Here is a 132,144-nt window from a genome sequence, read left to right as displayed (position 1 = left end):
GCAAACCTCTAGCTCTTCTCAGTAAAGGATAATTTCCATAAGGTAAACAGCAGAAATAAGTTCCATAGTTTCATTCATCAATGGCAGCAAAAGTCAATAGTAAAGGATCATAAAGGAACATGAGGAGCAAAACGTAACATGATTGTGTACCAATGTTTTGTTTGCCCCCGCTCTCGTGCGCCTAGGACTCCTTTTGTGTCCTTTGTTTGCTCGGGATATTGTCCTGCGGGAAATGGCAGAATAGTTTTGGGTTTTTTTAGCTTGAATGAGGATGTGAATAAGATATTAATATCTATTGTAGCTGACGCTCACTTCGTTCATTCTGCATGGGGGCTGAATAGGTCTAGGTATACAATCTGTCTCGGCATGTGGCTATATCATTCCAATGAGAGAGAGAGAGAGAGAGAGAGAGAGAGAGAGAGAGAGAGAGAGAGAGAGAGAGAATAACCATACTATTTTATTAGAACTAGACTAAAAATTCAAATCGTATTCAGGTAAATAATCAGTAGACCACGAATTCAGATGCTCATATGAACATCTTCGACAAACTGTTGCAAAATCATGCAATATGACGCTCAGAGAGAGAGAGAGAGAGAGAGAGAGAGAGAGAGAGAGAGAGAGAGAGAGAGAGAGAGAGAGAAGGAAATAATTATGCCATTTGACTGGAACTAAACCAGAAATTCAACTTGTAATCATATGCTCACTTGAACTTCGACGACAAAGTGTCAAAAGCACAGAGAGAGAGAGAGAGAGAGAGAGAGAGAGAGAGAGAGAGAGAGAGAGAGAGTACTTGAAATTCTAAGCTGTAAGGTTTTGCATAGGCCTATTATGTGGTGGAATTATTTACTAGCAAATTACCGGTAGGATAGGCCTAGTAGATGGTAGAATTTCTTTACTGGCTAATTATCAGTTATTATTATTATTATTATCATTATTATTATTATTACCAGCTAAGCTACAAGTCTAGTTGGAACAGTAAGATACTATAAGCCCCAGGCCTCCAACAGGGAAAACAACCCAGTGAGGAAAATATCATTGAGACTAAATGCACCCAACTTAAGTAATTATGCCCATATCATTGGTATATGATAGAAAATGGAAAAGACAAAGAAAAAATGAAAAACTTCATATTTACAATTAAATTTAAGGAAAAATAGAAAACGAAGAATAAACGTTATGGAGGCCTTGAATAAGATGAGATTCTTTATGGTCGATTATCAGAATAGGCCTAGTAGATGGTTATATTCCTAACTGGTTATTTATCAGTAGGATAGACATAATACAAGGTGAAATTGCTTACAGGACAATTATCAGTAGGATAAGCCTATTTTATGGTGAAATTCTTTATTGGTTAATTATCAGTAGGATAGGCCTAGTAGATGGTTGAATTCCTAACTGGTTAAATATCTGTAGGATAAGCCTAATATAAGGTGAAATTCTTTACTGGTCAATTATCAGTAGGATAGGCCTAGTATAAGGTGAAATAACTTACTGGTTATTTATCAGTAGGATAGGCCTAGTAGATGGTTAAATTCCTAACTGGTTATTTATTAGTAGGATAGGCCTAGTAGATGGTTAAATTCCTTACTGGTTAATTACCAGTAGGTTAGGCCTATTATATGGTAGAATTTCTTACAGGTCAAATATCAGTAGGATAGGCCTAGTAGATGGTTAAATCCCAAACTGGTCATTATCAGTAGGATAGGCCTAGTAGATGGTTAAATTCCTAACTGGTAGGATAAGCCTAGTATAAGGTGAAATTCTTTACTGGCCAATTATCAGAATAGGCCTAGCAGATGGTTAAATTCCTAGCTGGTCAATTATCAGTAGGATAGACCTAGTATAAGGTGAAATTCCTTACCGGTTAATTATCAGTAAGATAGGCCTATTACTGAAATGAATTTAGCTCCTCTTAGTACGAGAGAAACTAGGCATATGTAAGGCTGAAATGGATATAAATTAATAACAAAAACCTATATTTACATTAGGAATCAAGTATCCTATTGCTATACAAGTTGAAATTAACATTAAATAAACTTTTATATTTTCTAAAAATCATTAAATTTACAAATTTCCATTTAATTTTGAAAAGTGAGTGATGAAAAAATCGAGCAGTAACTATCTTCTTCAAATTTATCAACGATAAAATTGATGCCAAAAGAACAAAGAAAAACTTATGTTTATTAAATTCAAATTTCCATAAACAAGTTGAAATCTGCTACGAGATATATTAGAGTTATTGTTATTAGCAATCTAAAACTATACAGATATATAAATTTCCTCTATATATGTTATATATGACTATTTTATATTTATTATTAGTGACTTCTCATATAGGTCATTCATTTCCTTATTTCCTTTCCTCCCTGGGCTATTTTTACCCTGTTGGACCCCTTAGGCTTATAGCATTTTGCTTTTACAACTAGGGCTGTAGCTTAGCTAATAATAATAATAATAATAATAATAATAATTATTATTATTATACTACTACTACTACTACTACTAATAATAATAATATCACTACTACTACTACTACTACTAATAATAATAATAATAATAACAACATACAATACAATTTTCAAGAAATAAGAGATTTGAAAAGATCAATATACGAGAATTTTTAGAATAAACGTACGATAATCACTTGATGTTTACCTTCTGGGTAATATATTATCTAGACACAATTATTCCGATACGTCAGTTGTCAAGAATCACTCGAACGAATGAGTCACGGCATCTCGCTTGTACTGCAAGCTCTACATCTTCCCCTGCTGAAGTAGAATCTACTTGAAGTGGATTGGCCACTGAATACATCTTTTACATCCAGTTGCGAGAGGTAATATAAGAATTAAATTCACTAGTTTTTTTTTTTCTGTTTTGAATAAACAAAAGATATTATTCACTAGGCTTTTTTTTATTTGTTTGGACTAAAAAGATATTGGTAGATTTAATTATGCCTTGGTTTAGTCATGTTTGAAATCTGAACGTTTTATAAGTTTTCTGCATAAAAACGTTTGTTATTCACTGAATACATCTTTTACATCCAGTTGGGAGAGGTAATATACGAATTAAATTCACTAGTTTTTTTTTCTGTTTTGAATAAACAAAAGATATTGGTAGATTTTACTATGACTTGGTTTAGTCATGTTTGAAACCTGAACGTTTTATAAGTTTTCTGCATAAAAACGTTTGGTATTTACTAAACCTTGGTTTGGTCATGTTTGAAACCTGAACGTTTTATAAGTTTTCTGCATAAAAACATTTGTTATTTACTAGGCCTTGGTTTGGTCATGTTTGAAACCTGAACGTTGTATAGGTTTTCTGCATAAAAACGTTTGGTATTTACTAGGCCTTGGTTTGGTAATGTCTGAAACCTGAACGTTTTATAAGTTTTCTGCATAAAAACGTTTGTTATTTAAGAGATAAATCTACAATTCGTTGGTAACGTTTCCAGACTCATACTGATTCTTACTTCTGAAGTTCCACTTATTCAACTGCCCGATTAGGAAGATCATTCCACAATCTGGTTACGGCAGGAATAAAACTTCTAGAATAATGTGTAGTATTGAGCCTTGTGATGGAGAAAGCTAGACTTAGAAATTAACTATATATCTAGTACTAGGCACCGGATGGTTTACTAGGAAGATCTGAATGCTAAAGATTGTTAGAATTATGAAAAATCTTATACAATATGCATAATAAATTAACGAGAGTAAAACATCTATAAATGAGAGAAATAACATATAGTGTTTCAGGCAATACGCAAAAAGGACTTACAGCATAGGCCTATTCGTGAAATTTCTTGAAAATGTATTTTTATACTATCTCCCCTATATCATAAAGAGCTAGTCCTGCCTATATATGAATATGAATATATATATATATATATATATATATATATATATATATATATATATATATATATATAGTACATAAATATCTTTCCTATCACGCTGAGCCGCACTACCCGTCCGTCGGGTAGGGGGAGGGGGAAGAGGGAGTAGTCATTCCCTGGTGAGAGGGGGGGGGGGCGGAGAGACCCCGAAAGGCACACCCAGAATCCAAAACTGCCGTGTTGTAATTAGGGAAACTAGGATGGGTTAGGATTGAATCTCGATGTTTGTGCGTGTGTGTGCATAACTATCTATCTATCTATCTATCTATATATATATATATATATATATATATATATATATATATATATATATATATATATATATATATATACCTGTCACTTCTGACGGGCCACGTACACTAGCAGTACTATAAATGGGAGAAATAGAATATAGTCCCAGACAACACGGAAAAAGGGGCCTATAACTACATTATAGGCCTAAGGGTGAAATTCCCTGGAAATGTATTTTCATACTAAATACAATACGGATACATTTGTTAGATGAACCAGATACGTATATTGGATTGTATTGGATTTATGAATCAGCGTTGGGGTCGGGGGAGCCATTCTGTGTTGTTAAAAGTGCAAAATCTGCTCCGTGACCTCGTAATTCATTCTGTACTATTGAGTTATTCAGTATATGTACATATATGTATAATATATATACACATATATATAGATATATATGTATATATACATATATATACGTATATATATATATATATATATATATATATATATATATATATATATATAGATAGATAGATAGATAGATAGATAGATAGATATATATATATATATATATATATATATATATATATATATATATATATATATATATTATATATATATATATATATATTGATAAATTAGGTTTCTTTTTATGAATTTGCCAGAACATTTTGTTTTTATATTATTGCCTTTGAAAATCTTATTTTGGGTCAATGGATATGAAATTTGGAGAAAAAAAATAAATAATAAATAAAAGTTTTCAAGAAAGTAGATAAAAATCCTATCTTAGTGATATGTAATTTTCCAGATCTTGTGAGGTGATGGAGAACGTGTCTTACAAAGCTGAAGCATCACAAAATTCCTTAGGAGAAACAACTCAAGACAACAAAGACACAAGAATGAAAGCTGGAATTCCTGTCATTGTAGCTTCTATGCGCGGCGGACACCGCTGTCTAGCAGCAGACAAAAGCAAGTGCGTTTACTCTAAGTTTGCTGGACTTCCACAAGTCCCACCAGCTCCTATTAAAGTAGAAATTCTCTCAAAAGTTCCTGCCGTAGACGTCACACAATCTGGAGGTGCCATGAAGAATGAATTTTCTTCACAAGTTCCAGCTGAAGACGTCACACAATCTGGAGGTGCCATGAAGAATGAATTTTCTTCACAAGTTTCAGCTGAAGACGTCACACAATCTGGAGGTGCCATGAAGAATGAATTTTCTTCACAAGTTCCAGCTGAAGACGTCACCCAATCTGGAGGTGCCATGAAGAATGAATTTTCTTCACAAGTTCCAGCTGAAAACGTCACACAATCTGGAGGTGCCATGAAGAATGAATTTTCTTCACAAGTTTCAGCTGAAGACGTCACACAATCTGGAGGTGCCATGAAGAATGAATTTTCTTCACAAGTTCCAGCTGAAGACGTCACCCAATCTGGAGGTGCCATGAAGAATGAATTTTCTTCACAAGTTCCAGCTGAAAACGTCACACAATCTGGAGGTGCCATGAAGAATGAATTTTCTTCACAAGTTTCAGCTGAAGACGTCACACAATCTGGAGGTGCCATGAAGAATGAATTTTCTTCACAAGTTTCAGCTGAAGACGTCACACAATCTGGAGGTGCCATGAAGAATGAATTTTCTTCACAAGTTTCAGCTGAAGACGTCACACAATCTGGAGGTGCCATGAAGAATGAATTTTCTTCACAAGTTCCAGCTGAAGACGTCACCCAATCTGGAGGTGCCATGAAGAATGAATTTTCTTCACAAGTTCCAGCTGAAAACGTCACACAATCTGGAGGTGCCATGAAGAATGAATTTTCTTCACAAGTTTCAGCTGAAGACGTCACACAATCTGGAGGTGCCATGAAGAATGAATTTTCTTCACAAGTTCCAGCTGAAGACGTCACCCAATCTGGAGGTGCCATGAAGAATGAATTTTCTTCACAAGTTCCAGCTGAAAACGTCACACAATCTGGAGGTGCCATGAAGAATGAATTTTCTTCACAAGTTTCAGCTGAAGACGTCACACAATCTGGAGGTGCCATGAAGAATGAATTTTCTTCACAAGTTCCAGCTGAAGACGTCACCCAATCTGGAGGTGCCATGAAGAATGAATTTTCTTCACAAGTTCCAGCTGAAAACGTCACACAATCTGGAGGTGCCATGAAGAATGAATTTTCTTCACAAGTTTCAGCTGAAGACGTCACACAATCTGGAGGTGCCATGAAGAATGAATTTTCTTCACAAGTTCCAGCTGAAGACGTCACCCAATCTGGAGGTGCCATGAAGAATGAATTTTCTTCACAAGTTCCAGCTGAAAACGTCACACAATCTGGAGGTGCCATGAAGAATAAGTTTTCTTCACAAGTTCCAGCTGAAGATGTCACACAATTTGGAGGTGCCATGAAGAATAAGTTTTCTTCACAAGTTCCAGCTGAAGATGTCACACAATTTGGAGGTGCCATGAAGAATGAATTTTCTTCACGTGTTCCAGCCGAAGATGTCACACAATTTGGAGGTGCCATGAGGAATACATTAGCCTCACAAGTTCCTGCTGTAGACGCCACACGATTTGAAGATATTGGCCCAGCAAATTCGACCTGTTATGTCTGCAACAAGACATTTTCAGATACCTTCCTCAGAGACAGGCATATGAGAGAGGTATGTTTATCGCCAAATCATCCCGAGGATATCATAAGATGCCCTGCATGTGGACAGATATTTAAGAAGAAAAAGTACCTCCGTTACCACGTCGTCTTGAAACGCTGTAGAGTTCTTTTTCCTGTAGATTTTTAAAAATCTACGAATGTGAGGCACTTTGAAACGAAGCCTCATTCTCTTCTTTAAGAATAAGGTGTCAGAAACATTAGTCATTTTTAATATACATAACCTGTTTTTACTTTGTCTAAGGACAAATATACATAACCTGCTTTTACTTTATCTAAGGAAAATGGGTTAAAAAATTTTGTTATTTTCTGTTAGTGTAGTGAAATATGTTGTATGTAAATTAATAATTGTTATACGAAGTTCATATTTCTTTTAAGACTATGTCGAAAACAACCCGAGATGACAGAATGCATGTCTTCAATAAAACTTCTTTCATGTTTAATTCATCTTCAGGAAATAAATCAGTATTAAACTTTAATATTACTAATAATTATCAAAAACGTAAATATATTTACTCGGTGCTGATATTTTTATGTAATGAACATTGCAGTGTGAAACTTTAACATTCCTAATAATTATTAATATAAATAGATATGTTTGGTGCAAATATCTTTATGTAATAAACATTGCAGTGTTAAAATTTAACATTCCTAATAATTATTAATATAAATAGATATGTTTGGTGCAAATATTTTTATGTATATAAACATTGCAGCGTGAAACTTTAACATTCCTAATAATTATTAATATAAATAGATATGTTTGGTGCAAATATCTTTATGTAATAAACATTGCAGTGTTAAAATTTAACATTCCTAATAATTATTAATATAAATAGATATGTTTGGTGCAAATATTTTTATGTATATAAACATTGCAGCGTGAAACTTTAACATTCCTAATAATTATTAATATAAATAGATATGTTTGGTGCAAATATCTTTATGTAATAAACATTGCAGTGTTAAAATTTAACATTCCTAATAATTATTAATATAAATAGATATGTTTGGTGCAAATATTTTTATGTATATAAACATTGCAGCGTGAAACTTTAACATTCCTAATAATTATTAATATAAATAGATATGTTTGGTGCAAATATTTTCATGTAATGAACATTGCAGTGTTAAACTTTAACATTCCTAATTATTATTGATAATGTACATATCTTTTCCTGGTGCAAATATTTCTTATGTATATAAACATTGAGGTGTTAAACTAACATTCCTAAAAATTAATAATGTGAATAGATATGTTTGGTGCAAATATTTTTATGTAATGAACATTGCAGTGCTAAACTTTAACATTCCTAATAATTAATAATGTAAATAGCTTTTCCTGGTGCAAATATTTTCATGTATATAAATATTGAGGTGTTAAACTAACATTCCTAAAAATTAATAATGTGAATAGATATGTTTGGTGCAAATATTTTTATGTATATGAACATTGTAGTGTTAAACTTTAACATTCCTAATAACTATTAATAATATAAATAGATCTGATTGGTGCAAATATTTTTATGTAATGAACATTGCAGTGTGAAACTTTAACATTCCTAATAATTATTAATAATATAAATAGATCTGATTGGTGCAAATATTTTCATGTATATAAATAGTGCAGTGTTAAACTTTAACATTCCTAATAATTATTAATATAAATAGATATGTTTGGTGCAAATATTTTTATGTAATGAACATTGCAGTGTGAAACTTTAACATTCCTAATAATCATTGATAAAGTAAATAGCTTTTCCTGGTGCAAATATTTTCATGTATATAAATATTGAGGTGTTAAACTAACATTCCTAAAAATTAATAATGTGAATAGATATGTTTGGTGCAAATATTTTTATGTAATGAACACTGCTGTGTTAAACTTTAACATTCCTAATTATTATTGATAATGTACATATCTTTTCCTGGTGCAAATATTTCTTATGTATATAAACATTGAGGTGTTAAACTAACATTCCTAAAAATTAATAATGTGAATAGATATGTTTGGTGCAAATATTTTTATGTAATGAACATTGCAGTGCTAAACTTTAACATTCCTAATAATTAATAATGTAAATAGCTTTTCCTGGTGCAAATATTTTCATGTATATAAATATTGAGGTGTTAAACTAACATTCCTAAAAATTAATAATGTGAATAGATATGTTTGGTGCAAATATTTTTATGTATATGAACATTGTAGTGTGAAACTTTAACATTCCTAATAATTATTAATAATATAAATAGATCTGATTGGTGCAAATATTTTCATGTATATAAATAGTGCAGTGTTAAACTTTAACATTCCTAATAATTATTAATATAAATAGATATGTTTGGTGCAAATATTTTTATGTAATGAACATTGCAGTGTGAAACTTTAACATTCCTAATAATCATTGATAAAGTAAATAGCTTTTCCTGGTGCAAATATTTTCATGTATATAAATATTGAGGTGTTAAACTAACATTCCTAAAAATTAATAATGTGAATAGATATGTTTGGTGCAAATATTTTTATGTAATGAACACTGCTGTGTTAAACTTTAACATTCCTAATAATTATTGATAACGTAAATAGCTTTTCCTGGTGCAAATATTTTCATGTATATAAATATTGCAGTGTTAAACTTTAACATTCCTAGATTATTAACAATATAAATAGATCTGATTGGTGCAAATATTTTTTATGTATATGTATATGTATATGTATATAAAAACTTCGTAAAGCAAGCATTCATGTATATTAAAAGTGCAAAGATAATGTTTATGCATTCAGAAATATTGCATGCTAACTTATGACCCTCATTGCAAATTGAAAATGTAGGTTAATGTTACTTTAATTTTCAATTGTTGCAAAGTGTAAACATCAAATCTCCATATGTGTTTCACACCAGAGGCTCACTGAACTTATAAACTTTAGGAAATAAATTATTCATCTGTAAAAATTTGAGTTTGTTTTATCCAATGACTTTTTATATAATAGAGTCTGACTTCCTTTGAAAGGTGTGATTTTAAATGGAAAATTCAGCTTCTATGAATTACCAATGTAGTTATATTTCTAATCAGGCATTCCCAATAGGAAACAAATTTGGTGTTTACTTTCTTTGTACTCAAAAAAAAAAAAAAAAAAAAAAAAAAAAAAAAAAAAAAAAAAAAAACTTTTTTTTCGGGTTTAAATTCTGGTAATACATTGTCGCAGGTAAACGCAGTTAAAAGTAATTAACCTCGTTGGTAAGATTTTAATTGCTAAGATTGCAAAGACCTAAAGACGGGCTAAAATATACCGTTGCAAATGTTGCATTAGATTCAGGTGTTTTGAAATCGTGCAAATTTCCTGCATAATTATGTTCGCGTGTAAGATATGAACCTATAAAAATGAAGTACACGAAGGACGGACGTAAAAGTTTACTGTTACTTTAGAATGATAACCCAGGTTATGTATAAGCTTGGCACGCGATTTATTTGGGAGGTGGATATTTTTGCAAAGGGGGAAGGTAAACCCAGTGATTATAGCCTTGTAGAAGCGTGGTAAACAATATAGAGGCTGAGAAAAGATTTGGCAGTGATTTAGCCTTGTGGAAGCCTTGTAAACATTACAAAGGCTGTCTGAGAAAAGAATGACAGTGATTTTAGCCTTGTAGAAGCCTTGTAAACATTACAAAGGCTGTCTGAGAAAAGAATGGCAGTGATTTTAGCCTTGTAGAAGCCTTGTAAACATTACAAAGGCTGTCTGAGAAAAGAATGGCAGTGATTTTAGCCTTGTAGAAGCCTTGTAAACATTACAAAGGCTGTCTGAGAAAAGAATGGCAGTGATTTTAGCCTTGTAGAAGCCTTGTAAACATTACAAAGGCTGTCTGAGAAAAGAATGTCAGTGATTTTAGCCTTGTGGAAGCCTTGTAAACATTACAAAGGCTGTCTGAGAAAAGAATGGCTGTGATTTTAGCCTTGTAGAAGCCTTGTAAACATTACAAAGGCTGTCTGAGAAAAGAATGTCAGTGATTTTAGCCTTGTGGAAGCCTTGTAAACATTACAAAGGCTGTCTGAGAAAAGAATGACAGTGATTTTAGCCTTGTAGAAGCCTTGTAAACATTACAAAGGCTGTCTGAGAAAAGAATGGCAGTGATTTTAGCCTTGTAGAAGCCTTGTAAACATTACAAAGGCTGTCTGAGAAAAGAATGGCAGTGATTTTAGCCTTGTAGAAGCCTTGTAAACATTACAAAGGCTGTCTGAGAAAAGAATGGCAGTGATTTTAGCCTTGTAGAAGCCTTGTAAACATTACAAAGGCTGTCTGAGAAAAGAATGTCAGTGATTTTAGCCTTGTGGAAGCCTTGTAAACATTACAAAGGCTTTCTGAGAAAAGAATGACAGTGATTTTAGCCTTGTAGAAGCCTTGTAAACATTACAAAGGCTGTCTGAGAAAAGAATGGCAGTGATTTTAGCCTTGTAGAAGCCTTGTAAACATTACAAAGGCTGTCTGAGAAAAGAATGGCAGTGATTTTAGCCTTGTAGAAGCCTTGTAAACATTACAAAGGCTGTCTGAGAAAAGAATGGCAGTGATTTTAGCCTTGTGGAAGCGTTGTAAACATTATAAAGGCTGTCAGAGAAATGAATGGCAGTGATTTTAGCCTTGTGGAAGCCTTGTAAACATTACAAAGGCTGTCTGAGAAAAGAATGACAGTGATTTTAGCCTTGTAGAAGCCTTGTAAACATTACAAAGACTGTCTGAGAAAAGAATGGCAGTGCTTTTAGTCTTGTAGAAGCCTTGTAAACATTACAAAGGCTTTCTGAGAAAAGAATGGCAGTGATGTTAGCCTTGTGGAAGCCTTGTAAACAATATAGAGGCTGAGAAAAGTTTTGGCAGTGATTTTAGCCTTGTGGAAGCCTTGTAAACATTACAAAGGCTGTCTGAGAAAAGAATGGCAGTGATTTTAGCCTTGTAGAAGCCTTGTAAACATTACAAAGGCTGTCTGAGAAAAGAATGGCAGTGATTTTAGCCTTGTGGAAGCGTTGTAAACATTACAAAGGCTGTCTGAGAAAAGAATGGCAGTGCTTTTAGTCTTGTAGAAGCCTTGTAAACATTACAAAGGCTTTCTGAGAAAAGAATGGCAGTGATGTTAGCCTTGTGGAAGCCTTGTAAACATTACAAAGGCTGTCTGAGAAAAGAATGGCTGTGATTTTAGCCTTGTAGAAGCCTTGTAAACATTACAAAGGCTGTCTGAGAAAAGAATGGCTGTGATTTTAGCCTTGTGGAAGCGTTGTAAACATTGTCAGAGGAATATGGATGGATAAAACCTGTATGACAGGGGGCTGAATGGACAGGCCCCTCCTCTCAGGAAATATACCCAATGTGGGAGGCTGGGAAATGCATTTCCACTCCAGCAAGGTATGCCTGAGAGTACCGGCTAAGACAACACAAGTCATGGGCAATGAAAGAGTGGCAAAAGGAATGGATGTTATAAAAAAGCAACAATACATAGTGAACCTAACTGGTTAGGAAAGCATGCACGAACAGTAACACCGGCTGAACCGGTGAGCCGTCAAGGTAAAGAACCAAACAATTAAGGAATGGGAGTGCTATAATAAATGTAATATATCACAAAATAATGCACAAAAGAGAAAATCTGAATACAGGTACTTAACCCTTTTACCCCCAGGCTATTTGGAACTTTCCAACCCTTAACCCCCAGGGGTTACTTTTTTTCAAGCACATTTTGCAATATATATTTTTTAAATTGCTCTGACAGCCTTAATTTTGGTCATAGAGAGGTCAGGTTGGTCTCATTCTTTTGGAAAATGCCTGATGTTTCTCAAAAAATTATCAAAAATATCCAAAAAAAAATTTTAAATAGCAGTTTTTTGCAAGGACGTACCGGTACGTCCATGGGGCTAAAGGGATGTGTTTTGTGAAACGTACTAGTACGTCCTTTGAGGGTAAAAGGGTTAATAACGTGCTTAAAAGCGCAGCAGACACGTATGCAGAAAATACATATACTTCCGACAGCTGACAAAAGAACGGTGGTTGTGACGTAGGTACACTGACGATAACTGTAACAATGGTTCTTTTCTAGAACGTAGAGCAGGACGTCACTCGTAGCAGACGACGTTCGGCTTCCGAGGTGCTGTGGCAAGTTCAAATAGAGACTCTGAGAAAAGAATGTCAGTGATTTTAGCCTTGTGGAAGCCTTGTAAACATTACAAAGGCTGTCTGAGAAAAGAATGGCTGTGATTTTAGCCTTGTAGAAGCCTTGTAAACATTACAAAGGCTGTCTGAGAAAAGAATGGCTGTGATTTTAGCCTTGTGGAAGCGTTGTAAACATTACACAGGCTGAGAAAAGATTTGGCAGTGATTTAGCCTTGTGGAAGCGTTGTAAACATTACAGAGTCTCTCTAAGAAAAGAATGGCAGTGATTTTAGCCTTGTGGAAGCCTTGTAAACATTACACAGGCTGAGAAAAGATTTGGCAGTGATTTAGCCTTGTGGAAGCGTTGTAAACATTACAGAGTCTCTCTAAGAAAAGAATGGCAGTGATTTTAGCCTTGTGGAAGCGTTGTAAACATTACACAGGCTGAGAAAAGATTTGGCAGTGATTTAGCCTTGTGGAAGCGTTGTAAACATTACAGAGTCTCTCTAAGAAAAGAATGGCAGTGATTTTAGCCTTGTGGAAGCGTTGTAAACAATATAGAGGCTGAGAAAAGTTTTGGCAGTGATATTAGCCTTGTGGAAGCCTTGTAAACATTACAAAGGCTGTCTGAGAAAAGAATGGCTGTGATTTTATCCTTGTGAAGGCGTTGTAAACATTACAGAGGCTGAGAAAAGATTTGGCAGTGATTTAGCCTTGTGGAAGCGTTGTAAACATTACAGAGTCTCTCTAAGAAAAGAATGGCAGTGATTTTAGCCTTGTGGAAGCGTTCTAAACATTACAGTCTCTCTGAGAAAAGACTGTCAGTGATTTTAGCCTTGATGCCTGAGCTTGCAGGTCTCAACTATACTCACTGAGTCTGTGGTTTGCATATTGATACACTGACCCATAGAGCAGAAGGATAATATATCTTTGATAATTGGTCATACCGGATTCCCTGTTTTAGTCCCTCACAGAAAAGTCCTTGCAGACCACACAGTACTTCAACCCCAAAAATATGTATTTAAAAAAAAAAAAAAAAAAAATTAGTGAAGTAATTACAGAATAAAAACCATGTAAAAAGGAAGAGATTATACTACATAATTGCAAATCTTCTGGGGGAGTTTGATAAAATACTAGAAGGCAGAGGGTTGCGTGCATACTCAGTAAGCTAGTAATATTGCTCAATCTAGAGTAAAAATAGTGGTAGATAAAATTAGAAGAATCTAAGTCAAGCAGTGGTGTTCTAGGTGTACTTTTCATCATAATAAATGAAAGAAGTTATAAAGTATTGCAGAAAACAAGCCCTGGGAGCTGCTTTAAGGAAGAGAGTGAATATGATAATTTGTCTAAAGAGTGGAATGGAAGATGGAAGACTGAAAATTAAGGCAAGCGGAACCATTCTTTTGCCGATCGGAAAAATCAGGACAGTGGCTCATGCAATTGTTTACCAAACATTACAGATGGTGCCATAGGCATGGGGTGCTCTAGACTCATAATGTACATCAAGTAAGATTTTTGAAGCCGAAAATGTATTGAAATAATGAAGGAAGAGGAGAGAGAAGTGAAGGACAGTACTGCTATAGGTGGAAAGCTTGGAAGAATTCAAGAATTTGTTACCTTTGCAATGCAGTGTGCTGATGGGCAGGTGATGAGAGGGCAGAAAAAAATAGAACAGATTATATGAAATGGGGCCAAATTGCTAGACTACACGGAGATGAAAAGGTGTCTCAAATGACAGAGAAAACACTTACAATGGGTTATGTACAATACTACTCTATGCAACTATAACATAGGCAAGTAAACTGGAGGAGACTTTGTAAAGATATGCCTCTAATATGTCATAGCCAGATTACAGCGGGAAGAGACACTGAAGATGGATTGGAATTACCAAACTAATAAGGAAGAGGCATTGAAAATATTTAGAAAGTTCAAGAGAGGAATAAAGAGATGATTGAAAACCAAGTTCAGGGGGGACTGGAAGAGGAGCACAAGATCACAAAACAGCATTGAATTGGAGAAGCAGCTGCAAGGATGTACTATATAGCAAATTAACTAGGTAAGAACACAATCAGATAATAATAAAATGTCACAAGTCCCTATACTGATGACTGGCGAAATCTGATCGAGGCCTTTGGCGTAGGAGGAGACGATGATGAGCCACTACACACCACAACGGATTGGATCTGTCTTGCCGAGAGTTGCTATTAGTTGATTGATGTGGTCTGCATCAAGAACCTGAAATGAAGTCGTTATTTAGTAATAGATATTTTGGAACCTTTGCCCTACATTATGAAATACATAATTTTCTAAGAACCTCAAATAACAGTATAATTTACATAAACTCGCCCAGAAAAATATTGATGGAATTTTCAAAATTCTCAAACATTCACTTGATTATCCTTATCTTTAATAATACCATTGTCATTATAATCATTCTTATTACTATTATTATTTCAAATGGTTTTATTTACCATCTTCCAAGGTAAAAATAATCATGCAATATTAAGGAAGGTGGACAACTAGTTCGGAAGTGACCAAGGAGTGAAAAAAAAAAAAAAATTGATACAGCTGGGAGGCAAATGAAATGCACAAAATTTACGTGACATCTACAGTGCCCCCCCCCCCCTCTCTCTCTCTCTCTCTCTCTCTCTCTCTCTCTCTCTCTCTCTCTCTCTCTCTCTCACTGTATAATATCTCTTACACTGCACCTTAAATCCATAATTATGAAAACGATGCTTTTATCTAAAAAGAAACTAGTGTTTGAGCCCGGAATAAATAAAGTATATAACTCGAAACATAAAAAATTTCAGTAAAATCATTTTCTAAAGAAACATCTCTTCAGTTTCTAGCACAACATTACTTCTACCATTATACGTCATTCATTTTGCATTTCTTATCTTCCCTTCCTCGCTTCTTCCACATTTGACGTTCATAACATATTTGTATATTCTTTAACTAAATGGTCGGACCTTAAAATAGTATTAGGAACAATTGAAATAAATGGGAATAAACTCGGGTTGAGAAAAAAAGAATGAAGGCATCACTTGGGGTACCCTTTTACCCCCAAAGGATGTACTGGTACGTTTCACAAAAGCCATCCCTTTACCCCCATGGACGTACCGGTACGTCCTTGCAAAAAAATGCTATAAAATTTTTATTTTTTTTCGTATTTTTGATAATTTTTTGAGAAAATTCAGGCATTTTCCAAGAGAATGAGACCAACCTGACCTCTCTATGACAAAAATTAAGGCTGTTAGAGCAATTAAAAAAAAAATATACTGCCAAATATGCTGGGGAAAAAATAACCCCCTGGGGGTTAAGGGTTGGAAATTTCCAAATAGCCTGGGGGTAAAAGGGTTAAAAAATCTTAGTAAATAATCGAGTATGACCAGAATCCAATTCATAAACTATCACAGGGCTCTTCTGATGAACGAGTGTCAACCAATGAACAATAAAAGTTGTACCAACAGGAATGAAGTGACCTATGGGTAACTGTCGCATTTCTTAAAGGAAAATCATTTGGTCAGGAGGTTATCATAGAGAATTATAAGGATTATGGATGTCTTAGATTTTTTGAAAAACAAGCAGAAATTTCATATTGGTGTAATACCGTATATATGCGTATGTTTCCTTTTAGCCACACAAAATTCCACCTAAATCTAGGGTTATTTTATATGACAGTAGCAAAATGCAAACCTTTAAATCTTGTGGCATATTGGTAAATGGAACCAGTCCTAACCCAAGACTATTACCGACGACAGCCTCAGTTTAGTAACTACCGATCTAAGTACTTTTATTTTAAAAAATTCACATTCGAATACAACACTAATAATGTAATCGAATTACCAATACCTAAAAATTCTCCTATAAAATGCTATCGATCCAAGAGAAAAAGTTTTATTCCAGCTGTGACCAAGTCGTGGAATGATCTTCCTAATCGAGTAGTTGAATCAGTGGAACTTCAAAAGTTCAAATCTGCAGCAAATGTTCTTACATTAAACAAGCTGACATAAGTCTTTTCATAGTTTATACAGTATATCTGTTTTAATGTTATTGTTTTCAAAAACATTTTATTTTAATTGTTCATTACTTCTTATATTGTTTATTTATTTCCTTATTTCCTTTCCTCACTGTGCTATTTTTCCCTGCTGGAGCCCTTGGGCTATAGCAGCTTGCTTTTCCAACTATGGTTGTAGCTTACCTAGTAATAATAATAATAATAATAATAATAATAATAATAAAAGACATAAAAATGTAAACATCTTGCAGCCATTTGTAAAACCTCCGATCAGCTGATCGCCAAGGTACGGAATGAGATATTTTGTGGGTGTTTTCACACTAACCTTTTTATATTACAGACTTGTTGAGTAGCACCATTCAAGGTAACATCAAATCTTTATTTCACACTAAAATAAAATCAAAATAGTAATGGTATTTAAACTCTTCAAAATTACAACAATCATCATATGATGCAAAAGGTTCATACAAATAACAGCTTGTTACTTTTTGGAACGTTACCCACATGAACACGCCTTTGTTCACGTTCAAGTTACGATTGAAAGAGTGCAGAAAATGGAATCTATCTTGTCATTTTTAAAGAGATTTATGCTGAAAATACCGTATATATTTCATATAAGTAGAAAAAAATTTGTTATAACACGCTGATATCTTTTAATTAATGCTCAGTATTTTATGTGATATAAATTACAAACATTTATTAATGTGCTCAAATTCATAGCATTTATAACAATGGAGAAGGCGAGCATGTAAATTTTAACAGTAATGTTTAAATGACGGATCTTAGACGAATGTTTTGTTGTATTTCAACTTTCTCAAAACCAGAATTTTCTTCAGTCAAAGTAATGATATTTCAATTAACTTCATTAGTTTATTTTACGTTTACAAATCATGACTTGCTTCTGCCCAAATGCTACTGCTATAGCTAACCAATCACTCAAGTATTTCATATTCTAAAAATCAACTTGTTCCTCGCATATTAACCAAAATAAAAAAAATAACTTGAGATTTTGGGGGTCGACTTCTCTGTAAGTCGCCTTATACATTGAGATAAACGATAACTAGATTTTCTTAAGTACCTTTGAGGTTTGGTAATTATATCCGAAGAGTACACATTCCATTAAAAAAGGCACGAATACCAGAATAGTTCCTCTTCATACAAATGCCCTGTTCACCATGGTCCGAGTTATCTGCAATGAAAAAAACTATGTTTAATGTTGTAATTTTCCTAAAATTATTTATATTTTGGTAACTTGTTTTAACCCTTTTACCCCCAGGCTATTTGGAAATTTCCAACCCTTAACCCCCAAGGGGTTATTTTTTCCCAGCACATTTTGCAGTATATATTTTTTAAATTGCTCTAACAGCCTAAATTTTTGTCATAGAGAGGTCAGGTTGGTCTCATTCTCTTTGAAAATGCCTGATTTTTTTTCAAAAAATTATCAAAAATATGAAAAAAAAATTTTTATAGCATTTTTTTGCAAGGACGTACCGGTACGTCCATGGGGGTAAAGGGATGGCTTTTGTGAAACGTACCAGTACGTCCTTTGGGGGTAAAAGGGTTAAGCAGACCTTTCAATTCTAAACTACAGTAATGACTATTTAATAAGAACACAATGTGAATTTCTTTATATATAAAAAATGATAAAAACATTTTTGACATCAAAGAGGAATAAACTAATAAGTGTTTATTCATATGACACAAAATAACTTATTTTACTTATGCAGCACGCGACAGCTAGCTGCTGTGTATTTAAATGTAAGAAGAGACTCTTTAGCTATGGTAGGCAGCTCTTCTAGGAGAGGGACACTCCAAAATCAAACCACTGTTCTCTAGTTTTGGGTAGTGCCATAGCCTCTGTACCATGGTCTTCCACTGTCTTGGGTTAGAGTTCTCTTGCTTGAGGGTACTCTCGAGCACACTATTCTATCCTAGTTCTCTCCCTCTTGTTTTGTTAAAGTTTTTTATAGTTTATATAGGAGATATTATTTTGATGTTACTTTTCTTAAGCTAATCTCTTTTTCCATGTTTCCTTTTCTCACCGAGTTATTTTCCTTGTTGGAGCCCCTGGGCTTATAGCATTCTGCTTTTCCAACTAGGGTTGTAGCTTAGCTAGTAACAATAATAATAATATTAATAGAACTGGGTACAGTACTTTTCTCAGTCTAATGTTCATCCATTTGGGGGGGGAACTATGAGGGGGGAAGGTAGCCAGAGGTCCTGATCGGGCTTTGCAGGCAGCCAGAAACTCTTCAAAGCCAATACTGAAGGTATGACAGACTGGTCTTGCAGTAACTGCCCTTGAGGGGACTGAGCCCTTAAGGTAACTCCAACGTCGCCTCATGTCCCACCAAGGAAAGAGGGACGTAGTTTTCAGTGTAAACACTACTTCTTGTCCAACTAGCCAGGAGACTTAAGAAACCGCAGCATCCCCCCTCTTCAGTAGGAGGGATACTGAAATAGTGGCGAAGTTGGCAACTGCGCCGGAGCACTGGCCAATCCAGGAAGCTGACTGGAACAGCAGCATCCCCCCTCTTCAGTAGGAGGGATACTGAAATAGTGGCGAAGTTGGCAACTGCGCCGGAGCACTGGTCGATCCAGGAAGCTGCCTGGAGACTGATAATGGAAGGTTTCCATGGTAGGAGACTCTAAAACTTAGGAGACTGAGCCCTCAGTCTTGAGTCTCTCCCCCAAGAAAAACCCACTGTCAACGCAGAAACTGTGGGATCAGTGGGAAGAGAGAGGCTCACACTGTCGGGCATGTAGAAAATCCTCTGTATTATCATTATTATTATTACTAGCCAAGCTACAACCCTAGTTGGAAAAGCAAGATGCTATAAGCCCAAGGGCTCCAATAGGGAAAAATAGACCAGCGAGGAAAGGAAATAAGGAAATTAATGAGAACAAATTAACAATAAATCATTCTAAAAACAGTAACAATGTCATATATAAACTATTAACATCAAAAACAGATGTCGAGATAATTCTTTTACTGAATAGACCGCAGTGAATTCTCAGGACCAGAGATCTGTAAATTCATTCTGTTCAAGACTATATTAACAAGTTCAGACCATGGTCATTCAATCGACTTCTTTGATGCTTGATGTGCAAAAATGACAATATCACTTTGACAGGAGCTAGGGAAACAACCCGAAGGAGATTGCACTCACAAATGAGTGCAAGATGATAGGCAAACGATCACTTGTTATCAGGAATCTCTGCCTTGCCTGGCAATGGACTGAGGTTGGGAGTCAGAGGCATAGAAAATCTCAGATTCTACCTTCCTCTCGAGAAAGGAGTTCTAGATAATTCCATCAGGAGTGTGTTATTTTTCTTTCCACCCAAAACATGCATGATCAGGACTGAGAACAGAACTAGGAGTGTAACCTAAAGAGATTGAAGGGAGGAGAAGGGAGGAGAAGGGAGGAGTGATCAAGGATTTTCCTTTGGTCCTAAAGCCCCGAGGAACTGACAGAGTGCAACGTGCTTTATCCTCTGGTTAGTAAAAGTGAAAGCGTTATCGGGTAGGGCGAAGGCACATCGCTTGCATACCGGTCACTAGGTTCTGAAGAGCCACGTGATAAAGAAGTTAATTTAAAGCAACAAAAAAAGTCCCTGTTGTATTTTCCTTTGATTGATAGGTGCAATGCTGAATAAGCTCGTAGGTTCAGTAATAACATAAATAACATAAATCTCTTTTAGTTCCAATCCCCTTTTTCTATTCATTCAGAACAGTTCTTTGATGAAGCAAAGATCACAATGTTTTCCAAGCATTACAGTAAATGCACTGATTCAATATGCTAGGTTTCAAAAGTTTATCCAACGGGGAAATTATCAAAACAAACGAATACCTGATGACTTAATATCCCCAGCATTTTCTATGTCAAGAATCCGCCTCAGCTGATAGGATTTGTTTTTCTCACCACCAAATCCATACTATAAGTTCTAAACCCTAAATCCTTGAATCCCACAAGGAAAAATCTGAAAGTATGCCACTGCTTGCCTGTTTCACTGTAAATAAAGAGCCAATATAACCAATGTCACAGCCAGCACAGATCAGCATGTTAAACTTCCTAATAGTTTAGGTTCAACTCTTCCAAAAGGATTCCAGGGTTCGGTGATCTTTTCCTTTCTGTATTCAGGTAGCGAGGTTAACCCTTTTACCCCCAAAGGACGTACTGGTACGTTCCACAAAACTCATCCCTTTACCCCCATGGACGTACCGGTACGTCCTTGCAAAAAAAGGCTATAAAAATTATTTTTTTCATATTTTTAATAATTTTTTGAGAAAATTCAGGCATTTTCCAAGAGAATGAGACCAACCTGACCTCTCTATGACCAAAATTAAGGCTGTTAGAGCAATTTAAAAAATATATACTGTAAAATGTGCTGGGGAAAAAATAACCCCTTGGGGGTTAAGGGTTGGAAATTTCCAAAGAGCCCGGGGGTAAAAGGGTTAAATTGCAACGCGTTTCAAGAAAAAAAGGTACATCTGCTCATCATCAGGCTTGAAGAGGAACTGATCAGGATGCTGGTAAACCTGGAATTCAAATTAAAGTCTGTAATTAACCGAAAGATCTTGTACAGTGAACCCTCGCTACTTCGCGGTTCGACCATCGCGGATTCACCACTTCGCGGATTTTTTCCATAACCCATATATATACAGTAATATATATATATATATATATATATATATATATATATATATATATATATATATATGTATGCATGTATTTATGTATATATGTAGGTATGTATATGTGTATACATATAAATATATATATATATATATATACACACACACACACACATATATATATATATATATATATATATATATATATATATATATATATATATATCTATATATCTAAAGTAGGAAGATGTGATGTAGTTCTAAGGGAAAAGTATGGGAAATATGTCTGGGTAATAAGCAAAGCTCTACCTCCAGTTTGTTTCTACATTATGATCAGAGATAAATGTAAACAAAACATTGGTTGCCATTTTTTATCGTGCTTTTTAGCATGTTTGGGAAATGCATGATATAAAATCACCTTTAATATTTGTGCCTGTTTTAGTTTAGGGTACTGTAGCACATGCATTAAGTGTTCTGTACATTAAAGGATAGTTTGTTAACAGTACTACGTACAAGGGAAGGTTTTAAAAGTCTGAATATACATGTTGAATAAATAGGTAAATATGGTGTCACTACTTCGCGGATTTTCACCTATCGCGGCCGCGACTGGAACCTATCTACCGCGATAAACGAGGGTTCACTGTAATAGAAGTTTTATTCCAGCTGTGGCCAAGTTGTGGAAATATCTTCCTAATTGGGTAGTTTGAATCGGTGGTATTTCAAAAGTTCAAATTGGCAGCGTATGTTTTTATGTCAAGCAGGCTGACATATCTCTTTCAACAGTTTATATATATTATTTTAATGCTGTTATTATTCTTAAAAGTGTTTTATTTTAATCATTACTTCTCTTTTATTCTATTTATTTCCTTATTTCTTTTCCTCACTGGACTACTGTTCCTTGTTGGAGCCCTTGGGCTTATAGCATCCTGCTTTTCCAACTAGGGTTGTAGCTTAGGTAGTAATTATAATAATAACAATAATAGAGACTTACGTCACGAGATGGCTACTATTAGACATTTTTGGTAGATTCAAAATTTAGACTAAAAAAGTATAAGTGTTGTCAACATTACACACTGATGTTAGGTTCCACTAATATGGGAAGATTAAGAAAAACTTTTTTTTGTTTTTTACAGCAAAAACCAAGTGTTTCTGAGAAAAGTTGCATGGAAAAAAGTCAAGATTGCATAAATGAAAAAAAACTAAAGGATAATATTCAAAAGTAGTGATACGATACATATACTGTGTACTGTATAGCCTCACTATTTTTCTTACTAAATCCATTACAGCAGATTAGAGTAAAAGAAGTACAAACGACCTCAGTACAGTAGGGTCCCGAATTAAGCGTGTTCGAATTACACGATTCCCCTTTTCCGCGATCGCTATTTTTCAAAAATAAATTTTCTGTATCGGCGAGGCTGTTCAAAGTTCGCGAGTCAAGCACTACAAAATGTATCAAATCTATTGTCTTTTTAAGTATATTGGTAGCCCTAAATACGGTGATTTATAATAAATGTTACAAAACAATATCAACATTACATTTCATTAACATAATTTCATAATGAATAGCCTATTTAAGGATAAAATTCCACATCAACAATGAAATCAACTGTTAACTGTGCGAGTCCAGCTGACAAAATGTAAACAGAAATGTGGTTACGTTCTCGGCAATCTTTATCTTTCTCCAACCTTACGAAAATTGTAATGGTAGTGTTAATGATGGTATATTAAAGCATTATTTTTGTTTAGTACAGTATATTTAAAAGCCTTATTTTTCCCTCTGGGCGTTCAAGGTTTTCACGAGTAAACTGGGTTCGTTTATCGGCAGTGAATAGCCTAAACATCGGTAACGAGTCGTCAATATTTTGTCATATTTTAAACAGTATACATTTGATTTGCAAACATTGGTTTTGTAGAGTAGACGGTAAAATAAAATCGAGAGAGAGAGAGAGAGGGGGGATTTCTGCCATCAAATCTCTCTCTCTCTCTCTCTAGAGTTTATTTTACCGTCTACTCTACAAAACCAATGTTTGCAAATCAAATGTATACTGTTTAAAATATGACAAAATATTGACGACTCGTTACCGAAGTTTAGGCTTTTCACTGCCGATAAACGATAACAAACCCTTTAATGCAAACTAACTGTATCCTTTGATATTCCTCTATATTTATCACGAATTCCTTCTATACCTCCTCAGACACTCTTATTTCAAATATCTAAATTATTCTTATCACAACTAACACCATCTAGTCATTTTCATTCCATTATATCTATTATTCCTCTGGATCTTATTCCCTTTCCTTATTCTGTTTATTCGATGGGATTCGTTTTTCCCTTTACCGTCTTTCAGAATCTATTTTTAGCCACTGGCAACCAAATCCCCCCTTCCCCCGTCTCCTACCGTCTCCCCTGCGAGTCCACCCAGCCTATCTCATAACTCCCCCCACCTTCATCCTCCCCTGTTCTAGGTCTGTAACCTTCTGCGTCATAATATCTCTCTCTCTCTCTCTCTCTCTCTCTCTCTCTCTCTCTCTCTCTCTCTCTCTCTCTCTCTCTCTCTCTCGTTATACAATACTTACAAATAGATGAAAAAACCAAAATCGGTTTTCTTGAAGTGTCAATTAAATACAAAACGAAAAAATTATACCGTGTATACATCCATTTCAATCATAGCTTAAAATACGGTAACAGATTTCGTCCGCAAACCACTATTTTTTAGGAAACACCATTCTATTCCAGAAAATTTTTACTCTTTAAATGTCAATTGCGCTATAATAAAACATGAACTTATGTTGTTAAATTTCGGGTGTGTTTTAAAAATCGAGTATTGCTAACTTATTTTTGTTTTACTTTTGGCTGTGATCACATCAGCTGATGTCTAGCTTCCGCGCGAATACAATAACAAAGAATTGTTTACACCATTTCTTAACTTATTCAAACCATCTATACAGTTAATATTACATAAACACCAATGTGTTATAACCTATCATATTTATTGTTTAGTACTTTAAAACCATCTCTCTCTCTCTCTCTCTCTCTCTCTCTCTCTCTCTCTCTCATCGAACGTTATAGCGGTAACCTAATTGTTCGGTGACTTTAAAAATAGGCCTAGTACTTTCTTCTTTTACCTTTTGGCATATGGATCCATAATTGAGGTGGGTACAAGTTGACTTATAACTGAAGTTAGGAAAAGTATTTTGGATATGGAAAGGACAATTATCTTTCGTAACAGTTTAGAATTATCGTAAGTTATCACTCTGTCATTAGCGGCAGTTTGCTATTGTGGATTAAACGCATAAGGAAAAAAAAATTTCCAGCTTTGCTACGAATTTAGGAATTTATATGGATACGGTAAGTAAAATATTTGTAATAACATAATGTTTACTAAATGTTTGTAATATCATTAGTTATGACTTAGATCATGTGTGTTTAATGCATTCGTTTGTTTATTATGATCGAAGATGGAGCGTAAACAAATGGAAGGTTTCCGTTTCAGGCGGCATCATAAAGAAAAACATTTCATAAATGGCATTCATTTCATTTATTTGAAAGTTCTAATAAAAAATAATTAGATCATTGGTAATAACAAATTCAACATATAATCTATACTTGGTAAAATTGCTGTCAATTCAAAAACACAGATGTATAAATACGTCTGTTTCTTCGTTGTGATCAGAGATAAACGTAAACAAAACATTGGTTGTCGTTTTCTATTGTGCTTTTTAGCGTGTTTAGGAAACGCATGATATAAAATCGCCTTTATTTTGATAATTCTGGATTTTCAATCATACAACAAGCTAGTCTATAGAGTGATGGTTTTGCTATTCACCAGTTGTATTATACAATAGATATGACAAACATTAAAATTTGTCTGTATTTTGGGTTGTGTTATATCGGGAAATATATGGTGTTTACACCTATCCTGGTTGTAATTTTAACCATTTTTCAAGTTATTAGAACTTTAAAGTATATTAAATGTTTTATTTATTTACAAGAACAATTTGATATTATAAAGAAATACAGTATAGTACAAAGAAAGTATTGGAAATGGGTAGTAAACACATTTGAATAGGCAAATTGCTAGTTGCCATGGCCGCAATGGAATTATTTCTGTTAGTTGTGTGTTTCGAAATTCGCGATTTTCCATTTACACGAGGTCATTAATCGACCAAATTCTCGCATAATTCGGGACCCTACTGTACACTACTCATAATTTTGAGCTTAATTGTTTGTAAATAACAGCTGATATAGTTGGTCTACCTTCAAGTATAATTATCCCCTAGTAACATTTATAATATTCCATAGTCTGGGCCTAAACAAGCAGTAGTTTGGGGTTACCCATCAAGTGTCAAATTATACCTAACTTTTACCTATTATGATACTACACGGATTTAAAACTACCTGTGGAAGTAATATGACATAGCTCTCTAAGACTAAGGTAGAAAGAGCATAGGATGTACAGTACTGTAAACTACTTATATTTAGTAGAAAATTATGTACTGTATTTTTAACTATTTGTGTTTTGGCGAATATGGTCACTTGATTACCAATAAATGAATCAGAAGAAAAGGACCTAAGCAAAGAATCTTAAAGTAAAGACCAATAAAAACAGTCTAGGAGAGACACTTATATAGTTCTTACCTGGTATTTCAAGGTTACCGTACTGATATGCTTAGTAATAAAGCAAGCTATGAATGACGTCAAAACACCAAAACACATTAAATTTCTAATGAATTGTAATTCTGTTTTTTTGGAAAAGTACAATACAGTAATACCTTGAGATACGAGCGACCCAACATACGAGAAAATTGAGATACGAGGAGAGTTCCGAGCAAATTTCTATTATGAGATAAGAGGAAAAATTTGAGATACGAGGTACAGTAGTTCCCTATGAGGCCGCCAGGTGGCCGCGTGTGCGAGAGGCTGATCACGAGGACAGCATCACTCGGTCTTTCCCATCGGATCTCCGTCGCGTAAAGTTATCTCTGAGCAGCGGCCGTATTGTTTGCTTTTTTACGTGAATCAGTGCAGAATTAAGTGAATAAACAATGATTCCAAAGCAAGTGAGTGCAAATAAGGGTAGTGAGAAGAAAAATCGTATGGTGACAATGGAGATTAAACATGAAATAATCGCAAAACATGAGTGGCGTACGAGTGACTGAGCTGGCGCGCCATTACAAGAGGAGCACGCCAACTATATGTACCATCCTCAAGCAGGAGGAAGGTATAAAGAACACCAAGCCTTCCAAAGGAGTAACCATCCTTTCCAAGCTCCGTAGTGATATTCACGACAAGATGGAGAGGCTTCTTTTGATTTGGATAAAGGAGAAACAGTTGGCAGGAGATCGCATGAACGATTCTATCATATGCGAGAAGGCCAGTCGAATCTACGAGGACTTGAAAGGGAAGCAAGCAACCGAGAAAGGGGAGACTTCGATGCCAGCGGAAACCTTCAAAGCCAGTCGTGGCTGGCTGGATAATTTTAAGAAAAGGACTGGGATACACTCAGTTGGGAGGCATGGGGAAGCAGCAAGTTCGGGCGCGAAAACCGCGGCGGACTTCGTCACAACCTTTGCCTCGGTTATTGCCCAACATTGCTTCATCCCCCAACAAGTCTTCAACTGCGATGAAACTGGCCTTTTCTGGAAGAAGATAACCAGGAGGACTTTCATCACGACAGAGGAGAAGAGACTACTGGGCCATAAACCCATGAAGAACTGGTTAACTCTAGCCTTGTGTGCCAATGCCAGCGGTGACTGTAAGGTCAACCCCCTGCTGGTGTACCACTCGGAAAACCCACGTGCTTTCAAGAGCCAAAGGATCTTGAAAGAGAAACTGCAAGTGATGTGGCGCGCTAACGCTAAGGCTTGGGTTACCCGGCATTTCTTCACAGAATGGGTTAATCAGTGTTTTGGTCCGGCAGTAAAAAAATACTTGCTGAGAAAAACCTGCCATTGAAATGTCTCTTGGTCCTCGACAATGGCCCTGGTCACCCTCCTGGTCTCTAAGAAGACATTCTTGATGAATTCCAGTTCACCAAGGTCCTTTTATCTCCCGCTCAACACCACGCCACTCCTCCAGCCCATGGACCAACAAATTATTTCCAACTTTAAAAAACTGAACACGAAGCATTTGTTCAAGAAATGCTTCGATAACAGACAACACCAATCTCACCCTTCAGGAATTTTGGGAAGAACATTTCAACCTCGTCCATTGTTTGAAAATTATAGACGATGCATGGCAGGGTGTCGCAAGACGAACTCTTAATTCCGCGTGGAAGAAATTGTGGCCAGCTTCCGTCGCTGAGAGGGACTTTGAAGGGTTCGATACAACAGACCCTGATGACCCCGAACCTGTTGTGATGGATGAAATCGTGTCTCTTGGAAAGTCCATGGGGCGAGGTAGACGAGGAAGACGTGAACGACCTTGTCGAGGAGCATCTGGAAGAGCTTACGACACAGGAATTGATCGAGCTCCAGGAGATGACACATTCCGAGGTGTTGCAGGAGCTCTGTAGCGAGGAGGTGGTGGAAGACGAGGGCCGCCTTTCTACGGCAGAAATCAAAGACATGTTAGCTAAGTGGCAGGAGTTTTCTAATCTAATTTTATGGAAGAGAGTCACCCAGACAAGTTGGCGAGGGGTCGTGCGTTAGACTTGTGTGACGACACTTGCGTGCGTCATTTTCGCAACATATTGAAGGGGAGACAAAAACAAACATCCCTAGATAGGTTCCTTTTAAAAAGGCCGTCAAAAAGTGCAGGTGAGAGGCAAAAAGAGCCAAGCTGGAAGAAGAAAAGTAAAAAAAAATGAAAATGAAAACAAAATGTAGAATTAAATTTAGTGTAATGTAATTAACATTTTATTTTTAAGTGTGTGTACAGTAAGCTAATTTCATTTAAGTTAAATTTAAAGTTGAATTTAAAAATAAGGTTATGTTACGTAGTGTTACAAAAGTGTTACGTAGTGTAACAAAAGTGTGGCGTACCGAACGTGTTGCCGTCAAGTCTCTTTTCCTCCTCCTCCTAAGCACACACCGCCATTAGCCGCTACCATCTTCCTCGAAGGTAAGAACTCCATAATAATGTTACATTTCATAACCAGTTGTATAGCCTTTGTTATTTTGTCAGCGTAGGATGCTGATTACAACAATTATAAACATATTTTTCCTCTGTAATATACTATTTTTAGGTATTTTTTCAGGGGATGGGAACGGATTAATTTGTTTTCAGTTATTTTATATGGGAAAAAATCATCTGAGATACGAGGAAATTGAAACACGAGCTCGGTCACGGAACGGATTAAACTCGTACCTCAAGGGATTACTGTACATGAAAACAATAGTAATTTAAAAGCAAAAATTATTATTTCAGAAAATATACAGGGTTTTCCAATTGCTATATGTTGGAAATATTAATGGGCCACATTTAATTGAACTGGCAATTTTACAGGCCACCGGCACAATTATTGCAGATGCTGTGCAGCTCTTTCCTCTGTTTAGTATTATACATATTGGTCTCATTTTAAATGATATTTCATCTACATTAACAGTACAGTCCTTTGGAATAAATGTTGACGACCTTCACTGCTTAGATAAAACCAAATATTGTAAAGATACTAAAATACTTTTCAAAGCTTCTTGGCTACAATTTTATCACTTGTAAAGGATCAATTGATTACTTTTCTTAGGTTATCATAACTGGATATTGAAAATATTCCAGAGAATTGTTGCACATCGTGCAGCCAAAGAATCTTCTAAACCCTAAAAGAGTTACAGATAATGTTTAAATTATCGTAGGTGAGCTTTCAAACATGCAGCCTCAAGACTATACAAGCTGCCAATAAACATCTGAAAGACTAAAGATATTAAGACTTTCAAGAAGAAACTAGAGTCTTTCTTGTTTAACAAGTGCTTCGATAATGTGGATTCGACAATAGACACAAAATGCGCTGTGATACTCTAAATACCTAAGAATTTATATGACCCAACAGATCTTGTAGGTCCTTTAAGAGACAGGGTTCCCTTGTGTGATAGGACCAGGAAAACAAAGTAAAGTAAAGTAAATAATTATTGCAATATCCCTACTATAGAACCAACACAGCATTACCTATTTTGCTTACTGAATTCATTACAGCAGATTAGAGTAGAATAAGTACAAAATATCTCAGTAAACTACTCATAATTTTGAGCTTAATAGTTTGTAAATAACAGCTGATATAGCTGGTCTACCTTCAAGTATAATTATACTATAGTAACATTTATAATACATACATATACCCAGGCACTTCCCCCAATTTTGGGGGGTAGCCGACATCAACAAATGAAACAAAAACAAAAAAGGGGACCTCTACTCTCTACGTTCCTCCAGCCTAACAAGGGACCCAACCGAGTTCAGCTGGTACTGTGGCCGCGGGGGCATATAAAAGTTAGAATAGCGCCAACGTTATCCCTGCGTGTCGTAAGAGGCGACTTAAAGGGACGGGAAGAGGGGGCTGGGAACCCCCTCTCCTGTATCTACATCCTGTGAGACAACATTTATAATATTCCAAGCTAAATAACCAAGATGAAATATTACATAGCTTGGGCAGTCTGAACCAGACGAACGCTTTGCTCGCTTCTTCCCCTTCAGGGCGTGTGGCTGCCACAGCACCGGGGACCACGACCTAAACTCGGAACACGGGGATGACTGTGAACAGTCATGCCCTCACCGAGAACCAGAGAGGAGTGAGCATCAACAGGAATAAACCAGTCGCAATGTCCTTCCTTACCCCCGAGAAAACACAAACTTAGGATTTTTTTAAGAAAGGTTTCATAGATAAGAAATAAATTTCTATTAATCATAGAGTTTTACCTCATAATTCATTTATTTTGCATCCATTACATTCAATGTATACTTTATTTTATTCATTTATATAACATTCATATAAATATACTTTTATTCCAGACGTTAATCGGGACAGGTCTGTAAGAGTCGAGTTCGACTCATTGGGCTGGATAATCTCCTCCTTTGAATAATAATAATCTTGCTTCCACTCCTGACAACCCTTCACTTCCTTCAAAAGAGAAAGAAAATTACAAAGATTTTTCCCAGCGTCTGCACCTCCATACTAGATTGATGCCAAAACAAAAGTGGAGAGTTTCTGACTGAAATGAGGACGAGGGCACCAGCCCCTCAACCTCGTCAGTTGAATAACTGTTCGTTATCCATCTCCAACGACCGATTCCAGCTCACGCTGAAACGATATCCCTAATTGAAACAGTAACAATTTGGATGATGCATAATAACATTTCATTAATGGTGCATCGGTATGTGTGTACTTGATGTGGCTGAAGGCATAAGTGAGGAGACTTGACAGATAAGGGGGCAGGGCTCTTCACCCAGCCTCCCAATCGTAACTTAACTGCTTGGTAAAACAATTTAACAGACACCCAGCTTGCGCTGAAAACAACCCCTACCGTAAGGACATTAGTTTGTATTTCGTGTGTGAATTATTGCCATCGTCGGAGACCACATCTTAAATTAAATTCATTAGACAAGTAAGATTATCTCCCCTAAAACAAAGTCCTAAATTATCACAAGAGGCTAATGATTCCGAAAAGTCATCTGAGAAACGCTTGACCAACTGAACTAAAACATTAGTGGTTAACCTACTTAATCAGACTTCTTTCTCTAGGAAGGTCATTGGGATTTGAACAATAAATAACAGTGCAAGCTTGCTTGCCTATCACCACCTTTCTCCAAATTCTAAATCAAAACATTAGATTATTTTGATTTCCATTTATTAGAAGCAGACTCAAACCAAGACACAGCATATTAAGCTAAACGAATTAACATTTGAACTGTTATTCAATTGAAAACACAAAAAATACCGGACTCCCGATCGGTTTCATCCTCTGGCTCTGGTTCATGAGTTTCATTCACTGAAACATTAAATAACTTTGATTTCCATTTATTAAAAGTAGATTCAAACCTAGACACAGCATATTAAGCTAAACGAATTAACATTAGAACTATTATTCAATTGAAAAAACAAAAAATACCGGACTCCCGATCAGTTTCATCCTCTGGCTCTGGTTCATGAGTTTCATTCGCTGTAATACACTGTTCTTGAGTTCCAGTAATCCTAAGTTATATACATTTGCACCTGACTAACATTTGAAGTACAGTAGTACTACCAGCCCAAGCACATTGGTACGATCATCATGAGAGCCGATGGGAGTCGAATTTGACTTACTTCATTCATTAGCCAGAACTGAAAGCATGAACAGGGTCCTTCCTTTCTCCAACTTACCTTTATTTGATAATAAGAGACGAGGTGGGAGCATACTGGCATCTGGGGGAATGTACATATATGAAACATCCTGAACAAGAGAATTTCAGTAGGTCAATCAACATGTCATTAAAGCTTATACCAGACGTCAGAACTTGTCGAGATGCGTCCGTAGGTACGACTGGGTCTCGAGATTGTCAGGGAAGTCTTGGACGTGCATCAGGGCGGAATTCCCCCACTGCCTGAACAAAATATTGCATGTTTGCCTTACACGATCACATCGGACGAATGCCAAACCTGAAATATTTGAGATGGCGGTACAGTCTTGTCAACAACAACAAAGGGAGGCAAAGACCCGTTACCAACCCTGGCAATAAATTTATCTTGAGACAATGAGAAAGCATAAAAACTAATTCATATTATAAAAGAATTCACATTCACCCCAACTGAAAAACTATTAATATCAGGTACTTTTAACTGTGATTAAAATTAAACAATGATGTATTAACATTTTCCAGTAAATGTGAAGACAAGCTAGCACTACTACTGCCAAAAGATGGCACTGAAATATTGCCATCGTAGGAAACCAAATCCTAAATTGAGTTCACTTGACAAGTAAGATGATCTCCCATCCAAAGTTCTAAATCATCACAAGAGGATAATGATTCCAATAAGTCATCTAAGAAACGCTTGACCGACTGAACCCAAACATTAGTGGTTAACCTACTTAATCAGATTTCCTTCTCGTGGTAGGTCACTGGGAATTGAACAATAACATTGCAAGCTTGCTCGCCTATCACCAATTTTCTCCAAATTCTAAATCAAAACTTTAGATAATTTTGATTTCCATTTATAAGAAGCAGACTCAAACCTAGACACAGCATATTAAGCTAAATGAATTAACATTTGAACTATTATTCAATTGAAAACACAAAAAATACCGGACTCCCGATCAGTATCATCCTCTGGCTCTGGTTCATGAGTTTCATTCGTTGAAATACACTGTTCTTGAGTTCCAGTAATTCTAAGTTATATACATTTGCACCTGGCTAACATTTGAAGTACAGTAGTACTACCAGCCCATGCACATTGGTATGATCCTCATGATAGCCGATGTGAGTTGAATTCGAACTTCATTCATTAACCAGAACTGAAAGCATGAACAGGGTCCTTCCTTTCTCCAACTTACCTTTATTTGATGATAAGAGACGAGGTGGGAGCATACTGGCCTCTGGGGGAATGTACATATATGAAACATCCTGAACAAGAGAATTTCAGTAGGTCAATCAACAAGTCCTTAAAGATCATACTAGACGTCAGGACTTGTCGAGATGTGTCCGTATGTACGACTGGATCTCGAGACTGTGAAGAAGTCTTGGACGTGCATCTGGGCGGAATTCCCCCACTGCCTGAACTAAAAAATTCATGTTTGCCTTACACGATCACATCGGACGAATGCCAAACCTGAAATATTTGAGATGGCGGTACAGTCTTGTCAACAATAACAAAGGAAGGCAAAGACCCGTTACCAACCCTGGCAATAAATCTATCTTGAGACAATGAGAGAGCATATAAAGAAATTCATATTACAAAAGAATTCACATTCCCCCAAACTGAAAAACTACTAATATCAGGTGCTTTTAACTGTGATAAAAATGAAACAATGAAGTATTAAGCCTTATACCCCCAGGGTATTTGGAAATTTCCAACCCTTAACCCCCAAGGGTTATTTTTTTTCAAGAACATTTTGCAGTATATATTTTTTAAATTGCTCTAACAGCCTTAATTTTCATCATAGAAAGGTCAGGTTGGTCTCATTCTCTTGGAAAATGCCTGAAGTTTCTAAAAAAATTATCAAAAATATGCAAGAAAAAAAAAAAAAAAAAAAATGACAAATTCGAAGATAATTTGTATTTTTCCTAACCATACAAACCTTAGCTATTTACAAAGGGTTATTACTTTTAGCGTAGCTGAAATGGCGAGCCATTAGAATTTAACGAGGGTGTATTACCCCCGCGCTAGTTAGCGGGGGGAAGGGGAGTGGTAGCTAGCTACCCCTCCTCCCCCTCACACACAGGTGAATACTCACTTTCACTTAGAGGTAGGACTTGTCTTGGGGGACAGGGCTGGCGGGCAAATATGTGTAAATAGCTAAGGTTTGTATGGTTAGGAAAAATACAAATTATCTTCGAATTTGTCATTTGTTCCGTAACCGAAATACAAACCACGCTATTTACAAAGGGTGACTTATCCCTTAGGAAGGGTGGAAAGTCCCCAGCCATACTGGCTTTGGCTTTACCCGGGGACTCAGAATCCGAGTGAGTCGCACTCGAGAAAAGGAGTCCCTGCACCTCACAAGTTCCTTGCACCGCAAGGAACCATGTGGCCTACGTAAGCTTGTGTGTGAAGGAAGAAGTGTGACCCGTCCTAGGCAGTTGACCTGGAGTTCCAGGAGGAACTCTGGGTTAGGACGTTCCCAATACCACCTCGTCAGGGTATGGGGGACGCGACAGTATTGACTCAATACTCGGAACACAAGGAAGCATGGTTTACCTGCAGAGGTTCGAGGTCAGCTATGCAGAGACCAGGATGCTGCTTCCCCGTAGAGGGGATGATGAAGAAAGAAGTAAGGGCCAGACATACTTCTTTCATTCATGCAGACTAAAACCTGATAACAATGCCCTCAACCTTCTGCTACCTGTCCAAAAAGGAGCCTGAGGTTAGACCAGCTGTTGTGTAGCCACCACAGAGCGATAGAAAACGTATCGAGACTCCTGTGGGTCACGCCCTGCAGGAAGCGGGCTGCGAAGGTCATCAGACGCTTCCAGACTCCAGCTTGTAGCACCTGCGTCACAGAGTAGTATTACTCGAAGGCGAGGGACGTTGCGATGTATCCAACATCGTGCTGTAGGGCGACGTGACGGGGGAGGGTCTGAAGACAGGTCGAGATGAATGTCCTTGAGTCCGGGCTGAAGAGGTATACTGGTGACTCTCCCCCCATGTCCTCCTTGTGTTCCCAAATCGGCTGCAACTGAGGCCAAACTGCAGCTGTTCCCAGCGCTAACCTCTCGATTCCTGTACTGGCAAGAAAGAGAAGGTCTTGGGACATCAGACACAGAATGGAGACTCAAAATCTTGAATGAATCGGACCGAAGGGTCGGGACCCTCAGATTCTGAGTCTAGCCAACAACTCAGGAGCGAGCCTGAATGTTGCCTTCCCCTCTTCCTTAGAAAGGGGGGGGAGTAGTAAGAGACCAAGAAGATTGCTTACACACTGGCCGTGGCCAGAGTGAGCAGAAGACCCAAGGCGGAATACAATCCGAGGCCTGTCATAAAAGGGTCTTGAGAAGATCTCTTAAAGGACTAAAAGTCCGAGCCATGCTCCAAGTTGGAGGTCTTCCTCCGACTAGGGCAGGGACGATCGTAGCTTCGCATGAGCGAGGATAGATCCAGCGGGCAGGAAAAAGTTATTCCTTTAAGCCTGAAGGTCAGGGAAAGGCTGAGCGACAGGCTTCATTGCCAAGAGCGGAAAGGAGTTTCCTCCCGCCGAAAGGCAATAAGACCGTTATTGCTGGAGAAGAGGCCTCACGGGAAGAGGTATATCTCCCACGGCACCAACCACCTTAGACTCTTCACTTTGCCTGGGAGACCCCTGTGGATGACTATCGCAGATGACGCGACCTCCGTACCGCGACTGTAGCGGGTTGTCTCTTCTAGAGGAGGAAGCGTAGTGTCTCCAGGCATGAAGCCGAAGCGACGTCCCGGTTCGGGAGAGATGTCGCAGTGTGGTTGCTTGAGTAGTCTGCGCCGTGGGAGAAGCTCTCCCGGGAGTTCCGTCAGGGGAAGCAGAGGGTCCAGAAACCGTTCTGCGCATAGTCCCAGTGGAGCTCTCCCATTGAAAGGTTGACAGACAACCTGGTTTTGTTGAGACCCATTGTCCGCAGACAAAAAGGAGGGAAGACGCAGGCGTCGAAGTTGTCCCACCATCACCGGAATGCATCTTGCCAGAGTCTCGGGGTCTGAGACTGGGGGGAAAACTAGCGGAAGCTTGAGGTTCCAAGCTGTCGCGATCAGGTCCCCCAGACCAGCACTTGCTGGTTACCCAAGGTCAAAGACCCTTAGGTACACTCTCTCTATGAGGCTCTGCTCGGATAGTCTGAGAGAAACATTCCCCTGCCTGGAATGAGAGAGCCGATGGTGGAATTGAGAGAATCTCAATCATCCCGGTATCTCTACTGCAAGATGTGAAGGTGTGAAAATGCGTCCCCTGCTGGTTAGCATGAAGTCGACACGCAACGGGGCGACTTGGCAGGAGCGGTAGGATCTGAAGAGGGGCCAGACTAAGGCCCTTAAGCCTGCCTGAATGATGGAGAGGTATCCTTCAGGTCTTGACCATAGGCCTGGACCGGAACATGCCCCCCCCCCCTTTCCTTTGACGAGTCCGAGAACCGCATCAAGAATGTGGGGAAAGGACGAGAATATCCACTACCATCAAGAGGCTCCATAGGTCAACACCCATTGCAGGTTTAATAGTTCCGCTGGTCCCATAGGGCCAGGGAGTCCGGTTAAACATTGCCTGAAGCCACCGGAACTTGGATCGCCCCACATGGAACTTATCCTGAGGCGACCGTTCGGACTATAAACGGGTCAATGAGGAAAGAAGAACTAGGAAACGTTCCAAGGTAGGGCTGAAAACTCTGCTTGACTGAGAACAGGTACTGCGACTCTCCTCAGTCTTGCCACAGTCAACCGAAAGGAAGGCTCGGAGGATGTGGTAACAGAATCTGGCGTCCCCAGGTGGTCACCCATCCGAGTACCGACGTTGCTTAACCTCGCTGGACGGACGAGAAGCGGGGTTTCCAACGTGGTAAGGCGGTTGACTCAATATCATGGCCAGATACTCCAGATGTTGAGGCAGAGGAAGAGAAGGCTCCAAGCAAAATACCATGAGCCCACACTCATGGTCAGCATTCGGAAGCTTTTCCCGGCGCTGAAGAAGGTCGAAACCCGAGCCTACCGGAGTTGACCAGCCCTCCAAACAGCAGAGGAGGCGGAAGTCTGCACCTGAGCGGCCAAGAGGAAGGCAGGGAGAGTTCTCTGGGGAAACAAACCTGCTATGCCACGGCGGGATAGCCACACTGCGTCATAAGCAGGAATACTTGCAGTTTAGGCTGAATTCGACGAGCACCCTGGAAGATGGATGGAATGGAAACTGAAAGTACCCGTCCTTCCGATCCAGGGTTAAAGGAGTCCTGTCGCCTCGTTACCAGTCTGATCGATTCTGCTGGTCTACGCTGGCCAAAGTTTGTTCGACAAACTTGATCAGGGCTGAGAGGTCGACTATGGACATCCCCTCTCAGATCCTTCCTTACAAGAAAGGATCGACTGAGGGGGCCGGGGGTGAAGCCGTCGATGATCCTAAGGAAGACCTTCGCCTAAGGTATGGATCATTCTGCCCAACCGGGCAACTCTGCTGATGCTATGGCATAGAGGTTCAGAGACACTGAATTCGCTGACAGAGACGGCAGGCGCGATATCCTTGGCTACTCACAGAGATTGTGCGGGAATGGGCATCGGGAAGCTGTCATTCGGATGAGTAACCTTAAGCATCCTCCCAGCGAAAAAACCTGCAATCCTAGAGTTCGTGAACTCCTTTTAGGACTATGCCCCCCCGGGGGAGTCTCCCGTGCCATCTGTTCCTGACAGGAGGAAACTGCAATTGGACACCTTGTCCCAGTTGTCGTAGCCGATAACTTAGGCCGACGTGGTTGAAAGAAAAGGGAGCTGGAGCCCTGCAGAGTCTGGAAGAAAGCGCCTTGGAGGAGTGAAACCGGAAGTCGATTTACTCCGCACAGCAGATGTTTAAGTCTCTGTCCTTGGGCAAAGACAAAACTCTTCTCAAGGATGGAAGGGTGTCTGAGGTCGTTGACCTCCACAGATGAGACACCCGAAGGAAGCCTTCAGTCAGTGCGTCCAGATGGTACAACATCGAGCTTGTCCGCAAGTAGATACTTAACGACGAAAGGCCAAGGTGCCTGAGCTCGAGAGGAGTTAAGTACCCTTGATCTTCCTGTAGCTTCCTTGAACCAAACCTCGGGCCATAACCGAGGAGGGAAAGAACCTGGTAAGCTCCCAGAGGAAGAGGTAAGCAGTCACCCCTTGTCCGATGGAGAAATCTTCAACGGAAAGCCCCCCCGCCAAAAATCCTTCCAGGGCGGGAGAAGGAGAGAGTACTCGTGCAGGAGAGGGGACCCTCGAGACCGACCTCTTGGGAACCAACTTCGCCCTGGGGGAAGTCACCACGAAGTCCACTCCTCTCTTTCTCTTCAGCGTAGGAGAGACAGCCTCTGGTTTGTTACCCTGGCCGGTGAGTGCTGGTTTCATAACCCTCATTAACGCCCGTGCCAGCGGATCAAACCATGTCTGCTGCTCCAAGGACACAGAGTCCGAAATCCTCGCTAAGGTGAAAGGGATCGGGCGATCCTTTGGAGAGGACACGACGGTTCCTGCCTGAAAAGAAGGTGGGAAGAATGCTGTACTGACCTGTCTTCGTCCTGCACTACCAACCTGTGCTTGGACGGAGGTGATCCCGAGTGCCGCCTAGGAGGACGCGTCCCTGCTGCTACCACCGGCTGTGGAATTCGCCGCGAACTATGGTCGCGCGAGGGCGAACGGTCGCGCAAAGGCGAATGGTCGCGCGGGCGCACAGGCGAGTGGTCGCGCGGGCGCGCAGGCGAGCGGTCGCGAGGGCGCGCAGGCGAGCGATCGCGCGGGCGCGCAGGCGAGCGATCGCGCGGGCGCGCAGGCGAGCGATCGCGCGGGCGCGCAGGCGAATGGGCGTGACGGCGAGGGATCGTGCTGCCGCGTAGGTGAAGAAGATCGCTGGCGGTAAGCGATGGCGAGCAGCATGTGTAGGTGAATGATCGCGTGATAGGGTGCGATGGTGATCAGCATCCGCAAGAGGGCGAGCGTTCAGGGTTGTGCGATGAGGAGCAGCATGCGTAAGCGGGCAATCGTGCAGGGTTGTGCGATGGCGAGCAGCATGCGCAGGTGAATGATCGCGTGAAAGGGTGCGATGGTGATCAGCATCTGCAGGAGGGCGATCGTTCAGGGTTGTGCGATGAGGAGCAGCATGCGTAAGCGGGCAATCGTTCAGGGTTGTGCGATGGCGAGCAGCATGCGCAGGTGAATGATCGCGTGAAAGGGTGCGATGGTGATCAGCATCTGCAGGAGGGCGATCGTTCAGGGTTGTGCGATGAGGAGCAGCATGCGTAAGCGGGCAATCGTTCAGGGTTGTGCGATGGCGAGCAGCATGCGCAGGTGAATGATCGCGTGAAAGGGTGCGATGGTGATCAGCATCCGCAAGAGGGCGATCGTTCAGGGTTGTGCGATGAGGTGCAGCATGCGTAAGCGGGCAATCGTTCAGGGTTGTGCGATGGCGATCAGCATCCGCAGTTGAGGGTCGCGCGATGGCGATCAGCATCCGCAGTTGAGGGTCGCGCGATGGCGATCAGCATCCGCAGTTGAGGGTCGCGCGATGGCGATCAGCATCCGCAGTTGAGGGTCGCGCGATGGCGATCAGCATCCGCAGTTGAGGGTCGCGCGATGGCGATCAGCATCTGCAGTTGAGGGTCGCGCGATGGCGATCAGCATCCGCAGTTGAGCTAGTAGCTGGCGAACCATGTTCCTTCAGAAGTGTTGGAGAACGTTGGCGTGCCAGCTGTAACACACGTGGGCGATCCGGAGATCGCTGGCGAGCTGATGATCGCTGACGAGCTGACGATCGCTGGCGAGCTGATGATCGCTGACGAGCTGATGATCGCTGACGAGCTGATGATCGCTGACGAGCAGAAGGCTACGCGTGGAAGCCTGCGCAAAGAAGAGTCCTTGACCCCGACCTGAACCGAAGTTCTAGATCGCGAGGGCGAACGTGGGCGCACAGGGCACGTAACAGGAACCGCAGGGAAGATCATCTTGAAAGCGCTGACGAACAGGAGAGCGCTGACGAACAGAAGGGCGCGCAGGGAAACCCTGACACGCAAGGGAAGAACCCCCGTGGGGGCAACCCTTTGCCCCGAAGGGATCGTTGTCCGCCGGGAGACTGATGTCCGTCGGAAGACCGCTGTCCGTCGGGAAGACCGTTGTCCGTCGGGAAGACCGTTGCCCGTCGGGAGACGAGATTAGACTGCTGTCCATCTGCACCAAGACGGAAGATCGAGAAAAAGAAGTTGTAGGCTGCAAACGGAGATTCAAAAAGGCGCCTCAAGCACCCTTATAGGGAGATGAGAGGCCCTTACGACGAGGCGGACGGAGGGCCTTACGGCGAGGGAGGCCAACAGCAACAGCAACAGAAGAAACCTCCGAAGAGGAGTCTCTATGAGTGTACTCTCTCGCGAACGACAGAGAAACACTTCGTGGAAGAGACTGGTCAGCCAGTGACCTAAAAGGGGCAATCCTCCGAAGAGGAGCCCCTGCAGTTGCCCAGCCCCTTGAGCGAAACTGCAGGTGCGACCGCTCAGCACCAAGAGCATAGTCGCACGAAAAAAAGGCAAGAGAAGAACCCCCCAAAAGAGGAAAAGCTCAAGCCTGGACAGGAAAAAAAAAAACTTCCCTCGGAAGGAAAGTTATCCGCCCAAGGAGGCAAGCCTCCTGACTGTTCTAAAATGAACTGGAGAGCTGTCCGTCGACACGGGAGTACTACCAGTAGAAGGAGACACGCCCCTGACGACAATACAAGGGGGGAGGCAGCAACAGCCGAATCCCCAGGACTCAACCAGACAGCTCACACCGTTGCTATATTACAGAAACGAACTAGATCGGTAACTGTAAAAAAATAAAACAAATAATATTAGTACACATTCATTCCCCCGGGAAGGCTCCGAAGAGGAATCCCGAGGAAAAGGAACAAGAATTACACAACAGGCACGTGCCCTCACAACCACTTACACTCGCGGAAGGAGAGCTGTAACTAAAACAGAATTATAACAATTATAATTATGTAACTATGTAATTATGTAATTTAAAAAAAAGAATGAACACTAAAGAAAAAAACGAAAACCCCGAAAGGAATCGTTCTACAAGCTGAAAAATTAACAACTACAATTAGATTCATAAACTAATTGAGACAAAATGTACGGCGTAGCAACCCCACCCACACGGGAAGGAAGCTACAAGGGCGTAGTAAAACATAGTAAAAGGGTGAACGACCTCAAGAGAGAGAGAGAGAGAAAGACCGAAGTCAAACTCGATCGCAACCCATAAAATTAGGCCGTGGTGGCCTAACTGCCGAGGCCTCCACGTAGATATCGTACACTACACACACACATCTGAAAAGGAAACTTACTTATTTCTATACTCAAATATATATACAAACATGAAAACATGTTTACATATATATTGAGTAAAAGAAAAGTAAGCGATTAAGTAAAGACAAAACAGACAATGGCTGCCAAGCGAGGACCAAGACAGAGACGTCTGTCACAGTCCGAGCCAAAAGTGAAAGTGAGTATTCACCTGTGTGTGAGGGGGAGGAGGGGTAGCTAGCTACCACTCCCCTTCCCCCCGCTAACTAGCGCGGGGGTAATACACCCTCGTTAAATTCTAATGGCTCGCCATTTCAGCTACGCTAAAAGTAATAACCCTTTGTAAATAGCGTGGTTTGTATTTCGGTTACGGAACAATTGCATTTTTTGCAAGGACGTACCGGTACGTCCATGGGGTGAAGGGATGAGTTTTGTGAAACGTACCATTACGTCCTTTGGGGGCAAAAGAGTTAAAATTTTTCAGTAAATGTGAAGACAGGCTAGCACTACTACTGCCAAAAGATGGCACTGAAATATTGCTATCGTAGGAAACCAAATCCTAAATTGAGTTCACTTGACAAGTAAGACGATCTCCCATCCAAAGTTCTAAATCATCACAAGAGGCTAATAGTTCCGATAAGTCATCTAAGAAACGCTTGACCGACTGAACCAAAACATTAGGTGGTTCACCAACTTAATCAGATTTCCTTCTCGTGGAAGGTCACTGGGAGTTGAGAGATTACATTGCAAGCTTGCTCGCCTATCACCACCTTTCTCCAAATTCTAAATCAAAACATTAGATTATTTTGATTTCCATTTGTTAGAAGCAGACTCAAACCAAGACACAGCATATTAAGCTAAACGAATTAACATTTGAACTATTATTCAATTGAAAACACAAAAAATACCGGACTCCCGATCAGTTTCATCCTCTGGCTCTGGTTCATGAGTTTCATTCGCTGTAATACTACACTGCTCTTGAGTTTCAGTAATTTCAAGTTATATACATTTGCACCTGGCTAACATTCGTAGTACAGTAGTACTACCAGCCCATGCACATTGGTACGATCATCACGAGAGCCGATGTAAGTCGAATTCGACTTGCTTCATTAATTAACCAGAGCTAAAAGCATGAACAGGGTCCTTCCTTTCTCCAACTTACCTTTATTTGATAATAAGAGACGAGGTGGGAGCATACTGGCATCTGGGGGAATGTACATATATGAAACATCCTGAACAAGAGAATTTCAGTAGGTCAATCAACACGTCCTTAAAGCTTATACCAGACGTCAGGAATTGTCGAGATGTGTCCGTAAGTACGACTGGGTCTCGAGACTGTGAGGAAGTCTTGGGCGTGCATCTGGGCTGAATACTCCCACTGCCTGAACTAAAAAATTCATGTTTGCCTTACACGATCAAATCGGACGAATGCCAAACCTGAAATATTTGAGATGGCTGTACAGTTTTATCAACAATAACAAAGGAAGGCGAAGCCCCATTACCAACCCTAGCAATAAATTTATCTTTAGACAATGAGAGCGCATAAAAACTAATTCATATTATAAAAGAATTCACATTCACCCCAACTGAAAAACTATTAATATCAGGTACTTTTAACTGTGATTAAAATTAAACAATGATGTATCAAAATTTTCCAGTAAATGTGAAGACAGGCTAGCACTACTACTGCCAAAAGATGGCACTGAAATATTGCCATCGTAGGAAACCAAATCCTAAATAGAGTTCATTTGACAAGTAAGACTGTCTCCCATTCAAAGTTCTAAATCATCACAAGAGGCTAATAGTTCCGATAAGTCATCTAAGAAACGCTTGACCGACTGAACAAAAACATTAGGTGGTTCACCAACTTAATCAGATTTCCTTCTACTGGAAGGTCATTGGGAATTGAACAACAACATTGCAAGCTTGCTCGCCTATCACCAACTTTCTCCAAGTTCTAAATCAAAACATTAAATAATTTTGATTTCCATTTATAAGAAGCACACTCAAACCAAGACACAGCATATTAAGCTAAACGAATTAACATTAGAACTGTTATTCAATTGAAAACACAAAAATTACCGGACTCCCGATCAGTTTCATCCTCTGGCTCTTGTTCATGAGTTTCATTCGCTGAAATACTAAACTGCTCTTGAGTTCCAGTAATTTTAAGTTATATACATTTGCACCTGGCTAACATTCGAAGTACAGTAGTACTACCAGCCCATGTACAATTTTAAGTTATATAAATTTGCACCTGGCTAACATTCGTAGTACTACCAGACCATGCACATTGGTATGATCATCATGAGAGCCAATGTGAGTCGAATTCGACTTACTACATCCATTAACCAGAACTGAAAGCATGAACAGGGTCCTTCCTCTCTCCAACTTACCTTTATTTGATAATAAGAGACGAGGTGGGAGCATACTGGCATCTGGGGGAATGTACATATATGAAACATCCTGAACAAGATAATTTCAGTAGGTCAATCAACACATCCTTCAAGTTTATACCAGACGTCAGGACTTGTCCGTAGGTCCGCCTGGGTCTCGAGATTGTCAGGGAAGTCTTGGACGAGCATCTGGTCGGAATTCCCCACTGCCTGAACTAAAAAATTCATGTTTGCCTTACACGATCACATCGGACGAATTCCAAACCTGAAATATATGAGATGGCTGTACAGTCTTGTCAATAACAACAAAGGGAGGCGAAGCCCCGTTACCAACCCTGGCAATAAATCTATCTTGAGACAATGAGAGAGCATATAAAGAAATTCATATTACAAAAGAATTCACATTTCCCCCAACTGAAAAACTATTAATATCAGGTACTTTTAACTGTGATTAAAATTAAACAATGAAGTATCAAAATCTTCCAGTAAATGTGAAGACAGGCTAGAACTGCTATTGCCAAAGTTGGCATCTAAATTTGCCATCATCAGAAACTACATCCAAAATTAAATCAATTTGACAAGTAAGATTATTTCCTCCAAGGAAAAGATCTGAAACATTACAAAAGATTATTGATCCTGACGAGTCATCTGAGGATTGCTCGACCGACCAAACCAAAACATTAAATGGTTCATCAATTTAATTAGATTAGTCTGACTTAATTGAAAGCTTAGCTTACATTTAACCTGTCTTTCTTCAGACTATTTAACATGAGCAGCAGCCATCGCATCCTCATCAACAAACAAGATTAGAGGGTAAAGAACAGAAACATAACTTCAGGTTAACCAACGGCAAAGAACAGCAACATCACTTTAGGTTTACCTATTAAGATACACAATGTGAGGATCCACCGAATACAACAGTAACTTGTTTACTTTACATTCAGAGCAATGGCGTGGTGAATGCTCAGCTGTAAACATACTTGATGGTGAAGCTAAGAAAAACCAAGGAAAAAAGGAAAAGGAAATAAGACAAGGATAGACAGAACGGTCTTCCACCCCCAAAAGAAAAATTCAATAAGGCTTCTTTCACAATATGCGTTTTTTTCGCATGATGTGGTTTCCGCACCGCAGGTATAGCAAAGAAAAAGCACCAATATTGCAATGGCCGCTCGTAAATGTTAACAGAAACACATTTGCTGATTTTTTGTGAGTGAAGAGGGAGCTTTGAGTTGGCAATATTCTAAAATACGAATAAGGCATATATGAATTTTAGTCTTGAATGTCTTTATAACTAGATTTATGCATCAATTATAAAATTTCCTAAATATCTTTGCAAAAGCTAGTTTACCACAACTGGCATACTAAGAATGTTAGTAAATGGATAAGTGAATACTGTACACACAGAAATTCATTCTTTTCTTTATCATCCACCCGCAAAATCCACTCTTAATCAAAAGCAAACTTCTTTCCAAGCTGATGTAACAGAACGACATCTGTATTCTTGTAAGACTTTTGTACAATATTACTCGTTTAATTTCTACTGAAATAAGTAATTCAATATCTATATCTTGTTCAAGTCTGTGTTTATTATTCACTTCCATGAGAAGCACTGCGTGGCCTTGCCTACTACTGCCCGTCGAACAAGAGACGGAAGAAAATCGCAGAATGAAGGCTCTTATTTAACATATGGCCAACTATCACTGTCAGCAGAGTGGATCGGCGCAAAGTCAGCGGGGGTACCGCTCATGCTAGGCGGGGCCGTTGCGACAAAAAATCCACTCGGCTCTAGTGTGAAAGGATTCATATAATCTATCGGTCAACTGACAAAGGAGGATCCGCACTGCTTACGGCAACGGATTAAGAACGCGTAGTGTGAAAGAGGCCAAACACCGAAGAAAACAAGAGATGCACACCACTTAAATCTGAGGCCTTTGTTTATAATTATTCGTGGGCTCAGGCTTAAATCACTGGTCTGGTCGTAACAACCTTTTTTGGCAGCTAGAGAGAGTTTTGGCGGCTAGATTGAAGAGAGGAAAGGTACAACGGCTGAGAGGAATTTCTTTCTTGATTATTACTATAATATCACCATTATATTACCTTCATAAAAGAAAAAATTATCATTATTGTTAATACTTTAAACTCCACCACTGACGCTTTGTATTTGTTTTGGTTTGGCATAGTTTGGTGATCTATGAACATTTTGTCTACAAATTTCATTATCAAAATCAAAGTTCAAATAAATAAATAAATCTAAATTTCTTAATTATATGCAATGGAAGAGGCAAAAAGAAGACTACAAAGACTTTTAAACTATGTGCAATTATAACAAACATCTGTTGTTCTAAGAACCAACATGCAAAATTTTCAAAGCCGTATGTTGGTGATCCCTAAACTAGTATCAATCCCTGACATGCGGAGAAGGTTGGATTCATAATTAACCCTTTAACCCCCAGGCTATTTGGAAATTTCCAACCCTTAACCCCCAGGGGGTTATTTTTTTTTAAATTGCTCTAACAGCCTTAATATTTGTCATAGAGAGGTCAGGTTGGTCTCATTCTCTTGGAAAATGCCTGAATTTTCTTAAAAAATTATCAAAAATATGAAAAAACAAATTTTTATAGCATTTTTTGCAAGGACGTACCGGTACGTCCATGGGGGTAAGGGGATGAGTTTTGTGAAACGTACCGGTACGTCCATGGGGGTAAGGGGATGAGTTTTGTGAAACGTACCAGTACGTCCTTCGGGGGTAAAAGGGTTAAATTCCTATAAAACTCACAAAACATATATGCCAATAGGAGAAGCGATAAGAGCAGAAGGTATTACAAAGACTCATTATAAACTGTGGCACTGTAGGTGTTCAGTGGCTACTTTCCACTTGGTAAGGGTAAAAGGGACTCTCTGGCTATGGTAAGCACCACTTCTAGAAGGACACTCCAAAATTAAACCATTACTCTCTCGTCTTGAGTAGCACCATAACTTCTGTGCCATGGTCTTCCAGTGTCTTAGGTTAGAGTTCTCTTGCTTGAGGGTACACTCAGACACACTTCTAACTTTGATTTCCTTTTCTCACTGGGATATTTGCCTTGTTGGTGCCCTTCGGCTTATAACATCCTGCTTTTCAAACTAGGGTTGTAGCTTAACTAGCAATAACAATAATAATAATAACGATGTAGCATTGCAGTAAACATAAGATTCAGAGTAAATACAGCGGTATGCGATTAGGTATAATTTGAAGACAAAGTCCTTAATTTTTCTATATCAAGATGAAGGAAGCTGAAATGAGAGAGCAGGAAATGATTTCACTGGGAGCTATTCTACGCAATGCATAAGATCTGGTGTTATCACCAGCAGCAAAAGAGAAAGTTGTGTAAAAGTTGCAAGGCAGAACAGCCGAATCCAAAATTTAATTACGAAATCTCATTACAACTAGTGTACTCAAGCCGTCAAAATTGACGCTCAAATATTCAGATAGATATGCACACTCCCACATATTCAACCCTCCCCCACCCCCTCCTTCTTTCCTAGATACTGTACAACACGCTGGTTTAGCAATTTGTGGGAATGTGTGGTTTCAGAGTGTACTTCTCAGGGTACCCCTTCTCACCAGGGTACGACTACTCTCTCTTCCCCCCTGAACATGATAGGAAACAAATATATATACATAAACTGTATATACACACTTGCTTTATATTATATAGGGGAGATGGCGCGTAGCTGCACACTTAGGTATGGCCTCAAGAGGGTATACCGGAGAGGAACAGCGATGGTAGGACGATCAGGAACCGGGATGTACCCTTTGGAAAGGCGAACATCCACCGATGGAGATCGCGAACGATCTACAGACGAGTCCAGGACCGAAGTCCGAGGGCTAGCTGCAGCGTCGTCTGGAGAAGGTCCAGTAACAGGCCTGAAGACGATAGAAGAGGAGGCTCCTCTTTGGGCGAAGGCTGCATTGCTAAAGAACCAAAGAGGTGTCTCTTCGCCAGAGGTGACGGCGTATGTGCAAGAAGAAGGGATGACGCCCCTGAGGGCCAGTGGATCAGCAACCCGACCTTCAGAAGTAGCAATCCTCCGAAAAGGAGTCTCTATGAGTGGCCCCTCTCGCAAACGAGAAAGGTGATCACTTCGCAAGAGAGACTCAGCAAGGGGGGAGCTTAGTTTAGGTGAAGACAGCAACAGCAGTCGGAGTCGATGGAGTGATGAAGAAGATGCAGGGAAGTTCTCCCTCGGAAGGGAGAAACAACCCCACACATGGGCAGGAAAACTCCCCCTCGGAAGGGAAAGTAGTCCAACCCCTGGAGCTGAATCTCCTGATAGCACTCTAAGATGATCTGCTAAGAGCGCTGTCTGAAGAAGCGTAGCCAGACCTAGTTCCTCGAAGATGAAGTGCTGATCAGGTGCTACCATGGGCGTACTTCTAAGGAGAAGGGACGACGTCCCTGATGACGCTCTCCGAGGGCTGGCAGTGACAGCAGATTTCCCAGACATGAATGGAGCAGCTCTGCTTCGTCGGCTCTCTCAGTCAAACTAAGAACAACTGCATCGCTAACTGAGGAAAAATAAAATAAATTATGTAACAAAAAACTCCCTTGGGAGGAGCACCTCGTCCACGATAGGAAAGGAGACCACCGAAGGAACAAACATAAAATAAGAACTGCACTCTCCCTTCCCGGGTCGCCATCGACGGGAGAAGGGGAGGGGAGAGTAACTGTAATAAAACGAGAATTACTATAATTCAAATCAGCTAAAAATATTCACTAATATGAAGAACCACTGATCCCCCGAAGGGAAGTGTTCCCCGGGGAGAAGCTGAAAAGTCAAATTACAAACAATTATAATTTCACTTAGATAATCAAGAAAAACAATAGGAAGCGCAACCTAACCCACGAATGGGAAAGGTGCTCCCTGTTAGTACAGTATACTGTCGGAAGCCCACGAAAGGTGAACGGCCTTGATAAGAGAAAGATCGAAGTCAATCTCTGAAAGGCCACACTACCTTCCCTCAGTAATCCATATGTTCCCTGCGGAAGACGCAAAGGCGAAGACAACAAATGAACGAGGAGGGTCCAAATGTTGACGATTCCCTTACGGCGGCGGCCAAGTCAACAGTAGGTTATCTGCTGACGGGAAGACAGATGGCCACAGGGGGAAAAGTAGGAAGGGAAGGTTCCCCGGCATTGCACAAGTGTCTTGAAAACCTGCCGTAAACGCTACTGTATTACACGCACAGTACAAACACTGAAAAGGAAACTTACAACATATCTATATATATATATATATATAAACATTAAAGAGTTTTTTTTTCATATATACATATATTGACCGCGGAGGTAGCAGCAATAGGGGATTCAGCATTATGAAGCTTCATCTGTGGTGGAATTGTGGGAGGTTGGGCTGTGACACCCTAGCAGTACCAGCTGAACTCGGCTGAGTCCCTGGTTAGGCTGGAAGAACGTAGAGAGTAGTCCCCTTTTTGTTTTGTTTCTTTGTTGATGCCGGCTACCCCCCAAAATTGGGGGAAGTGCCTTGGTATATGGATGGATGGACATATAAGAAAAATGTAAGTTAAAAGACAAATATTAATGGCTGTCCAAAATAGGCGAGGAGGAAGAGCGGTAACAACTGGTCTCCATCCGAACCAAAAGTGAAGTGAGCTAAATCACCGGTGTGAGTGGGAGCAGTAGCAAGCTACCCCTACTAACTAGCGGTATGGATAGTTAACCGCAAAATTTGAATGGCTCGTCATTTCAGCTTCGCCGAAGGTAATACCCCTAAATAAATAGGCAGACATAGTCTTTTTATAGTTTATTTATGACATATTTGTTTTTGATGTTGTTGATAGTTTATTATATGACATGTCTGTTTTGACGTTGTTTCTTATTTTAGAATGATTTATTGTTAATTTGTTCTCTTCATTTATTTATTTCCTTATTTCCTTTCCTCACTGAGCTATTTTTCCCTGTTGGAGCCCCTGGGCTTATAGCATCTTGCTTTTCCAACTAGGGTTGTAGCTTGGATAGTAATAATAATAATAATAATAATAATAATAGGCTTGTATTCCAATTATGCAACAAACCCCTGTTACATCAACTGGAACTACCGGTAATAGGAAAGAGTATTTGCCATTTTGTAGACTACGGTACCAAGTACTGTATTTCCGTCATCTTGATAACACGATCATTTCTTTATCATTACCGGGGTAGAGTTTTACCAGCCCAATGAGTCAAACCCGACTCCTACAGAGCTGGCTTGAATAAATTTCTTTGGTAATTGTTTACACCACGCTCTCCATTTACTCCAAAATAATGCAATCCTGTAGTTCTCACCTTCTTGCACAGTAATTAGGTGGTTATTTAAATTCTGGTTAAGCAATAATTAGCAAGATATGACGAGGAAGGGGGAAGAGGTTATAAAAAGAAAATAGCTCAGTTTCCTCACTAAACGACGTTACTGACATGTCAACATAGTCAACCGAACAGAATTCGTGATGCCAGCGCACATAAACATTAGTTTGTGATGTCAGCGTACATTTGATATACTGTATATTCAAAATATACTTAATTAAAAATGGAATAATTACTCAAAAGTGTCGATAAAATACGTAATTTACAAATAGTGACACTTTAGAGTAATCACTCAATTTTTTATAAGTATAAATATACAGTATATCAAATGTACGCTGGCATCATGAACTTCTGTTTATGTACGCTGGCATCACGAATTCTGTTCGGTTGACTATGTTGACATGTCAGTTCCAAGTCGTTTAATGAGGAAACCGAGCTATTTCGTTTTTATAACCCCTTCCCCAATCCTCAACATATCTTGCTAATTATTGCTTTCCCAGAATTTAAATAACCACCTAATTACTGTGCAAGACGATGAGAATTGCAGGATTGCATTATTTTGGAGTAAATGGAGAAAGTGGTGTTGTAAACCATTATCATTTCTTTACCCTTACAGGAGTAGAGTTTTACAAGCCCAATGCATAAAACCTGACTCCTAAAGAGATGGGTTGGATGAATTTCAAAGATAAAATATACATAATAACCCTTTTACCCCCAAAGGACGTACTGGTACGTTTCACAAAACCCATCCCTTTACCCCCATGGACGTACCGGTACGACCTTGCAAAAAAATGCTTTACAAATTATTTTTTTCATATTTTTGATAATTTTTTGAGAAAATTCAGGCATTTTCCAAGAAAATGAAACCAACCTGACCTCTATATGACAAAAATTAAGGCTGTTAGAGCAATTTAAAAAAAATATACTGCAAAATGTGCTGGGAAAAAAATAACCCCCTAGGGGTTAAGTTGGAAATTTCAAAATAGCCTGGGGGTATAAGGGTTAAATCTGATAAAAAAAATTGAGGTTTAAATCTTAAACCTATGATTACTACAAATTTTAATTTACTCTATTAACCCTGTGTGTTGTGTTCATTCTAAATCTGAATATTAATTAGCACATTTACTCTCACCTGAAACAACAGACTAAATATACCAACATCCTGGCGATAAAAGGCAGTTCAACCAATACGCAAAATTTCACCTCGGCCGTGCAAACTGACCGGAAAACATTGATTTCATAAATTCAAACAAAATTAAAATAAGGTTAAGGTAATGTTTTTGATGGAGCCTTTGCAGTTAGTTGGGCCAGACCAATTGTAGAATTTTAAGTTGTGACCGAAAAACAACATTTTAATTCAGAAACAAACAAGAGAACACCACCTACCCTAAGGTTCCCCATCTAGCCTAACCTATGAGCCTTATACTTACCTACTAAGGGGGCTGCGACCCCTAAGTGACAGTCCTGGTGAGTTAACACAAAATTCAAAAGTGTCCATAAAATACGCAATTTACAAATAGTGACACTTTCGAGTAATCACTCAATTTTCTATTAAGTATATTTTGAATATACAGTATATCAAATGTACGCTGGCATCACAAACTTCTGTTTATGTACGCTGGCATCACAAACTTCTGTTTATGTACACTGGCATCACAAACTTCTGTTTATGTACACTGGCATCACAAACTTCTGTTTATGTACACTGGCATCACAAACTTCTGTTTATGTACGCTGACATCACGAACTTCTGTTCGGTTGACTATGTTGACATGTCAGTTCCAAGTCGTTTAGTGAGGAAACCGAACTATTTCCTTTTCATAACCCCTTCCCCCTTCAACATATCTTGCTAATTATTGCTTTCCCAGAATTTAAATAACCACCTAATTACTGTGCAGGAAGATGAGAACTGCAGGATTGCATTATTTTGGAGTAAATAAAGTGGTGTTGTAAACAATTATCATTTCTTTACCCTTACAGGAGTAGAGTTTTACAAGTCCATTGCATAAAACCAGACTCCTACAGGGATGGGTTGGATAAATTTCAAAGATAAAATATACATAATAACCCTTTCACCCCCAAAGGACGTACACTACTGGTACGTTTCACAAAACCCATCCCTTTACCCCCATGGACGTCCTTTTTTCATATTTTTGATAATTTTTTGAGAAAATTCAGGCATTTTCCAAGAAAATGAAACCAACCTGACCTCTCTATGACAAAAATTAAGGCTGTTAGAGCAATTTAAAAAAAATATACTGCAAAATGTGCTGGGAAAAAAAATAACCCCCTAGGGGTTAAGGGTTGGAAATTTCAAAATAGCCTGGGGGTAAAAGGGTTAAATCTGATAAAAAAAAATTGAGGTTTAAATCTTAAACCCATGATTACTACAAATTTTAATTTAATCTATTAAACCTATGTTTTGTGTTCATTCTAAATCTGAATATTAATTAGCACATTTACTCTCACCTGAAACAACATAGACTAAACACACCAACATCCTGGCGATAAAAGGCAGTTCGGAGCCTTTGTAGGGTGACAGCCAGATCTGTTTTCATTCATAGAAAATGGGAATATTATAAAGTGGGGTGGACCGTGGTCGTCATTCTAAAATCGAGTTCGTAGAAAACTGGAATATTCCGAACTGTGGCCGTCATTCTAAAATCGAGTTCGTAGAAAACTGGAATATTCTGAACTGTGGCCGTCGTTCTAAAAACGATTTTGGCGGGAGAAGCTAACTTAAAAAACCCACCTAACCTATGCTAAAAGCCGTATCCTTACCCAGGGGGGCTTCGTCCCCCTGGACCCCCCCCCCTTACCTACTACGGGAGCGAGAAGATTCGTGGCTGGAGTAAGAACTCAAGCCACAAATTTTCAGGTAATTTAGGGTTTTCTGCAAAAAACATAAAAGTGTGCGTTTAAGCACATATTTAAGATCCGTAGACCATTTCCAAACGTTTTTATTCTATACAAGATAACAGTCGGAGCGATAATAAGCAAATTAGGACGCTTGGCCGTGGCGCTACAAACTACCCGGCAGTTCAACCAATATGCAAAATTTCACTTCGGCTGTGCAAACTGACCAGAAAACATTGATTTCATAAATTCTAACAAAATTAAAATAAGGTTAAAGTAATGTTTTGGATGGAGCCTTTGTAGTTAGTTGGGCCAGACCATTTACTCTCACCTGAAACAACATAGCCTTAATACACAAAAATCCTGGCGATAAAAGGTTCAACCAATACGACAAATTTCACCTCGGCCGTGCAAACTGACCGGAAAACATTGATTTCATAAATTCTAACAAAATTGAAATAAGGTTAAGGTAATGTTTTGGATGGAGCCTTTGTAGTTAGTTGGGCCAGACCATTTACTCTCACCTGAAACAACATAGCCTAAATATACAAAAATCCTGGCGATAAAAGGCAGTTCAACCAATACGCCAAATTTCACCTTGGCTGTGCAAACTGACCGGAAAACTTTGATTTCATAAATTCTAACAAAATTAAAATAAGGTTAAGGTAATGTTTTGGATGGAGCCTTTGTAGTTAGTTGGGCCAGACCATTTACTCTCACCTGAAACAACATAGCCTAAATATACAAAAATCCTGGCGATAAAAGGCAGTTCAACCAATACGCCAAATTTCACCTTGGCTGTGCAAATTGACCGGAAAACATTGATTTCATAAATTCTAACAAAATTAAAATAAGGTTAGGTAAGGTAATGTTTTTGATGGAGCCTTTGTAGTTAGTTGGGCCAGACCAAGTGTAGAATTTCAAGTTGTGACCGAAAAACATTTTAATTCGGAAACAAACACGAGAACACCACCTAGCCTAAGGTTCCCCATCTAGCCTAACCTATGAGCCTTATACTTACCTACAAAGGGGGCTGCGACCCCCAAGTGAGTCTCCTGGTGAGTTAACACAAAATTCAAATTAGTTTCAAGCCGTATTTCAGACCAAGTTAACATTCTATTCTAAATAAAATCGATTTATCCTGACATTTTAAAAATAGCATGCGTTACTGTGCTACATAAGTCTGGTGATAAATCGGATGTCAATAACTATAGACCAATAAGTTGCCTTCCCTTATTGAATAAAATTTTTGAAAAATTATTGTACAATCGACTCTACTCTTTCTTTACTAGATGTAATATCTTTTCTTCCTGTCAGTATGGCTTTCTGCGTGGCGTTAGTACAAGTGATGCTGTAAATGACCTTCTTGAAAATATCTACAATGCGATGAATAAAAATGAATACCTTGGTGCGGTCTTTTTAGATTTGAGTAAAGCCTTTGACACAGTGTCTCATGATGTGCTGCTTAAAAAGCTCGAACATTATGGAATACGTGGAAATGCATTACTCTTACTAAAATCCTACTTAACGAGTCGTAAACAATTTGTGACCCTCGATGGCCATCTCTCAGAGGTTATGGATGTCAAAATAGGTGTTCCCCAGGGATCAGTCCTAGGACCGTTATTTTTCCTCGCCTGTATCAATGATCTACCTCGATCAGTAGGTAGGTTAAGCTCCATACTCTTTGCCGATGACACTACGCTTCACTTTAGACATAAAAATATCTACTCCCTCTGTGATACACTAACCAATGATTTAACTCATGTAAAAAACTGGCTACTAGCAAATAAGTTAACCTTAAATGAAAGAAAGACATACTTCATAATCTTTTCTCTACGAAGAGTTCCTGATAACATAAGGGTTTCTATAGGAAATCTCACACTGGATCAGAAGTCCAGTGGTAAATTTTTAGGGATAATTCTTGATAATAAACTAACTTTCTGTGAGCATGTAAATATGACAGTTAATAAAATTGCCAAAGTAATGGGTATCATATATAGATTAAAAGAGTATTTCCCCTTATATATTATAAAACAATTGTATCACTCGTTAGTATCTCCTCACCTAAATTACTGCAATACGGCGTGGGGGAGTAGTAGTAGAAATGTCTTGCAACCATTAATTGTAATTCAAAAAAGACTGGTAAGAATCATAAGCTCCAGTGATTACTTAGCTCATACATCGCCACTTTTCCGGTCTCTCTCGATATTGAAGCTGGAAGACAATTATAAGCTCTCCTTAATGAATATGATGTTCCAAACACTTATTTTGAACAAATTTCCAGATTTAAGACGAAAAATAATTCAGGAACAATCAGTTCATCCATATGGAACAAGAAATTCAAACTTAACTCTCCCTTTCATACGTATTAATAGATGCGAGCAATCGTATCTATACCAAGGTATTAAACTTTGGAATACTCTGCCCGCTTATCTAAAGGCACTGCTTAGCGTTCGGTCTTTTAAGAAATCATATACAAATCTCCTGTTATCTGGGTATTAAGCTTTATTAATAAATATTTATACTTGCCTACCTAACCACAACGCAAGTATGTTTCATTGTTTAGAATATTTTTTTATTTGTAAAACTAGTTCTTTTACTGAGTTTTTTGCTTAATATCTACAATTTTTTCAATGTATATACCATTAGCTTTCATATACCATCTTTCCTTATCATATAAATATGCATTTCCATTTGTTTTTAGGCTAAGATTCTCATTTATATGTATCTATTTGTATACATATGATTATGTATATGTATGCGTACATTTTGTATATCTATATCCATATTTACTTTATTTTTTATTTTTACTTAATTGATGATATTATTTTGTTGTATTATTGCCCGAAGAGCTCTGCTCCACATGGGCTTGGACTGAGTCTTTTTTTCTTTTTGTAAATCTTTGAATGTAAATATTTTTTGTCCAATAAACATTATTATTATTCATTATTATTGAACTCCACTCATCAGCTGATCACTCCCAAACAAAGCAACATTACAGCTTTTATGTTAAAAAGCTTCGCTTTTCCTTACATAACCGAGCTGCTAAAATACTCATTAACACTTTAAGATGTCATTTTGAATTCATTAACTTATAATAATCTATAACTATAAAAATATTACCATATTTACCGTAGATTGTGATTTTCTAGGTGACGATGGCACGATGTCGGTCTCGGTGTTGCCCGGGGAGTGGGTATTGTTGTTTTTTCCCACTCCCTGTGTTTTCTCCCCACTCCCCGGGTAACACCAACATTTGACAATTGTTCAATATTATTTTCTCTAAAGTGTATGTATATTTACTTGTCTTTTTTTATTTAAAATGGAGGAAATATATTCATAATTCAGGAAAAAAACACGTAAATATGCATGTCGGTCTCAGAATCTCTCGGTGTTGCCCGGGGAGTGGGGGAGAACATGTGTACATTTTTTTCCCACTCCCCGGGTAACACCAACATTTTGACAATTGTTCAATATTATTTTCTCTAAATTGTACGTATATTTACTTGTCTTTTTTTATTTAAAATGGAGGAAATATATTCATAATTCAGGAAAAAACACGTAAATATGCATACAATTTAGAGAAAATAATATTGAACTATTGTCAAATGTCGGTGTTTACCCGGGGAGTGGGAAGAACGTGTGTACGATTGACAGTTCAATATTATATTCTCTAAATTGTATGCATATTTACGTGTTTTTTTTATTTATAATGGAGGAAATATATTTATAATTCAGGAAAAAACACGTAAATTATAATGAATTCTTATTTAAATTAGATATTTAATAGCAACGGTTTAGTTCTTAAATTCAAATAGGCCTTACATTGAACAAACTCGGCAACTATGTTTTAATAATGATGATATTACACGAATATTAAAGAAATAGAGATTCAAAGTCAGATAAAATGGAAATAAAATAATCTGAGAGAGAGAGAGAGAGAGAGAGAGAGAGAGAGAGAGAGTAACTAGCGAAGTCAGATTAGATGAGAGATTATATATATATATATATATATATATAAGCAGTTACGAAACTCCAAATAATAGTTCCGAAACTCCCTGAAAATGGTTACGAAACTCGAAAAATAAACATTAATCAGTTCTTCATTTCTCTCTCTCTCTCTCTCTCTCTCTCTCTCTCTCTCTCCTCTCTCTCTCTCTCTCTCTCTCTCTGCTTTCCGTAGAATTTCCTGAAGACCTTGAAGAACAGACGGAATCCAGAATTCAATCATGATCTCTTCACATTTAGAATGAAATGATTTCTCAACTTGCTAGAAACTCCGCAGGATTCTCTGAAGACTTGGAAGACCAAACGGAATCATGGAGTCAATGAAGATTTATTCCCATTTAAAATTACTGTAAATGATTTCTCGACTGCATTCTATAAGTGATTTCTCGACTACATGCTAGAGATTCTGCAGAATTCTCTGAAGACTTTGAAGCCCAGACGGAATCATTTAAGATCTCTTCACATTTGAAATTAAATGATTTCCCGACTGATTGCTGGAGATTCTGCGGAATTCTCCGGAGACTTTGAAGCCCCGAAGGAATCCAGGAGTCAGCTAAGGTCTTCAAGTCCGACTCCACCGGAGACAAATGAAGATTTTTCCCACAAGTTTATTTTTTCTAAAAATAGACCTCCGGACTACCAAGCAACCAAGTTTCTTTAATATGGAAGTTTATACGATGAACTGCATTACTTTGATCCAACCGGAAACTATGAGTTATATTTTGCATTACAAAGATGCAATTGTGGGAGTGAGTAACATTCTCTTTACTGCTAACCCTTGGCTTTTCCCTGTTCACCTTCTTCCTCTATTCTTTGTTGACCCTAATTATTTCCCCATGAACCCCTGCCCTTCTCCTGTTAATCCTACTTATATCCCTATTAATCCTATATATTTCCCCATGAACCCCTGCCCTTCTCCTGTTAATCCTACTTATATCCCTATTAATCCTATATTTTTCCCCACGAACCCTAACCCTTCCCCTGTTGACTCTACTTTTTTCCCCACGAACCCTAACCCTTCCTCTGTTCACTCTACTTTTTTCCCCACGAACCCTAACCCTTCCCCTGTTCACTCTACTTTTTTCCCCACGAACCCTAACCCTTCCTCTGTTCACTCTACTTTTTTCCCCACGAACCCTAACCCTTCCCTTGTTCACTCTACTTTTTTTCCCCACGAACCCTAACCCTTCCTCTGTTCACTCTACTTTTTTCCCCACGAACCCTAACCCTTCCTCTGTTCACTCTACTTTTTTCCCCACGAACCCTAACCCTTCCTCTGTTCACTCTACTTTTTCCCCCATGAACCCTAACCCTTCCTCTGTTCACTCTACTTATTTCCCCACTAACCCTAACCCTTCCCCTGTTGACTCTACTTATTTCCCCACTAACCCCAACCCTTCCCCTGTACACTCTACTTATTTCCCCACTAACCCTAACCCTTCCCCTGTTGACCCTACTTATTTCCCCATTAAGCCTATATATTTCCCCATGAACCCCTCTCCTCTTGACCCTCATCTCAATCCTCTTCCCGTACTTGAGGCTCGCTATTTACAGCTTGAGTCTCTCTCTATTGACCCAAATCTCTCTCCTAATGCCAATGCAACACACAATGAGAATCGTGATGCCAAGATAGAGAGGAATTCCAAGGAGAAGATTAAAAGGGAAAAGCGTGACTCGGTCAGAAGACAGGTAGCATTTTCTACGGGGCAACACAAGGTATTAGAACATACAAAACCCGCTTTCCAGGGAGTCTGGGAGGAGTATAGCGTTAAAAGGATATTGTATGAATTAAAAATGAGGATAATTGACCAACTAAACGCACAGATAAGAGCCTTAGGCTCTACGACAGTAGACAAAGCCCTGAAGGGTCATCTAGGAGTTCATGCCAATAACCTGAAAAGGGCTCTTGAGATAGAGGATATGGAAGAAAGATTAAGATTCGTGGCAAAATGCAATTGTCAGAAAGATCCGAATTTCAAATATAGCCTTTTGAGACCGGGAGTGATAAGAGGTAAGTTACACGTCCAAAACAAATCAGAAAGAAATGAGCCCTTAGATAAAATCCCTTTATGGGGTACCAAACTTCCACAGCCAGCACAAAGACATTCACCCCCCCTTATAGGATTCAGTTCTGAGGAGGATGTAAAAGAGCATACACATCAACCTTTTGTACAATGGGATTTGAAGAAAGAAAAAAGTGAAGAACTGAATTCTTGTGATTGGCGGAAGAACAAGCCGTTCGTGGATGGAACCAAGCCAGAATTATCGAAAGTAAAAGGATTTGAGGAAATGAACAAAGAAATCATGGATTTGCGACGAAAAAACGAAAATCTTAAGGAACAGTTGGAGAAGAAAATGACCAAAGTATCTCAATTAGATATAATGGAGCGAGAATATAAAGTTCTGAAGGAAAATTGCGACAAATTGACAGAGGAGAACAGACATTTGCAACGAGAAATTGCAGACCTTAAGGAACAGTGTCCGAATAATTTGGCCAATGTATCTAAAATAGAATCAAGGTTTCGAGAAGGTGAAATTCTCAGGAAAAATAATGAAAGATTGGCAGAGGAGAATCGGCGGTTGCAACAAGAAGTCGCAGACCTTAAGGAGTCAGTGTTGCAAGATGAAATTCTCAGGAAAAATAATGAAAGATTGGCAGAGGAGAATCGGCGGTTGCAACAAGAAGTCTCTGAATACAGGAGAGAAGAAGAAATGAAAGAATCGACACGAGACATTATTTTAAGAATAAATGAAGAATTGGTAAGAAAGAATAAAAGCCTAGAGGACTGCATGAAAGGCAGAAATGAATTGGAAGGGGAGAATTGGCATCTGCGCCAAAATGTCGCAGAACTTGAGCGACAGGTGAAGGCGGAAAATCAAGAGAACCATTCTACACGAGATTTAATTTTGAAAGAAAATAAAGATTTATGACAAAAGGATGAAGGTTCAGAACGAACTGGGAAACCTTATGACGGGATGATGCAGGTTTTGGATACACAAGTTCAAAAGGTTGATGAGGAAAATAGGGCCTTACACCTAGCCGTAGCGGAACTTCAAGATTATTATAGAAGAATCGAATATAAGGTAGATTCAATTTTGAGAGAACGTGAAAATCTGAGAGCACACATTGGTAGACTTACACAAGTTGAAAATGGAGATTTCCAAGGAAATAGACATCTACAGATAGTTGTCGCAAAGCTGGAGGAAACCGTAAGGTACCTACTGAATGAAAATGAAAAAATAAATCATAAATTAGGGTTTCTTATGAGAGAGAATGATGATAGGAAAAGAGAAATGGGAAGAAATCACAAATTAAGAACTCCTGCCAAAAGGGAAACAATACTTCCAAGAAAGGAGAAACATACAAAAACAAATATCCTGCATAATCGTGAAGATGAGTTACAGAGACAACTCGATGATATTCTGGGTCAAATGCATGATATACAAAGAGGAGGAGCAACCAACGCAGGATGTAATTGCTGCCATCCATTTGCGGGCCACCGAAACTGATAGACACTCTAGAAAAAAACGTGTTTTGAAAGAGTTTACTATGGCAGTTGATCATTGCACCTTTCCCTCCCAATCTCAGAGAAACAGGATTTAAGAACTGTTCTTTATGAATATTGACTTAGAGCGTTTAAATATGCAACTCCCAGACTATACAAAAAAACCAGATGTTAAGGCTTTCAAGATGAAACTGAAAGCTTTATTGTTATCTTAAGTGCTTCGATCACGTGGATTTGACAATAAACGAGCAATATGCAGTGTGAAATATTGAATGCTTTCGAACGAAAATGATTATTTGACAGTGAAGGTCTTACAGAGAGTAGGGTTTCCCTGCTGTATAGGACCAGACTTGTTGTAGGAAGAAGACAGATGAAAGCAGAGGAGTAGCAGCAGAAGCAGGATGTGGATATTCTACGAGATGGACTAAGCAGTGAGAAGAAGTCTGACTTGCTGTAGTATGCTTTGTTCCTTGATGAAGATTCACCTGTACTGTTTCTTTGTCAGGTGGACAAAAGCAGAAAAAACAAGTCGGACTCCTTTTAGTAAGTAGAGCAAAGAAGAAAGCAGCAGCAAAAGAAACAGCAGAAGGAAAACCAGATGGATATTCTACAAGATGGACTGAGCAGTGAGAAGAAGTCTGAATTGGTCTAGTATGCTTTGTTCCTTGATGAAGATTCACTTGTACTGTTTCTTTGTCAGGTGGACAAATGCAGAAAAAAACAAGTCAGACTTCTTTTAGTAAGAAGAGCAAAGAAGAAAGCAGCAGGAGCAGAAACAGCAGCAGAAGGAAAAGCAGATAATTCTACAAGATGGACTAAGCAGTGAGAAGAAGTCTGACTTGCTCTAGTATGCTTTGTTCCTTGATGAAGATTCACTTGTACTGTTTCTTTGTCAGGTGGACAAATGCAGAAAGAAACAAGTCGGACTTCTTTTAGTAAGAAGAGCAAAGAAGAAAGCAGCAGGAGCAGAAACAGCAGCAGAAGGAAAAGCAGATAATTCTACAAGATGGACTAAGCAGTGAGAAGAAGTCTGACTTGCTCTAGTATGCTTTGTTCCTTGATGAAGATTCACTTGTACTGTTTCTTTGTCAGGTGGACAAATGTAGAAAAAAAAAACAAGTCGTACTTCTTTTAGTAAGAAGAGCAAAGAAAAAAGCAGCAGGAGCAGAAACAGCAGCAGAAGGAAAAGCAGATGGATATTCTACAAGATGGACTGAACAGTGAGAAGAGTTATGACTTGCTCTAGTATGCTTTGTTCCTTGATGAAGATTCACTTGTACTGTTTCTTTGCAGGTGGACAAATGCAAAAAAAAAAAAAAAGTCAGACTTCTTTTAGTAAGAAAAGCAAAGAAGAAAGCAGCAGGAGCAGAAACAACAGCAGAAGGAAAAGCAGATAATTCTACAAGATGGACTAAGCAGTGAGAAGAAGTCTGACTTGCTCTAGTATGCTTTGTTCCTTGATGAAGATTCACTTGTACTGTTTCTTTGTCAGGTGGACAAATGCAGAAAAAAACAAGTCAGACTTCTTTTAGTAAGAAGAGCAAAGAAGAAAGCAGCAGGAGCAGAAACAGCAGCAGAAGGAAAAGCAGATAATTCTACAAGATGGACTAAGCAGTGAGAAGAAGTCTGACTTGCGCTAGTATGCTTTGTTCCTTGATGAAGATTCACTTGTACTGTTTCTTTGTCAGGTGGACAAATGCAGAAAAAAACAAGTCGTACTTCTTTTAGTAAGAAGAGCAAAGAAGAAAGCAGCAGGAGCAGAAACAGCAGCAGAAGGAAAAGCAGATAATTCTACAAGATGGACTAAGCAGTGAGAAGAAGTCAGACTTGCTGTAGTATGCTTTGTTCCTTGATGAAGATTCACCTGTACTGTTTCTTTGTCAGGTGGACAAATACAGAAAAAAACAAGTCAGACTTCTTTTAGTAAGAAGAGCAAAGAAGAAAGCAGCAGGAGCAGAAACAGCAGCAGAAGGAAAAGCAGATAATTCTACAAGATGGACTAAGCAGTGAGAAGAAGTCTGACTTGCTCTAGTATGCTTTGTTCCTTGATGAAGATTCACTTGTACTGTTTCTTTGTCAGGTGGACAAATGCAGAAAAAAACAAGTCGGACTTCTTTTAGTAAGAAGAGCAAAGAAGAAAGCAGCAGGAGCAGAAACAGCAGCAGAAGGAAAAGCAGATAATTCTACAAGATGGACTAAGCAGTGAGAAGAAGTCTGACTTGCTCTAGTATGCTTTGTTCCTTGATGAAGATTCACTTGTACTGTTTCTTTGTCAGGTGGACAAATGCAGAAAGAAACAAGTCGGACTTCTTTTAGTAAGAAGAGCAAAGAAGAAAGCAGCAGGAGCAGAAACAGCAGCAGAAGGAAAAGCAGATAATTCTACAAGATGGACTAAGCAGTGAGAAGAAGTCTGACTTGCTCTAGTATGCTTTGTTCCTTGATGAAGATTCACTTGTACTGTTTCTTTGTCAGGTGGACAAATGTAGAAAAAAAAAACAAGTCGTACTTCTTTTAGTAAGAAGAGCAAAGAAAAAAGCAGCAGGAGCAGAAACAGCAGCAGAAGGAAAAGCAGATGGATATTCTACAAGATGGACTGAACAGTGAGAAGAGTTATGACTTGCTCTAGTATGCTTTGTTCCTTGATGAAGATTCACTTGTACTGTTTCTTTGCAGGTGGACAAATGCAAAAAAAAAAAAAAAGTCAGACTTCTTTTAGTAAGAAAAGCAAAGAAGAAAGCAGCAGGAGCAGAAACAACAGCAGAAGGAAAAGCAGATAATTCTACAAGATGGACTAAGCAGTGAGAAGAAGTCTGACTTGCTCTAGTATGCTTTGTTCCTTGATGAAGATTCACTTGTACTGTTTCTTTGTCAGGTGGACAAATGCAGAAAAAAACAAGTCAGACTTCTTTTAGTAAGAAGAGCAAAGAAGAAAGCAGCAGGAGCAGAAACAGCAGCAGAAGGAAAAGCAGATAATTCTACAAGATGGACTAAGCAGTGAGAAGAAGTCTGACTTGCGCTAGTATGCTTTGTTCCTTGATGAAGATTCACTTGTACTGTTTCTTTGTCAGGTGGACAAATGCAGAAAAAAACAAGTCGTACTTCTTTTAGTAAGAAGAGCAAAGAAGAAAGCAGCAGGAGCAGAAACAGCAGCAGAAGGAAAAGCAGATAATTCTACAAGATGGACTAAGCAGTGAGAAGAAGTCAGACTTGCTGTAGTATGCTTTGTTCCTTGATGAAGATTCACCTGTACTGTTTCTTTGTCAGGTGGACAAATACAGAAAAAAACAAGTCAGACTTCTTTTAGTAAGAAGAGCAAAGAAGAAAGCAGCAGGAGCAGAAACAGCAGCAGAAGGAAAAGCAGATAATTCTACAAGATGGACTAAGCAGTGAGAAGAAGTCTGACTTGCTCTAGTATGCTTTGTTCCTTGATGAAGATTCACTTGTACTGTTTCTTTATCAGGTTGACAAATGCAGAAAAAAAAACAAGTCAGACTTCTTTTAGTAAGAAGAGCAAAGAAGAAAGCAGCAGGAGCAGAAACAGCAGCAGAAGGAAAAGCAGATAATTCTACAAGATGGACTAAGCAGTGAGAAGAAGTCTGACTTGCTCTAGTATGCTTTGTTCCTTGATGAAGATTCACTTGTACTGTTTCTTTGTCAGGTGGCCAAATGCAGAAAAAAACAAGTCAGACTTCTTTTAGTAAGAAGAGCAAAGAAGAAAGCAGCAGGAGGAGAAACAGCAGCAGAAGGAAAACCAGATGGATATTCTACAAGATGGACTAAGCAGTGAGAAGAAGTCAGACTTACTCTAGTATGCTTTGTTCCTTGATGAATAATCACCTGTACTGTTTCTTTATCAGGTGGACAAATGCAGAAAAAACAAGTCAGACTTCTTTTAGTAAGTAGAGCAAAGAAGAAAGCAGCAGGAGCAGAAACAGCAGCAGAAGGAAAAGCAGATAATTCTACAAGATGGACTAAGCAGTGAGAAGAAGTCTGACTTGCTCTAGTATGCTTTGTTCCTTGATGAAGATTCACCTGTACTGTTTCTTTGTCAGGTGGACAAATGCAGAAGAAAAAAAAAAACAAGTCAGACTTCTTTTAGTAAGAAGAGCAAAGAAGAAAGCAGCAGGAGCAGAAACAGCAGCAGAAGGAAAAGCAGACAATTCTACAAGATGGACTAAGCAGTGAGAAGAAGTCTGACTTGCTCTAGTATGCTTTGTTCCTTGATGAAGATTCACTTGTACTGTTTCTTTGTCAGGTGGACAAATGCAGAAAGAAAACAAGTCGTACTTCTTTTAGTAAGAAGAGCAAAGAAGAAAGCAGCAGGAGCAGAAACAGCAGCAGAAGGAAAAGCAGATAATTCTACAAGATGGACTAAGCAGTGAGAAGAAGTCTGACTTGGTCTACTGTGCTTTGTTCCTTGATGAAGATTCACTTGTACTGTTTCTTTGTCAGGTGGACAAATGCAGTAAAAACAAGTCTGACTTATTCTAGTATGCTATGACATCCCCATCAGCCGTAGGAGGATAAAAGAAGCAGAACCAAGAGCAGCAGTAGCAGTACCAGTGATCTATTCTAGGTACCTAAGGGATCTCCTTAAATGGACTTATCTATAGCAGGTGTTTCGAAATTCCTTGTTAGAGTAAACGGGAATTGAAATGCTTTGGGACGTGGCCTTGATATTGGAAAAAGCATAATTTAAAAAACTGAGATCCATATATTAGAGAAATCGATCTGGATAAGGCAATCCTGATAATAATGAATTGGGGAAACAAAGTTAAAATGCTCAAAATAGAATAAATCATGGGAAAAATACATAGATGATGTTTGTGAACTATGCAAAGAAAAATGAAATAATGCAGAACATTTATTTGCATCCCAAAATGAATAAAGTTAAAGGAACAGGATACAATATAAACCTAAATAAGCTGGGCCATGAATCTGAAAGAAGAACTTAAAGTACCATAATTATGGCTAAAACTGACAAAATATATCCCAGCTGATTTCAAGGTACATTAGGATAAGCTTAAAACTAAAGATCTTTACTTAGATTTGCTTACTTTACAGGAAAATATCTCAATTGGATTACTGAATATAAGTTTAGAGGCTTTGTTCCTGTCAAACTTATTTTGCAAAGTGAGCAATTAGGAATCAGGAACCATGACTTTGACCAGAGTATTAGATGTGTAGGTGCAAAGAGCTTTGCTCTGCAGAAAGTTCACTGTCTTTAGTTACCTCTTACGAAGAGAGTACAACTTGTGTACTCCCATAGCAGCTCTTCTAGGAGAAGGACATTCCGGAAAATCAAACCATTGTTCTTTGTCTTGGACAGTACCTTAGCCTCTGTACCATGGTCTTTCACTGTCTTGGGGGTAGAGTTCTCTTGCTTGAGGGTACACTCAGTCACACTATTTTATCTTATTTCTCTTCATCAAGTTTTATTAAAATCTTTTATAGTTTAGATATGAAATATTTATTCTCATGCTGTTACTGTTCTTAAACTATTTCATTTTAATTTTCAATTACTTTTCGTGTAGTTTCCTTATATCCTCTCCTCACTGGGGTATTTTTCCTGTTGGAGCCCTTGGGCTTATAGCATTCTGCTTTTTTAGATAGGGTTGTAGCTTGGCAAGTAATAATGTTAATGATAATAAGATATTGGGCAATATATCTGTTTTTAATGCTAAATTCTTTAATTCTATGCTACTGCTTCAAAATTTTCTGAATTCTGTGCTATTGCATCTAAATTTTCTTAGTTCTTTATAGATAAATAAATGCTCTGTCGTATCATATGCTTCACTGCACAACCCACAAAGCATATAATTTTCTTTTCCATTTCTATAATTTTCTTTTAGTTTTATTATAAGCAATTTTGTCTTTATAACTATGACTTCTTCCTAAAAGTGTTAAGCTCACGTATCTCTTCTAACATTACCATTCATAAACCTTAACTTGATCATTTCTAAAGGAAGATAAAAGAATTTTAACAGTCATATGAAGAGGAAAATAAGAAAATAATAGGAAATGTCTTATCTAAGGAGGAAATATATAAAAAGTAAAGAATAACTGCTCACTCCGCAAAATAAGTTTGCGGCCACTCAAGAAGAAGAAGAACCGCACAAGTGCAAAGCTCCTTTAATAATGTAAACAAAGTCACGTTTTGAATATGAAAAGTGAAAAAGTTACGGTAACTCGGTAAGCTTTATTTAACTTATTTTATGGTTATCATATAGTTTTTATTGATAAAATTGCATGCATAATAACGTAGGATATATTGTAAATAGGAATTGTAAGGGATATTATAACCAATGAAGCCATTAGACCTAATAATTGCGTCATTTCTACTAGACTGGGCGTGTGGAAGCCTCTGGGAGATAAATAACATTTACCTCATTACGTAAGATTTTTAGACATTTAGACATTTATTATAGACATTTTAAGTCATTCCTTAACTGAGATAGCCCATAGATCCTATGCAATAAGTGATATTGAATGTGCATCATCAATAGCTGCTAGTAGGCTTAACGATGGACCTCTTAAAAGAATTTATTACGAAGGAGGGTTGCCTAACTCAAGGCCCATAGAATAGACAGGTCGACCCACGCGCAGCTTTCGCTCGGATGGCCGTTATTAATGTGACGTCAGAAGGATCGACACCTGAGTCACGTGACTAGACGCACCGTCAAAAATCCCCCAAGGCAATCGAAAGCCCCTGTCCGGAAAGAAGCTCCGGGCAATCTAAAGAAGAGCACGTGTCCTCTTTCTCACATTTTCTTTCTCTCCTCTGTCTCTCTCTGACTGCTTGTCCATAATCTCATTTAATTATATTATTATTATTATTATTATTATTAAAATGATGATGATGATTATTATTATTATTATTATTATGATTTTTATTATTATTATTATTATTATACTTTTGATATTAATATAAAATAAATATAATAATAATAATAATAACAACAGCCACCACCACCAACAACAATAACAATAATAATATCAGGAGTATTACAATAATAATGATAATAATGATAATGATAATGATAATAATAGTAATAATAATAATAATAAATTGCTATGATTATTATTATTCTTTGACTCTTGATACCATAATTACTATTATTATAATTATACTCCTTATATTATTATTATATTGTTTTTATTATTATGGTTATCATTATTTTTAGTATTATTATTATTATTATTATTAATTATTACCGTTATTATGGAGGCGATTTATAATTATACAATGGGCCAATATGACCTTGAGACAGAGCAAGCCTGTGAGACAAATTGAGTCGGAGAGAGATGGATGTCTGACCTCCTGGGCTGCTCATCAAAGACTGACCATAGGTTCAGCGTGGGACCTCTTTTGAACCTGTTGACACCACGGATGCGCAAACTTAAAATTTCAAGCGGCCCGTGGGTTGACCTGTCTATTCTATGGGCCTTGGCCTAACTAACTGGTATTTTTGTAGTGAATTACATGGCAATGTAACCTAGGAAAAAAACTACTGTTTCTTATAGAAAAAATTACGATCTCTTCAAAAATGACACTCGTTTCCGTCGCAAATGAATAGTTTCAGAAATATATATACATCTATATCCTACGATAATGGGGGACCCCCAGTGGGAACTCGGGGTTTTGGGTGGGGAAAACATACTGGGGAAACGAAACATAATTGTTTCCCTATAGTAAATAACGTGAATTAAGCGAATTTGATGTTAATTTCAATCGGAAACAAACAGATCAAGCAATTCGGATAACTTTGAGATGCACGGTGTCACTTCTCTTACGAACGAACGATAACATTAACAACGTTACCAATAATACACAGTGTTACCAACGATGACGTATGGTACACAGAGTTACCAACGGCACGTTGACATTACTAAAGATAGTAATGATAGATATTTCCATATATTAAATAATTTCTCCTTATAAGTTTTACTCAATATATAAAATGTACAAAAAGGGAACAGAACCTAACAAACCCACCTAACCTAGCCTAGTAGTATGACAGGTCACAAAATAACATTTGATCTACATCGGACATTGGCAGCACTGGTTACTGTATTTTTTCATGACACAATCTTTGGCAGCACTGGTTACTGTATTTTTTCATGACACAATCTTTGTAACGGCACCTCCAAAGTTTATCCAGATATTCTGTTTTGTATTTTCCTCCAGTTATTATAATTTCAATTAGGTAATGTATAGAGAAGAAAAGGCTTGTTTTACGTTTATATATCGATTCCCTAGTATGTTTTCCCCACCCAAAACCCCGAGTTCCCACTGGGGGTCCCCCATTATTGGAGGATATAGATGTATATTTATTTCTGAAACTATAAATTTGCGACGGGAACGAGTGTCATTTTCGAAGAGATCGTAATTTTTTCTATAAGAAACAGTAGTTTTTTTCCTAGGTTACATTGCCATGTAATTCACTACAATGAAACCAACTAACCTAACACCCCTGTTAACCTAAACTCCTCTAGTTTAATGTATTCAAACTCCTGATACCTTGAAGTACCTTAAACAGTCCATGGGTAAAGATTTAGGAGCCTTTGTATATCAGCGGCCATTTCCTCCCGCATGCATAGAAAATGGGAGAATTTCCTTCACGTTTTCCAGTCGTTGTAAAGGTGGGTTTACACGGTCGAATGGTTCATCGACATTTGTTTGGAGTGATGTTCGAACGTGTGAATGGCGTATTTGGGTGTTCAAAGAAAGCCTGTTCTCCCCTGATTTTTGTGGGCATGGTTTTATTGTCCACAAACCTTATGCATTTATGGCTTTGACCACCTCTTTGAACCGTTTTTATCAGGCAGGTGCAACAATGGGGTTCGACAAACCCTTCGTCTGTGTGAACCCCGCTTAAGGCATGACCGCTATGCTATAAAAACTGCTCCTTGTTGTGTAAAAACTCTACACAAGATCACCACCTGATTTAAACTTCCCAACCTAACCTAACCTACAAGCCTTGTCTTATGCAAATTCCTTTTGCTGGGTAAAGTCCGTAACACTCGATAGTTTTAGATTGATTGGTTTAGAAAATAATTCACAAGTATCAGGCCGAACTTCGTCGCTCTTGGAGTGATGCGTTGCCATCCTTGCGTCTTGAGGGCTAAGAATGGACATCTCCGACTCATGCTTGATGCTCTCAGTACCCTGTTCAAATTTTTGAAATACTGAATTATTATTATTATTATTATTATTATTATTTGCTAAGCTGCAACCTTAGTTGGAAAAGCAGGATGCTATAAGCCCAGGGGCTCCAACAGGGAAAACAGCCCAGTGAGGAAAGGGAACAAGGAAAAAATTAATTGTTTTAAGAACAGCAACAATCTTGAAATAAATATTTCCTATATAAACTATAAAAACTTTAACAAAACAAGGAGGAGGAGAAACAAGAGAGAATAGTGTGCCCGAGTGTACCCTCAAGCAAGAGAACTCTAAGCCAAGTTAGTGGAAGACCATGGTACAGAGGTTATGTCACTACCCAAGACTAGAGAACAATGGTTTGATTTCGGAGTGTACTTCTCCTAGAAGAGCTGCTTACCGTAGCTAAAGAGTCCCTTCTACCCTTACCAAGAGGAAAGTAGCCACTGACCAATTACAGTGCAGTAGTTAACCCCTTGAGAGAAGAAAAATTGTTTGGTAATCTCAGTGTTGTCAGGTGTATGAGGACAGAGGAGAATGTCTAAAGAATAGGCCAGACTACTGTATTCGGTGTGTGTGTGTGTAGACAAAAGGGGAAATGAACCGTAACCAGAGAGAAGGATCCAATGTAGTACTTTCTGGCCAGTCAAAGGACCCCATAACTCTCTAGCGGTAGTATCTTAACGGGTGGCTGGTGCCCTGGCCAACCTACTACCTGTAAGAAAAAACCCTTTGGCAATTTCCCGTCAATTGGGGTCTGATTGGGTCGTTTTAAGTTACCCCACCCTGCTGAATTGATCAAAACGTTCTAGGAACTACAGGAGGGATAAAGTGCGTGTGGGTACAGAGCTCATTCTATTTATCTGGTAAGTACTTACTTGCGGTATTTAAAACATTCTGAACAGTTTTTATTCGATACGAGTTTGTGATAGGGTTGAAAATAAGGGAGTTAAGTGGCTTGTGGCCATCATACATACACCACAAACTATCTAAAAAAGGTGCTTGGGTAAACTTATATGAGATGTTACCACCAAATAACTTCCCTTGGCCCCAATGCCAGGTCCTATATCCCGAATTCCACATCGCACATAAGCGTATTAGTCACGGTTACTAATTACGTGGTGGGCTATGTTTGAATATTTTGTTACCTATTTTAAATTTTGTCTTAATATAACTGACCGTTTATGCTTATTATGTGTAGCGTAGGTAAGAAAGAGTTACTTAGGGAGTTGTTACCACCTGTTATCTGTTTACGTAGCAATAAACTAGGCTGTAATTGTCACCAGCCAATCTATATATGAAAGGAGACGCTATCAAAGATTATCATAGAACTAAGAACATTGGTCTAACTTCACTGTGCAGAGTTTAATGAACAATGTGTAAGAATGGGGCACCCATCCTAGTCAGGTTAGGCAAGTGGTGTTGCTCCCCTAGGTTGGGTTAGAAGTTTACCATGAGATTTCAGTTGTGCACAAGTAAAGATTGTTTTAGTAACTTATAAAAGTATAGAAATTAAGATGTGTTATATCAATGATGAAGGTTATATCTAATGGTAGATGTGGGGAATAGTAGCCAGACCTTTTGCAGTATTGTGAATATTAGCCAGGTAAGGTAAGTGTCTGGCTACTTGCATTCGCACCTGAAAATTTTTACATGTTTAATGTGCTGTGGCAGTATTATTCAACTACAGGCCCATGGTATGAAATTGAAACCTCGTCAATAATATTGCATGGTTTTATGATACCCAGTGTAAAGTTTTGTTTGATGGCTGCAGTACATATTTCAAATTGAAGAATTGAAAGAAATTCTTAACAATCCTAGCCTTTTTCTTCATAGCAAAATGTGCTCTATTGCTACTGTTTTCTCATACAGTAATGCTTTTTATAAAGCAACAACAGCAGGCATAAATCTTATCCTTTTATTACTATCAAAGTTAAGAATAGGTTTTGGTAAATACTGTACAGTATTGCTTCTTATAAACTTACTTCGTTTGTACGGACAGTATACTGTTTTTGAGCACTACTTGTGTCAGCTTGGTCATAATAGTTTATTTGATCTGAGGTATCAATGAGAAAAACAAACATTTTGAACATTTACGATGGGTTACCTGACGGGCGGACTGTCAATAAAGTACTGTACTGTAAGTTTGTTTTGACTCGTATATTGTTACACAGTAGCCGTGGTAAGGAAAATTACTTTTACACATCATGGTAAGTAAATTATTTACAAAATGAAAGAACCTCTTAAGTCTGTTTCTTTTGGGTGTAAAGTGCATGAAGGAGATATATAGGCAAAGTGGCATCAATAATAAACAATAGAGTATTTCTTGGTGCAAAATAGACCCTGTAAGGACAGTGAGACGAGCTATCACCAACGACAACTGACGGTTTATTTAAACAGGTGCGAGAATATAATACAAGGTGCGGACGGCAATGTAGCATGCGCGCTGGCGCCAATCTGGCTTGAAGCAACCGCCACAAAATGTGTGTTTTTTCACACGTACAAATACTTGAAATACAAGTTGATAGAAATATGTAGCGAAATGATAAATACATGAAATTGTAGCTCTGAGGGAGCGGAACAAATATATACAGTTAGCCACAGTGGGGCGAAAGGAGAATTTAAATGAAATGGAGAATTCGATGGGAATGCTGGACAACGGAGGGAGCGATGTCCTTACAAGTACTCCCCCCCAAGACATCAGGCGGCGTAGAAGGCTGATGAGGTTAGTCTTCGTATCGTTTCGGGCGCCGGAGGGTTCCTCTTGTTCTTGAACGAAGGGCGCGTCGGTGGTCGGCGTATGGATCGCTACCTCTCGTCGTCGTTTGTTGCTTTTCTTCTCATTGGGTGCCTTGTTTTGAGGTGGCACTCTGGATCTGCCAGGTCCCGCGGAGGCAGTGTCGCTTCCTTCGAGAAACGCCGGTTTCACTCGGTCTATTGAGACCCAGTCCTCTTGGCCATGCATGTCGAGAAGGAAGACTTTCGTCATTTTCTTGATTACTCGGTAGGGGCCTCGATAGGGTCTCGTTAGCGGCTGTCGATGGGTGTCGACACGGACGAAAACATAGTCACAGTCGTCCAGGTTCCTCGGCTTGAAATGCTTAGTTCTGTCCTGGTAAGTTTTAAGACATGGCCTGAACTTCCTGGCGATGTCCCTAAGATGATCCAGCGGAGTGTCGTCGGTTGATGTGGGAAAGAATTCGCCGGGAACTGCAAGTGCCTCTCCGTAAACCTTATCAGTGGGCGATGGCTCGCCATCTGCGCACGGGGCGGTGCGAAGGCCGAGAAGTACCCAAGGAAGTCATGATTTCCATTCTTCGTCGGTGCAGCTCGCCATCAGGGACGCCTTGAGGGCGCGATGAGTTTGTTCGACCATGCCGTATGCTGCGGGGTTGTATGCTGTGGTGCTGTGGAGTGTCGTTCCCATCAGGTTTGCCAGAGCGAGCTATATCTCTGACAGGAAAGCAGGGCCTCTGTCCGTCATGATGTCGTCAGGAATGCCAAATCTGCTCACCCAGCTTGACCAAAGGGCTTCGCCGCATGCTTGGGTTGTAGCTTCGGTCATCGGTAATGCTTCCAACCACCTCGTGGAGCGATCGATGATTGTCAGCCGGTAGCGAGCAGATCCCGAAGGCGGCAAAGGTCCCACGACGTCGATGTGGATGTGACCGAAACGTCTTTTCGGTTGGGGAAAATCACCTATCCCCGATTTGGTGTGATGGCCGATCTTGCTCGTCTGGCAATTGATGCATGTCTTCGCCCATTCCCGGGCATCCTTTTTGATCCCTGGCCAGATGAACTTTTCAGATAGGAGGCGAGCAGTGGTGCGTCCCGAGGGGTGTGAAAGTCCATGGATGAAGTCGAATATTTTTCTTCTGCAGGAAGCCAGAATCCAGGGATGTGGGCGGCTGGTGCTGGTGTCGCGTAGGATAGTTACTCCTGCCGGCCCGAGGGGAATTGCAGTTATCTTGAGCACAGATGACCCCGTCAGGTGATTCTGTGCCTCTAGGTTGGTGCTCTGCTCGGATGAGAGGTTGGCGTAGTCAATTCTCAGGTGGATTGTGTCGATTTCAATCCTTGAAAGGGCGTCAGCGTCTGGGTTTTTCTTTCTGGGAAGGTAGCTTATGGTGCACCCGAATTCGGCGATTGCTGCGAGATGACGTTGTTGTCGGGAGGACCATGCGTCTGTCGATTTTGTGAAGGTGTGTACGAGGGGTTGATGGTCCGTCGCGATGGTGAAGGGTGTGCCCTCCAGGATGTGCCTGAAGTGGCGGACGGCGAGGTAGACGGCGAGGAGCTCCCTGTCGAAGGTGCTGTATCTTGTTTCAGTGGGTTTCAGTTTTCTGCTGAAGAATGCCAAAGGTCGAGGAGAACCATCGACGATATGTTCCAGCACAGCCCCACAGGCGACGTTGCTGGCGTCGGTCGTCAGTCGCAGAGGGGCGTTGTCGTCGAAGCAAGCCAGGGTGGTGGCGTTTGCGAGGGCGTCCTTTGTCCGGGTGAATGCATGTTGTTGTGGAGAACCCCACTCAAGTTTCTTCGCCTTTCCCTTCAGGTCTTCGTCGAGGGGTGTCAGGGTCTGTGCCATGTTGGGGATGAAGCGCCTGTAGTAATTGACCATCCCCAAGAACTCCTGAAGTTGGCGGGTGGTCGTAGGTATCGGGAACTTTCTGATGACGTCCACCTTTGTTGTCATGGGTTTTACCCCACTCGAGGACGCGCGATGACCGAGAAAGTCCACTCCTTCGGCGCCGAACGTGCATTTGTCGAAACGTACAACCAGGCCATTCTCCTGCAGGCGTTTGAGGACGGCGCGGACAGGCCTCTGGTGTTCCTCCTTGGTCCTTGAGAATATCAGGATGTCGTCGACATAGCAGACGCAGAATGGTAGGTCACCCAGGATGCTATCCATTAGGCGTTGGAAGGTCGCCCCCGCATTGCGTAGACCGAAGGTTGAGTATGCGAAGGTGTAGGATCCGAACGGTGTCACAATGGCAGTTTTCGGTATGTCCTCTGGAAATACGGGGACCTGGAAGTAAGACTTGAGAAGGTCCATCTTGGTGAAGTATTTCGCGCCATGCAACGCATTCGTCAGGTCTTGCATGTTGGGCAGAGGGTAGTGGTCGGGTGTTGTGATGAGGTTGAGGCGCCTGTAGTCGCCGCAAGGTCTCCAGGTCCCGTCAGGCTTCTTTACCATATGTAGGGGAGATGCCCAGGGGCTCGATGCTTTATTACAGATACCCACGCGTTCCATGTCCTCAAAGGCGCGTTTGGCGTCCCTCAGCTTCTGGGGCGGGAGGCGGTAGAATTTGGCGTGTGTAGCAGGTCCCGTCGTCGTGATGTGGTGGTAGATCTCGTGCTTGGAGGGGGATCCCGGCGATTGGCAGAGCTCGGGCTTGAAAACGTCAGGAAATTCTTGCAGAAGGTCGGCATAGGGCTGCGTCTTAACAGCAGATACGGACATTGTGGCAGGGCCGGCTCTTAGGGCGCGGGACCCGTAGGTTCCTGTGTCGATGAGGCGTTTCCCAGCAACGTCGACAAGTAGTCCGTGGGGAGCGAGGAAATCTGACTGACGTCAGCAATGGCGAAGGGCCAGGAATACGAACGGCCCATGATAGATATCCTGAGGACCCTAGTCCCATAACACAGCATGGGAGACCCGTTGGCGGCTACGAGCGAGGGGGCGTCTTTGCTGGGACCACGGTCTAGGTCGGCTTGTGACGGCGGGAACGTTGACTGCATAGCACCGGTGTCGACCATGAGTCTATGGTTGGAGACGGTGTCGAGGATATAGAAACCATTCTTGCTTTGGTTTCCTGCAGCTGCGATGGTGTTAGGTGGTTTCTTCTGGCGTCATCTTCTAGGGAAATTGCATAGTGCCCCACATTTCTTGCCGTCGCTGCCGAACTGCTGATGGTAGAAACACCACGCTGGATTAGGCCTAGGGGTCGGACGTGTCGGTTGTGGTGGTTTCCTCCTTGCCAGAGCGTTGATCTCGTCCTCGTCGTCAGGAGGCTTTGCTGAAGAGTCTATGGAAGAGCAGCTGAAGGAGGAGAACGAAGATGATACTGATGATGCCCCGAGGTGGGATGCTTTGGAGGCCTCGTGGAGCTTCTGAGCCTTCGACAGGATTTCGTTCATCGGAAGTGTGTCGGCGTCCGTCAATTGGGCCCTTACGTCCTGTGGCAGGCGTCGAAGGAAAATCTCGCGCCGTCGGCCATTGCTGTCGGTCTCGGGAAGCATTAGCAGGCCTGTCAACTCGTCCCACGCCTCGACAGGAGAGGTGTCACCCATGGGTTTGCCGGCGAGATCCAGGACTTTCTGTGCCCTTGCTGAAACGGAGAGTGAGTAGATACCGATTAGTTTCGTTCTCAGGTCGTCGTAGGAAACTTGGCCAGCGTGGGCGTCGAGCCATGGGGAAATTTTGTCGAATACTTCCTCTGGGATGGAGGTGAGACACGATGTCGGCCTTGGCGCAGGAGTCGCTGAGCCTAGCGACTCGGAAGAGTACGTCTGCTCTCAGGAACCAGGAAGCGGTGTTGTGTTGAGAAAACGGCGGCAGTTTGACTTTGGTTGTGGAGGCGAGGCTACTGGGTGTGATGGGAAATTGAGATGTCAGTTAAGCTCATCCTACTGCCTTACAAACGCACCGAGGTGTGGGAACACCAAAGGCCGAAGCTCGCGCCTAAGGTAACGGAGTGAAAGAAGGTAGCACGGCCGTAATAAGTCCGTTAATGGAAAAGCCTAAACCGCTGATGCTACTTCAACTCCGGTGTCACCAGTTGTAAGGACAGTGAGACGAGCTATCACCAACAACAACCGACGGTTTATTCAAACAGGTGCGAGAATATAATACAAGGTGCGGACGGCAATGTAGCATGCGCGCTGGCGCCAATCTGGCTTGAAGCAACCGCCACAAAATCTGTGTTTTTTCACACGTACAAATACTTGAAATACAAGTCAATAGAAATATGTAGCGAAATGATAAATTCATGAAATTGTAGCTCTGAGGGAGCGGAACAAATATATACAGTTAGCCACAGTGGGGCGAAAGGAGAATTTAAATGAAATGGAGAATTCGATGAGAATGCTGGATGTCGGAGGCAGCGATGTCCTTACAACCCTTGAATACTGTATATGATTTTATATGACGTAGGATCTTAAAGAACACCAAACTGCAGATTTATTTTGTTACAAACCTCCGTTATTAGCGGAGCTGGATACAGCTACTGTATTAAAATTTCAATGAGATGGCGGTAGTTACTGCTCACCCTACAAGCCACTGGGCTTCTATTTTGATTTTAGCTGCTGTAAGAGGGATATAAAGAAAGAAGCAACCCTCGTTCTTCTTCTAGCCCACTATATTCTCAGGACATTTCGGGGACTCCGTTTTGAAACACATTGAAAGAATCGCAAGGAGTACCAAGAACATTACCACTTGGGAAGACATTCCCACCTTGTACGCACGAAGAGGTTTCTTATTGGGAAAGTTTTCTTCCAAGAGAATACGTTTTGATATATGGTACTGGTGTTCTCACAATTGCTATCACTGCTTGGACTCGTATAAAACTGATCACGGGCACCGTTCTGTAAGATGCTGAGAGCTGTCCTCGTGCCTTTCCTTCAGGAGAAGTGTTCAATCTGTATTTGTAAGTGCCCTGTACTTGTCTGAATAAAGTCGTCTTAAGTTCAGCATCTTGTGTGTGTTGGAAACCTAAATGAACTAGCGTGGGTAAGTGCTTGAATGCCATAACCGTTTTTCTAGTACAGTATCTGGATAATTGTTAGCCTGCTTACTAACTCGGAACCTGAAACTATGTGGAGTTGAAAACTGTACAGTGATTCTGCCATGAAAATAAATAATATTCACTCGTGATTTACAAGAATTCCCTACACTGGATGATCTACCCTGGTAGCTGCATAACGATCCTCAACGTGGGATCCCCTCACCTTTGGGAAGTCTGTTGTCTATAGACGTATCGGGGAGGCATGGGACGCCCACCTGAGTATCCAATCCGTCTCTGGGATATGATACACGGAAGAAACTCACCTGCTTTTTAACCTACCTGTTGCTACTTTGAAAGTTTTCCAAAATGAGTTTGGCAAAGTGCTCAGTATTGTTGATGAACAGCAGTGCTTCTTTTGAAGTAATTTGCATTTATCCTCACTATACAGAGCTTAGTTCTTTAACCCTTTTACCCCCAAAGGACTTACTGGTACGTTTCACAAAACTCATCCCTTTACCCCCATGGACGTACCGGTATGTCCTTGCAAAAAACGGATTTTGAGCGAAGCGAAAAATCTATTTTTGGGTAAGATAGCCATGTCGTCCTGATGGAAGTTCCTTAAAGGCAGCTTCCTAGGGTATATTACAACTACGGCGATATTCCCAGAGAATTTACCTTCAGGTACCCAGAATTCTAACTCCTGGAGCGAGTATCCCTAAAAAGACCTTAGGGATATCGTAAATATCAGTGGACGTATTCTTGACACGCCTCATAGCAATCTATACCCCGAATAGAGTTAACACTTCGTAGGGGTAAAATGGCAAGAAAACGAAAACGATAAGAAAGGGGGGAGCCGTTCATAAGGCATCCCTCCTCCCCGTTTCGAAAGCGTGCCCTGCGCCGCTCACGGCGCCATCTGTATTCCTTGTAGCGATACACGAGGTGCTACAGATACTGTATGTAGGGAGGGGTCCTACTATCCTTTTCACTCTTATTTATTTATTTTATTTTTGAAAAGGAGCAGGGCGGGTCCATCAGGACGACATGGCTATCTTACCCAAAAATAGATTTTTCGCTTCGCTCAAAATCCGTTTTTTGGGCTCAAGCCATGTCGTCCTGATGGAAGTATACCAGAGCATTACTGTATCTGTGGATTCTCAATACGTGCCGTACTCCTCAAGAATGTTTCTTAGTCAACTCGACTGACAGACCTAAGATGTTACCGTTATACATCTTTTCACTAATCATAAGCCATGAGAGTGCTTCCTGCCCCCTACAGGGAGGAGTCCTACTAGACTCTAGAAACGAACGAAGAGTACATATACCTATGTATGAATCACTCGCCAGCCAGTACCATATAGTGGTCTCACTCTATATGAAGTAAAGCGAAGTCTTACGGGACTACAGTATCCAAAAGAAAAAGTCCCGACCAGCACCCTGGTCGAAGTAAAATTAGACAAAAGGTTATATCTGCGTAGGATTAAACTTGCTGCTACCACCATCCTCAGAAAGGGGTGGAGTCCTTATTGCTAAGGAAAGTATAAACCAGTATAATCCAGGCTTTGCATTAAGGAATAGGCTATTATAGATATCCCCGATTAATATACATAGGCTAAATGCTCAAAAAACAATATGAAATCAAAAATAGGTGAAGGAGACGCAAGGTTCCCGAGAACAAGTTTATTGAGAAACAATAAATAGACATGGTCACCATAAATATGTACATATGCTAGGTGGATGACCAACAATTTACACAAGTACTGTAGTGTATGGATGAATGATTATCTGAAAGAAAACATATGTGTCACTTACACATACCCCGGTATCAAACTTAACGTCCATGTTACTACTTTGCTGACAATAGCGTTGGCAAACGCTTGGCACACCTGTCTGTACTTGTGCTACCATCACCATAACGTTGGAACAGTCACTGTGGGCTCTGAGAGCCTTCACTACCAGTTATATCAACGCATATAACTAACCATTCACCCAAGAATCCAAGTCCCAAATGATTCCGCTGTTCCTCGCAGAGTTAAACAGCAGGGTTAACGACGCAACCAACTGCTACCACAGACCTCTTTAGCTGCTTCACTTGCTTAGCATAGTGGCGAAAGAATACCCTGGAAGACTTCCAGCCAGTGTATGAACGAAGGTGTTCAAAATCCATAAAGTTAAAGAAGTTTAATGATGAAGCAACTTTCCTCGGATCATGACCTGCGGGTGAACTGTCAGGATCTGCAGTTTGAGTTCTTTTCTGGTGTACGTACGTATGGTCGTCAGTAATTAACGTGTCGAATGCGTACTGTATTTATTTCAATGTGTTTCTCTGTACCTCTGCAGTGTAACTTATACTACAAGTAAGTTGGTATTAAAGTGTATCGTTGCTGAATCCATAAGCCAGCAAAATGAGGCCGTCAGTGTAAAAAAATATTGGGTTATTAAATATTAATACTGTAATAGAATTTAAAAATTTTCCAGTTTCCTGAAAACCCCAGGCTGTTAATCTTTTCTTCAGTTTTGAAGTTCTCAGTAACCCTTTTCTTGATACTATGAGTCAGTGGTGGAGAGGAGGGACATGTATTTGAACTTTAGTCGACTGTGGAAATAAAAAATGTCACTATTAACCCTTTTACCCCCAAAGGATGTACTGGTACGTTTCACAAAACTCATCCCTTTACCCCCATGGACGTACCGATATGTCCTTGCAAAAAAAATGCTATAAAAATATTTTTTTTTTCATATTTTTGATAATTTTCTGAGAAAATTCAGGCATTTTCCAAGAGAATGAGACCAACCTGACCTCTCTATGACAAAAATTAAGGCTGTTAGAGCAATTTAAAAAAAATATACTGCAAAATGTGCTGGGGAAAAAATAACCCCTTGGGGGTTAAGGGTTGGAAATTTCCAAAGAGCCTCGGGGTAAAAGGGTTAAAATTCCGATTATTTCCATGAATCTCCACTGATGTTTATATTGTTGACAACCACACACTGTAGGTGGTGGGACTCAATTGAAGGAAAGGGAAGGATAATTTTAAGCACAAGTAAGGCTTAGGTTACTTGTCTAGAATATTTTGATAAACCATTCAAACTATGGTTTGGAATACAGAGTTCCAGGTTGTTTACTAAAGTAAATAAGAATAAATTACTGTAGTGTAGATTGGTTTTAAGTTCATGTCTTGTATATACCTATTTAATACGTCTTTATGCTGCTAGAATCTTTCCAAAGAAAAATGTCCTTAAAAAAAAATCAGTACGTGCTACACTCCTAATATTTACATTCACTCTCAAGCATTGATTTTTGGATCTAATTCCTTGTGCACTTCTGTGATTAAATTTTAACAAGGAATGTCTAAGCCTTTTTGGATAGCAAGGGATTATGGACCCTCAGCTCCCAGAACAAAGTAGGGACACTACATCAGTTTAAAGGTTTAAAGTTTTAAAGGTCGCTCATGAATGGCAGAGGCAAGGGACAGTGACATTGCCCTAGCAATCAGGACAATGCCCTAGAGACTGACCATATATTATATGATCAGTGCCCAAGCCTCCTCTCCACCCAAGCTAGGACCAGGGAGGGCCAGGCAGTGGCTACTGATGACTCAGCAGATAAACCTATAGGCTCCCCCAAACCCCCCAACCTTAGCTCACAAGGATGGTAAGGTTGCAGACACTAATGGCACTAACGAGGCTGTACGTCTCTTACTGACAACAATCTATTCTCTACTGAACTGTCTTCACCTAATTTTAGTGAAGGGTTAATCAAAAATTGAATTAGACTCTTAGTCTTAAAAACATGTTGGACCGAAGTCTTAAAAACATTTTGGACCCGAAGAAAGTTGAAAGAGACTAGATCATATTATGTTCTCCAAAGCTTACCTTAATCTACATCTGTGATTCACTCTGCTTTTAGTCAATGCTAGTTCCTACAGAATGCTAACTGTCACTGAATGGCGTAGATGACCCATTAGGTACTGCTTGAGCATATTTTATACTTCAAATATTATTGTGAATATATATTTTATTATTGTTATTATTATTATTATTACAAGCTAAACTATATCCCTAGTTGGAAAAGCAGTAGTTTAACCCTTTTACCCCCAGGCTTTTTGGAAATTTCCAACCCTTAACCCCCAAGGGGTTACTTTTTCCCAGCACATTTTGGTGTATATTTCTTTTAAATTGCTCTAACAGCCTTAATTTTTGTCATAGAGAGGTCAGGTTGGTCCCATTCTCTTGGAAAATGTCTGAATTTTCTCAAAAAATTATCAAAAATATGAAAAAAATAATTTTTATAGCATTTTTTTGCAAGGACGTATCGGTACGTCCATGGGGGTAAAGGGATGGGTTTTGTGAAACGTACCAGTACGTCCTTTGGGGGTAAAAGGGTTAATTTATTTCTTAATTTTCTTTCACCACTGGGGTATTTTTCCCTGTTGGAACCTATTAGCTTATATAGGTACACTGGATCGTAAAAGTGTTGGTGCTAAGGGATTTGATGTGTACTGAAAGAATTCATTTAAGTGCAGGTGTCGTGGGAGGGAACGGTTAGTATGCCTGGCTGTGGGTGCTTCGGAAGGACCGAATGTAGTTACTAAAAGTTAATGTCGGATAACAGGTGCATATGTCTGTCTGGTGTGATGGAAACATCACAGTCAGGACTCGAAGTCATTGTTGAAACACTACCATATACTGTATGTTAGTAAGGGGATATTAGCAGTAGTCGTTTTATGGGCACCCCTCGACATTAGACCTACCAAAGTTTGGGATGTCAGACACTTATATTTCAGTGACTTTCGTACTGTGGTCCAAAATATTTCATGCGAATTGGCACCGATAATTTTTCAATCCAGTGTATTTAGACTTTAAGCAGATGGTTAAGAGCACTCATAACTCATCTTGCAACTTGAAGATGTAATAGCTTATTTTATAAGCAAAAAATTTGAATTATGAAACCTCTTTATGTCTATGAATATGGAAATACAGATTATTTTGTTAAGATTATGTTTATAAGTTTAATTTTCATTGGAGTAAATTCTTGGGACATAAGATGACTTTTAATTGTAAACTTATTTGCTTTTTCTCCCCTCAGAGCTGTGCACCTCTACGCTCATAGATTTGTCGGCATTGTTGGGCAGCACAAAAGATTCGGTGTTGAGACTATATCGGTCTTCAATGATGGCATCTTTTTGGCTTCCTGTGCCATGGATGACGTGATACCATGATGGAACATTAGTTACCTGTATGATGTCGAAGTGGATGGTACATTGAAGGTAACGATAATTTTTTAAGTATCATCATAGTTTCAGATATCTGTCTGTTTTAAGTTTGGCAAACTGTCCTAAAATATGGCTATTTATCCAGACACCTGGCTGTTTGTCTTCTGAAATTATTTTTGTTCCGACGTAGATACAAACCCTCCGACAAATTTGTTATATTACTCTACTGCTGCTGCCTCCGATGCCGTAGATGACCGCGGAGGTAGCAGCAGTAGGGGATTCAGCATTATGAAGCTTCATCTGTGGTGGATAATGTGGGAGGGTGGGCTGTGACACCCTAGCAGTACCAGCTGAACTCGGTTGAGTCCCTTGTTAGGCTGGTAGGAACGTAGAGAGTAGAGGTCCCCTTTTTGTTTTTGTTTCTTTGTTGATGTTGGCTACCCCCCAAAATTGGGGGAAGTGCCTTAGTATATGATGATGTATGTATTCTAAAATTTGGCTACAGAACATCTTGAGATTTGGGCATTTATCATTCCAAAATAGGCGGTTTTTCATCCTGAAACCTAATGGTGTTTCATCCTGAAATGTAGCTATATTTCCTACTGAAATCTGGCTATCTATCTGAAAATATGGATGTATATCTTCCTCCCTATTAACGCAAAGGGCCTCGGTTGGATTTTGCCAGTCTCGTCTATCTTGAGCTTTTAATCAATACTTCTCCTTTCATCATCTCCTACTTCACGTTTCATAACCCTCAGCCAAGTAGGCCTGGGTCTTCCAACTCTTCAAACTTGTATCTCATAGTAATTCTAATTGTTCATCAAAAGGGTTAACCCTTTTACCCCCAAAGGACGTACTGGTACGTTTCACAAAACCCATCCCTTTACCCCCATGGACGTACCGGTACGTCCTTGCAAAAAAATGCTATAAAAATTTTTTTTTTCATATTTTTGATATTTTTTTTGAAAAAAATCAGGCATTTTCCAAGAGAATGAGACCAACCTGACCTCTCTATGACAAAAATTAAGGCTGTTAGAGCAATTAAAAAAAAATATACTGCAAAATGTGCTGGGGAAAAAATAACCCTTTGGGGGTTAAGGGTTGGAAATTTCCAAAAAGCCTGGGGGTAAAAGGGTTAACACTACACAGTATTCTAGAAATTTCATTCCAGGTATTACTAGATTGTGGAATGAACTTTGGCAGTTGATTCTGTGAACTTCAGAAGTTCAAACTTACAGCGAAGATTTTTATGATGAAGAGATTAACAAGTTCTTCTTCAGAGTTTATAAATGACAGATATATTTTAACGTTGCTACTGATTTTAAGAAAATATTTCTTATTCATTACTTCTCATATATAGTTTATTTCCTTATTTCCTTTCTTTCTTGTTATTTTCCCTGTTGAAGCCCCTGGGCTTGCAGCATTCTGCTTTTCCAACTGTGGTTGTAGCTTTGCTAGAAATGATAATAATAGCTGAAGGGTTTTTCCCAGTTGCATTTGGGTACTGAAGGGTCTCACAAGCCCCAGCACTGGACTATATAAACTAAATTCATAAATCCAATCTAATCCTGAGAAGAGATGTTTCAGAGAATCTCTATTATCGTGCAGTGTGCGCCACTTGTAAGTGGTGTCCCTCTGGGTGACGTGATTTAATAAAAAAAATCAATTCATCCTTTCTCAAACCTCATTGCCAACTCTATAAGTAGGTTCTCTAGCTCTCCATTTATTATTAGGAAGTGTTCTTCGTTGATTCTTTTACCAACTGTGTATTATAAAGTCTGAATGCCAGTCTTACGTTTTAGTAATCTGAATGTCCACTTACATTATTACTGTAGTAAATCTTCTCGCCATACTTTTCTCGTTATTTTTAGGAAGTGTTCTTCATTAATTCTCTTACCAACTGTGTATTATAAAGTCTGAATGCCAGTCTTACGTTTTAGTAATCGGAAAGCCCACTTACATTATTACTGTAGTAAATCTTCTCGCCATACTTTTCTCGTTATTTTTAGGAAGTGTTCTTCATTAATTCTCTTACCAGCTGTGTATTATAAAGTCTGAATGCCAGTCTTACGTTTTAGTAATCGGAATGCCCACTTACATTATTTCTGTAGTGTCTTCTCGCCACACTTGTACTATAAAAATAGCAAGGAAACTAGTAAAATCAAGCTGAAATTCTGTCATAGAACAGTCTTCTCTTGCCTTTTCGTATTTTCCATTTTCATAGGAAGGTTACTAGGGCTCTTGCATACATTTTCGGGAGAACTTCAAAAGTTCAAACTTGAAGCAAATCTTTTTATTTTGAACAGGCTGACATAAGGTTTTTTTTTATAGTCTATATATGAAATATCTTTTTAAATGTTGTTACTGTTTTTAAGATATTTTATTTCAATTGTTCATTATTTCTCAGGTCGTTTGTTTATTTCTTATTTCCTTTCTTCACTGGGATATTTTTCCTTGTTGGAGTCCTTGGCTTATAGCATCTTGCTTTTCCAACTAGGGTTGTAGCCTAGCTAGTAATAATAATGATAAAAACAATAATAATAATAATAATAACTGGCATCTTGTTGAGTTGCTGTGCCCTGATTGGTAACGTCTCTGCCTGGTGTTTGCCAGTCGGGGGTTCGAGTCCCGCTTGGACTCGTTAGTGTCATTAGTGTCTGCGACCTTACCATCCTTGTGAGCTAAGGTTGGGGGGGTTTGGGGAGCCTATAGGTCTATCTGCTGAGTCATCAGCAGCCACTGCCTGGTCTTAGCTTGGGTGGAGAGGAGGCCTGGGCGCTGATCATATCACATATGGTCAGTCTCTTGGGCGTTGTCACTGTCCCTTGCCTCTGCTATCCATGAGTGACCCTTTAAACCTTGTGGTTCAAAGTAACTTTTACTTTGATTGTAGATGCTTCCATATCCTAAGTGCTGGTGTACCTTTGTTGTCATGTCTTTTGGTACATACATACATACATATACCAAAGGCACTTCCCCCAATTTTGGGGGGTAGCCGACATCAACAATGAAACAAAACAAAAAGGGGACCTCTACACTCTACGTTCCTCCAGCCTAACCCCTGTGGCCACAGGGGCATGAAAACAATTAGAATAGCGCCAACGTTATCCCTGCGTGTCGTAAGAGGCGACTAAAAGGAACGGGACAAGGGGGCTGGGAACCCCCTCTCCTGTATAAAAATCCTGTGAGACATTATCATATATATATATATATATATATATATATATATATATATATATATATATATCTATTTCTCTAGTACTGTACAATATACAAAATGTCATATAAAAATTATTGGAGGATTATGGCTTTAGGATTCGAATATGGCAATCCTGGATGCTTTTTTACATGATTATTATTATTATTATTACTAGCCAAGCTACAACCCTAGTTGGAAAAGCAAGAGGCTATAAGCCCAAGGGCTCCAATGGAGAAATAGCCCAGTGAGGAAAGGAAATAAGGAAATAAATAGATGATGAGAACAAATTAACAGTAAATCATTCTAAAAACTGTAACGTCATAATAGATATGTCATATATAAACTATAAAAAGACTCGTGTCAGTCTGGTCAACATAAAAACATTTGCTCCAACTTTGAACTTTTGAAGTTTTAATAGTTTAACATTTGAGAATATAAAGAGCTTGATTTATAGAATTATGGTGGGTTTGTAATACAGTGTTTTTTGGATTGGCAGCCATGAGTTATTATTTTATTAAGACTTGTTTCAAAATTTTGATAATTCCTTCCATGCTATAAATAGTATTGTTGTTTTGGTAATTTTATATTTCACAGCACTACGTTCGAAACTTGACGTTAGGGAATTATTAGCCGTTACGTGTTGAGTTGAATTTGTAAGCATTTCATGCCATTGTTTTTTTCAGGGCCACAAGAAGCACGACAAGGGATTCAACCTTGAATCCTCAAAACGGCGGAACCGCTGCGATTTCTTTTCGGATGTTCCCGAAAAGATGGAATCTGATGATGAAGGGGGCCCAGTTGCAGGGCCAAGCCACACTACAGATTAATATTTCCGGGCCTTTATATTAAACTAACGACATATAGGTACAGTCTAAAGGTAATTTACAAAATATATCTTCTGTTAAAAGAATAAAGAATTTAGAGTATGTATAGTGTACTTTCAAAGTCCTCTAAAACCAAATACTGTAGTTTTGAAAGGCATTAACCCTTTTACCCCCAAAGGACGTTCTGGTATGTTTCACAAAACTCATCCCTTTACCCCCATGGACGTACCGGTACGTCCTTGCAAAAAAATGCTTTAAAATTTTTTTTTTTCATATTTTTAATATTTTTCTGAGAAAATTCAGGCATTTTCCAAAAGAATGAGACCAACCTGACCTCTTTATTATGAAAATTAAGGCTGTTAGAGCAATTTAAAAATATATATATTGCAAAATGTGCTTAAAGAGAAAGGCCGGGGGTGGGGTTAAGGGTTGGAAAGTTCCAAATTGTTCATTACTACTTCTGTAGTTTGTGTATTTCCTCTCCTCACTGGGCTATTTTTTTCTTCTAAGCCATTGTGCTTATAGCATCCTGCTTTTCCAACCAAGGTTGTAGCTTAGTACATACATACATATACCAAAGGCACTTCCCCCAATTTTGGGGTGTAGCCGACATCAACAATGAAACAAAACAAAAAGGGGACCTCTACACTCTACGTTCCTCCAGCCTAACTCCTGTGGCCGCGGGGGCATAAAAACCAATTAGAATAGCGCCAACGTTATCCCTGCGTGTCGTAAGAGGCGACTAAAAGGGACGGGACGAGGGGGCTGGGAACCCCCTCTCCTGTATAAAAATCCTGTGAGATTATCATATATATATATATATATATATATATATATATATATATATATATATATATATATATATATATTCTCTAGTATTGTACAATATACAAAATGTCATATAAAAATTATTGGAGGATTATGGCTTTAGGATTCGAATACAGTATGGCAATCCTGGATGCTTTTTTACATGATTATTATTATTATTATTACTAGCCAAGCTACAACCCTAGTTGGAAAAGCAAGAGGCTATAAGCCCAAGGGCTCCAATGGAGAAATAGCCCAGTGAGGAAAGGAAATAAGGAAATAAATAGATGATGAGAACAAATTAACAGTAAATCATTCTAAAAACTGTAACGTCATAATAGATATGTCATATATAAACTATAAAAAGACTCGTGTCAGTCTGGTCAACATAAAAACATTTGCTCCAACTTTGAACTTTTGAAGTTTTAATAGTTTAACATTTGAGAATATAAAGAGCTTGATTTATAGAATTATGGTGGGTTTGTAATACAGTGTTTTTTGGATTGGCAGCCATGAGTTATTATTTTATTAAGACTTGTTTCAAAATTTTGATAATTCCTTCCATGCTATAAATAGTATTGTTGTTTTGGTAATTTTATATTTCACAGCACTACGTTCGAAACTTGACGTTAGGGAATTATTAGCCGTTACGTGTTGAGTTGAATTTGTAAGCATTTCATGCCATTGTTTTTTTCAGGGCCACAAGAAGCACGACAAGGGATTCAACCTTGAATCCTCAAAACGGCGGAACCGCTGCGATTTCTTTTCGGATGTTCCCGAAAAGATGGAATCTGATGATGAAGGGGGCCCAGTTGCAGGGCCAAGCCACACTACAGATTAATATTTCCGGGCCTTTATATTAAACTAACGACATATAGGTACAGTCTAAAGGTAATTTACATAATATATCTTCTGTTAAAAGAATAAAGAATTTAGAGTTTGTATAGTGTACTTTCAAAGTCCTCTAAAACCAAATACTATAGTTTTGAAAGGCATTAACCCTTTTACCCCCAAAGGACGTTCTGGTATGTTTCACAAAACTCATCCCTTTACCCCCATGGACGTACCGGTACGTCCTTGCAAAATGATGCTATAAAAATTTTTTTTTTTTCATATTTTTAATATTTTTCTGAGAAAATTCAGGCATTTTCCAAAAGAATGAGACCAACCTGACCTCTTTATTATGAAAATTAAGGCTGTTAGAGCAATTTAAAAATATATATATTGCAAAATGTGCTTAAAAAGAAAGGCCGGGGGTGGGGTTAAGGGTTGGAAAGTTCCAAATTGTTCATTACTACTTCTGTAGTTTATGTATTTCCTCTCCTCACTGGCCTATTTTTTTCTTCTAAGCCATTGTGCTTATAGCATCCTGCTTTTCCAACCAAGGTTGTAGCTTAGTACATACATACATATACCAAAGGCACTTCCCCCAATTTTGGGGGGTAGCCGACATCAACAAAGAAACAAAACAAAAAGGGGACCTCTACTCTCTACGTTCCTCCCAGCCTAACAAGGGACTCAACCGAGTTCAGCTGGTACTGCTAGGGTTGTAGCTTAGTAATATTGATAATAATAATCGATAGTGCTCAACTAGAGGTGTCAAACTCTAACCTTTTCGAGGACCAATTATGCACTTAGTTCTGGTCTCGAGGCACATAAAATATTGGTTATGCACTTTTTGGCAAGACTGAAGCTTTTAACCCTTTTACCCCCAGGCTCTTTGGAAATTTCCAACCCTTACCCCCCAGGGGTTATTTTTTTCCCAGCACATTTTGCAGTATATTTTTTTTTAAATTGCTCTAACAGCCTTATTTTTTGTCATAGAGAGGTCAGGTTGGTCTCATTCTCTTGGAAAATGTCTGAATTTTCTCAAAAAAATTATCAAAAATATGAAAACAAAAAATTTTATAGCATTTTTTTGCGAGGACGTACCGGTACGTCCATGGGGGTAAAGGGATGGCTTTTGTGAAACGTACCAGTACGTCCTTTGAGGGTAAAAGGATTAACTTATATTACTAGTCATACTGGTTTACCAAAAGTACATTATTTTGGTTCATCTTAACAGCTTAGTTACATTTTCTTCAATTATAACAAATTATAGTAACTCAAGTTGAAAAATCTCTTCGTCTTGTGGGCCACTTAAGGCCATGATGAAAACTTCAGGTGTAAAAACCTGAACAATTTGTTTTAATCAAATTTGACTCCACAGAATGGAAGGGTAGAAGATCCCTTATCATAGTTTTCCACATCACAAGGAGATTCCTTCCCATTCAAAGAAATCATATTATTATTACTTGTTAAGCTACAACCCTAGCTGGAAAAAGCAGTGTTATAAGCCCAAGGGGTCCAACAGGGAAAATAGCCCAGTGAGGAAAGGAAATAAAAGAGCTCTAATTAAAGTAATCAACAATTAAATAAAATATTTTAAGATCAGTAACAGCATTAGAATAAATAGTTTGTATATAAACTAAAAACTTTAAAAAACATAAGGAAGAGAAATAAGATAGAATAGTTTGCCTGAGTGTACCCTCAAGCAAGAGAACACTACCCCAAGACAGTGAAAGACCATGGTACAAAAGCCATGGCACTGTCCAAGACCAGAGAACTATGGTTTGATTTTGGAGTGTCCTAGAAGAGCTGCTTACCATAGCTAAAGAGTTTTCTACCCTTACCAAGAGTTAAAGTAATCACTGAATAATGACAATACAGAAGTTAACCCCTGGAGCGAAGAATAATTGTTTGGTAATCTTACTGCTGTCAGGTGTATGATGTCGGAGGAGAATATAGAAAGAATAGGCCAGACTATTCGGTGTATGTGTAGGCAAAGACCAAATGAGCTGTAACGAGAGAGAGAGAGAGGTATCCAATGTAGTACTGTTTGGCCAGTCAAAGGCCCCAATAACTCCCATAAGATTTTTCATAATAGTGATCATCCTTTGCACTCAAATCTTCCCAGACTGTACCTTCCTGTATGTAGTAGTGGGTGGGTATGCAGTTAATTCTAATAGTTTTGCCTCCATCATAAGATTCAACAATATACAATAATCTAGAAGTTTTATTCCAGCTGTGACCAGATTGCGGAATGATCTTCCTATTCAGGCATTTGAATCGGTGGAACTTCAAAAGTTCACACTTGCAGGAATGATTTTATCTCTCTTCATAGTTAATATATGACAAATCTTACTGATCTTAAGATGATTTAAATTCTCTGGCAATTATTTCTCGTATAGTTTATTTATTTCCTTATTTTCTTTCCTCACTTGCCTATTTTACATTGTTGGTACCCTTGGGCTTATATCATCCTGCTGTTCCAACTAGGGTTATAGCTTGGCTAATGATGATACATACATACATACATATACCAAGGCACTTCCCCCAATTTTGGGGGGTAGCCGACATCAACAAAGAAACAAAAACAAAAAGGGGACCTCTTCTCTCTGCGTTCCTCCCAGCCTAACAAGGGACTCAACCAAGTTCAGCTGGTACTGCTAGGGTGTCACAGCCCACCCTCCCACATTATCCACCACAGATGAAGCTTCATAATGCTGAATCCCCTACTGCTGCTACCTCCGCGGTCATCTAAGGCATCGGAGGCAGCAGCAGGGCCTACCGGAACTGCGTCACAATCGCTCGCCATTCATTCCTATTTCTAGCACGCACGCTAATGATGATGGTAATGATAAATTATTTCTTCTCTTGGGAAAAGTATATCTGGTAAGAAATCTAATTAATGTTTTGCATTCAAGTCAGATATTTCTCAGCTAAAGCTGAACAGCTCAAGGTAATCTTTGTGATCAAAATGATCCAATTCTGTGCCTACTTATTAAGTAGTCCCTTTTTAATCGATGACAAAATTTAATGATCCTCCTGCGCTTACAGCAGACCATGGTATGCAATAATTCATCTAATACTGGACTGGATTATTGTATTTTCACTCCTACCAGTGACCCAGTACAGAGGTACATTACTGCTATCATTGTAGGTAAGTCTTTGCAGCTTTATCTCTTGGACCTGAATTTTTCTTAGCAGACTGTGACTGTTGATGTAAATATAGACAAGTACTGCTATCTTTATAGATGAAACTTAGCAGCTTTGTCTTGAACCTGAATTCCTCTTACGGAACTGTTATTATTGATGTAAATTTAGACAAGTACTGCTATCATTATAGATAAAACTTAGCAGCTTTGTCTTGAACCTGAATTCCTCTTAAGGAACTGTTATTATTGATGTAAATTTAGAGAAAACACTTGACCATTTGCTCCCCTTTACTTCCACTTATTGTTTTGGTGAAAGAAGTATTCAGAATTTAATAACTGTATTGCTTTTCTTACTCCTTTTCTACTGCTATACTCAGCAATATCAATGCTTGCAATCCTCTGTTGGATGGTGATGTATTGATATTGAATTCAAAAAGTAAAATATTATATGTCATTAATGGAAGTACAATGGCAACTGCTGACCAGAAAAGAATGCAAAATAAAGGTTCTACTGTCAAGAATTACAAGACTTGAAATACGACTTATAACGCTACTCTAAATTACATTCCATTTGCATGGAATGAATATTTCCGACAGCTCCATTCCGTCATCAGTACCCATTCATGACCTGCAGTAATTTTGTTCTTCAACCATCCAGTTCAATTCAACTTGGAAAGTCTTGTCATCTGTGCCAAAAACTAAAGAAACGCCACTCCTGTAACTCCGTGATGCAGAAAAACATGTGTTCTCAGAAATGATACTAAGAATTCTACCGAGATATAGAAATTATGGTTTTTAGATATGATATACAAATGTTTCCTTGCAAAAGAGCAAAAGTATTTGTACTTTTTTAAGATATATAAGCTTGGTTCGTCTTTTATGTAACCAAAATTGAAGTTTCCAAATGAGAGGTATTTGGAGATAAATATGAAACCTTGCTGCCAAGTTTGTCCCTTCCCTTTGAATCAGATTTATGGGCTGCTAATGCAAGGGAATGAGAAGGAGAAGGAGACCAAATCAAAGGTGGGTGGACTGTATCAAGGATGACCTCTGATCAAAAGGATTAACCGGTGATGAGGTGTGGGACAGAGGTAGATGGAGAAAGCTGACCAGAAACATCGACCCCACATAGAAGTGGGTAGCTGGGGTCATGCAGTGATATCCAAAATCATAGTCCAAGGGAAAAGCATGGGTTGTCGATATTCTTGGTTTATTGTAAGGTTTAAAGAATTTTTTACTTAGGTTATTTTGGTTCTTGATCATAATAAGAAGGAGACATTTAAGGTAAGTTTCTTGTTATAAGAATTTAGTGATGCAATATCTTCATCAGAGTCTACCGCCATCAAGGGAAAACGCATCATTGTTGAAGGTGTTGTAAGGGACTATTGCGGTTAGTATACCTCCTACATTGCATAGGGGTTGCTGCTTAGGGCATATAATATATAAACAGGCAATTTAAGAAAAGACGAATAGTACCTGGGGTCAAGTACGCTTTTTTTTTTTAACTGGCATTAGCTTGCCAAGGACTTCCTAAATAGACTGCCAAATAATAACGTACTCTTGGGCTGAGTACCTCCTGCAAAGCTATGACCACATCAGACAAGAACCAACTACTCTTGTGGGCTATAACTTATAGTCTAACAGCCGCAGCCATAGAGACAAGTTCCAGGCAATCTCAAACGAGTAAATGCAGCATCCCTTTGTCTTCTAAATGCATCCATGTTTTGACCTCTGGGTTCCACTTTCTTATATTTGCTCTGCTATTCAACTTCTTAACTTTTCCTTCATAGTTCAACTGCTGAGTTCTATTTCAGTTTAACTTGGGCACTGAAGGGCCTCCTAGACCCATGGGACAAGCTATGTATGTAGCCCAAATTTCATAGATAAATCTATGGTACCTCCCAGATAATGCTTAAATTCTTTTTCAGAATTGTTACATATTGGAGATTTGATATTTTTAATAAATCTAAAGACTAATTAGTCTAAAGAGTTATGTACATACAGTAAGTTACTGTCACGGCTGCCCTTGTGAGGGCGCTTGTGTCGACTTTTTCCATCTAACTACTTTTGTTCCTTTCATCTTCTTCTCCCCAGTCCCTCCTCACCACGTTCATCCATCTGATCTGCTGATGCCCCACACTCCTCCTCCCCAACACTGGCATGTTCTTAGCTCTCTTGATCATTTCCATCTCTCTTCTCATTACATGGCCATAGTATCTCAGGCAGGCTTCCATTGCCATGGCCTCTGCATTACATTATTATTATTATTATCCTTAATGAGGCCCTTTGCGTCAATAAGCGTAGGAGGAGATGATGATGATGATGATGATTATTATTATTACTAGCTAAGCTACAACCCTAGTTGGTAAAGCAGTGCTTGCCCAAGGGTTCCAATGGGGAAAAATAGCCCAGTGAGGAAAAGAAATAAATAACTATATGAGAAATAATGAACCATTAAGATATGTTTTAAGAACAGTAACAACATTAAAAGATATTTCATGTAAAAACTATAAAAAGACTTATGTCAACCTGTTCAACATAACATTTTCTGCAAGTTTGAACTTCTGAAGTTCTACTTTACATTCTGCTTAGATCTTGAATATCCCTCATTTCTAGTAGTAATATTTCAGCAATCCTTCTCACCATCCCCATCTTTTTATTTCAAATAGTTCTTCCTCTTTCCTCTTTAGCGCCAAACTTTTTAGTGATTTTTTTAAATCATTTGGTCTATAAAATGCGACAGTGAGAACTTTGGACTAAAAAACATGGAAAAAATGGTGGCAGTAGCATAAAAAACTTGGAGCCTCCAAATTGTATCATCATCATGGACCCAGGAACAATAAACCAAATATATATTTGTATACTTAGGTACAGTAAATAATAACACGATGCAAGATGTAAAAATAATAAAGAAAAAAATACTTAATAGCAAAAGTTGCTCTGAACAGTATGAAGACCTTATTGACAAACAACAGTTGAGGCATTCAGACAAGAGTTAGAGCACTGCTAATCTATGTATGGTCCCCACTTATAGGTGGGAGATGTGGACATTAAACAAGAACTTGAAAAATTAAATAAATACAGCTGAGTTGTGATTTACACAAGATTGTCGAAGGTCAGATGAACTGAGAAAGTGTCAAATGAGTAGGGAATAAGAAGAGTAAATCAAGAAAAGGTCAATTATAAAATTTAAACAGAGGGAAATGAAAAGATTAAACTTTTGTGCCTTAATGGACAGATAGGAAAAGAGAAAGAATCCTGCAAAGAAAAAAAAAGTTCCTGGACAGCTTAATGGAGGTTGTAAAGAGTAATGTAATAGCTGGAAATTTAGACATAGAACTATGGTAAGCAGTTCTTCTAAGAGAAGGACACAACAAATTTCCAAAATCAAACCAGTGTTCTCTTGTCTTTGGATATTGCCATAGCCTCTGTACCATGACCTTCCACCGTCTGGGATTAGAGTTCTCTTACTCTAGGGTACACTGGGGCATGCCTTTCTATCATATTTATCTTTCTTTTGTTTTTGTTTTCAAGTTTTTATATATGAAAGATCTAATTTAATGCTGTTATTGTTCTCAAGATAGTTTATTTTGATTATATTCTTCTCTTGTAATGTATTAATTTCCTGGTTTCCATACCTCACTGGGCTATTTTTCCCTGTTGGAGCCCTTTGGCTTATAGCATCGTGCTTTTCCAAGGTTACATTGCCGTGTAATACACTACAATATTACCGACCTGTCACATACGTTAGGTAAGGTAGGAAGTCTACTGTGACTGCTTTGGTTTGAGTATTTGCAGTGTTGTTCAAATTATTTTTTAACGATAAAAAATCTAAAAATCATAATATTTTCGCAGTCATTGACGTCTAAAAGTAGTTAGAAGACCCATATAATGTAATGGAGAAACTCCAATATGTAGCAAATATAATTTAGTCCCCCAATGAAAGTTTTCTCTCCCTCCATATTATTCGTTTTCTTTATCTTTTAATCATAAACTATTGTAAATTACTTTGGATTTCGATTTCATATCAGTTAATGTGTCGTATCCTTTAAAGTATAACACATTTGTATTCATAGGTGATACTTTATTAAGGTACATAATGCTTGGCTTGGTTTGGTTTTGATATTTTACTCAATCAAGTAATAAAATTGAGATAAACTTCGACGTTGAGACGTCCATTATAGCATAGGTTCCAGGTTCCTCGTTGCTCTCTCCACAACACGTGGTCAAACTACTAGAAGTGTAGTAAGTAAAATTCATTATCATTACTTACCTCCTACACAGGCTGCACAGCTTACATACTTTTACTTCTAATTTCAAGGGCCTGTCTAATATACAGGGCAACATCTATAGCAGGTGTTTGGAAATTCCTTGTTCTTAGAGTAAACGGGAATTGAAATACAAAGGAATGGCCCTCATCCATATATTAGAGAAATCGATATGGATAAGGCAATCCTGATAATAAAGAATTGGGAAAACAAAGTTAAAATGCTCAAATTAAAATAAATCATGGGAAAAATACATAGATGATGTTTGTGACCTATGCAAAGACAAAATAAATATTGCAGAACATTTATTTGCATCCCAAAATGAATAAAGTTAAAGGAACAGGATACAATATAAACCTAAATAAGCTGGGCCATGAATCTGGAAGAGGAATTTAAAGTACCATAAGGCCAAAACTGACAAAATGTTATATCCCAGCTGATTTCAAGGTACATTAGGATAAGCTTAAAACTAAAGATCTTTACTAAGATTTGCTTACTTTACAGGAAAATATCTCAATTGGATGACTGAATATAAGTTTAGAGGCTTTGCTCCTGTCAAACTTATTTTGCAAAGTGAGCAATTAGGAATCAGGAACCATGACTTTGGCCAGAGTATTAGATGTGTAGGTGCAAAGAGCTTTACTCTGCAGAAAGTTCACTGTCTTTAGTTACCTCTTACGAAGAGAGTACAACTTGTGTACTCCCATAGCAGCTCTTCTAGGAGAAGGACATTCCGGAAAATCAAACCATTGTTCTTTGTCTTGGACAGTACCTTAGCCTCTGTACCATGGTCTTTCACTGTCTTGGGGGTAGAGTTCTCTTGCTTGAGGGTACACTCAGTCACACTATTTTATCTTATTTCTCTTCATCAAGTTTTATTAAAATCTTTTATAGTTTAGATATGAAATATTTATTCTTATGCTGTTACTGTTCTTAAACTATTTCATTTTAATTTTCAATTACTTTTCGTGTAGTTTCCTTACATCCTTTCCTCACTGGGGTATTTTTCCTGTTGGAGCCCTTGGGCTTATAGCATTCTGCTTTTTCAAATAGGGTTGTAGCTTAGCAAGTAATAATGTTAATGATAATAAGATATTAGGCAATATATCTGTTTTTTAATGCTAAATTCTTTAATTCTATGCAACTGCCTCAGTATTTTCTGAATTCTGTGCTATTGCATCTAAATTTTCTTAGTTCTTTATAGATAAATAAATGCTCTGTCGTATCATATGCTTCACTGCACAACCCACAAAGCATATAATTTTCTTTCCTATTTCTATAATTTTCTTTTAGTTTTATTATAAGCAATTTTGTCTTTATAACTATGACTTCTTCCTAAAAGTGTTAAGCTCACGTATCTCTTCTAACATTACCATTCATAAACCTTAACTTGGTCATTTCTAAAGAAAGATAAAAGAATTTTAATAGTCATATGAAGAGGAAAATAAGAAAATAATGTGAAATGTCTTATCTAAGGAGGAAATATATAAAAAGTTAAGAATAACTGCTCACTCCGCAAAATAAGTTTGCGGCCACTCAAGAAGAAGAAGAACCGCACAAGTGCAAAGCTCCTTTAATAATGTAAACAAAGTCACGTTTTGAATATGAAAAGTGAAAAAGTTACGGTAACTCGGTAAGCGTTATTTAACTTATTTTATGGTTAACCTATCGTTTTTATTCATAAAATTACATGCATAATAACGTAGTATATATATTAAATAGGAATTGTAAGGGATATTATAACCAATGAAGCCATTAGACCTAATAATTGCGTCATTTCTACTAGACTGGGCGTGTGGAAGCCTCTGGGAGATAAATAACATTTACCTCATTACGTAAGATTTTTAGACATTTAGACATTTATTATAGACATTTTACGTCATTCCTTAAATGAGATAGCCCATAGATCCTATGCAATAAGTGATATTGAATGTGCATCATCAATAGCTGCTAGTAGGCTTAACCATGGACCTCTTAAAGGAATTTATTACGAAGGAGGGTTGCCTAACTAACCTAACACCACTGTTAACCTAAAATCCTCTAGTTTAATGTATTCCTGCTCCTGATACCTTGAAGTACCTTAAACAGTCCATGGGTAAAGATTTAGGACCCTTTGTATATCAGCGGCCATTTCCTTCACGTTTTCTAGTTGTTGTAAAGGTGGGTTTACACGGTCGAATGGTTCATCGACATTTGTTTGGAGGGAGCCTTTGTAGGGTGCCGGCCAGGTCCGTTTTGAAACATAGAAAATGGGAATATTATTAAGTGGGGTGGACTGTGGCCGCCGTTCTAATAGCGAATTCGTAGAAAACGGGAATATCCAGAACTGTGGCCGTCGTTCTACCTAACCTATGCTAAAAGCCGTATTCTTACCCGGGGGGGCTTCGCCCCCCCGGACCCCCCCACCCTTACACAACAGCTTCCTTGCCTACGACTACGACGGGAGAAGCTAACTTAAAAAACCCACCTAACCTATGCTAGAAGCCGTGTCCTTACCTACGAGTACGACGGGAGAAGCTAACTTAAAAAACCCACCTAACCTATGCTAAAAGCCGTGTCCTTACCTACCCGGGGGGGCTGCGCCCCCCCGGACCCCCCCCTTACACAACAATAATATTAACTAAGTAGTTATATACTGAAATCCATGAGTACTTACGTAATTATAATTCGTAATCGCTGAATTCCGAGTCTTCGGGGTACGCGCTGACGATCTTCTTTCTGACTTTCGATGGGCGGGAGGGACCGGGAGATATGGATGGACGGGGAGATATGGATGGACCGGGAGATATGGATGGTCCGGGAGAAGTGTGTGTAGCGGCCGTTGTTGGTGGGGTTTGGCAAGTTTTGAGAGGGTAAACACGATTGATTAATTTCAAGAATGCCTTCAGTTGACACTCTGATCCCTCTAGATATCGCTTGCGAACACAGTAATTTGAAAAATAACTGTCATACATGTGTTTCCGTGTGCCGAAAGCAGGTATGACAGCCCTTTTCAAAACGTGCCACTGCGATTCTATAGAGTTAGTGTGTACACTGCGATCGTCCGGGTTCACAAAGTGAAGGCTGTGATTAACAGTGAGATGCTGAAAAAATTGATTCTTTATATCCTTATAAGCCTTCCAACAATCCGAAATAATAGTAGTTTCGGGATGGACGAATTCTACTAATATAGGAATCAACGTCGCAGCCGAACGATGCTCGACAACCTGGAAAAACGTCTCACGTGTTTGCCGATCAATCCCTCCAAACACCCAAACACCGTCGACCGGATCTCCCCGGCCGTACTTCTGTTTGCCAAACTTGCTCTCATCTATCTCCACCACGTGACCAGGACCGCCAATCTTCTTATTGTCTATCAAAAGAATATCGGAACACACGTCCCGGCAAAAGTTGTACCAATCCACGAGAGTATGAGAGGCAAACTTTTTATACGTCTGGCGAATGATGTATTGGGGAAATTTATAAACGAAACCGCAGACGAGGATAAAAACATCCTGGCACGACAACTGGGATCCTTCAAAAAAACTGCCACGTTTCAAACCAATCTTTTTCCGGCACTTGTGATACTTACACCGCCAAAAGTACGTGTCTTCACCGTTTCTTGATTTGCCGTCGTACTTCTTAGTGACTTCGCCGTTATTGCACTTAGAACACACACCGGAAAAATCACCTAACAGGCCTTTGAAATACAAGTAATCACTAAAATTGTTAGTGGCCATGAAACTAAACACTTGAAAAAAAGTAGGGTCGTTAATTTGGTCAAACTTAATTATATCTTCACAAACACGAGATGTAGCACTGGACGCCATGGTGACTGCACTAGAAAGAACGAGCGTGCTTCGTGTGAGGTATGGTATGATCGAGATTTTTGAATTCTTGCATTCTGATTGGGCAAAAAAATGCCCTTAGGCTAATCCGCAGGTCAAGTGGGGTCTCATTGGGTCGTTTCAAAAGTACCGCGGCCGAGATTAGTTCGGTAATTTGCCACTACAGCGGTGCTATCGCTATCGTAACGCCAACTACAGCTTGTTTTTTGAACTACGGGAGCGAGAAGATTCGTGGCCGGAGTAAGAACTCGAGGCACATATAAATTTTCAGGTAATTTAGGGTTTTCGGCAAAAAACATAAAATTGTGCGATTAAGCACATATTTAAGATCCGTAGACCATTTCCAAACGATCTTATTCTATACAAGATAACAGTGGGAGCGATAATAAACAAAATATGGGGGGGTGGCCTGCACGCTACAACGTGTGAATGGCGTATTTGGGTGTTCAAAGAAAGCCTGTTCTCCCCTGATTTTTGTGGGCAGGGTTTTATTGTCCACAAACCGGTTTCATTGTATATTATTCCATACTAATGTAACCTAGGGAAAAACTACTGTTTCTTATAGAAAAAATTACGCTCTCTTCGAAAATGACACTCGTTCCCGTCGCAAATTAATAGTTTCAGAAATAGATATACATCTATATCCTCCAATAATGGGGGACCCCCAGTGGGAACTCGGGGTTTTGGGTGGGGAAAACATACTGGGGAATCGATATATAAAAGTAAAACAAGCCTTTTCTTCTCTATACATTACCTTCTTGAAATTATAATAACGAGGAAAATACAAAACAGTATATCTGGATAAACTTTGGAGGCGCCGTTACAAAGATTGTGTCATTGAAAAATACAGTAACCAGTGCTGCCAACGTCCGATGTAGATCAAATGTTATTTTGTGACCTGTCATACTACTAGGCTAGGTTAGGTGGGTTTGTTAGGTTCTGTGCCCTTTTTGTACATTTTATATATTGAGTAAAACTTATATGGAGAAATTATTTAAATTATGGAAATATCTATCATTACTATCTTTAGTAATGTCAACGTGCCGTTGGTAACTCTGTGTACCATACGTCAACGTTGGTAACACTGTGTATTATTGGTAACGTTGCTAATGTTATCGTTCGTTCGTAAGAGAAGTGACACCGTGCATCTTGTTATCCGAATTGGTTGATCTGTTTGTTTCCCATTGAAATGAACATCAAATTCGCTTAATTCACGTTATTTACTATAGGAAAACAATTATTTTTCGTTTCCCCAGTATGTTTTCCCCACCCAAAACCCCGAGTTCCCACTGGGGGTCCCCCATTATTGTAGGATATAGATGTATATATATTTCTGAAACTATTCATTTGCGACGAAAACGAGTGTCATTTTTGAAGAGATCGTAATTTTTTCTGTTAGAAACAATAGTTTTTTTCCTAGGTTACATTAGCATGGAATAATATACAAAATTACCCACAAACCTTATGCATTTATGGCTTTGACCACCTCTTTGAACCGTTTTTATCAGGCAGGTGCAACAATGGGGTTCGACAAACCGTTCGACTGTGTAAACCCCGCTTAAGGCATGACCGCTATGCTATAAAAACTGCTCCTTGTTGTGTAAAAACTCTACACAAGATCACCACCTGATTTAAACTTCCCAACCTAACCTAACCTACAAGCCTTGTCTTAAGCAAATTCCTTTTGCTGGGTAAAGTCCGTAACACTCGATAGTTTTAGATTGATTGGTTTAGAAAATCATTCACAAGTATCATGCCGAACTTCGTACTTCGTCGCTCTTGGAGTGATGCGTTGCCATCCTTGCGTCTTGAGGGCTAAGAATGGACATATCCGACTCATGCTTGATGCTCTTAGTACCCTGTTCAAATTTTTGAAATACTGAATTATTATTATTTCTGGGCTTGAACCTGTGCCGGCCAGTGAATAAGCTCCTATTAGCACTTATTCTTAGGTAATTTACTGCTAAATATACCAGAGAAAAAATGTAAAGGAGTGCTAGGTTAACTAGCTCGCTCACCTATTGGTGTCGGTATAAAATTGGGCGTATAATCCAGAGGTCCCGCACTATTTAGATTCATCCACGACAAAGATCCCAATAGAGGAGAGCCGTTCAACCTCACTCGGCACCAGCAACTCTGCATCCGCTCAGAACCCAACTCCTTTTTAGCACGCCTGTGTTGTAACCCGCTTTTTTTGTGCTCTCGTATTTTGCTTATTTTCCACTGGATTATGGCTTCTTCATCGGTTTCCAAGGAGACACCGTCTAAGTTGAGTACCAAGCTATGTTTTGCTGTGTTTTGAGCAATCTAGATCGTTTAATATTTAAATTATAGGAGTTTATTCTCTTCGATCATCTCGGTCTTGCTCAATTCCGCTTACAGTTGGTACTCCTGTTTTGAGAGCTTTTAGTTTCACTCGCGGTGTTACTAAGTGTATTAATTTTATTATTAGTTAAAAGTTTTTTATATGTTATTGTGGATATTCATTATTTAGCGTTTAGAACCCTTGTGGTTCATATTTAGGGCCGATATCAAGTTACGTATCGTAGATGGCTTGCCGACCTTCGTTACTAGGCGGCAATTTTATTATATAAGCCATCAGGTGTTGTCCTTTGGGATTTATTTATTATGTTGTATGCCTTGCCCTAAATTTTTTATGTGTATATTTATATAATTTTCAACGCTATTACTATTATAATGAATATTTGTGCTTATTACTCCGTATGATCTGTCTGGTAGTGTTTGGGGATCGTCAGTTGGTAGCCCTGCTGCTCCGTATCACGTGATCCTCCCCCAAGCTCCCCCTCTCGCTAGGTTGGTGGCTAGGCTTCTCTCCCCCCCTCCCTTAGGGGACCGTTGCCTTCCCTCCTTTTAGAGGGGGTAGTTCAGTGTTTATGGACTTTGTCCTCCGGGTGTCCCGGCGGTTTCGTCTCTGTCTAGACGGGTTGGCCACCTTTCAACAGAGTAGGATCCCGGTGCACCCTATTTTATATTCACCTATCACAATTTTATTATGTTATACGAAACCCTCCGGGTTCTGTTGGCGGTTCTTATCTACAGTTCCGCCCCCCTCTTTATTTATAACAGTTTCTATGATTATATATGATTATATATGACAGATCACTATCCCGGAGTTCCTATATATATTGGTTTATGGATGTACTTTTATTTCCCGGCCCGGGGCTTAACCTCGCTCCGGGAAATCAGACACCATGTGTCTTAATTCTTTGTTGCATCCTTCTTTATGATCCCGGCTCGACCGGAATGGATAGTTATACTCTAGTCTTAAGTTAGACTTATGTTTAGGCCTGGGTCCTCCTGACCCACCCCTACTTAAGAGTATCACAGTTAAGCTAGACTTATGTTTAGGCCCGGGTCCTCCGGACCCGCCCCTACTTAAGAGTATTACAGTTAAGCTCTAGTCTTAAGTTAGACTTATGTTTAGTCCCGGGTCCTCCGGACCCGCCCCTACTTAAGAGAATTACAGTTTCTCATATACTATTCTTTTTATAGATGGTGCATTGTCAGACGACGGCCTGTGCGGCTGTCCTTCACCAGCCTTGTGGCCATACTGTTTGTAGGTCTCACGCCCTCTGCGGAGTTCAGCTGGAAGACATCGTGGTCTGGCACCCTGATAATTGTATGGTCTGTTTTGACCTCATCACCACCCTCGGATCTGATTCGGTGAGTCCCGTTGGCTATGTTATCTTTCTAATTATTTTACCTCTTTTTGGTATACATACACTATTTAGTAAGATCTCTATGGTCTTGAAGGACCTCCTGGAATCTTCCTTTCGGTAATTCCCACTATTATTTCAGGCATCCCCGGAGCAGAAGACTGCGGCTCGGGCCACACTGAAAGTGTGGGTTAGGGGATTTGCCCGGAATGTGAAATCCAAACAGCCTTACGTCCTGTCTGAAGACTACTGTGCAATGATCTACCCTAATGCCAAGTCTTCAGCCGCTGTGGCTAGGCATGTTGCGGCACCCATCATTGCCCACATTGATGCCACTATTGCGGGATTCATAGACCAGGAACAAGATCCGTTGGATGCCCCCGGAGATCTGGAAGACAATGTTGCCTCCATGAACTTGGACGTCGAACCTATGTTGTTGGATGATCCGGATGCAGGTAGGGTGGTAAGTGAGGCAGGTGTTACTGGCGCTGAGATTCCTATCCTCAGCCCCGCTCTTTCTTCTTCATCTGATCTCTCTTCTTTCCATGGTCTTTCTGGGGACCGTGATTCGTCTCACCGATCACACCCGGTTCCCCCCAAAGATAAGTCTATATCTAGGACTTTGCCAAAAGCTCGTAAGCCCCACAAGGCTTCCCATAGTTCCAAGTCTAAAACGAACCCGTCATCTAAGGCTTCCGGCTCCTCCTCTAAGTCTCACGACCCGGGAGTACAATCCGCCACTTTTGCTCCTAATCCGGGCCTTTCCGAATCAGCCATGCTTCGCATTGTGTCGGAGATGCAAGCTAAGTTGGTATCGGAAATGCAGGCCAAGATGGACACGATGTTCTCTAACATTGGTCAGAGACTTGGGGCATTAGAGCAGGGTGCTCCGGAGCGAGTTCAAAGCTCTCTCATCCCGGATGCCTCTAAGCTTCCGCCGTTTACCAAGAATAACCCTTGGCGCATGGCTCTTCATTCCCCATTTTCAGACGGGATGTTAACATTGGAAGGTCTTGGCACTCGTCCCCTAGAGGACTTTGAATTCTTTCCTCCTGGTCTCGCATTTCCATTTCATGGTTATGCCAGGCTTACCGAGGAAGCTCTGGTTCGGCTGGATAAGGTCCCCAAAGAGACTGTCATTGTCCCAAAGGAACAAGCCCAATCTGTTTGGGCTAGGTTTCTGAATGATATTGGTTGCACCAATACCATGTTGACGCCTCATAAAAGTTCGTTCACAATGTTCTTAATGGACAAGAATACCGTGACTCCATGCGTCAATAAGGTTGCAGAACTGGCTTTTCAATATGCTCTGGAGGAGAAGCCCTTGCCTCCCATCCGAGAGGTAGACCCGATCTCCCTCCTTCTTCCTTCAGGTAATGAGTGTTGGGACAATGTCCATACCACCTTTACTTCTGGCAAGCTAACAGCCGACTGTGCGTCGGTAATGTTTAGCGAACGGCTTCCCCGTCTCCCGGAATCCCTTATTAAACAGGAGTATGATTCCCGCCTACGTGTTGGTCGAACTTTGAACTTGGCCACGTCTACGGAGTCGATAGCCTTAACTTATGATACTGAGAGTATCTTTAAGTCTCTCAATAAGGCTACTTTGCAGTCGTTATATTTCGATCTATATGACTTTGCTATTGCCAAACGTAGGTGCCGCAAACATGTCCTGGCTGAGGCGACTATTAGGCACGAGCCTAATAAACTTATCCGGTCCTCTTGCTGGGGTTCAAATCTTTTCCCTGAGGATCTTGTGGAGGAAGTCTTGGCAGAGGCTACTAGGGTTAATCAGAGCCTTAAAACCCGTTGGGGTTTGACTCCTAAGCGGAAATATGATCCCGCAAATTACCAAGCCCGGGGTAGGAAGAAGCTCCGCCCGTATACCTCCACCCAGTTCCGGCAACAGCAGAGTAGTTTGTCTGTTTTCCGTCAGCCTCTTCCTCCATCTCCTGCTGCTCCTGCACAGCCTTCCACCTCTCGGGCTCCTTCATCGGACGACTATGTCACCGTTCTGCTCCCTAAGAGCCAGCTTCCTGGTGCCTCCACCACCTCTCCAGCCTTTAACCAGTCTTATGAGGCTCAAGGCTCTTCCCAGAGTTATAACAGAGGTAGAGGCTACCATCGTGGTTCAAACCAGAACAGAGGTAGAGGTAGATTCTTTCGCAAGGGAAAGAACTTCCGAGGCGGACGTGGAGGCAACTCCTCAAACCAATACTGAGGTGCAGCGGGTAGGGGGGAGGCTTTATGCCTTCCGCAACAAATGGGGGTTCAGTCCCTGGGCTTTCAGTATCATCTCCAAGGGACTGGGGTGGAGTTGGATTCAAGGACCTCCACCTCCGAACAGATTTCATCAACATTCCACTCCGGACCTAGTCGAATTTGTCCAGGACCTGTTACAAAAGAACGCCATACAAGAAACGAAACACCTGAAGTTTCAGGGTCGGCTGTTCAGTGTCCCGAAGAAGGATTCGGACAAGAGAAGAGTGATTCTAGACCTATCCCTTCTCAACTTGTCCATTCAATGCGACAAGTTTCGAATGCTTACCGTCTCGCAGGTGCGGACCTTACTTCCCCGTGGGGCCGTCACCACCTCTATCGATCTTACAGACGCTTATTATCACGTCCCGATAGCGAGACACTTCCGTCCGTATCTAGGCTTCCGCCTAGGGGACAAAAATTACTCCTTCAAGGTGATGCCCTTTGGGCTCAACATCGCCCCAAGGATCTTCACAAAGTTAGCAGAAGTTGCTGTTCAGGAACTCAGAAATCAAGGGATTCAAGTAGTAGCCTATCTGGACGACTGGCTCATTTGGTCAGACACCTCCCAAAATTGCCTAAAAGCCACTCACAGAGTCATCCAATACCTTCAATCTCTAGGCTTCCAGATCAACTTCAAGAAGTCCCGTCTTCTTCCGAAATCAAAGTTCCAATGGCTCGGCCTGCAATGGGATCTTATATCTCATACTCTGTGTCTTCCCAAACCCAAGAGGTTAGAGATTGCAATGAACACCAAACGCTTTCTCAAAGACAAAGTAAGTTCCAGACGACTCCAAGAGAGGATCCTAGGGTCCCTTCAATTTGCTTCAGTGACGGATCTACTTCTGAAGGCAAAATTGAAAGATATCAATCGTGTCTGGCGTTCGAGGGCGAACCAGAAGCTCCGGGACAGGAAAGTCCGCCTTCCTCCCATTCTCCGGGAAAGACTTCTACCTTGGACAAGGGCCAACAATCTGTCAAAGTCAGTTCCCCTTCGATTTCCGCCTCCAAAGTTAATCATTCACACGGACGCATCCCTATCAGGTTGGGGAGGCTATTCTCAGCTCAGGAAAATTCAAGGTCTTTGGTCTCCCTTATTCCGCCAATTTCACATCAATGTGCTGGAGGCCATGGCAGTTCTTCTAACCCTGAAACGTCTCGCTCCACCCAAGAGACAACACCCTCGTCTGGTTCTCGACAGCGAAGTGGTGGTCCGCTGCCTCAACAGAGGTGGATCAAAATCAGGGCCTCTGAACCATGTTCTAGTAGCCATATTCTCCCTAGCAGCCTCGAACCGTTGGCATCTTTCAGCTGTCCACCTGGCGGGAGTCCGGAACGTAGTGGCAGACGCCTTGTCCCGGACCTCCCCTCTAGAATCGGAATGGTCACTCGATCTAAAGTCATTCCGGTGGATTCTCTCTCGGGTTCCGGGTCTCCAAGTGGACCTCTTCGCCACGGAGTCCAACCACAAGTTGAGAGTATATGTGGCTCCCAATCTAGACCCTCAGGCCTACGCCACAGACGCTATGTCACAGAATTGGGACATCTGGGAAAGGATTTATCTCTTTCCCCCGGTGAATCTTTTACTGAAAGTCCTAGACAAGCTGAGATCCTTCAAGGGACGAGTAGCCTTGGTCGCACCCAACTGGCCCAAGAGCAATTGGTATCCTCTCCTGCGAGAGTTGAGACTACATCCTCACCCGATACCCAATCCGGTTCTGTCTCAGATAGTTCAAACACGCGTTGTGTACGCTTTCTCAAACATTCAGAGCGCCCTAACTTTATGGACTTCATGAAGTTTGCGGCCATGCATGGTGCCAATATCGATCCTCAAAACACCCTGTTCCTAGAATCAGATAAACGGGATTCCACCATCCGCCAATATGATTCTGCGGTTAAAAAGTTGGCTAAATTTTTGATAGACTCAGACGTACACTGTATGAACTTGAACCTTACAGTCACTTTCTTTAGAACTTTATTAGAATCAGGTCTGGCAGCCAATACTATCACCACTATTTAATCTGCTTTGAAAAAGATATTCTTAGTGGGTTTTAACATAGACTTAACTGACTCTTTGTTAGCTTCAATTCCGAAAGCCTGTGCCAGACTGAAACCGGTTACTCGTCCTACCCCGGTTACCTGGTTCCTTAATGATGTACTCAAATTGGCTTCTGATACCATTAACAGTTCTTGTGATTACATTCCCCTTCTCAGGAAAACACTTTTCCTGGTGAGTTTGGCTTCCGGGGCAAGAATTTCTGAACTGGCAGCTTTGTCAAGAGACCCGGGTCATATTGAGTTCCTTCCTTCGGGAGAGGTCCTTCTTTCACCTAACAAATTCTTTTTAGCTAAGAACGAAGACCCTCAGAACAGATGGTCCTCCTGGAAAATTGTTCCCCTCACGCAAGATCCGTCTGTGCCTTGTTACTACTCTTAGGTCTTATTTATCCCGGACCTCCTCTAACTCCTCGGGGCCTCTATTCGTTAGAGAACAAGGCGGTACCATTACCATTAAAGGGATCAGGCAACAAATTTTGTATTTTATTAAACAAGCTAGCCCTGACTCTTTTCCTCTTGCACATGATATCAGAGCGGTTGCTACTTCGGTGAACTTTTTTCACCACATGAATTTTACGGATCTTTCCAGGTATACAGGGTGGAAGTCACCCTCAGTGTTCAAGAAACACTACCTTAAACATTTGGAAGCCCTTAAATTTCCTACAGTAGCTGCAGGGAGCGTAGTTACCCCCAGGTAACTCATATGTTAATTCCTTGTTATTTTATCTCTCCCCCTTACCTGCCTCATTTATACCCTATTTGTATTCGTTGGATTCGCACCTGATTACTATTATTATATTTGTAAATTTTTGACTCCTGAGTATCTGTATATATAATCACTCACGGCATTATTATACCTTACCTTTTTTGGTCAATTGTTCTACCAAGTGGATTTATGTTCTTTTTAAGATACCCTTATAGCTGTTTTTGGCACTCATCTCTGATTAAAGCAACTTGTATTTCCCTTATGTTTATGTTTTTCCTTTATTTTGCAAGTTTGGTGACATTTCTCTTGTATATATTCACTGGCCGGCACAGGTTCAAGCCCAGAAAAGGGATTTTGACGTAGGAAAAATCTATTTCTGGGCGAGGGACCTGTGCCGCCCAGTGAACCCTCCCAGCTCCTCTCCCTTGGAGTCCCCAAACTTTGGGTGCTAAGGAGTTGGGTTCTGAGCGGATGCAGAGTTGCTGGTGCCGAGTGAGGTTGAATGGCTCTCCTCTATTGGGATCTTTGTCGTGGATGAATCTAAATAGTGCGGGACCTCTGGATTATACGCCCAATTTTATACCGACACCAATAGGTGAGCGAGCTAGTTAACCTAGCACTCCTTTACATTTTTTCTCTGGTATATTTAGCAGTAAATTACCTAAGAATAAGTGCTAATAGGAGCTTATTCACTGGGCGGCACAGGTCCCTCGCCCAGAAATAGATTTTTCCTACGTCAAAATCCCTTTATTATTATTATTATTATTATTATTATTATTATTATTATTTGCTAAGCTGCAACCTTAGTTGGAAAAGCAGGATGCTATAAGCCCAGGGGCTCCAACAGGGAAAGCAGCCCAGTGAGGAAAGGGAACAAGGAAAAAATTAATTGTTTTAAGAACAGCAACAATCTTGAAATAAATATTTCCTATATAAACTATAAAAACTTTAACAAAACAAGGAGGAGGAGAAACAAGAAAGAATAGTGTGCCTGAGTGTACCCTCAAGCAAGAGAACTCTAAGCCAAGGCAGTGGAAGACCATGGTACAGAGGTTATGTCACTACCCAAGACTAGAGAACAATGGTTTGATTTCGGAGTGTCCTTCTCCTAGAAGAGCTGCTTACCGTAGCTAAAAGAGTCCCTTCTACCCTTACCAAGAGGAAAGTAGCCACTGAACAATTACAGTGCAATAGTTAACCCCTTGAGAGAAGAAAAATTGTTTGGTAATCTCAGTGTTGTCAGGTGTATGAGGACAGAGGAGAATGTCTAAAGAATTAGGCCAGACTATTCGGTGTGTGTGTGTGTAGACAAAAGGGGTAATGAACCGTAACCAGAGAGAAGGATCCAATGTAGTACTGTCTGGCCAGTCAAAGGACCCCTTAACTCTCTAGCGGTAGTATCTTAACGGGTGGCTAACCTACTACCTGTAGGAAAAAACCCTTTGGCAATTTCCCGTCAAGTGGGGTCTGATTGGGTCGTTTTAAGTTACCCCACCCTGCTGAATTGATCAAAATGTTCTAGGAACTACTGGAGCGAAAAAGTGCGTGTGGGCACAGAGCTCATTCTATCTGGTAAGTACTTACTTGCGGTATTTAAAACATTCTGAACAGTTTTTATTCGATACGAGTTTGTGATAGGGTTGAAAATAAGGGGGGAGTTAAGTGGCTTGTGGCCATCATACATACACCACAAACTATCTAAAAAAGGTGCTTGGGTAAACTGATGTGAGATGTTACCACCAAATAACTTCCCTTGGCCCCAATGCCAGGTCCTATATCCCAAATTCCACATCGCACATAAGCGTGTTAGTCACGGTTACTAATGTACGTGGTGGGCTATGTTTGAATATTTTATTACCTATTTTAAATTTTGTCTTAATATAACTGACGGTTTATGCTTATTGTTACCACATGTTATTTGTTTACGTAGCAATAAACTATGCTGTAATTGTCACCAGCCAATCTATATATGAAAGGAGACGCTATCAAAGATTATCATAGAACTAAGAACATTGGTCTAAGTTCACTGTGCAGAGTTTAATGAACAATGTGTAAGAATGGGGCACCCATCCTAGTCAGGTTAGGCAAGTGGTGTTGCTCCCCTAGGTTGGGTTAGAAGTTTACCATGAGATTTCAGTTGTGCACATGTAAAGATTGTTTTAGTAACTAAAAAAGTATAGAATTGAAGATGTGTTAGATCGAAGATGAAGGTTATATCTAAAGGTAGATGTGGGGAATAGTAGCCAGACCTTTAGCAGTATTGTGAATATTAGCCAGGTAAGGCAAGTGTCTGGCTACTTGCATTCGCTCCTGAAGATTTTTACATGTTTAATTTGCTGTGGCAGTATTATTCAACTACAGACCTATGGTATGAAATTGAAACCTCGTCAATAATATTGCATGGTTTTATGATACTCAGTGTAAAGTTTTGTTTGATGGCTGCAGTACATATTTCAAATTGAAGAATTGAAAGAAATTCTTAACAATCCTAGCCTTTTTCCTCATAGCAAAATGTGCTCTATTGCTACTGTTTTCTCATACAGTAATGCTTTTTATAAAGCAGCAACAGCAGGCATAAATCCTTTCATTACTATCAAAGTTAAGAATAGGTTTTGGTAAATACTGTACAGTTTTGCTTCTTATAAACTTACTTCGTTTGTACGGACAGTATACTGTTTTTGAGCACTACTTGTGTCAGCTTGGTCATAATAGTTTATTTGATCTGAGGTATCAATGAGAAAAACAAACATTCTGAACATTTATGATGGGTTACCTGACGGGCGGACTGTCAATGAAGTACTGTAAGTTTGTTTTGACTCGTATATTGTTACACAGTAGCCTTGGTAATGAAAATTACTTTTGCACATCATGGTAAGTAAATTACTTACAAAATGAAAGAACCTCTCAAGTCTGTTTCTTTTGGGTGTAAAGTCCATGAAGGAGATATATAGGCAAAGTGGCATCAATAATAAACAATAGAGTATTTCTTGGTGCAAAATAGACCCTGTAAGGACAGTGAGACGAGCTATCACCAACAACAACTGACGGTTTATTCAAACAGGTGCGAGAATATAATACAAGGTGCGGACGGCAATGTAGCATGCGCGCTGGCGCCAATCTGGCTTGAACCAACCGCCACTAAATGTGTGTTTTTTCACATGTACAATTGCTTGAAATACAAGTTAATAGAAATACTGTATGTAGTGAAATGATAAATGCATGAAATTGTAGCTCTGAGGGAGCGGAACAAATATATACAGTTAGCCACAGTGGGGTGAAAGGAGAATTTAAATGAAATGGAGAATTCGGTGAGAATGCTGGACGACGGAGGGAGCGATGTCCTTACAAGTACTCCCCCCCCAAGACATCAGGCGGCGTAGAAGGCTGATGAGGTTAGTCTTCGTATCGTTTCGGGCGCCGGAGGGTTCCTCTTGTTCTTGAACGAAGGGCGCGTCGGTGGTCGGCGTATGGATCGCTACCTCTCGTCGTCGTTTGTTGCTTTTCTTCTCATTGGGTGCCTTGTTTTGAGGTGGCACTCTGGATCTGCCAGGTCCCGCGGAGGCAGTGTCGCTTCCTTCGAGAAACGCCGGTTTCACTCGGTCTATTGAGACCCAGTCCTCTTGGCCATGCATGTCGAGAAGGAAGAATTTCGTCATTTTCTTGATTACTCGGTAGGGGCCTCGATAGGGTCTCGTTAGCGTCTGTCGATGGGCGTCGACACGGAAGAAAACATAGCCACAGTCGTCCAGGTTCCTCGGCTTGAAATGCTTAGTTCTGTCCTGGTAAGTTTTAAGACATGGCCTGAACTTCCTGGCGATGTCTCTAAGATGATCCAGCTGCGTGTCGTCGGTTGATGTGGGAAAGAATTCGCCGGGAACTGCGAGTGCCTCTCCGTAAACCTTTTCAGCGGGCGATGGCTCGCCATCTGCGCGAGGGGCGGTCCGAAGGCTGAGAAATATCCAAGGAAGTCGTGATTTCCAGTCTCCGTCGGTGTAGCTCGCCATCAAGGACGCCTTGAGGGCGCGATGAGTTTGTTCGACTATGCCGTTTGCTGCGGGGTTGTATGCTGTGGTGCTGTGGAGTGTCGTTCCCATCAGGTTTGCCAGAGCGAGCCATATCCCTGACAGGAAAGCGGGGCCTCTGTCCATCGTGATGTTGTCAGTAATGTCAAATCTGCTCACCCAGCTCGACAAAAGGGCTTCGCTGCATGCTTGGGTTGTAGCTTCGGTCATCGGTAATGCTTCCAACCACCTCGTGGAGCGATCGATGATTGTCAGCAGGTAGCGAGCAGATCCCGAAGGCGGCAAAGGTCCCACGACGTCGATGTGGATGTGACCGAAACGTCTTTTCGGTTGGGGAAAATCACCTATCCCCGATTTGGTGTGATGGCCGATCTTGCTCGTCTGGCAATTGATGCATGTCTTCGCCCATTCCCGGGCATCCTTTTTGATCCCTGGCCAGATGAACTTTTCAGATAGGAGGCGAGCAGTGGTGCGTCCCGAGGGGTGTGAAAGTCCATGGATGAAGTCGAATATTTTTCTTCTGCAGGAAGCCAGAATCCAGGGATGTGGGTGGCCGGTGCTGGTGTCGCAGAGGATATTTACTCCTGCCGGCCCGAGGGGAATTGCTGTTATCTTGAGCACAGATGGCCCCGTCAGGTGATTCTGTGCCTCTAGGTTGATGCGCTGCTCGGATGAGAGGTTGGCGTAGTCAATTCTCAGGTGGATTGCGTCGATTTCAATCCTTGAAAGGGCGTCTGCGTCTGGGTTTTTCTTTCTGGGAACGTAGCTTATGGTGCACCCGAATTCGGCGATTGCTGCGAGATAACGTTGTTGTCGGGAGGACCATGCGTCTGTCGATTTTGTGAAGGTGTGTACGAGGGGTTGATGGTCCGTCGCGATGGTGAAGGGTGTGCCCTCCAGGATGTGCCTGAAGTGGCGGACGGCGAGTTAGACGGCGAGGAGCTCCCTGTCGAAGGTGCTGTATCTTGTTTCAGCGGGTTTCAGTTTTCTGCTGAAGAATGCCAATGGTCGAGGAGAACCATCGACGAGCTGTTCCAGCACAGCCCCACAGGCGACGTGGCTGGCGTCGGTCGTCAGTCGCAGAGGGGCGTTGTCGTCGAAGCAAGCCAGGGTGGTGGCGTTTGCGAGGGCGTCCTTTGTCCGGGTGAATGCGTGTTGTTGTGGGGAACCCCACTCAAGTTTCTTCGCCTTTCCCTTCAGGACTTTGTCGAGGGGTGTCAGGGTCTGTGCGATGTTGGGGATGAAGCGCCTGTAGTAATTGACCATCCCCAGGAACTCCTGAAGTTGGCGGGTGGTCGTAGGTGTCGGGAACTTTCTGATGACGTCCACCTTGGTTGTCATGGGTTTTATCCCACTCGAGGACACGCGATGACCGAGAAAGTCCACTCCTTCGGCGCCTAACGTGCATTTGTCGAAATGTACAACCAGGCCATTCTCCTGCAGGCGTTTGAGGACGGCGCAGACTTGCCTCTGGTGTTCCTCCTTGGTCCTTGAGAATATCAGGATGTCGTCGACATAGCAGACGCAGAATGGTAGGTCACCCAGGATGCTATCCATTAGGTGTTGGAAGGTCACCCCCGCATTGCGTAGACCGAAGGTTGAGTATGCGAAGGTGTAGGATCCGAATGGTGTCACAATGGCAGTTTTCGGAATGTCCTCTGGAAATACGGGGACCTGGAAGTAAGACTTGAGAAGGTCCATCTTGGTGAAGTATTTCGCGCCATGCAACGCATTCGTCAGGTCTTGCATGTTGGGCAGAGGGTAGTGGTCGGGTGTTGTGATGAGGTTGAGGCGCCTGTAGTCGCCGCAAGGTCTCCAGGTCCCGTCAGGCTTCTTTACCATATGTAGGGGAGATGCCCAGGGGCTCGATGCTTTCTTACAGATACCCATGCGTTCCATGTCCTCAAAGGCGCGTTTGGCGTCCCTCAGCTTCTGGGGCGGGAGGCAGCGGAATTTGGCGTGTGTAGGAGGTCCCGTCGTTGTGATGTGGTGGTAGATCCCGTGCTTGGAGGGGGATCCCGGCGATTGGCAGAGCTCGGGCTTGAAAACGTCAGGAAATTCTTGCAGGTCGGCGTAGGGCTGCGTCATTACAGCGGATACGGGCATTGTGGCAGGGCCGGCTCTTAGGGCGCGGGACTGGTAGGTTCCTGTGTCGATGAGGCGTTTCCCAGCAACGTCGACGAGTAGTCCGTGGGGAGCGAGGAAATCTGACTGACGTCAGCGATGGCGAAGGGCCAGGAATACGAACGGCCCATGATAGATATCCTGAGGACCCTAGTCCCATAACACCGCATGGGAGACCCGTTGGCGGCGACGAGCGAGGGGGCGTCTTTGCTGGGACCACGGTCTAGGTCGGCTTGTGACGGTGGGAACGTTGACTGCATAGCGCCGGTGTCGACCATGAGTCTATGGTTGGAGACGGTATCGAGGATATAGAAACTATTCTTGCTTTGGTTTCCTGCAGCTGCGATGGTGTTAGGTGGTTTCTTCTGGCGTCATCTTCTAGGGAAATTGCATGGTGCCCCACATTTCTTGCCGTTGATGCCGAACTGCTGATGGTAGAAACACCACGCTGGATTAGGCCTAGGGCTCGGACGTGTCGGTTGTGGTGGTTTCCTCCTTGCCAGAGCGTTGATCTCGTCCTCGTCGTCAGGAGGCTTTGCTGAAGAGTCTATGGAAGAGCAGCTGAAGGAGGAGAACGAAGATGATACTGATGATGCCCCGAGGTGGGATGCTTTGGAGGCCTCGTGGAGCTTCTGAGCCTTCGACAGGAGTTCGTTCATCGGAAGTGTGTCGGCGTCCGTCAGTTTGGCCCTTACGTCCTGCGGCAGGCGTCGAAGGAAAATCTCGCGAGATAGGCTAATCTCGCGCCGTCGGCCGTTGCTGTCGGTCTCGGGAAGCATTAGCAGGCTGGTCAACTCGTCCCACGACTCGACAGGAGAGGTGTCACCCATGGGTTTGCCGGCGAGATCCAGGACTTTCTGTGCCCTTGCTGAAACGGAGAGTTGAGTAGATATCGATTAGTTTCGTTCTCAGGTCGTCGTAGGAAACTTGGCCAGCCTGGGCGTCGAGCCATGGGGAAATGTTGTCGAATACCTCCTCTGGGATGGAGGTGAGACACGATGTCGGCCTTGGCGCAGGAGTCGCTGAGCCTAGCGACTCGGAAGAATACGTCTGCTCTCAGGAACCAGGAAGCGGTGTTGTGTTGAGAAAACGGCGGCAGTTTGACTTTGGGGGTGGAGGCGAGGCTGCTGGGTGTGATGGGAAGTTGAGATGTCGGTTAAGCTCATCCTACTGCCTTACAAACGCACCGAGGTGTGGGAACACCAAAGGCCAAAGCTCACGCCTAAGGTAAAGGAGTGAAAGAAGGTAGCACGACCGTAATAAGTCCGTTAATGGCAAAGCCAAAACCGCTGATGCTACTTCAACTCCGGTGTCACCAGTTGTAAGGACAGTGAGACGAGCTATCACCAACAACAACTGACGGTTTATTCAAACAAGTGCGAGAATATAATACAAGGTGCGGACGGCAATGTGGCATGCGCGCTGGCGCCAATCTGGCTTGAAGCAACCGCCACAAAATGTGTGTTTTTTCACACGTACAAATACTTGAAATACAAGTTATTTGAAATATGTAGTGAAATGATAAATACATGAAATTGTAGCTCTGAGGGAGCGGAACAAATATATACAGTTAGCCACAGTGTGGCGAAAGGAGAATTTAAATGAAATGGAGAATTCGATGAGAATGCTGGATGTTGGAGGCAGCGATGTCCTTACAACCCTTGAGTACTGTATATGATTTTATATGACGAAGGATCTTAAAGAACACCAAAATGCAGATTTATTTTGTTACAAACCTCCATTATTAGCGGAGCTGGATGCAGCTACTGTATTAAAATTTCAATGAGATGGTGGTAGTTACTGCTCACCCTACAAGCCACTGGGCTTCTATTTTGATTTTAGCTGCTGTAAGAGGGATATTAAGAAAGAAGCAACCCTCGTTCTTCTTCTAGCCCACTATATTCTCAGGACATTTCTGGGACTCCGTTTTGAAACACGTTGAAAGAATCGCAAGGAGTACCAAGAACATTACCACTTGGGAAGACTATCTCAGTACAGTACATTCCCACCTTGTACGCACGAAGAGGTTTCTTATTGGGAAAGTTTTCTTCCAAGGGAATACGTTTTGATATATGGTACAGGTGTTCTCACAATTGCTATCACTGCTTGCACTCGTATAAAACTGATCACGGGCACCGTTCTGAAGGATGACGAGAGCTGTCCTTGTGCCTTTCCTTCAGGAGAAGTGTTCAATCAGTGAGCGTTGCAAGCACATTGATGTTAACAGACTGCGTCATCTCAGTTGAGTGATCCCATGGGAAGAATAAGATAATAAGATAAAAGAATACTGTAATAAAACAATATATCATTTAACACAATAAGCAAAATGACTTTTGGAATAGCCTGGTGTTTATTTCATACGAAACGGACTAATTGTTGACTTTTGTAGATGGAAATCTTAGGGATTGGAGTCAGGTTAGGACTACCCTAGGCCAGAATTTATCCAAATTTTATTTGCAAACAATTTGACATACAAACAGCTTCCTGGGACATTCTAAATTTTTATATTTAGGACCTCCTCGTCCCTTACCTACCCCAGGAGATTCCCAGGACACTTCGGTGACGCCAACGTTTAGAAGAACGTTGAGAGAATCACCGGGATTACCAAGAAAATCTTTGTACATTCGGATTACTGCTTCTTTCTAGCTTCTCCAGTCTATGATATTTTTGAAATAAAAACCTATGATTGTTTTTTTCGCTTGTACGGAGTACAAGATTTTTCCCTTCACAAGTGCCTAGGTTTCCTTATAGTTTTTCCTGTATATCCTGTCTTCATAAGAATGTTCTGTCTGCGTTCTCTCCCCTCAAGACAGGATTCCTTACTCTTTTTCTCTGTGATCGTCGTTTGCCATGGGATTGACCTCATACAGCGATCAGGAACGTTTGATCAGCAATAACACGATTATTATTATTATTATTGTTATTATTATTATTATTGTTATTATTATTATTATTATTATTATTATTATTATTTTTATTATTATTAATTTCTAAGCTACAACCCTAGTTCGAAAAGCAGGATGCTATAAGCCGAAGGGCTCAAACAGGGAAAATAGCCCAGTGAGGAAAGGAAACAAGGAAAAGTAAAATATTTTAAGAACAGTAATATTAGAATAAATATTTCCTATATAAACTATAAAAAAAACTTTAACAAAACAAGAGGAAGAGAAATTGAAAACCATGCGATTTTAAACCACGTGATTTGAAAACATGATTGGAAGCCTTGCAATTTGAAACCACTTCCTTGGAAACCACAGTATTTAAAGCCACATGAACATAATTCATGCTCATTCTTAACCCTTTTACCCCCAAAGGACGTACTGGTACGTTTCACAAAAGCCATCCCTTTACCCCCATGGACGTACCGGTACGTCCTTGCAGAAAAATGCAATAAAAATTTTTTTTCAAATTTTTGATATTTTTTTTGAGAAAATTCAGGCATTTTCCAAGAGAATGAGACCAACCTGACCTCTCTATGACAAAAATTAAGGCTGTTAGAGCAATTTAAAAATAATATACTGCAAAATGTGCTGGGAATAAAATAACCCTCTGGGGGTTATGGGTTGGAAATTTCCAAAGAGCCTGGGGGTAAAAGGGTTAAGGTGAAAATTACCTTGAGTCGCCAGAGAACAAATGCACTGGTCTCCACTTATCTGTTTCTTCCCAGTGCTCCCAGTCCAGAGATCTTCCAACTCTAGGTCTTTGGATGCGCTGAGAACGTTTCCCGAACTAGATCTTCCTGCGCTCAGAGTCCATTCCGGGACATGAGATCTTAACACGCTTGTTTGAGCAACGAGGGTTAGAGCAGGCGATATCTCTGGTCCTATATTAGCACTCGTGCTATCATCTAGGAGACACGTTGTGCTAGATGATGCTATGTTTCTATTAAAGGTCTCAGGTCTCAGGTTAGGAAAAATACATAATACTTTTGAATTGTTTTTCAATATTAAACTTACCCGATAATCATGTAGCTGTCAACTCCGTTGCCCGACAGAATTCTACGGAAGGGATACGCCAGCGATCGCTATACAAGAGGGGGGTGTACTCACAAGCGCCACCTGTGGCCAGGTACTGCAGTACTTCTTGTTGACACCACCTCAATTTTTCCTCTGTCGTGCTTCCGGCAAGACGTTCATGGATACGCTTATAATTTTGGAGTCTTGTTCACGGTTTTTGGTGAAGTATTGCTCTAAGATTTCAGCTTTCGCTATTCAGGAAGTTTTATTATTAGCTTAGCTAGCTTTTGGAATTAATTTGATTAATTATGGTGACGAAGAGAGTATGAACTCTCTTTCACCTTTAAATGGCCGACCCTTCCCTTAGACGGAAGTGTTGGTGTCTAAGAGAGTATAGACTCTCTTTCTTTATTTTGCTTAACAAAAGTTATAGATTTATTTTATATCTCTCCGCCTTTTATAGGCCTCTTCGATTAACTTCCTTTTTTATAAACTTATTATTATTAATTTTTATATTTGTTTATATTCGACCTTTCCTAATAGTAGGCGGTCTTTTCTTGTACCGAAGTTAATTAACATTGAGCCCGTCATTTCGGTTTTACCTGTTAACATATTATGCTATTTTAATGTTTTTGAAAGAATTTCTTTGATAGTCTCGTACTTTTCAAAGTGGAACTAACGTTTTGTTTTGTCTCTGCAGTTGTTGACGTTCAGAACGTTCAACTTGCGCTCTATCGTTACGATAGAGAGAGAATTTTCACGGTGTCACGTTGCAGTAAGAGTAACCGTTTCTAGCGTTTTGTTCATTCTTTCTTATCTTAATGGTTTTAATTCTAATAAAGGAACTTTTTATTTGGGAAATATTTCAGTTTTTTTCCTTTAACAATAATATGTTTTAACGATATATATGATTGGGCTCTTCTCTCAGGTTCTAAGTCAAGAGAGAGAGAGAGAGAGAGAGAGATAGAGAAGGAGGGAGAGAGAGCTGGATAAACGTTTCGTTCAAGCGAGTAACGTTGTTATCGTTTTTGCTCTTCTCCCTAGTCTCTTTAGGGGAAGAAGGTAAACGTTTCTAGAGTTTTATTCTTGTTCTCAATCTTTATGCGGTGAGAGATTTTAAACGTAGTTTATTTGATCTAGTGTTTAGTCTCTTTTCAGCCACTGAATTATTTATCTTTCATTAGATTTTTCTGTTACATTGTAATTCTGTTTTCGCAATTACTAACTTTTAAGGAAGGATAGAATTGCGTGTTTCAGGTACAAACCACTTAAAGTTTCGAGTTCAGTGAAATAAGTGCAAACAGAAAATCAAAAGTGATAAGTGATTAGCGCAAAGTGTGTCAGTGTTGTGCGTGAGGGTACTTCTGTGCGTGCCAGTCGTCCTCCCAGTCCGGGACCTCTTGCAAGCTCCCAAGCCCAGGGGAGAAGCAATGTCGAAGGGCAAAAGGGTTCGGCAGGCCTTGATCGGCGCACAGAAGTATCCTCGGTGGTTGCGGGCGTGTCTTACAGAGACCGTCACTCCCACCCGCAGACGATTGAGCCCTTATTTTGCTCGTCTGCAGAAGAAATTTCGGGGAGAAAACGCTGGACTCAGGTCTCAAGACCTCTTAAACGTAAAGTCCAGACCTCTAGAGTTCAACAACCCGGATGCAGTCATTGGGTTAGCTCTGACTCTCCGCAGTCATCAGGTGACTGCACACCTCCTAAGAGAGGTAAGGCGATGCCTCAACAGACCTCATCTTCTGTTAAGGCTTTGCCTCAACAGACCTTATCGTCTGTTGATCCCAAGATGACTTTGCTGCAGTCCATGCAGTCGCAGCTTGCGGTCTTAATGCGTGAGTTTCAGGCTGAGAAGGTTACACCTCCTCCTGCGAGCGCTCCGCCTCACCGCAGTCCAGTCTGCCAGGCGTACGAAGTTGAGGTTCCTCAAGCTACCTTACCGCGTTCGGAGTTGCCAGTTACCAGCGTTGTGCAGCAACCTTAACCTTCCTTAAGGCAACCTCAACAATGGGAGCAGGAGTCTTATGCCTTGAGGCAAGATTTTCTTGCAGTTAGACCATCTTTGAGGCTACAACCTTTTGAGGTACGACAACCTCTACCATCCTTGAGGCAGCCACCTCAGCTCTCGCAGCTGCTACCTCAACTTTCCTCAAGGCGAGAGCCTCAACTCTTGAGGCTAGCTCCTCAGGAACCTCAACTCGTGAGACAGGAACTGCGTTCTGCGCAGCCGCTACCTCAACTCTCGCAGCTCACACCTCAAGAACCTCAACTCGTGAGTCAAGAGCCTCTCTCTGCGCAGCCACCTCAACCCTTGAGGCAAGCGCAACTCTTGAGGCAGGAACCTCATGCTATGAGTCAGCCACCTCAACGCATGCATCTGCCACTTTCTCCTCAACTTGAGCCTCTTCCCATTCAACTTTGAAATAACAAATGACAATAATAACACCTCATTACTTTCATAACTTGCATTTGTAATCATATACATGTATGCCTACACAAACATTATGATAATGGAGGTTATTCGTATTACTTAAATAAAAAATATATATGTTTTCCTTGCAATATATTTTTAACAAATCGCAAATATGGCAAAATATCTTCAAAACAAAAATGAATCATGAGTTATGAATGTAATGTAATATTATGTTGATATTAAAACCCCATGCAAACATGCATGAAGTAATGCAGTGTTGCCAACAGGGCGAGTTTCCCTGTCCTGAGGTGAAGTAGATTATAGATCGTATATTTAGTGCAGCTTAATTCTACGATTATCATGCCGGCTATCAAATTCATCAACAAAACAGTCTAAATCAATTCCCTCGGCACGTGCACTTTCATTGGACAGTAATGCGATATTACTCAATCTAGCACTGGTCATGGAATTTCTGAGAAATGTTACACGCCATGCAACATGCTCTGCTTCTCTTACAGCATGCTCTACATACAGCATGCTCTGCATACAGCATGCTCTGCATACCTTACCGCATGCTTCTCAGTCACACATCTTTGGTTGTTGCCAACTCACTAGACTGTCAAGCAGTTTCATAACGTTGCCTTCTAGTCTGCTGCTTTTGCACCAGTGAAACCCTCACTGAGAGAACTTAGCTTTTCTCGGATATGGTCCCTGTAGATGAGAAAGTGCTTTTCTCCCTCCTTCTGATATTCCCTTGAGGACTCTGTCATTTGGAGAGGAGCCTTTAGCTGCGTAGCCTCCTATGGACTTTTATTTAAGCATAACATGCTTCCAGGGAAGGTAATGGTTCCACTTCAGTCGCTAACCCCGTCTGTTACCACACCTGCTCCCTTAGACCTTGAGCTGTGTTGCAAGACATGCAGTCCAAGCTTAGTCCTTGTTAGAGGATTTTTTGTTTACGGAGTCAGTGTGTCACTGGGAAGACGTTCAACAACCAGCAGAAGTGACTTGTTGTGACGCAGTGCGGCAACCTCAGCAACCCGATAAGGAGTTGTCTGTACGACCCAGACAGTCTAGACAGCTTCGGGTTGTCACTGTACTTCCTCGCTTCCCCATGGTTGACAGTTCACAGACTGTGCAGCAGTACCATGATCTTGTGTCCGGCTCCGTCAGACGACTGGCTTTTAAGAGCTCCCACAAGTCGTCGCTGTCTGGAGATTCTCAGATGGACTATGGATCTGACCAAGGAACTGGGCCTCCTGGTCAATTTTGAGGAGTCTCAGCTCGTCCCATCCCAGACCATTGTCTACCTGGGTATGGATCTTCAGAGTCGAGCTTTTCGGGCTTTTCCGTCGGCCCCAAGGATCTTCCAAGCCCTAGAATGCATCCAGAGCATGCTGAGAAGGAACCGATGCTCAGTCAGGTAGTGGATGAGTCTAACAGGGACACTTTCATCGCTGGCCCTGTTCATCGTGTTAGGGAGACTCCACCTCCCCCCCTTCAGTATCATCTAGCTGCTCACTGGATAAAGGACATGACGCTAGAGACGGTCTCAGTTCCTGTTTCCGAAGAGAGGAGGTCTTCTCTCGCGTGGTGTAAGAACAGCTTTCTTCTCAAGGAAGTCTACATTTGGCTGTTCAGAAACCCGACCGCCGTCTCCTCTCGGACGCATCAGACACGGGCTGGGGTGCGACTTTGGACGGACAGGAATGCTCGGGAACATGGAATCAGGAGCAAAGGACACTTCACATCAATTGCAAGGAGTTGTTGGCGGTTCTTCTGGCCTTGATAAACTTCAAGTCCCTCCAGCTTAACAAGGTGGTGGAGGTGGACTCTGACAACACCACAGCCCTGGCTTACATCTTCAAGCAGGGAGGGACTCTTTCGTGGAAGTTGTTCTAGATCGCAAGGGACCTCCTCATCTGGTCAAAAGATCGAAAGCTCACGCTGGTAACGAGGTTCATTCAGGGCGGTATGAATGTCATGGCAGATCGCCTCAGCCGGAAGGGTCAGGTCATCCCCACAGAGTGGACCCTTCACAAGAGTGTTTGCAGCAGACTTTGGGCCCTGTGGGGTCAGCCAACCATAGATCTGTTCGCTACCTCGATAACCTAGAGACTCCTGTTGTATTGTTCTCCGATTCCAGACCCAGCAGCAGTTCACGTGGATGCTTTTCTGCTGGATTGGTCCCATCTCGACCTGTATGCATTCCCGCCGTTCAAGATTGTCAACAGGGTACTTCAGAAGTTCTCCTCTCGCAAAGGGACACGGCTGACGTGGATTGGCTCCGCTCTGGCCCGCGAGAGAATGGTTCATAGAGGTACTGCAATGGCTGGTCGACATTTCCAGGACTCTTCCTCTAGGAGTGAACCTTCTACGTCAACCTCACGTAAAGAAGGTACACCCAAACCTCCACGCTCTTCGTCTGACTGCCTTCAGACTTTCGAAAGACTCTCAAGAGCTAGGGGCTTTTCGAAGGAGGCAGCCAGAGCGATTGCCAGAGCAAGGAGAACATCCACTCTCAGAATCTATCAGTCTCAAGGGGAAGTCTTCCGTAGCTGGTACAAGACCAATGCAGTTTCCTCAACCAGTACCACTGTAACCCAGATTGCTGACTTCCTGTTACATCTAAGGAAAGTAAGATCCCTTTCAGCTCCTACGATCAAGGGTTACAGAAGTATGTTGGCAGCGGTTTTCCGCCACAGAGGCTTGGATCTTTCCACCAACAAAGATCTACAGGACCTCCCTAGGTCTTTTGAGACCTCAAAGGAACGTCGGTTGTCCACTCCAGGCTGGAATCTAGACGTGGTCTTAAGGTTCCTTATGTCATCAAGATTTGAACCTCTCCAATCAGCCTCTTTTTAGGACCTCACATTAAAAACTCTTTTCCTCGTGTGCTTGACAACAGCTAAAAGAGTAAGTGAGATCCACGCCTTCAGCAGGATCATTGTTTTCACATCTGAAACGGCTACATGTTCCTTGCAGCTCGGTTTTTGCTAAACGAGCTTCCTTCACGTCCTTGGCCTAAGTCGTTCGAGATCCCAAGCCTGTCCAACTTGGTGGGGAATGAACTGGAGAGAGTAATTTGCCCAGTTAGAGCTCTTAGGTACTATCTAAAAAGGTCTTAACCTTTACAAGGACAATCAGAAGCCTTATGGTGTGCTATCAAGAAACCTTCTTTTCCAAGTTCTAAGAACTCAGTTTCTTACTATTCAGGCTTCTGATTAGGGAAGCACATTCTCATCTGAAGGAAGAAGACCTTGCTTTGCTGAAGGTAAGGACACATGAAGTGGGAGCTGTGGCTACTTCAGTGGCCTTCAAACAGAACCATTCTCTGCAGAGTGTTATGGATGCAACCTATTGGAGAAGCAAGTCAGTGTTCGCATCATTCTATCTCAAAGATGTCCAGTCTCTTTACGAGTACTGCTACACCCTGGGACCATTCGTAGCAACGAATGCAGTAGTAGGCGAGGGCTCAGCCACTACATTCCCATAATCCCATAACCTTTTAACCTTTCTCTTGAATACTTTTTATGGGTTGTACGGTCGGCTAAGAAGCCTTCCACATCCTTGTTGATTTGGCGGGTGGTCAATTCTTTCTTGAGAAGCGCCGAGGTTAAAGGTTGTGATGAGGTCCTTTAGTATGGGTTGCAGCCCTTGATACTTCAGCACCTTAGAGTTGTTCAGCCTCCTAAGAGGAACGCTGCGCTCAGTAAGGAAGACGAACTTATTTAAGGCAGAGTAATGGCTCAAGTCGACTTCCTTACCAGGTACTTGTAATTTCATTGTTATTTTGAATAACTGATAATATGAAATACGGGATACTTAGCTTCTTGATATACATGTACACTGGTTTTCACCCACCTCCCTGGTGTGAATCAGCTACATGATTATCGGGTAAGTTTAATATTGAAAAATGTTATTTTCATTAGTAAAATAAATTTTTGAATATACTTACCCGATAATCATGATTTAATTGACCCACCCTTCCTCCCCATAGAACCAGTGGACCGAGGAAAAATTGAGGTGGTGTCAACAAGAAGTACTGCAGTACCTGGCCACAGGTGGCGCTTGTGAGTACACCCCCCTCTTGTATAGCGATCGCTGGCGTATCCCTTCCGTAGAATTCTGTCGGGCAACGGAGTTGACAGCTACATGATTATCGGGTAAGTATATTCAAAAATTTATTTTACTAATGAAAATAACATTTTTTAGATTTTTTTTTTTTTGTATCAGTTGGAATACAGTATTGCGTAGTTATTCATTTTCTTTCATATTTGGGTTACTAATACTGAGTTTATAAATTATATCCCCTGAATTTTTGGTCTTGTTTTCAATTCTTTAGTTTTTTATTTATCTGTTCAAAACTAGTTTGCATAGCGTAGATAAGACGAACTGAGGGCTAGGTAAAAGTCTAAATTTTGAAAGGAAAATTCAAAGCTTGCTTTACTTGAGCATTCAGAGCATATTATTTTAATTATTCTTTTTTTAATTCCAGATTTCCGCGAACAGGAAGCCGAGCTTGATGAGCAGCGGTCTTTGATCCTAAGCCCCAAGATGAGAATGGTTTTCTCTCATGCCAAGATAAGTACTATATTGTATCCTGATTCAATTTATATAGTATTATATGAAATTCAGTTTCAAATAGCCTTCAGGTTTTGGTTGTGTCTGTAATATGAGTTATTATTATTATTATTTGCTAGGCTACAACCCTGGTTGGAAAAGCAAGATGCTATAAGCCCAGGGGCCGCAACATGGAAAATAGCCCAGTGAAGAAAGGAAACAAGGAAAAATGAAATACAGTATTTTAATAACAATAAAATTTAGATATATATTTCCTTTATAAACTATGAAAACTTTAAAAAAACAAGAGGAAGAGAAATGAGATAGAATAGTATGCCTGAGTGTACCCTCAAGCAAGAGAACTCTAACCCAAGACATTGGAAGACCATGGTACAGAGGCTGTGGCACTACCCAAGACTAGAGAACAATGGTTTGATTTTGGAGTGTCCTTCTCCTAGAAGAGCTGCTTACCATAGCTAAAGAGTCTCTTCTACCCTTACCAAGAGGAAAGTAGTTCAGCTGAATAAAAACATGCCACTTCCTGAATTAAAATTGAAACGGTTAATTCAACTTGCGTGACTTCCCCTTCTCTGACCCCACCTGTAAACAGTGTTTCTATATCTAGTGTGCTGTGGAAAGCATTCTGATGTGGAAATGTCCCTCAGTAATGTTAATTGTCTTCAAGTATATTGTTATAAATTTTGCCAGAGATTTGGACACCATAAGTATACAGTGATCTCCCAGGTGTCCCTCTGTATTGCTAGTGTCATTAAATTCATTCATAAAGTCAAATGCGTTAATAATAATTGTTTAACTTGTCTTAAAAAATCTAGACTCATATCTTAGTACTTAGATAATAACATTAAAAGTTTGGAATACAATGATATGAAAGATTAATTGTCTAAATTTTTTTCAGATGTGTTGGATTCAAGAGATAGGATCGTTGTATGATTCAAGATACAGTCAGTCTCATCACTATTCAACATGAATTCAACTGAGCTTCAGAGCTGGTGGCCAACATACAAAGAAAATCTTTGAAAAAAGTTGAAAAGAGCGCACACAAAAATATCACACAGAAGCAAACAAGTTGCGGAGAAGGAATGAAGCGGCAGGGTCGTATGGGAGCACCGAAAGGTGGTAGGATATGTAACGGCTCCTCGCTTATCCTTCCCTTTTTCGGGGTGCAGATACCTGTGGTTATCTTAGGATACGTCCCTGATTATACACGATATCTTCGGATAGTTGTTCCGGGGGTTAGAACCCTGTGATACCTGACGGTAATTCTCTTTTAATATCAATCGCAGAAATATTATACAGTAGAAAGTTGCTGGAGGGAACTTCCATCAGGACAACATGGCTATCTCACCCAAAAATAGATTTTCCTACGTCAAAATCCCTTTAATATCTTTCCATTGGGGAACTCCCACAGTTATTCAAGCTTCTCAGTCAGACGAACTTCAGATTGGCATCTGAAGTTCTTGCTCAGGCCTTATTCGTATTCATCCCAATTTTGTAGGGTATTTATTAGCTTATAATTCTTGTCATGTGTTTTCGTCCGAACTAACATTGACTAAACAAATTTGAAGAAAATAGTTTTTATGATATGAAACACTATTTTATTATTATTGCTGTATTTTATTAAAATCATTATGACTTTATTATAAAAATATCATATCCAAGATACAGAGAAGTGTAATGGACTTTGTAGTACAGTATTACCTTTGATTTGGGAATGTATTGCTTAGTTCCAGAAAATTATTATTATTTTAAGTGTTGTTATTATTTCCGGACGTTAAAATGGCTCACACGATAGATTTCATGTTAATTAAAGATGGAATAGCTAGCGAGATAAACTTTAAAAGTTTAGATAATCTGTTTTATGAAGATAAATTATACAGATAGGCTTAGTAAATGATCGAGATATTATGTTGAAGATAGACAAGTTCAGTAATGCATATTGCTTATACATTTATAGAATAAAAGTCTTGAATGGAACTTGAGAGATTTATAAAAACAGAATTTTAATGATAAAATTTCTAATTTCTATACTCACCTGATGTTCATGATACTTTATAAATATTTTAATTGTTAGTTATGTATGCTAGGTGATTGCATCATGTTCCGGATGACAGTATGTTTCTGCTCGCTTGCAAGCTCAGTTAGCCCTTTTACCCCTAAAGGACGTACTGGTACGTTTCACCAAAGCCATCTCTTTACCCCCATGGACGTACCGGTACGTCCTTGCAAAAAAATGGTATAAAAATTTTTCATATTTTTGATTATTTTTTTGGAAACTTCAGGCATTTTCCAAGAGAATGAGACCAACCTGACCTCTCTATGACAAAAATTAAGGCTGTTAGAGCAATTTAAAAAAAATACACTGCAAAATGTGCTGGGAAAAAAATAACCCCTTGGTGGTTATGGGCTGGAAATTTCCAAATAGCCTGGGGGTAAAAGGGTTAGTAGCTCATCACAGATTTACTTTGGGTAAATACTAACACTTGCTTTTATTACCCGGAATGTGATTCAATCGGCCATCTTTAGCTGATACAGCAACAATAACAAAAATATTTATACAGCAATATAAATATCCAGGGAGGTTCATAGAAATGCTTATTACAAAAATTTCCCATATCTATTTTTTAAGATGTTTTTAAAAACATGACTAGAATATTTAATTTTCTTTTTCAGATTACAGTATTGACATCCACATGAAGAAGTATTGACGACACCGCTGAAGAATTGTTTGATGGAAATTACAGCTCGTTTACAAGGAACGCCATTGCTTTTTGGCACATTATAATGACTAATTCTGTAATTTAAATGTCTGTATGATCGATGCATGATCGTCTGAATGTTAGTTAGTTCACTGATGATAGGTAATTATGTTGAGGAATTTATACATTCTTACATGAAAATTGTCTTTTGCTGCTCAATGACCAGTGACTGAATGGGTATATTAACTGAACTGGGTCTTTATATTGATTGATAGGTGCATTTATATGTTCGATATTAATTTATTCTTCCTTTCCAAAGATCTAAGTCTGTTTGACCTAAACTGTTCTGTCAATATCATTATTATTACTAGAAAAGTTACAACCCTGGCTAAAAGGCCTCACGTCCAAGAGAGAAAAATGAGCTGGATATAATTAATGAATAAAGTGTTTCAAGATCAGTAACAACGTTTAAAGTAGATCAGTCATATATACAATATGGAACTATACATATCAACGTGGTCAACAGAAAAGCGTATGTACAAACAGCTTGTTTTTGGTAGTTTTTTTAAGTTCAAGTGTTAGTTGAAGGGCCATTATTGGGTTTTAAAAATGGTTTCCCCAAGTTCATATAATTTCTTTTTTTTTCAATATTTAACTTAGCCGGTGATTATAATAGCTGCAGCTCTGCTGCTCGACAGAAAACTCTACGGAAAAAATCCGCCAGCGATCGCTATGCAGGTAGGGGGTGTACTTCAACAGCGCCATCTGTCGTCCAAGTACCCAGTACTCATTGTAAACAAAGAACTCAATTTTCTCTCTGTCGTGCTACCGGCAAGACCTACTAATTCGCTGTTGCTAACTGGATTTGTTTTCACAACTATTTGGTGAAGTACACTTTTCTAGTTTTGAGCTTTCGCTGTGCAGGCTTTCTCTTCAATAAATCCTTGCATTCTTTTTTTGATATCGGATTATTTGTTGATGACTTTGGATAGATTTTGAATTCCCCTTTGACCAATTCAAAATGGCTGACCCTTCTCAAGTCCCAAAATTCAGGAAGTGTAATGCTAGGGACTGTTCAAGGCGTCTTCCGAAGGCCTCTATCGATCCTCACACCGTTTGTTCCAATTGTCGGGATAAAACCTGTCAATTGGAAGATTGATGTGAGGAATGCGTTGGGCTTTCGGAATTTGATTTTATCGAATTCCAAAAATATACACGTAGGCTAGAGAGAGATAGAGTCAGGAGAAGTTCATCTTGTTCTGTTGATTTTTCCTCTCCTCATGCCCCACAACCTATTCCTTCCCCTGTAGTGGTTGCTCCTAATCCCCCTTCTGGCACTCAGGAACCTTCGATGGCTGATATGATGCGTGCCATCCAAGCTCTGGGTGAGAGAGTTGAGTCCCTGGCTAGTGACCGTAACCAGCTCATGGCGGACGTCAAGGAGCTGAAGTGTAAAAGTGCAGTGGGAAGTGATAAAGTGAGTGATAGTGTTGTGGATAGTGTTGCGCTTGAGGGTTCATCTGTTCGTGCCTGTCGTCCTCCTAATCCGGGACCTCTTGCAAGCTCCCAAGTCCAGGGGAGAAGCAATGTCGTACGACCAATGGGTTCGAGAGGCTTTAATCAGCGAACAGACGTTCCCTCCGTGGTTTCGGGCGTATCTACCCAAGATCGCCCCACCCACACAAAGACGAGAGAGCCCATTTATTCCTCGTCTGCGGAAGAGGTTTCTCGCAAGAAACCATGGACCAAGGTCTCATGACCGCTTAAGCGCAAGTCGGTCCCTTCCGCGCAAGTCCAAGGGCCCAGTTGTAGCCACTGGGTCAGTTCGGACTCGCTGCAGTCTTCTGATGACTGCTCACCTCCTAAGAGAGGAAAAGCGGTACCGCCGCAGACAGTTACACCGCCTGTCGCCGCACCTGCTCCTGCAGACCCCAAGTGGTCTTTGCTGCAGAACATGCAGTCACAATTAACGTCTCTGATGCAGGACTTTCGTGCGGAGAAGGTTGCTGCTGCACCAGCCTCTTGCCTACAACCAACCACACACTCGGTTGTGCGTCCTGTGGACGCTGAGGCAACCTTCTTGCGCACTCCAGTTGAGAGAGTTCCGCCACCCATGCATTCCAGTGTACCCTGCCAGCCGCATGTTGACGTTCAGCGACGCACGGAGCCTTCCGTTGACGTTCGCGAGACACAACAACAGTCAGAGTTGTTTTGTTTTGACGCGGTGCGTCAACATCCGCAACCCAGTGTGGTTGTCACTGCTCACCCGCATCAGGCTAGACAGTCTGGAGTAGACGCTGTGCGTCCCCGCGCTGCTATGGTTGTTGCCAGCTCACAGACTGGGCAACAGTTCCATGACGTTGCGTCCAGTTCCGTCACGCGTGCACCCGTGCGACCGGACTCGGCTAACCAGCCGTTACCTACTCCATTGCCGCTTCCTCCTCAATACTCGGATGATGGACTTTCGGATGATGATGGTGCCGCTCACGTTGATGAACCACATTCGGATCTTGACGAACCGAAGTCCACGCAACCCTCTTTGGACTTTAGAAAAGTTCTAGCTCTGTTCAAAGAGATGTTTCCGGACCAGTTTGTGTCTGTGGCTCCGCGCTCTCCTCCGTCAGAGTTTGTATTAGGTATGCTGTCATCCTCGCCTGCCTTTACTAGACTCGTCCTCGCACGCTCGTCCAAGAGAGCTTTACGTGTGGTAGGAGAATGGATGCAGTCCAAAAAGAGTCTAGGGAAGACAGCCTTTATGTTTCCCCCTGCTAAACTCTCTTCTAAATCGAGCGTCTGGTATGCCACGGGAGAAGTTCTCGGCTTGGGAGTTCCTGCCTCTGCCCAGGGCGACTTCTCAAGTCTTGTAGACTCTCCCCGCAGGCTAGGCATGAGACGCTCGAAAATATGTTGGTCATCTTCGGACCTAGACCACCTTTTGAAAGGGTTATTTAGAGCCTTTGAGGTCTTCAACTTTTTAGACTGGTGTCTGGGAGCTTTAAGCAGGAAGATCTCTCCGTCAGAGAAGGAAACTTCCTTGCTCATCATGTCCTGCATGGACAAGGCCATACGTGACGGGTCTAGTGAGCTTGCTGCATCGTTCGTATCCGGAGTCCTCAAGAAGCGTGAGAACCTTTGCTCTTTCCTGTCAGCTGGAGTGACACCTTGTCAAAGATCCGAACTTCTGTTTGCTCCTCTTTCTAAGTGCCTCTTTCCAGAGGACTTGATTAAGGAGATTGCTGCTTCTTTGATACTGAAGGACACTCATGACCTGGTTGCGTCCTCTGCTCGCAAAGCCACCCCTTTGCCTACCTTGTCAGCTAGACCAAGGATGGACACTCCAGCGTCCCGATTTATTCCGCCCTTTCGTGGCAGAGCCTCCAGCAGAGGAGGTGCTCGTGCCGAAGGGAGACGTGGAAAGAAGAAAGGAACCAAGTCCTTTAAAGGCAGAGTCTGACTGCCAGCTTCTTCAGACAGCAGTGGGAGCCAGACTCAAGAACTTCTGGCAGACCTGGGAGAAGAGAGGCGCAGATGCACAATCTCTGAAGTTGCTCAGAGAGGGGTACAAGATCCCGTTTGTACGAAAACCCCCTCTAGCAACGTCTCCCATCGATCTCTCTCCCAGGTACAGAGAGGAAGACAAGAGACGAGCATTGAAACAGGAGGTGTCTCTCTTACTAGAAAAGGGAGCGGTAGTCAAAGTCCTGGACCATCAAACCCCGGGCTTCTACAACCGTCTCTTCTTAGTGGCAAAGAAGACAGGAGGGTGGAGGCCGGTGCTAGACGTCAGTGCGCTGAATGTCTTTGTCACAAAGCAGACGTTCTCCATGGAGACCACAAAGTCCGTTCTAGCAGCGGTCAGAAGGGAAGACTGGATGGTCTCTTTAGACCTAAGGGACGCATACTTCCACGTCCCCATCCACCCAGACTCCCAACCTTTTCTGAGATTTGTTTACGAAAAGGTTGTCTACCAGTTTCAAGCCCTGTGCTTTGGCCTAAGCACAGCTCCTCTTGTGTTTACGAGGCTGATGAGGAATGTAGCCAAATTCCTTCATTTAGCGGACATCCGAGCCTCCCTCTATTTGGACGACTGGCTTCTAAGAGCTTCTTCCAGTCGTCGCTGTCTGAAGGATCTAAAGTGGACTCTAGATCTGACCAAGGAATTGGGTCTCCTTGTCAATATGGAAAAGTCTCAAGTGGTCCCATCCCAAACTATTGTGTATTTAGGGATGGAGATTCACAGTCTAGCTTTTCGGGCTTTTCCGTCGGCCCCCAGAACGAGCCAAGCCCAGTTATGCATCCAGAACATGCTGAAGAAGGAACGGTGTTCAGTCAGGCAGTGGATGAGTCTGATAGGGACACTATCATCCCTGGAACAGTTCGTATCGTTGGGAA

General features: G+C 40.5%; 1 protein-coding gene and 2 long non-coding RNA genes across 3 annotated transcripts; 2 read left to right on the top strand and 1 right to left on the bottom strand.

The window, feature by feature from the left end:
* Nucleotides 1-13,227: 13,227 nt before the first annotated feature.
* LOC137650656 (uncharacterized) lies at nucleotides 13,228-55,952 on the bottom strand. The gene is made up of 7 exons (XR_011046026.1): nucleotides 55,874-55,952; nucleotides 43,542-43,806; nucleotides 42,308-42,582; nucleotides 33,033-33,307; nucleotides 31,865-32,140; nucleotides 18,018-18,128; nucleotides 13,228-15,156 (listed from the first exon to the last, which is right to left on the bottom strand). It is a non-coding gene; the product is annotated as an uncharacterized lncRNA (long non-coding RNA).
* A 2,285-nt stretch (nucleotides 55,953-58,237) lies between these two features.
* Nucleotides 58,238-59,680, top strand: LOC137651070 (uncharacterized protein PF3D7_1120000-like). Its single transcript, XM_068384207.1, has one exon. It carries the CDS (start codon nucleotides 58,238-58,240, stop codon nucleotides 59,678-59,680), a length of 1,443 nt encoding a protein of 480 aa, XP_068240308.1.
* A 6,724-nt stretch (nucleotides 59,681-66,404) lies between these two features.
* On the top strand, nucleotides 66,405-88,127 carry LOC137650655 (uncharacterized). The gene is made up of 4 exons (XR_011046025.1): nucleotides 66,405-66,447; nucleotides 82,229-82,409; nucleotides 86,238-86,431; nucleotides 87,883-88,127. It is a non-coding gene; the product is annotated as an uncharacterized lncRNA (long non-coding RNA).
* Nucleotides 88,128-132,144: the final 44,017 nt, after the last annotated feature.

This window comes from Palaemon carinicauda, chromosome 12 (genome assembly GCF_036898095.1).
Source record: "Palaemon carinicauda isolate YSFRI2023 chromosome 12, ASM3689809v2, whole genome shotgun sequence".
NCBI lineage: Eukaryota > Metazoa > Arthropoda > Malacostraca > Decapoda > Palaemonidae > Palaemon > Palaemon carinicauda.
This window is presented reverse-complemented; position numbering and strand designations above follow the sequence as displayed.

Excerpts from the sequence above, each read along its gene's own strand:
- LOC137651070 (XM_068384207.1), top strand. The coding sequence starts at position 58,238 with ATGAACCCCTCTCCTCTTGACCCTCATCTCAATCCTCTTCCCGTACTT.